Source organism: Vanellus vanellus, assembly GCF_965231255.1.
Source record: "Vanellus vanellus genome assembly, chromosome: 7".
NCBI lineage: Eukaryota > Metazoa > Chordata > Aves > Charadriiformes > Charadriidae > Vanellus > Vanellus vanellus.
The window spans coordinates 17,855,536-17,999,714 of record NC_138912.1 but is presented as its reverse complement, the minus strand read 5'-3'; the positions used below and the strand labels follow the sequence as shown (position 1 = coordinate 17,999,714).

At 39.7% G+C, this 144,179-nt stretch overlaps 2 protein-coding genes across 2 annotated transcripts; one reads left to right on the top strand and one right to left on the bottom strand.

The window, feature by feature from the left end:
• Nucleotides 1-21,248: 21,248 nt before the first annotated feature.
• Nucleotides 21,249-26,865, top strand: ZNF518A (zinc finger protein 518A; the record flags this gene model as incomplete). Its single annotated transcript, XM_082486707.1, has 1 exon — nucleotides 21,249-26,865. One exon carries the CDS (start codon nucleotides 21,249-21,251, stop codon nucleotides 25,890-25,892), a length of 4,644 nt encoding a protein of 1,547 aa, XP_082342833.1. The 3' UTR covers nucleotides 25,893-26,865.
• A 6,121-nt stretch (nucleotides 26,866-32,986) lies between these two features.
• BLNK (B cell linker) lies at nucleotides 32,987-135,327 on the bottom strand. Its single transcript, XM_082486466.1, has 25 exons — nucleotides 135,250-135,327; nucleotides 130,467-130,529; nucleotides 104,191-104,237; nucleotides 64,963-65,028; nucleotides 59,304-59,360; nucleotides 57,192-57,241; nucleotides 56,144-56,184; nucleotides 55,113-55,269; nucleotides 53,731-53,900; nucleotides 53,145-53,226; nucleotides 52,327-52,407; nucleotides 50,925-50,950; nucleotides 50,333-50,361; nucleotides 49,922-50,017; nucleotides 49,081-49,123; nucleotides 46,671-46,698; nucleotides 46,295-46,367; nucleotides 45,635-45,665; nucleotides 44,544-44,586; nucleotides 43,677-43,755; nucleotides 43,194-43,225; nucleotides 39,765-39,844; nucleotides 36,201-36,284; nucleotides 35,019-35,174; nucleotides 32,987-33,712 (listed from the first exon to the last, which is right to left on the bottom strand). Exons 1-25 carry the CDS (start codon nucleotides 135,322-135,324, stop codon nucleotides 33,593-33,595), a joined length of 1,809 nt encoding a protein of 602 aa, XP_082342592.1. The 5' UTR covers nucleotides 135,325-135,327; the 3' UTR covers nucleotides 32,987-33,592.
• Nucleotides 135,328-144,179: the final 8,852 nt, after the last annotated feature.

Here is a 144,179-nt window from a genome sequence, read left to right as displayed (position 1 = left end):
GGTGCTGGCAGCAGCGGGACTTTGGGCTGCAGCTACTCACATGTGACACGGGCTGACAGCGTGAGGAACTGATGGCACTGCAGGTGGGAAAAGGGGAAAGTAGTGGGCCAACTCAAGGCTAAACTAGCAATGCAGTAACAGGAGCAACTAGCAGTCAAAAGATGTGAACGGGGAGTGTGGGGAAGTCCCCGCGGCTGAAAATTTTCAAAGACAGTGGCAGGGATGTGCTGGCTGAGGCTGCAATTCCCAAGTAAGGATATGAAGTCAGCGAAATGGAGGTCAGTGGGGAAAGAGTAAAACAGGGTGGGTTGCTTATTCAGGGTGGTGGTGGGCTCGGAATATAAAATAAAGCTGGCAGGGCTGTTGCAGGGTCCCTGTTGAGCAGCCCCGTGCCTGATCAACGCAGCCTGGAGCAGGACAGACCACACATTCCCAACAGGCTTGCTTTTTTCCTGCAGGATTCCTGCCTCCCTCAATGCAGAGGAAGAACAGTGTTTACCCACTGAATAGCTATTCATTATGTTGTTTCTTTCTCTTTGTTCTGCGTGAAGCTTGTACCTATACCTTGTTCACTGCACTCCAGTTAGACCCCCTTTGAAAAGAGAAGTATGAATTTTCTCATGGGTGTGTGTGATGGTTACAAGGATAGCCATCTCTTCATTAATACTCATCTTCACAAAATCTCTTTGAGGTTAAGTTGTGTCTTCCCCTTACAGAAGTGGTTCTAGGGCACGAGAAGAATAAAATTGGAATTAATGTTGGGTGCTTGATTTAAGAAAGCTGGAAGATAATTCTTCAGAGAATTCCACATGATACCTCACAGTGCGTGTTCACAGTGTTCTCCACTGGCATGGGTAGCAGATCCAACTGCTGTGTACTGCTGTGTACTTCTGCGCATTGGGACTGTAAGTAGCTTTCATTGAGAAAAAGAGGCAGTGAAATTCTGAACAGGTGTAAAATGGTGTTTCAGTGGCTTGGTCAGCATACCAGGGGACCTCTAAAAAAGGCAGGGATAGAACTGTATTCTCCAGCATACCACGTAGCTGCATTGACTGTGCAAAGCTGTTCCTACTATTGCCGTAATCCCCTGTCCTGCCCATTTCACGTTTCCTGGCTCACAGGCAATGCTGTCCCTCCCTACACAGCCCAATTCAAATCCACAGTGAGTTGTTCTCTGAAGCTGGAGCAAGGGCTGCATCACTGGGCATATGCACATGGAAGTTAAATGAAAGGTTTCGGGGCAACATTAATCCTGTTATTCTTTAAGTTTTTGACTTAGCAACTCTTTTAGAAAAATTATTTCCCAGTTTTACTAAAAATTTCCCGGCTGAGGGATTCTACCCGAATCAGCAACATATCGACTCATTTCTGTCATCAGCTTGTAGTTTCAGTCTCGCGCACAAACCCCTGTGGCTCACGCTCCCCCCTCTCCTTGTTCCCTCAGCTTGTTCACAATACCCATTCCAGTCATCTCCCCACCCTCAGATTCTTCTCAGTAGGTTTTCCCTCTCTTTCCCATACTCCTTAACTCTGATTCCTTGTCTCTGTACCTTTGCTTCAGTAATTTGTCTAGCCACAATGCCCCATTGCACAAACCATCTCTTCTGCCCATGGCTTGTGGTTCCCCTCATGCGTTTTCCTCAACAATTCCTTATCCTATTTTATTTCCACCACCAGTAGCTCCTAATGAAATCTCCTTGCCAAGCCAGTCCCTCCTCTTCTTTTGCATCTTTCTTGCCACACCTTTTATCCTGAACTTGCTTTTTTTTGATACCTACTTCTCCAAAGCACTTATAGAATCTTTATTTGCCATTCAACTTTCATTTTGCAAAGTTAAACAAGATGTTCACCATCAAATACCAGTATCAGTATAAGAGAGAAAGGTTATAATTCATGAGCAAAATTAGACTGGGAACTAGAAGGCTTCTGGCTATCCATGGAGTGAAATTCTGTAACAGCCTTTCAGAGAGAAGTGAAAGGAGGTATCCTTGATGGTTTTCATCTGTGGCTATAAGGAAGTTTTATCATACTCAGGGATGACAGTATTTTTGGAATTTTAGCTATTATCTCTAATAAATTCCTACTGAGCATACGTAAAAACAGATATTGCATAAGCTTATGAATTGTTCATCTTTAGGGGTCTATTGATCAGGAAGGCAATAGGAGTATCCTGGATACAAAACTCATGTCTCTGCCAAAGTTTGAGTTGCTGTTTCAAACCAGATAAGGAGGAGATATCTCTGTCAAAGAAGTGCCTCTATCTCTAGATATACATTAATGTAAAGAAAATCTTTTTTTTTTTCCCCTTCTTAGCTTTGTTCAGGCTCGCAGAATCACAAAATTGGTGAGGTTGGAGGACCCCTGGAGATTGCCTAGTCCAAGCCTCCTTGTTTTGCTTAACTTCACAAGATTCCCGTTTGCCCATTTCTCCAGCCTGTTGAAGTCTCTCTGAATGGCAGCCCAACCAACTGGTGCAGCAATGACTTCTCCTAATTTGTATGAATCGCAAACTTGCTGAAGGGGCACTCTGCCCCATCATCCAAGTCTTTAATGAAGAGGTGAAACAGTACCAGACCCTGTATTGACTCCTGGGGTCCAGCACTAGTTACTGGACTTCATGCCACTCATTGCAAGCCTCTGCACCTCTCAGCAGGTCAGTTTTTAACCCATCTCATTGTCCACTTATCTAGGCCACACTACAGCAGTTTATGTATGAGGATGTTAAGGGAGACAGCGCTGAAAGCTTTTACTAAAGTCGAGATAAACAATATCCACATCATCATTGAAGGCTATCAGGTTGTTCAGGCATGATTCTGCTGACTGTTCTCAATAACCCTCTTGTCCATCAAATGTTTCAAATGGTTTTTCAGGATTGTTTGCTCCATCGCCTTCCCAGGGATCAAGGTGATGCTGCCTGGACTGCAGTTCCACAGATTCTCCTTCTTGCCCTTCTTGAAGATGAGTGACAGGAAAGCCCCCATTCCCATGACTTTTCAAAGATTATTGAAAGTGGCCTCATCATGGCTTTAGCCAGCTCCCTCAGCACTCATAGGGTACATCTCACCAGGTCCCATGGACTGTGTGTCCAGTTTGTTTAAATGTTCCCAAACCCGATCCTCATTTCTGACTGAAATTTTGCAAGACATTCAGCCAAAGATTGAAGCCTTCACATCAAACATAGTTTGTCAAATTGCAACTAACTGAAATCTGGTGCTTTGGATGGAAGATGGCCTGTGATAAGTGATTTCAGTATGTGGGGTGTGTGTGTGTGTGTGTGCATGTGCATTACATTGTTCTTAACCCATTAAAGCTGGCATTCAGTCCATGTACTTTTACCTATTTAATGGTTAAGTATGTAATTAAGAAATAGTTGTTTACATTCTCTCTATAATTAATGGAGGAAGACAGGCATCTCCAGTTGACTCATCCCACTTACTTTGGATTAATTCTACCCTTGGTGTCCTAGGGAATGACAATTTACTTTCTTTTAATTCTCTAAATCATATACCATGACTTTAAGGGTCAATTCTACCCAATTAAACTTCAAGCACAAAATACTCTTTCAGTTTTATTGAGAACAAGATTTAAGTATACGTGTATAATTTTTCCAGCTGTATTGTCAAAGGCTTGAATTCTTCCTTGCTTTCATCAGGGACGTGGATTAGGAATACGGCACTAGTTCTTTCTGAGATTTTCTTGGTCAGGTGTAGAACAAGGTGGAAAATTTGAAGGAATTTGAAAGGTGGAATAAATGCTATCACAACTGAATAGATAGCAGTTGCGCCTTTTCTGACACAGACAATGTAGTGCCTACCAAATGTCAGAATTTACTGTGAACTAGATCATGACAATGGGACACTGAAGAGCAGGGCCATCTAGATGATGGACTGAAGTTTGTTTTATCTGCTTGGATAAAATTCCAAGCTGGAAAGTTCCACAACACTGCAGAAATGAGAGATTTTCCCAGGTCCTGCAGAGATCCTGTGTTTGTAGCCATTCCCCAAGTCTCTCAGAAAGCGGCAGGAATGTATGTGCCAGCACACCTTCTATCTAAGAAGGTGCGATGCTGGGTGCCAAATCTTGAGATCATATGCACCTTCCTGCAGAGCTAATCCTTGCAAAATTTACCAGCAGACCAGACTAATCTGACTGGTCCTGGCATACAGCAAAAATTGATGAGGCATGAGCTGCAACAACTCCAGAAAAAATCCTATCAGACACTGGACACCTGGATGTAATTTCTTCCCTACTTTTCCTTTGCGAGTGTAGTATTTTCAGCTGTATTATGTCTGCAGCATATTTAGACAACCCACATGTTGGCTAAACTGACCGACATACTGGGAGGTCTTATATGGTCCTACATGATCCCTTACAGAGAGGATTTAAAAGAAGTTATATAGGTGTATTTAGATTTTGTTTAGCAGACAAATAAGCACTACCAACAAGACTGCACTCAAGGGTCTGTGAGTGTGTCTCCATGGCTCTGCTGGAAAATAAACTGGTTGTAAAAGAACAATAAATAATGGATGGACAACTTCGCAGAAAATTAGCAGTATCTGTCAAAAATCCCTACTTTCCCTCCCCTATGAGGCTAAATGGGGCATTGTCACAGAGAGGAGTTTCAAAGAATTTTTTGTATGAAAGATACTGCATGTTTCTTTTGCAATGTATAACTCCATACCCTAGCAAATAAATAAAACAGAGAAACAAACATACTGACTGAGGATCACAATAAAAGCAAAGTAATGGACATTTTACTTAAGCCTGCACATCACAGCTTCTTTGAAATTTGATCATTCTGAAAGACTGCATTAGTTATTATACTGTGCTATATTAGCTACCATTCTAATTACGTATTGAGAACTATTTTCTCTTGTAGGAAATACGGAAGATTTCATATGATAATATGGTGCTGTTTTATTATCTGTGTTTTCAAGTTACTTCCATGGTGATGTTTTAGGTATTTAATGTTCTTTTCTTGATGTCTGCATGAAACCATGTTTGAACTATATACAATGGCAGCCATATGTGAGCACACCCTTCTTCTCCCTTCAGTGAACTGTGAGGTCTGAGGATTATGTGAGATTGTATCATTTTATTGCTGAAGTGACTAAAGGCTGAGCCTTTTTTCACTGTGCCTTGCCCTGTGTTCTTGCTTCTTTTTTTTTGTTTTTAATAAATAATACAACAAATGTTGACAGAAGAAAATTTAGGCTAAGTTCAGGAAAATCCCCTAGTTGCATGAAAGCACTTCGGGATACGCTTCACATGAGGAATTTCTTTGATGATATAAAGTTATTGGCAGGTGTGTTTGGGGTGAATGTGTTCAGAATGATACTTCACCTTAAGGATTACCAACTCTTGGACTTGCCTTTTCCAGTTGCGTAGAACTGATCTCATATTAAAGAAGTGCAGCTAGTTCATCATAGATGCAGCTAAGAGTCTGGCCTATAAATCTAATCTTTCTAATCAGATAATCTGATAAATGTCCTTGCTGGAAGTACAGAGGAATGCTGGGTGGAAGGGAACAGCTGGAATCCTTTTAAAGTCTAATTGCCTCATGTGCCCCATTATTTTCATTTATGATATAGCCAACAATCGGATGTGTAGCCCGTAGGCCACCTTTTAACATCAGTGTAGCCCTGCTAGGAAAGGGAAGGAGGGTCATTAATCCTCGACTGCATTTATGTGCATAGGACCCCACAATCAAGCAAGCCTGCTCACGATCATGCTAACAATGCTAATTGGGAGAAGTTCATGTGTGGTATCCTCCGAGGTCCAGCTGGTATCCAATTTCCAGCAGAGTTTGCTGAGAAACATGAAGGTCAAGTAACTTCTCCAAGGTTACACTGTAAGTGGCTCAGCTGGGATTAGGACCCAGATTGTCTTTGCTCCTAATCTTTTGCCTTATTAATCACTGTAGTCTCTTTCTGCAAATACCTAACAAGTTCATATTTGTAGATTTACAAACACAACGTTATGGCCAAACTCACTTAATTTGGGGGAATAGATTTCATGAGAGGGGGGATAACGAAATAGCATTAACAAACTAACTTGTAACTGAAATGGAAAATAATTAAGACTGGACTTTGCTTATGGAGCTATTATTTTAATGGCAATGTTGTATTTCTCTTCTTGATCTCATTTCTCAAAACTGTGCATATCTGGCCACTCTCCCTTACCAACTGCCAATATATATGCTATCGAGAGCACGATATTTCCTGAACTTTTTGGAGTCTGTATTTACCTTTATTATATCTATCTCAAAAGAAACTGCCTGACTGGCAAACCAGAAACAGTACCAAGGTGGCTGTCACATGGTTTATTTGTCCTTTTGTAAAACTCTGTGATGCAAATACTACAGCATTTAGCATTATAAAGTTGTTATAATGTAGTTGGTTTACTCATCTCTTGTGTGGGATGTGGTACTCCATCTTTAAGAGGAAAACCAGCAACAGAGTTTTTAGTTAGGATGAGGAAACCCCCTGAATTTCCATATCTCTAACAGAAAACCATGGTCAGTATTACAGAGCATGGAACGGTTTATAGTGCCAGCTGGTTTTAATTAAAGGCTTAGTTTCCCCAATACAAAGACACTTCATTACAAACCAACAAACATGTTCACACCAGCAGTCTGCTCTGTTTCTGTAAACAGGAATGGGTACAATGTGCATGTCTGGAGAACTGCTTGGAAAGCCTCGTGGGGCACGGAACTGAAATAATAGCTAGCACATCTCACATGCATTAAGGAGTCAGAAAAACAAAAATGTCTTTATTTAGCCTGTTGTTAAACTACATCACCATAGTGTAACTGATCTCCTGCCATTAGGCAGTGAAATCCAAAGCCACGGGGCACAATTAAAAGGCAACCTGGCACCTGCTGTCTCCAATACACCTTTTGAAACAGCTAGAAGGATACTATGAGTCTCATCAAGGGATTGAGGATGGTATATGAAGGATTCTCCACGGTAGGTTCCTACTCCAAATTTATCCCAGTATTATATGGCCTGGACTCCTATATGGAGGGAGTCTGATCTCTATCTCCGTTCTTCAGAAGTTACCACTTGATATTAATAATCTCAGAAAAAGTGCCAAAGATGAATGAATATGGAAATGGAACTCATTTGCAGTGTGATTACAGATAATTGAATGCAATGACATAGTTGTGGGGCTACGCAGAGAAACTACTGTTGTGCTGCTGCCTTTGCCAGACCTAAAGCGCAGTAGAGCATCCGCTAGATAAAGATTCAGATAGCTCAAAATTTAGGAATTGTTGACTATATTAAACCAACAGATTATTAGATTTTAGTCTAAGAATAATGCTTTAAAATCTATTTGAAACCTCACAGGGAGCCAATGGAGTAGATGAAGATTGGATACAACTGGAGAGATTTCTGTCAATGTCTACCTTGATAACAGGATGAGATATTGGATCAGCCATGGACTTTTTCAGAGCAATTTCTAGAAGACCCAGATAAAATTCAGCATATGGTGGTCCAGCAAATGTACAAAAAAGTACAAAGGTATCTGAGTAAAAGAAAGGAATTTAGTTTCCCATTAGATTCTAGATTCAAGGTTGGTGGGGACTTGTGAGGAGAGGTTTATCAGCAGTGACTGCAATGGAAGTTATCATTGTTCAAGCAGGAAGGAGGAAACAAATCGTGTCTAGTTCTGCACAGAGGTATTTCCACAGTTTCCACAAAATTCAACAGGAAGCAAACACTCATACCTGAATGTTGTTTACTTCTCCCATTAGATTTTGGATTGAAGTGTATATATGTATCTAAGGTTAAAATGCAGGAAGTCACGTTGATATTCATGAGAAAAACATATATATTAGATATGTCACCCAGTTCTTGAAAAAGAAACTCAAGAATTTCCTAATAGGTATCAAAGAAGGTACAAAGCTGTTGGTCTGTTGAAGTAAGACAAAAAACTACTTTAAGTTAATAAAATAGCTTTCATTGTAGAACAAATTTAATCTGATAAAGAACTAACTTGTTTAAGACTCAAATCAATGGATAAACTGAGGCAGAGAGGTTAAACAACCTGATCTGAAGTGTGCAGATATGGACATGTGCGCCATGGTGGTGAAAACTTATGAGAGGACTCTACTGGCAAATACTATTAGAAATGCAAGAATGGACAGAATTTATAGTGCTATACAATATATAATGCCATGTCTTATGTTATGGCATAGAACTTAGTGATTTTAAATACTTCCGTTTGTGTATCTCTACCATCTGAAAGAGAAAGCAGCACCCGCCTTGCTAAAGAAAACAAGACCAGTACTCAGGATGTGTTTTGTAATGTTGCATCAGAAAGACAGTATGTGCAATGGTGTGTGGTTTCTAGTTTGTTTGCCATGAAGAGTAAAGTCTTCCCCATTTTGAGAAAGGCTTGAGGATTGTCATGTTTTCTCAGCATCTCTGTGCACTAACAGATTATTGCAATTTGCTTTGATTCAAACTTTTCTGGGTTTGCCAGTCCCTCTTGTCTCATCTGGGCAACCGTGTTCCAGCTCACTGCTCTCATGTGGCTTCACTACTGATAAAAAGGCTCTTGGGGTCCTCCATTAGTACCTGCTGATGAGGAAGATGCTCATGTCACCCAACACATCCTGCTAGCTCTGCCGTCACTGAAAGCTGTGAAGTCAAAATATCTCCCACACTCAGTTGAAAAATCTTTCTCTTAGTCATCTGGCCATAACTAGTTTTCCAAATGGAATGACCTCACCTCTGAGCCAGCAAATTAGTGTAACCTGTCTTGATGTACAGGAAATGGGGCAGGATGTTCTGTGTGTCTTACTGCCTTTTAGTTGTAATTGTGCTCTAGATTCTTGCTCTTGAGTGTTGGTTCCTGCCTAAAATCCTGATCCAATTTTCTGCTTTCTAGACCTTGTCCTAGTTCCTCTTCCTACTGAGTGTGAGCTCCTAATCCTGCCCTTGATCTGTTCAGTCCTGGTTCCTAGCTCTTGCTTTCTTTTCCAGCCCTAGTTTCTGCTTTAAGTTAGCTTGCCTGACCTTGTTTCAGCTATGACTGCTCCCCATGCTGAAGACACTTGCATACATTAAGACTAAAATTACAATGAGCCAAACCCAATCTTTGCTTAACCATAAAAACTTCAGTTTTCATGAGACTAAAACATACTCTGAGGACAGTGGCTTTAGTATTGTCTAGTCAAGAAACAGATCTGTAGAAATTCTAGTCCTGGTACCAAGGCAAGGTACTCATGAACGCAAATCTGATCTTTGAACAGATTATTACTGATTGAGTTACATGTGGTAGAGCCATAAATACAGTGATAAACTTTAAAAAAAATTGTTTACACTTTCTAAGGATGCCTCTTCCATCTGCTGTCTGGCAACACTCCCCCACACCCACATGATAAAAATAAAAAAAGTCTCTTACACACTTCACATAATGGGGAGGCACAGTGATGCTTTCCCCACAAGTTTCCAAAGAAGACTCATTAACTTCCTAAGAACGTTTCCTCATTTGTGCTACAGACTCTGAGTATGCAAGTGATCAGAAATTATATTTGATCAAGCTAAACTGAGAATAGGTGTATGTAGGATATCCAGTTATAGCAGGGCCTCTTAACTGGATATGTCCATCTGGTGGGTGTATTAAAATAATTAAGAAGTGGAACTGATGTACAGAGTCTATTTAGCAGAGCATCATCTGGCCAAAAGCAGATTCCAACAGAGCTGCAGAAGAGGAGGGCAAAATGCTGCAGTTTTCCCAGTTTGGTCTCCCAGTGCACAGTAGTCTGAGGCTCCAGGTCATCTCCATTCAGAGGCTGTACCTTTCATTTTAGTAATTTGGTTTTTTTCTTCTGTGAATTTGTCTCATAGCTTTTAAATTCATGTAAATTCTTGGTATCCTTCACTTCTTGTGAGAGCCTGTTCCCTGATTTAACATTTAATTGCACACTGCACCCCATTGATTTGTTTTGAACTGGCCTCTCAAGAATTTAATTTTATGCCTTCTAATTCCTTTATTACAAGAAATGGTGAGCAGTCATCCTTTGCTCACCTCCTTCGTATCACTTCTATTGTATTGGCTCTTAAGCTATCCTTTCTCATGGCTGAAAAGTTGGAGTTTCTTCATTCTTCTACTGAAGTGATTCCATGCATTTGGGTTCCTTCTTCATAAGCCTCCTGGTTTTGTGACATCCAGATTGAGAAAGGGAAGCCAGAACTGTATTGAGTGAGGAAGACACATCCATAGCAAGGATTTATGAAGTGGCACGGTGATGTTTACTGGTTTGTTCCCACTCCTTTTCTATTGGTTCTTTAGATTTTATTTGCTTTTATGATTATTACTGAGCATACACACACTGTTTTCATATCAATGCCTACCACATCTCAAAGATACTTCTTCTGGGTGGTATTACCCATTTTGGAGCCCAGAATTTTCTGTACAAAATTACTATTGCCTTTCCTTTTATATATATTACTTGATATTGTGCTGAATTTCATCTTTCAGTTTATTACCCGATGCTACAGCACCATGAGCACTGTTTGCAGCTCTTTGCTGAAAACTCTGCCTTGGAAAACACTGCCATCGTCAAACTTCGGCATGGTGCTATTTCACCCTTCTACTCCATGAATACACTGAGCAGCAGAGGCCTTAACAGAAAATTTTGTGGGACTTTCTGGTAACTTCCAAGAAAATTCCAAAATTTAAATTCCAAAATACTATACAATAAATCCATATATTCATATATTCAATGATTGCTTTCGAGTTTTTATCAGTTTGTTCTGTATGAACACAAGACTTATTAGTTACTAGCTCTTTGGTTCACCTCATAAATCCTCCAAAAAATATGGGTCCCATGTGCCATCTATTCTTTTGGCACCACATCAGTTTGAAGTGAAAAGTTACACCTCAGACATCATCATGCAGACATTTCATTCTTTATTCCATTAGAACTCCTGGTCGTACTGACTTTGCCACCGTCCATTTTATTGTTCTATAATCTTTTCTACTGACACCTTGAGACAATATAAGACAGTCTTTTACACATACTTCACAAAGAAGGGTTCTAATGCAGAACCCTCCAAAGGTCTGTTCTTACAGATGCAAATAATTCATTTTGGTTTCCTCCTGTGGTTTGATCTTCTGAGTGTTCATTTTGTGCCTTGCTCATCTATTGGCTGTACAGATTTTCTGGAAGAGTTCCTGTTTCAGATCTTTTTCTTATGACATAGGCTAAGTCATTCCTTATTTAGAACAGATAAAATTCTGAATCACTTTGTGGCTTTTAGTAACAGCAAGTAAAACTTCATGTCATGCATTTGTCTATTTCAGCATTTAATGTATTTATTAAGTATATACTTTATAAAATATAATTAATTGATATTTCTTTCGGGGCTTGTCTGTAATGAGATTATAAACCATATTCTTATGTACTGCTTGGCAGCTACAGCTACTACTTAGTATCACCAGAATAGTTCAAATGATTATTTGTCTTTCCAGAAGACAGCAAGTTCTGAGTGTGTTCATGAAAAGTATAGAAAAAAATATGTCCATGGAACCAGGGACTAAACATACTTAGATGAAGGAAAATTATGATTAGGAATTGACAGACCTTACTTAGCCTTGGTGGGCAAACTGCCTAGGAGGACAGTCTTTGAACTAAAAGCAAAGAAGAGTTGAGATGCCTCTGCTATTTCTTTTTAGAATATCTGGTTCATAGGAGTTAGAAAAGATCTGTTGTGACACCAACAAAAAGCCTGAGTCAAGTTACTGCTAGGTGTTTTTTTCAAATTCTTGTAATGACCAGTAAATAAAGTGTAATCTTATAGATAAATAACATGCTGTAAATGGAAGGGTCAAAGAAAAGACATTTACTCTATTCTGTTCCATACCAGTTCACTCGTTAAAGGTGCTAACTTGACTTTCTTGTATTATTCTTTTTTACCAATGTATTCTTACATAAAAGCTATATGGAGGGGCCTTTTGAGTTCATTCTTCAAATCTGTAATTTTCATACTGATCCACTTACAAAAAGCTCCCAACTGCACTTGTCACTAAAATAAATAATACACTGTCTAGGCATAGTTCATTTTTTTTCATAAGGCACAATGTACTTGAAACAATGCTTGTATGAATGAGCTGCTTGATGACTGTAAGAGAAGTTCCATATACTGTTCTCTAAGATAATAATATCAGTACACTCTGAAAATAAGAAAATTGCCTTTTTAAGAGAAACCGGTTTCTGATACACTAGATTATTGTCTTTGATGATCAAATATTTTGCAATGTACAGCTCCCTATAGATAACTGTCAGTGAGGTAAAATAAACATCTTAGGTTTCTTTTTTTTAATCTCTTTTCTTTTATGGTAAATAGCCTGGTTTGGTTTTGTTGGTTAAAACAGTAGGAAATCATAATGGCAAGGCTTCCTTTTCATGATACATTATCTTATAAACATAGCAGTACTAATGCTGACACCTAATGGTATCCTTATCAGAATATCAGAATATCACTGAAATCTCCTTATGGGTTTACCTGCACATCTACAGTGGCACTGTAGTAGTGAAAGAAGTCAATAATTTAGCTTTCTTCGTGGGTTTCATGGTACCAATCAGTCTTAGAGCTACCTAAACCATAATTGTTAAAACTGCAGGACTAAAAGTTCAAATGAAAACAACAGTAGCATTGGTAATGCCTGTAGAAAGAGAAACTAATTTAAATTCATGTTAGATTGAATAAAAAATGGGACAGAACCAAGACTAAAAATCACCATAGATCAAAAAACTTTTTGAGATTTGGCTGTTTTCCTACACATACCAACAAATGTGAAAATATGAATGAAAGAATGTTTTCACTTTTAGCCAGGTATTTCCACTTTGTAATTCAAATATAGACCACACTAGCAGTAACACTTCATTATTGTTGCGAACACTAAAAGAAGGTCTTTCACATCTGTCACCAAATCCAATAATTTCAGGCAAATGTATGAGCAACTTCACGTTAAAAGGAATTGGTTTTCTTTAAAAAATTAAGAGTTCCTCAGCTTCATTCGGTGATCCGTGCTTGGTATTTGCCTCAGCATAGACTTTTGAAAATTGAATTATCTCCCCCTCCCCCCCCAAGTATTTATGAGGAAATCCTTAAGCTAGTCCCAATCATTTGGTGTGGATTCAGTTCTAATAGAATGAATTTCAGTCCAGCAGATTATGCAATAAATTGATCTAATCCATCACACTATCCATAAAGAAGCTGGATACCTAATTGAAACCAGGGATGCAGTACTCCTGTTGTTTGTGAGACAATCCATGTATTTGAGGAAAGCACTGAGTTTTCAATTTTAAAATATCACCTATACAGAACTAATAGCAACAATAGCACAAAAAAAGCATTATGAAAGCTACTTATTTGCACTTAATTGCCTTACCAATTTATAAAAGACTAATGCTAATGACATATGTAATGGGAAGTCCTGTAACTGTTTGCCATTTCAGATGCATAGAATAATGTGATGTAATGTGCACTGGGATAGTACAAATATCTTTAAGGTTTCCAAAATACTACACATCTTACCTATGCTTCTGGAGACAATAGCCAATACTCAGAAAAAAAACCTGACTGCAGATGTCAGATCAACTTTTTTTGGCGACAACTGCTGTGGGCTGTTTCATGCTTCACAGAACATAGACTGTTTTGCAGTTGAACATCTTTTTCACAGGATCTCACATAGTAAAGTGGACCAAATTCAATTTATCTTCTGAAAAAGAATGGAGTGGAGTCTATGTGGACTCAATCCTTGCTTGTTAAGAATTTGGGAACTTAACAGTGCTGTGTACTTATCATGCCTATCCAGATGCATCATGTATGATCTCTGTCTTCAGGAAAACAAATACAAAGATATTCTAGTCCTCATGCAGCACTCATTGATCCTTGAAAGAGGACTGTGCCTGATGCTACTTCAAAGAAATCATATTCTAAGGATAACATAAAAGTACTTAAAAATATCTAAGTTTGCATTCGTGCACTCTGTCACAGTTCATGCCTGATGCCACATGAGGTTCAACTGCCAGCATCAGGATGATCAGAAAATGCATGGGCTCTCCAGTTCCATGCACTGGCTTCTGAAACATCTTAGAAGACTTTGGTTTCACTTGGGTTTCCTTGATGGCTTTTGATTTTAGTTTCTACTCTGAGCGTGGTAGGATGGCAGTTGTTGCACTCATTGGTCATCTCTTCAGTGGTGAGTGTGTGGATTAAAAAAGATCTTTGAGGCAGCCTCTCATGTCATGGCCTATAAGGGTTTCCTAGTACTCCTGCAAAATGGGAAGGTTGTACACTATGACTTAGAAATTTTGGGGAGCATTTTTGCAGATACTGACTCTCATGACTAAAGAGGTCTTTCATTAATTTTGGGAGAAGTTATTACATAATCTTTTTGGTGGGTTTTCCCATTGTCATTTTTCATCCAATTGCCACCTTTCTTTTTTCCATATATTCCTACACAAATCTTAATCCCAATATAAACTTGTCACAAGCATGTGTTTTGATGTAATTTTTTTTTTATTCATCCTGTGCTGCAAAGAATCTCAATGTATATGACAAATGAGATGTTAGCCTTTCTTCTTTCTTTCCTTTGTTGGTGTTTTATGTCACCAGTTTTCTTTTTCTCTCTTGTGCTTGACATTCATTTGTGTTCTAAATTTGAATTATGAAGTCATACGCTACAGATAAAATATTTGTTTCTATTTTTATATGTGAATTTGTTGTAATGAATAGTTGGCAATACAATGTAGATTTTAATTTCAGATTAGGAATACTAGCATCTTCACACAAATTTGATACTGTAGCTGCTTGTTAGACTGATGACTTTCATGTATAATTCTTTTCCGTTATCTTTTCTAATTTTAGGGCTGCAGCCAGAACTATGCTCTTTCTTGGTTTTTTTTTCCTCAGCTGTAGTTAGTTTTCAGATCCCTCAAAACACTGTGGGCACACATTTGCAAACTCCACTTCTGACCATTCAGAAAAATGTAATGAATTAGAGGCCAGAAGGTGAAGATTTGCATGCAAATCAGCAGCATATTTCTCTGCTTGGTTTTGGCACAGATTGTTTCTTTTGGGTGTAGTAGAACCATCAATGATAGAATTCTCTTCCTGAAGATATTCTTTAGGGCCAAAAATCCCCACCCCAAAATGGCTTGTATTAATTTTCTTTTACAGTCCCAGACACAAGGGAAATAAGTGATGTCAGTTTGAATGAGGAATTAAAAATATGTTCATGTTAAATGGATCCTTATTACATGCACATACACACTCAAAGACAGCAACAGTCCTCCTTGTTCTCAAATTTAATCTTGAGTAAAAATTGTATTTCTTAAACTTTGTTGGAACTAGTAAGATGTGACAAGATTTCTGGAGAAAAATGTAGCTGAATTGCTCAAATTGCTTATGAGTTGGTTCAAGCTTTTTCCTTTGGGAACCTAAATCTTCTCTTTGCTTTTGATTTTTGAATGGTATTTCATAAGCGGAGAGAGGCTTTCCTTTTCAATGACCTCTTCACTCACAATTCATCTTTATAGCCTATTTCTGCCATTGTTGCTTGCCACTTTTTGGCCACGGTTCATCTGAATTTTCTATTTCCCATGTGCCTTCACACTCGGTGATCTTACTTTTGGGGATCTTCCATGTACACTGAAACTTAGTACAAATGTTTAAAGTGCGCTGCTAACAAGCGCGGTTTATCCGTCTTCTTAATAGCAATGACATTGCGTCTCTAACAAGGCAAATTTTTATTTTGTAGTCATTTTCAGCTTGGATTTTTGTTTTATTTTGAGCACATGAAACCGTATCAACTCATCTAATCCATGTATGTTCCGAATGCTTTCACTGCTGCCATTTTCTACAGATACCCCCCATATAGAGCATCCACACAGCTCAGCAAATCTTTGTCTAGGGTGGAACCTAAACACCCGAGGAAGGGACCTTTCTTTCTGGGTCTTTTATGGTGGGGCATCAGCTCTCCCTACCAAGTGCCACTAACGGCCGTCGGCCCACACACGCTCTCGGGCAGAAGCAAGCGCAAAGCCACCGACAGGTAACGACGGGCCGTACGGCCAGGCTCTACCTATGCCCGTGCCATGTGGCCAAGGCCCACCGGGGCCGCCCGCCAGTAGGCTTTCGGCCGGCGCCAGGCCGCGGCGGCCCCGGGGAAGGGGTGCGACAGGCCTCGCCCCTCTCCCCCCGCCAGGCGGCCTGGCATTGTGCTTCCCTCCCGCCCCCAGCCCCTGCGGCCACATCCGAGGAGGAGGAGAAGAAGGAGGAAGAGGAAGGGGAAGGCAGTGGCGGCTGTCGGTGCCGCCGCCTCCCCCACCCCGAACGCTCCCCCGCCCAGGGCCTCGTCGGCCGCCGTCCGTCTCCTCAGGTGAACGCGTATCCCTCCGCCGCGGCCGTCCCCACCGCCGGGCTCGCAGCCCCACAGTCCCCGGATGGAAACTGTTATGGCCGCCAACAGCGACTCGCCGGGCTATGGAGAGGGGCGAGGTAACTCCGCGAGGGGCGCCGGACGGAGAAGGGGGAGGCTCGCGCGGTGCGGGAGGGGGCGGCCCGGCGCAGGCCGCGGCGGCGAGGAGCTGGCAGGAGGTGCGAACTGCGGCGGGGCAGGAAGCCACCCCGTGGTAGGGCTGAGCCGGTAAATAGTCCCGCGCCCCCCGCCCCTCTCCGGCCGCGGGAAGTTCGCGGGGCGGCCAGGGCTGGCGGCGGGGCGGCCGGGGACCGCGGGCAGCGCCCGGTCCCGGCGGGGAGCGGGCGAAAATGTCTCATAGCCGGCCCCAGGGCCGTGCGGGGCGCCGTATCCCTCCGCCGGACTACACGGGACCAGGCGAGGTGTCGTGGGCAGCGCGGCGCCCCTCGGGGCCGCGTGGGCGCTCCGCGGCGGGCGGCCCGGCGGGGCGGGGAGCTTTGCTGCCCGCCGGGGCCGCCCGAAGAACCGGGTGGCTCTCAAAGAGGAGCTGGGGAAGGGGGGCGTCCCCACTCGCCCCCACCCCAATTTCGGGAAGCGTCGGGCGCTGCCCCTGCGGTGAGGTGGAGCCCATGGCGCGGCCCTGAGGCGGCGGCGGCGGCAGCCTCGGGGGCTTCCCCCCCGACCCCCGCCGGGCCGGCGTCAGCCACCGCTTCGTGTTTTGTCCCTGCTCTTCCTTGCCTCCTCGTCCTCGGGGGACGAGGGGGACAGCCCGCGCCCTGGCCCTGCTCCTGCTCCTGGGCGAGCCCCGGCAGCGCCCGGTGGCACCGCCCGGTGGCACCGCTGCCCGTTACCGGCGGGGCCGAGAGCCCCGAGCAGGGAAGGCGGGGAGCGTCTCCCGACATCGCGAGTGCGGGCTGAGAAGGTGGTTGTGTGCAGGTACGTTGGCGGTGGCCGTGTGTCCTTGGAGTGTTGAGCTGCTGTTTTCCTAAATGGCAAGTTTGCTGTGTGGCGTGGGTGATTGTGTTTGGGAGCGATTTGGTAACTTGTTTTTCTTTTATTTTTACAAAAGCAGCGCTTTGGTGTGTCAGGTTTTGTTTGACCACCAGAAGCTCTAGGTCTATGGGTTCCTGAAGATCTAGTTCTGTAAGTTCCTGCATGTGTCCAGGTCTTTGTAGAGCTGAAGGCGCTATTCTGAATTTGTAGACACATGTAGGATGGGACCAAGCATGGCAAATACTCTAGCATAGCAGGTTTTTTTTTTTTTTTGTAGAATTTAAATGAGTGTATACAATTTTTACAGAAATTTTGAAAATACTACCTGCTTGGAAATTCATCTTGAATTTCTATTTTTTTGTTTTAAATGGAAAAACTGTAAAAGGTGCCTAACTTAAGAGTATCTTGCTCCTATCTGTCATGTCTGACTAAAGTATATAGCTAGAACTTTTTTTCTCTATGTCTATTTTTTCTAAAGAAAATGCTGACATATTGGACCATTGCTGAGGGAAGAAAATTGACGCTTAGAGCCTCAAGTGGTTACTTATGCTTGTGCTTACTGTTGTGGGTTTTTTTTTTCGTGAGGGTTAACTTTGGCACATGCTTATGTATTTTCAGGGTTTGTATTCATTCTACCTGCTTCATAATTACCTATTTGTTTCAAATACTGTGAATATAATAATCCACCCCCAGTTTTTGCAAAACTTTCTAGAAAATTATAATTAGCGCTTTGCTATAAAATTTATTATCATTTTTATTTAAAATATAAGTTTCCTTTGAGTTCAAGTTAAAATTTGATGGACTGAAGTACCAGTTACTGCTTTCTGTCTTGGTTTTTAAGTTACTGTATGTTTATGCTTACCAGTTACGAATACCTGAGAACTAGTGACAAAGCTAAGGTTAAAATAGGAGGAGTTTGCTATCGATTTTTAATCCCACTCATTAATTTAGAATTTGTCTTGTATTTGATGGTGCTCTTTGGGAGAGAACATGGTCCATATTTACAGTGTTTCTGTCTTCAGTGTATTAAAAATGCACGTAACACAAAATTGTGAAGGATTTGTGCTTTTCAGCTTATTCTTTCAGTTATGCTTGTATTTACACCTCTTAAAATATCTTTCCTTTTTTTTCCAGACCTTTTTTCACTATTCCTCCTGACTGTGGCCTTTCCTGAGTCTTACATATTTACCTCTTCTGTGTGTATGGATAAATGTTAAAGAGGCTGTTGAAGGATTGAAGTCAAGTCTTTTCTTAATGTGTAAGTCTGACTTCCTCTTTGGTAATATACACTTAAAGATCCCTGTGATTATTTTTTTTTACTAGTTGGTTGTTTCTAGTAAATATTTTTATTTATCGTGCTGCCGGTGCCTGTTGATAATTGCATGTTACCCACTAATAACTAAGTTAAATTGTAATTTGTGTGGTTAATTAGCTAAAGGAGATCTCAAATCAAGTTTGAATATACCCAACTGGGACTCTTTGCCAAATGTAAATGTTTTATCCAGTCAGTGAAATGTTGCCCAATTGAGGACCACATTGGCCCCATGTTAAAAGCCTGAGGTTTGTTCTCTGCAGCATATTGCATCCACTTCTGATTTTTATAGCGTTAATTGCACACATTCCAGGTTTCAGTATTTGACAGTATAACATTTTAATCTGAATGATAGGCAGCTGCCATCAGGATGTATTGCATCATGCAACCTGTAATCTTCATGTGTTGCATCTGTGTATGAAAAAAGATCTCCAGCAACCAAGTCCAAGTAATTTTTAGTTATTTATTCTTTGTGTGGGAATTCAGCTTGCTCCTGTTCAAATAAAGGATTTACCATTGACAAGAGAAAGCATTGCAGTACAGTACTGTCTTGGTGAAAATGGAGTGTAATGTAAATGAGTTTTTCTCTTCTGAAGGCTCAAAATAGAGTAATATCCTATGTATTAACCTCCTGTGTGGAAGATGGGAAATGTATCATTGAGTTTAAAAAAAAAAAAACCCAACAGTCAGTATCCTGTGCCTAAAGTGGGGAAGACTCCCAAGGAGGGTGTGTGTGTGTATGTGTCTGGTGTTTGTGGTGGTTTTCTTTGTTTGTTTGTTTTTTGAATGTCAAATGTATAGTTGAAATCTTGCTGGTCTCATAGCTGAAGAACATAATTATTTAATACTGGAGTCTGTATAAAATGGCAAAGTCTATTTTGCTTATTATTTTCAAGAATTGTGCAGAAATGCTCATATTTTTTCCGAAGGAGTGCAATAAAGCATATGCTTAGGAAAAAAAAAAAAGTGTTTTGCTTTTCTTGCTACATGATGCATGAATGTGGCCTTGGAAATTCTGCAGTCTCCATTTTCTCTGTCAGGTATTTACATGTTTGATGGTAGATACTTCCTACTCACAGGACTATGGGAAAATATTTGGAAGACCTTTAGTGGTGATGCTTATGATGGCCTGGAGCTCTAGAAGCAGCTCTTGGACTTCATCACAATGAGGGAGAGGATGTGATCATTCTTTCAGTTTGAATGTGAATAAATAGGATGATCTAATGAGTTCCAAGTCTCTGTTGCTTGAGGGTGGGTGGGGGAATAGTGGAGAGAGAGCTGCTGATCAGATTTCAGCCAACACTTTGTTGATTTTTGCTAGTAAAGAAAGTGATGCTATGCCTTCTGCTATGGAAAACGTTTTTAGTAAAAACTGTTGTTATATACTAGTGAAGAAACAGTTCTTGTTAATTTTCAGTTTCACTTTTCAAAATCCAAATGATTTTCACTGCTATTCCATTTCTGCTGCTTTTATGTTGACACGTGGGAGTATCGTTTGAGCGTAGACTTGAGCTGCTATAAATTTTCAGTGTAGCCTGTTACAGAAACACTGACATTAAGTCTAGCGAGACAATGGTGCTGATCATAGCTATTTGAGCCTCTTAATCTGTAGAGGAGTACTGTTGTCAGTCATGCTTTTGTTCTGAAAAGATTAACTTATACCCAGTAACATAAGGTGAGAAACCAAAGTTAACTTTTATTTGTTGACTACTTCAGACTTGTGTGATACTGAAGGTAGGCATGCAAAAATTCTCTGTAGATGAGCATGGTGGGTTTCTTGGTGTTGGTAAAGGTAATGTCTCCATTAGTGAAGTAGATCTTTTATCTTAAAATTTTTATTTTTTATTTTATTTTCTGTTTAAGCACAATAGTTAGCTACTTATAGAGTAACAGACTTGAGTAATAAAAATATCAACGCCTGCTGAATTTAGCTTGTTTTTAGTACTTCAGCTAGGTTCAGTTAGTGATCTATGTCACAGAGGAGGTACTGTGTTTATATTCACTTGAAGTCCCGAATAAGTAATATTGGCTTAATTTTAAAAAAGCAGCTCTTGGGATGGTAGGAGAAACTCAAAATTTGATGGTATGGAATTTCAATGTTTTCATCTTTCAGTAGATGTTGTCCTTTAAAGCTTATTTTTCAAGATTTATGTATATGTTGTGGAAACGCCCCCCTGCTCTCAACAGCAAACAAAACCCCCAAACACAAACAAACAAAAAAAGGTTACAGTGTAATCTCTTCCCCCCCGCCCCTCCCCCCCCAAATGCTACTCTAAAAATCAACAGCTTCCAAGACTGGTGTGTATTTGTTAATGAATTGTAATGAGCGTTCTAATTGCATTATTTTTAAATGTAATATTTCTTTTGTTTGTTTTCTGATTTCAGGAGAATAAAATGGGGAAGTTCTAGAACCTTGAGAATAACTTGGCGCAGCAGTCTTGTTTGCTGCAGGAACTAAGACTAGTATCAATAATTCGCTTAAAGAAAAGGAAAACCTAAAATCATGCCATCTGAAAAGGAACAGTTTTTTCCTGATAAAAAGCAAATTACTTTGTTAAAACACAATGCTGCGAAGAATTTTTCTACAGATGCTTCTTTGGAAAAAACACTGGTGAATGATCCTTTAAGTACGATGACTCAACCAGCCATTTTAGATTTCAGTCTCTCTTACGAACTAAAAAATGTGAAAATTGACTTACCCAAGGTGAACATTCCAAATGAAGTATTAATGAAACATGAAGTTGATAGATTTAGAAAACTCTTTCAGTGTAAACAGCAAACTGCAAGGAAGTCCTTAAGTCTAGAGAAAATAAACGGAAGCAATCCCAATTGTTCAGAGGGAAGCCACTTGCAAAATAAACCTGAAGTGCAATTTGAAGAAGCGTTGAAAACTACAGCAAAGATACTGAATTTCACTTGTCCGAAGTGCAAGGACAATGTTAGATACAGCCCAAATGATCTACAGAAACACTTTCAGCTGTTACATTGTGGCGAGTTGCCTTTGTATCCTTGTGAGATGTGTAACTTCTCAGCTAATGACTTTCAGTCATTTAAACAGCATAGACGCACCCATCGTAGCACTTTAGTAAAATGTGAGCTCTGTAATGATGAGCATGTGTACACTTTGTTGGATTTGACAAAACACTTCACATCAAAGCATTGTGTAAATGGTCACTTTCAATGTGAAAAATGTGGGTTTTCTACCCAAGATGTGGGCACGTTTGTTCAGCACATTCACAGACATAATGAAATTCCATATAAATGTGTAAAATGCCATCACGTAAGCTTTACAAAAGAGGAGTTCCAGAAACATCTTCTTGTTCATACCAGTATGTTTCCTTTTGGTTGTCAATTTTGCAGTTACAGAACATCACGGAAAGATTATCTTATAAACCACTTCATAGCTTTGCATCGAGACCACTTATATGCAAAAGAAAAACTGGAAATGGAGAAATGTGAAAAAAGAATAGTGAAGACGCCAGCAGCACTGAAGCTTGTGTTAAAAAGGTATAAAATGGGAGCATCGAAAAAAGCACTGTGGAGACGGAAAAAAGTAAGCAGCGGAAGCGACAAAACTGGAGAAAATGCACAAGTGTTGAGAAGCGTGAATAAAATTCAGACAAAATCTGAGGAGCTGAACCAGTGTATGAGAGATGTGGAAACAAATGAAGAAAAAGATCAAATTGTATATACAGAAAAGCATAATTTCACAGGTGAAATGCTGTCTGCTACTACTGCACAATACAGTAAAGCAGATGATGGAACAAGTTACAGCCTGGGATTATTGAAAAATGCTGTTCATGGGCCAACAGTGTTGATGGTCAAAAACAACAAAATATCTGTTCCAGCAAATTACAGTGCTAAATTTATGGGATTTAAAATGGTAGATGGAAAACAACATATTGTTATAAAATTATTACCAACAAGTAAGCAAAACTTACATTTATTGGGTCAGAAAGCTGATCCTATTCATGATGGTTCTACACCTCCTTTGCTGCAGACTGCTGATCCCTGTGGCTTGTCTTCAGGTGCTATACCACATGTAACTGATCAGTCAACCTTAAGGAACAATTCTGTTCACCCACTCACCTGCCCGCCATTTTCTCGTTCTGCTCCTCATTCAGGGAAAACAAAAGTGGAAAACCGGAATAACTCCTTATTGTATGGTAGGAGTGTTTCTCAAACTGTAGCACCTTCTAATGTAGCTGTAGGAAAAAGTTCGAATTATTTGCCAATGAAGTTGGGCTCAACTGTACCTCCATGTGATGAGGTGACAAAAGTTGGAACTAGAAGTAATCTCTCATGGGGAAGCTATAGTCCTCCAAGTCATCCTCAGGTATTACCACCCACTATTACAAATACACTTCATTATGACCCTATGAAAATGCCCTTCTTTCCTGAACTGAAAATACAAAATGGTGGCCTAAATAACAGTAATGGAACTAATAATCCCTATTACTCAACGTCAGTGGATTCTTCTAATGAAGGGTTGCTGTCTTTTCACAACTATTCCAAAATGGACACTTCGGATAATCCATGTAGCATTTGGACGTCAACAGATGACAGATACAAAGAATTTATATCTAGCAAAACAGTTTCTTTTCAAAACAGTAGAAGTGAATCTGCATCTTCATATTCAGAGTTGACGAAAGGCTTAAAACCAGAGAAAGTTCTATCAGCCCAATTAAATATTAATAAAACTTATGGACACAGAAACACTAGGAATAACTCTGTGTCTTCTAAAAGCCAATCTAAATGTGTTGTTGACAGTGAGTGTTTTATGGAGGACCAGCATAACGGCCAGCAGTATTTGGACACTAACATACATCAAGGCTTTGAGAACGTAGCTGAGAAATTCCAAGAAAATGCATCTGATTGTGTTAACTCAGTCTTAATGCCTAAAATCACATCTGTTTTCTCATTGCAGAGTGAACAGGCAGCTAATTATTTATCTCCTGAAATAAACCAGTTACTGCAAGATGTGTTAAAAGTGAAAGCAACTACTCAGCAAGAATCCCACAGCAAGTCAAATAACTGCGTAAAACTTCATTCTGACAAACTGCTTTCTGGTCACGAGACAGGGAATAAAGCCTTTAAACATTTAAAAAGTTCGGCAACTGCATGTAGTTTTCAGAGGCCTCCTACTAATGTAGACTTTCATTTATACAAGAGAGACTTGAACACAAGATGTAGCACAAATGAAGGTACGCATTGTGGGAGAGACAGACAGACACCCAGAACATCATTTGATTCACAGGGAATGGATAAATTATCCAGAACTCCAGGTGTTGGTATGTTGCTAAAAGCTCATACAGATGCAATCATAACACAGCAGTTAGTAAAAGATAAAATACTGTCTACAATGCAAAATCCTAGCAGCTTTTCGCCAGTTCTTCAGGAACAGAAGAAACCCCTTTTAGTTCCATCCCCTCCATCAGGATTTTTTGTTCCTTTGCACCTTGCTAACCAGCCCGGACTACAGGTGGTTTCAGGAAAATCTCTTCCGTCAACCAGTTCGTCAGATGGGCATGTAACTAAAGGTGTACCTACATCTTTTGTTTTAAATAAAGGCCCTGGAATGATTTTGACTTTTAGTGGGGCAATTGGAACAGTTGCAAACAGCCCTAGTGAGAGTTCTCAGGTTTTAGGGAGAGTTGCATCCAGGGAATGTGGTAAACTAACCATACCAGCTTCAAAAGTGGAGGGGAAAAATGACAGTTTCACAAGTGTAAGAAGTTCCTGTAATAGGAGAGCATGTAGTACAGCAAATGACTCATTGAGTCGCATGCCATTCAAAGGATCTCTTGTAATTACAAACTCATCGGAGTCATCTGTGAAAGGAATGTCTTCTGTGAAGGTGTTACCAGAGCATCAGGATGCTGTCTTTGGTTCCTTGGAGTCAGTAAACCAACAGGATATTAAACAGAAACAACATGTTTATGCACTTTTGCCTGATGGACAGCAGGCAGTTTTTCTGAAATGTACGACACCAAACAAGCCTGTAGTTCATAAACATAGTGTTTTTCAGAATAATGCTCGTTATCAGAGTTGTCAACCAAAGAAAACTGGAGCCATGCAACAAAAGCTTTTGCTGAAAATTAAGACTTCAGATACACTGGCTGATACCACTCAGTCAGTAAGCAACTCAGTGCCCTCACTACAGTTGGATAACTTGCAGTCCCTTACTCCTGCACTAGCACAGAAACAAACTAATCTTACTTCTAATGATGCCTTAATCTTACCAGGTAGGTTAATGCCAGCAAATGCCTCTTTGGCAAGCTCTAATCCAGCATGTTGTGTTCCTCCTGTAGAACCTGTTTATTCTACTAAGTCTGCAGGGGCACAGTTGCAAAAAGGTTCTCTTGAGAGGACACAAGTAATAACTGCTAACAACAGGAATAACTTTGGTAGTCAGAAGTCCACATGGAGCACCCGGAACAGAACTGCAAAAGTGAAACCTCGTTTAAAACAAACTGGGTCTAAAAGTTCAGAAACTGCGGGTGTGCAAAGAAACAAGAATTTCAAACGGAAAAGCAAGGATAATTGCCCAGAACCTCCAAGAAAGAAAGTAATGTTGCACAGAAAGTGTAAGGAAAAGAATCGAGCTGAAGTTGTTAGTGAACCAGGTGGCCCTTACAAGCCAAGGGCATCGAAAGAAACTGTGAGGACTTTGAAATTACTTCCTTTTAATTCTAAACAGCTTGTAAAATGCCCTCGGAGGAATCAGCCAGTTGTTGTACTTAACCATCCTGACGCAGATGTTCCAGAAGTTGTAAATGTAATGAAAACCATTGCTAAGTTTAAGGGACATGTTCTTAAGGTTTCATTGTCAAAAAGAACTATTGAAGCGCTTTTGCAGCCAGCCTTTTGCAATCCTTTGGATGTAACTACTGATGATCTTTCTCAAAAGAGGCACAGGACAATAAAACCTATTAGCCCTGTAAAAGAAAGATTTGTCTTAAAATTGACACTGAAAAAGACTAGCAAAAACAATTATCAGATTGTGAAAACTACCTCTGATAATACCTTGAAAGCTAAGTTTAGCTGCTGGTTTTGTGGTAGAATATTTGACAATCAGGATAATTGGGTAGGACATGGACAGAGGCATCTGATGGAGGCTACTCGAGATTGGAATTCATTAATGTAATGATGACCAGTAAAGAAGATAAATATCATATAAAACAGTTTTTTAAGAAGAGAATCAATTGAGTTAGGATACACAAGTCGTTTTGTTTTGTATTTCAGTATTGTAACTAAGTGTTTAAAAATGATGCAAAGTGCTTGGAAGGAAGAGCAGATTCTCTATTGCCATCAAGCTTTGAGATAGATCGAGGAGCTTTGTGGTTTAGATACCTTGTAACTAACTGCAAATACAATTCCATAAAAATATATATTATTTTTTGTTACTACTATCATGTCCTATATTTTTATTCTATAGAATGAGTCTTCAGGGCTTTTGTTCTGTACATATTTAAAAAAAAAAACTAAACATGTAAATATTTTTATACTTTTCAGTTATTTGGTATAATTCTTGCACAGAAATTACCTCCCCCCCTATTTTTCAGTTCTGTGCATGCACTACTAAAACAAATTTTTAAAATTTTTTCAACTACACACAGCTGTTATCCTGGGATTTTTGTTACTTTCACTTGTTAGCTCTTGATTTTGTTTTTCAGGGATTGAACACTATTGTTAGCAAGTGCCTAAAAGATGTGAAGCAGTTTACATTATGTCAGCTGTGTAACCATAGGTCCATATAGGGCCATTTCCCCAATAGTTTCATTTAAACAAAGCCATATGTGAATGCTTTAAGCTATATTGCTATGCACATGACACTTGTACTATTTCTGTGCAGTTTGTCTACTTTCTTAGTGAAGTATTTTTCATATAAATTAATAAAACATGTTACGATTGTGTTAATACGGTGAGTCTGAGAATGGAATCAGTGGAAAATATACAGTATATATATTCATAATGTGTACGGTGTTTAAGAATGGTGAACATTCCTAATCTGTATTGACTCTGTCACTATTAAATTTGCTATAACTTGTGTTTACAGAATATGACTGTGAGCATTTATGGAAAATATTTCTATTTTGTTTTATACTATGTCTGCCACAAACCCTATAGTAAGGCCAGGATACGGTGAAGTGCAAAGCACCATTTCAGGCCTGTAACTGCATTGTAGTTTTATTCCAGGGGGATGTAATCTGTCCACATAATCAATAAATAGTATTTTCTACTATTGCTTATTCAGATGAACTGCCTTTTAGGGTACCAGGGGTTTGTCAAAACCAATGCTTAAGTTATTCCTCCCTCATTTTACGAGCCAGCAGGGTGATCTTCCTAGGAGTTTGCTTGCTTTCTACTTACATTTTTAGGGCTAATGATGAAGGGAGAATATGCTTTACATTTCTTAATGTTTATGTGAAGGTATGTAAACAAAAACCCTTATCTTATCCATAGTGACTGAGAGTATACAAATGAAGGTCCTTATTATCCACAGTAATTATTATGCTTAGAGGCTTGGTCTTCCAGATTCTTAATGAACCTGGAGGCTAGATCCAGTCTTCAGTGGGAGTGCCCTTACCATATGGCACGTTTTGCCAAAGTACTGGAAGACCACATCTTAGGTGTGTAAGTCAGCTTCCCAAAGTATTGGTGGAAAACCTGTCAAAATTGAATACTGGACTTCGAGAGGACTGAGGTATTTGAATCTCTGAGGTTTTAGACTGTATGCAAGCCCAGGGGTGGTCTCTGTGACTATTTCCATAAGGTGAAAGTGAAGACTGACTTGCTACCAGTGAAACAATTAGAAGTCGTATGGATGTCACAGGGATTCCGGTAACAGAATTCAACTTATGTTATCTTTTAAAAAGTGTTATAAAGAAAATAATTTAAAAAAAATTACTTCAGTAGCTAGATGCGATTTTTCTCTTAGGTGTCTGTTGGCAGGAAGATGGGACACTAGCCTTGTAGCTAGTGAGTTATGTATGGGGGTCAACTGAAGTACCTGAGACGGTCGAGGCAGCATAGTTTGGATGAATTAATACACAGTTGGTGTGTGTTCTGTATCAAAATCAGATCATTTTGTGCTGTGCAATGGACTTGAGCTCTGACATGAATTTGGCTAGGAATTTTGAAGATGGACTACTGTAGTGCTAGAAAGAGTAGACCAGTGATGAGTGGTGTTTCTCAGGGGTTGGTATTGGGAATGGTGCTGTCTAACATGTTTGTTGGCAACATGGACAGTGGGATGAAATCCACCCTCAGCAGGTTTGCTGACGACACCAAGCTGTGTGCAGTGGTTGACTTGCTGGAGGGAAGGGACGCCATCCAGAGGGACCTGGACAGGCTTGAGAAGTGAGCCTGTGTGAACCTCGTGAAGTTCAACAAGGCCAAGTGCAAGGTCCTGCACCTGGGTCGGGGCAATTCCAAGCACAAATACAGGCTGGGCGGAGAACGGATTGAGAGTAGCCCTAAGGAGAAGGACTTGGGGGTGTTGTTGATGAGACACTCAATATGACCCGGCAATGTGTGCTTGCAGCCCAGAAAGCCGATGTATCCTGGGCTGCATCAAAAGCAGCATGGCCGGCAGGTGATTCAGCCCCTCTACTCCGCTCTCATGAGACCTCACCTGGAATACTGCATCCAGCTCTGGAGCCCGCAACACAAGAAGGACATGGACCTATTGGAGCGAGTCCAGGGGAGGGCCACGAAGATGATCAGAGGGCTGGAGCACCTCTTATGAGGAGAGGCTGAGAGAGTTGGGGTTTTTCAGCCTGGAGAAGAGAAGGCTCAGGGGAGACCTTATAGCCTTCCAGTATCTTGAAGGGTACCTAAAAGAAATCTGGAGAGGGTGTTTTTACAAGGACAGTTAGTGATCAGATGAGGGGTAATGGCTTTAAACTGAAAGAGAGTAGATTCAGATTAGATATTAGGAAGAAATTCTTTAGTCTGAGGGTAGTGAGACGCTGGAACAGGTTGCTCAGAGAAGTTGTGGAGGCCCCATCCCTGGAAGTGTTTAAGGCCAGGCTGGATGGGGCTTTGAACAACCTGGTGATGTGGAAGGTGTCCCTGCCCATGGCAGGGGGGTTGGAACTAGCTAATCTTTAATGTCCCTTCCAAACCAACCATACCATTCTATGATTCTGAAAGAAGCAGCACTAGGAAAGGACAAAGTGTCTTAAGCTTTTTTCCATGGAAGGAGTTATTTATTGGCTGCCCCAGCTTGCTCTCTGATAAACCCTGAAGTTGAACCCCTGAATTCTGGACATTGCCACCGCCTTCTTTGGCAGAAATATCCATGGAGTTTGTTGCTAAACTTACTCAGTGTGACTTCACCAAGGATGACCGATTTTTGTTAATAGTTGCTTCACATTGATGTGGAAGTTCTGCTGTAGAGTTAGGCATTTTTCTCTATTATTGATGAGTCATGAGAGTGACAACTGTCATTGGAATTTTTTCCCCTCCAGCTTCTTTTCATATGAATTGGGTAACCTTAAACAATACTGTGAAAAAGAACACTGTAAAGCTAGGAAATGTTGAAATAAGGTTGCTTTATACAATCATAATTCATTGTCATCTGTCACTTTATCCATGGACATCCATCTCATTCAGTGCAGAGAATTGTTGCTCCCTCTTGAGCAGTGATTTTGTTTTCCCGTCCTTAATTATGTGCTTGTATAATTTAGCGTGTATTGCTCAAGTACTCTTCTGAATATATAATTCTTTTTTTCTTATGAGCTTTCCCATAATGCTTTGTTTGAGGTCCTAAGAGTTTGGAACTTCTGCAGATTGCATTTCAAGGAATCTCAAGTAAGACTTCCATTAAATTAATCACAGGAGAAAGTTTGGCTTAAACAATCTGACCAGCATCACAGCGGTTCAAGCAGTAGAAGGTGAAGGGACAATATACAGTTCTTCAATGAAATGTTCAACTGCTTTAGCAATACGAGGCTACCTTTTTACCGGCTGACTCCCACAACGTTTGCGCATTTCTCAGCATCTTCAGTGTATGGGAAAGGTATCTTACAAATATCCTACAAACAACAGTCTGTCATTACACAGCTATGATTTATCCCTGAAATGTCATGTGAACCAAATGAAATACATACATCCACGTGGAAAAATAGTCAATGATCATATATTTGATCCTTGTATTGTAACGGATATATCTGATGTGACAAATTAAGGTTGCGCAGGTAACCTGATTTGAAGAGTGTCTTGAGTGCTTGACTTTGCAACCATAATATTTTGAGATGGCTTGTAACATTGCACATATAGGAAGATAAAAAAACCTGAACTTGGTTACAGTGTTATGGGACATACAGAAATAAGTGCAAGTGCAGTGTCAAGTGTTTTTCCTCTGAGATGTTTTGTAAATATATACTTGGCCTAAGTCTCATTTGTACAGCATGTATTTGGGTAAAGTGGCCTTAAAGAGGCCTAAAATCTACCCCACTGTGTATTCTTTGCAAGATGTGTATTCATCAGTAAGTCATGGTTTCTCTTCCTCAGTAATTCCAATGTTTTAACAAAAAACTTGTGTTTGATATTTGTTCCAGGGCTGTTGTCATGTGAGACATGGTTCTTTTACACCACTTCCTAAGATCTCCTGCCTGCTGCTGGTGGTTTAGAGTGAAGGAGGAATGAAATTTTGTAACTTGCATGTCTGAACACTTGGCTTTTTGAGAATGCAAATCCTTACTCCTTTCATGGAACAACATTGTCAGGAATGATTTGCAGTACTCATTGTACTCTCCTTTCTGTATCAGGTAGGCAGACATAACTTCTGCTCCTTTACAGCTCCTTTTCTGCTCCTTTGTACGTTAGTAAATATGATACTTTGCCCCAAGTTCTCAGGCAAAACATTTACTTCATTTTAAAAGTAATTTTTTATTTCTAGTTTTTAGGTCTTCATTCCCTCCTCCCCCCCTCCCCTTCTATTCAGTTAATGAAAATTATATGGAAGAGAAATTAGCTAACAATATCAAAGAAATATGGGGGGGGAGAGGTGTGTTGCTATGTCTGTCAGGTCAGACTTTACATACCTGCTACCTGGTGGAAACACCTGACAGCATTAACTAGTGGCAGCTGGTGGCACTGCAACAGTTGGAAGATAAAGTTTCAGGTGTAGGACTGCACCAAGTTACCATTTGGATTCTGTGTTGGCTGCTGAATCGGTAGCATCAGGCTTTTTAACATAGCATACTCCATCCTGAGTGCTAATTTATTTTATATCCTCGCAAAATACAAGCTTGTGTTTTCCCTTGCTCAAACCTTTCGCTTGTCGAGCTAAAATTGTTTTTCAAAATATGTTTATACCACAGTCTGCCCAAGCTATAGAAGATCTAGCTTGGGTATGGAAAGCAGACTAGTCTGCTTCCAGTATAAAACCGTGAGTATAGTAAAATAGGTGACCACATACTGGTGTGTGTGTTTGTTGGGGTTTGGTCCTGTCCCTCCCTCTGTTCCCCCCCCCCCCCCCCCCCCCCCGTGGAGCCTTATTTTGTGCCTAGGGCACAATCCCACATGGACCTACTGTGTAAGGTGGTCTCACGTATCAAATCTGTGCCTCATTTTGTTGTCGAAACTGTAAAGTACCTCTGTAATGATGTAGAACACGGCTAAAGAGAAGAGAAGGGTTTGGGGATGAAAGTAGTTGAATGTTTATCTAGAGCATATTTCTTATTTGTAGATCAGCCACAAAGTTACATGTAATGCTGAGCACTTGGAGCTGAGGGGCAGGAGCAGTGCTTTGAGTATGGAAAGGGCTCGGTATTGCTAATTGCCTTAAAAACATGATAGTCTTTCACACGGAAGCCTATAGCTACACTTGAGTTTCACTTTTTCATGCCTTTTTCTTCCTCAGTTCTAGAATGATGGTGATGCTACACATTTAACTTGGACAGAAATGTTTGAAGAACCTAGACGCTTTTGTGAGGAGCAACATATAAAGGCTAACAAGAAAGAGACAGTTGTGTTCAGAACAGAGTTTAAATACTGTGCAGTACATGAGTGCATAAGGCAAGGAGTCTAGATGAATGCAAAGAAAGCTAAATAGCGAATGGTTGCTTGTTCACAGAGTGTTTTACATTGTGAGTATTGCTTGAAATGGTAACCTTCTTAAGCAATGTTTCGTGTAACTAAATAGTATCAGAGTACGCATACAGGAGTAAATGAAACTTGCTGAGGCTAATAATTTTTCTTAATTTTGAGGCCTTGACTCAGCAATCTTAATGTTCTAAACATTACACTGTACTAAGCATAATATTAGTACCAACTGAACAATATATTAAACATAGCATTTATGTAGTACTGTGAACAGCCTGCCATAGGCAGGCTTGTCTAAAGTCTATATGCGTTGTTTCTTAATTGCCAGTGTCTCATTTGCTTCACATCTGGGATATCATCTGTGCTGCAGAGGGAAGGAACTGAGACATAGCAAGGTAGGTAGCCATGTGCTGAACATCATCAGACCACTAAGCAGTACATTCTAGAAGACAGGTGCATTACCTGTAAAAGTAATTGATCAAAACCACAAGGAAGTAGTTGCAGAATACAGCTACAACATAGCTCCAAGTGACTTGCTGAGACTCCAAGTCTTGGCTCAGTCTTGCCTTAAATGCCTTGCAGATAATCCTAGAGAACACTGCCTAATTTATAACAAAAAGAACAAAGCAGGTGTGTTGTGGAAAATAGCTTTAAGATGAATGAATTTTCAGGTCCAGTGAAATCAAACATCTGTAGAACTAATTAACAACTGTTCCTAAAAGTTTTTCTGTTGGTGCAATTTATACATTCATCAATTTAATTTTCACCACTTTAACCTTTGTGGAAATTACTTGGTTCGCAATAATACAATACGTAAGCCACTGTGATAGACCAGGCTGGGGAGGAAGGGTTTTTTTTTTTTGGTGTGTGTCTGTAAACAGTAATTCTGCAAGAACTGAGTGGGCAGTTGGTTCAGCAATGATGCAATGTGCTTGGGTCACCAACAGTAGGCAATTTGAAGACAAATGACTTGAGAACTATTAAGCCAAATATATATGTTAAAACTGTAAAGAATGATAGTTTTCATAACAACAGAACTTGTGAAGGAGCACATACAAATAGATACATTAAAACATCAGCAACAGTGAATTGATGCTTTCTTGCTGGAAGGATGCTAAGAAATGTGATCCAGCAATGCTTCCATACACTATTGACTTTACAATATTTTAAATTTTATTTGCACATTTGAAAATACAAACAAAAATATTAAGGAAACAGAGTAAAGCTGAGGAAGAGGACAACATGTGTCCATTAATCTAAAACATTCAGACAGCTTTATTGCCACTAATCACATGAAGTACAGTCCTATTTTCAGCTTGTACACAGCAGTACATTAGGTCAAGTTGCTCTCGCTTCTGGGGCTGTGCACTTTACAAAGAAATTGCTGAAAGCAGCAATCTGTGGTAAACGTAAGAAATGGAAAGAGGAGATCACTGTGGGTATTCTCATTTTTACAGTAAGAATGTCCTAAAGGAAATCTATCTTTAAATAGCGGTCAAAGGACCAGGCTGTGGTATGCAGTTCTTCACGTGGCTTTGAATACCCATGTTGTCACAGATGGAAATCACAGACGAAAGTGTATCTGCTTTGGCTTGTGTTAAATACAAGTGCTTTTCTGATAAAAGCAACGTGGGGTTGATCTTTATAAACTGCATCTCTTACTACGCAGTAGGTACTCTTAAAAAGCATTTTCCATCATTTTGGGTTTTCTTCTTTTAATACCTGATCCCCATGTTTTGGGATGTTGAAAGAAGTGATTAAAATAGTCTTCATTTTAGTAGGTCGGTTTGATTAAGAAACTCTTACAATGTGTTTCAGTTTTGTCGAGTCTTTTGTGTTGTTTTGGCTGTCAATTAGAACGAGGGAGGTACGCTGATGATTCTCTACTATTTCAGCAACACTGTCAAAGCGCTGGATGGAGAAAACAAAAATTAATCAGTGCTGGCTTCCTTTAATGCTCTAATATTGACGGTAATCACTGCATCATCTTTTCAATGGTGGCAGAAGCAGAGCTCTGGCCGTTACCAAGTGAGATGCTCTGCCTTTTAGCAAGTCAGGACTGCTCTTAGTCCTGATTCTAGTCATAAACATTAAATTTGGACAATGGAAGATACTATGGCCACTAGGTGTCTCATCTTATGCTCCTTTCCATTTGTGATCACCACCTGCACAAACTGAACCACAGAAGTTGTTACACGGTATATTAAACTGACACGGCTTTCAGTTTACTTTAATATATACCAGGCTGTAGACCATGGCAGTTTGGAAGCTGCTTCATCTGTGGTTCAGCCACCTCAGTTAGAGGGAAGGCAATCTCCACAAGTAATATGGTACAGACAGCCATCAGTGACAGCTGTTTTGTTCTGCAATTTTAATGTTTGTCACTGTAAATTAATACCCAGAATCTGCTAGGTCTGTTGCTTTTCCTTTTGGTCTTTGGTCAAATACTGATTTTGGACTATCTTTCTCTTTTTACTCCTGAGGTAATTTTTGACCCTTTGTTGAAGGCCAGATGAGCTCCAGGCTATTATTTATTCTGTAATCTCAAAACCGTTGCCTGGGAGGCAGATAATCAGGTAAAGGCAAGCCTGCTTTCACATCCCTGAAAAAGCGTACCCTGTGCAGCGATAACAGTTTTTATTGGTATTTGGGTTCCAAGTTTCTTGTTTGCTGTCAGAGTAATTATCTGTGTGGTATAATAGCCAACCAGTGATTTTTGCACTCTAGAACTAGCATTTAACTTTTTCTTTATGTGAAAATTGGATTCGAACTACTGTCATTGTCATTTTTTATAGCGGACTTTTTTTGGGGGGGTGGGGTGGGGTTTTTTTGTGTTTTGTTTTTTTTTTTTTTTTGAGTGTGGCTGTTGGTCCTTTATGATTTTCCAAGCAACTTAACTAGGGTCTTAGGTAGAAGGTGAATAGAGGACTATAAACAGCTGGAGAATTTATCTAGCACCTGCAGCTCTGATCCTGATGACTTTTCAAAACAGTTCTAGGAGTATGTTTTAAAACTTGGTCTGTGGTTTTAATTACTCACAGTATGCAGGAGCTGATGTTACACTGGTTTCTCTAGCTTGATAGATCAGTCATCATATAGGGCATACTTTTATCATGATACATGAAGAATCCTTTTGGTCATAGTGCAATATATCTCAATCCTTGTTTATTAAAGGTATATAACTGAGAACTGTTAGAAAAAACCCACATCATCTCACCTCTTCACCATTCTTTTCTCTGCCCAGTGCATATTGTCTTGTTGATTCAATAAATCGTATAGGAATGTTGTACACTCTTCTGTTGTAAAACACAACCAGTGTGTACGGTTGCCGTGAATCCTGTCCAGAACTCTTTCTTATTAGAAAAGATCCATCCTAAAGAGAGAAAAGTAGTAAGTGTATCCAACTTATTTTTTCCAACAGCTTTGTTTTTATCTTAGTATTTTCATCTGTATTAGCATTAAACCCTTTTCTGGCATTAAAAAAAACTGTACAGCAAGAGACGAGAAGTAGCATGTATTCCTCCTGTCTAACAGTAGCTTATAAAGGTGTCATTTAAGAGTGACCTTTGCTGCTGCTTGTTCTCTCAGCCAGAGAAAGAAAGAAAGAAGAAATAAACACGCAGTGGCAGCAGTCTGTTGGGGTCCACAGATTACTAGGAAATGAAGTTACTATCAGTGGCAGTAGGTACGCAAGAAAGCAGTGAGCTGTAAAAAGCACTCTGATAAAGATGAGCACCTACAGTTACTGACGCCGTAGCCCAGTGCTCACTAGCTAGCAGTAGCCTACACTGGTGATAACTCCAGTGCTCTGCCCCTTTATCCTCCTTTGTGGAGTTAGGAAATGGAAATGTTACATTTCCTAGTGGAAATGTACCTGATGCTGAGGATGCAACTCTACATGTTGCTATTCCCTGCTGTGACGCTACACAAACCACAACAGGTTTGTGCACAGAATGGTTGAGAAAACTCAAATTCTCCAAATACCTAGATGCCTAGTGTTGCTATTTCAAAATGCATAGCAGCATCAGCCTCTCTCCAAATAGTAGCTGTTCTCACACGATCCACTGGACAGTGGTGGAGATCATTTAAAAGTCATGGAGCTTTTCCTTCCATTTTAGTGGATGCATGTAAGCTATCAGATCTTCCTCAGCTCTCTAGTCTGTAATAGCTTTCTCTACAGTGCACCAGTCTTTGAGGTGCACTAATGCAACTTTGTCTTGGGATGGAAACCATAGTTAAATAGTTTCACCACAACAATTTCATGTGTGACGGTATCTGCCTGGCCAGTATTCTGACCTGTTCACAATACAACCAATGTTCTTAGAATATTTCTAGTTGTCTTTTGATTTTTTTATTGGAAGTTTTTTCATAAAATAGACATTCTTTAAAAGTGACATACCTTATTTGATCGGTACAATGCATCTTCTGCTGTTTTCCTATCACAGGTAGCAGCATACCATGCTTTACTATGAACACCAGCTTCCTAGAAAGAGAGAAACAGTGTTTCACCTGTAAAATAATAATGATAATAAGAAAGAATATGGCATGTAGGGAAGTAACTACTAAATAATGACAGCTGTTAAGAACTCAAATGCAGAACGCTTTAGAAAACACAAGATTTAGAAAATTCTTTGCCAGGAGCTCACTGTTTTTGTTGGACAGAGGTAGGATGAAGAAAAACTAGTGTGTCAAAACAATGGTAACAGATGTGTGACAGAAGGCTTATACATGACAGAAGAGAGAAAGATACCCTGAGGAAAGCAGTCAGGTTCAACAGGAGAATAGTTTGGTATTTTTAAAGCAGGAAGCTATTCTAGTAGAATTTGAAGAGGGTATACAGGAAATGTTGAGGAATAAATTAAGCATTAACAATTTAAATGCTCCTCAGCTGTGGCCTAGCCAATTAAATGTCCAGATCTGGTAGGCATCTAAGCTTTGGGAATGAAGTTTCCCATACACTTAATGCTGTTTGTGAACATGATCACGATTGCCTCCATCTGGATAGCATGGAGATTGGATAAGCATATCTTTTGTTTGGTTTTGTTGTTATTAAAGACAAATGGGTGGAGTCCTACAAAACAGAGGAATAATTAATGTCTTTCCTCTACTAATACAGCAGTTCAGTCCCCAGTGCTTTCACCTGAGACATGAGATATGGACTCTGTTCTGGTTCTCTGTTGGATTGAGTCTGAATATATCCTTACATTTGAAACAGTGCTCTTATGCCTTTTAAATAAAACCATGTTTACTGTGGAGAGGGATTACATCTGTGACAGAATACAAAAGCGGCTTATATTTTATAACATGCCTCATTTCGGTATGTTATACCTGGTGAACACCTCACCAAGATCGTCCTCCTTCTCTCCATTCTATTAAATGCTCGGCAGTGTTCTGAACTGTACATGAACTTAACCTGTTCTTCCAGGGGGAAACGGGACAAAGGACTTAATGGATGGGAGCATTGGTGCAGACCTGAAGGTACAAGGTAGAAAGATTGGCACCCTAAAGATAGGTGGATTCTGTTTTAGAAGATAAAAGCTCTTATAGCAAAGGAAGTGCAGAGGTAAAGAGATGGGAGGAGGTGATGGCAGTTGGGAGTGAGTGATTATAAGATTATAATTTGAGTAAGAGAAGAAGTGGTAGAAAACTAAGTAAGGTGATGCAGGATTGAGTGTACATTTGGGAACAGGAGTGGAGTTTAGAGGAACTGTACGGGAGATTTTGGAGAAGTATGAAAAGAAATGATACTCAAGGGAAGGACGGGATGAGGGATTAGAAGCCACACGAGACCTATGCATTATCAGACTTCAATAGCTAAAAGATTAACTATCAAGTTATAAAACCAACAGTCATAAAAAGAGAGCTCTTGCTGAGAAAGCTGATGCAAAAGCTAACTCAAGTGAGTGGAGAGGCTATGGAAATAGTGCTGAGAGTATTTCCTAATGAATACTTGTGGGTATTAACCTTCCTGGTCATTTGAACAGTTTTTCTCCAACTTTATAGTAACAAGCTTAATGATGAAATTCATTTTCACACAAGCTTTGTCACCTCTGTACAAAACAGATTAAAGATGAAGTTAGACATTACGGCTGAGCTGGTCTAGCTGGCTTATCGCTGCCAGAAAGGGAATGTCTTGGCTTCTCCCTTGTGCCCATTTTGTTGCTCCTCTGATACCACAGTGAAATAATTCACTTTAGTAATCTTGCAGAAAAAAAATCTGTTACTTTTTTTGTTTTGTCTTGTTTTGTATTTGACTGCCTGGTTGGTTTTCTGTCAGTTTAATGACTTTGCTCAGACCACTGCAGAATCAGAGGAACACAAGAGAAGCCTGTGGCTGGGATGAGAGTTGACAGTGAGGAAAGAGCAAAGCCTCCATTTTGGGGGCATTGCACTAAATTCTTAGATTGGCTCAAGCAATATTATATAACTTTACCTCCAAAGTTCTTCCATGTATTGAACAAGGAATCAACTGCCCCCAGACCTTTCTTTTAGCACTATCTGAGGTCTGTAATCTGGAAGCAGAGAGCTGCTGCCAAAGTTTGGATGGGAACCAAAGAAATAATTAACCTTATGGGCATGAATCATGTCTGTAAGCACCTGTATTAAGCAGGATGCTACGGCACATGATACCACTGTACACAATTGGTGGGAAAAATAACACTAACTAATAGTTAATTTTTTAATTTTTTAAAACAAAATGGATGTTTTATTATGCTCTGGTTTTGCCCATGGCAGTTACATAAAAGCTGCAAATGTAATTGTTACAAGCTGTTTATTTAGCATCTGCTGGATTGTTTATTTGAAAGAATTTTTTATAATAAATATCCAGTATGACATACTGTTAAAATTTTTCCAGAACTTCAAGTCCTTTGTGTTCTTCACTGTTGTATTATCTTTGTCATGTCAGGCTTTAAAACATTTAATGTTATTGGCTCTGCATAATAGAGCTTTTGTTTTGCACTCAATATAACTATTTTTACCTTGTTTGTGACTACTAGGCTAATAAGAACGGCTTCCTGCATTTTGTAGTCTCCCTTCATCCAAAATGAGAGTAAGGGGAATAGCACTGAAATGAAAATAACTTTGCATTTGCTTAGATTATTCAAAGCTTAATGTTGCAACAAAACACAGAAAAAAAGATTTGGTTGTAAAACTGACAGCGTTAACTGTAACGAGAAGAGGTCTGTTTAAAGGAACAGAAAGGAGTAGGACTTGGGAGAGACAAAAACATGAAAATATGTAGGGGAGGCATCACAGCGTCCTCTGAGAGGGCCAGCAGTGACTTTCTGCTCAGTTCTTAAAACTTTGCTGACACCCCAAACCGCAGTAAATAGGGCAATGTTCATAAAAGTGATTCTACCCTCTGCAGCCTGCTGTGTCGGGCCAGTCAGCAGAGCAGCCCTGTTTCCTCCTACAAATTTCTGGGATTTCTTAGCATGTCAACATCAGTGCAGGCAAATGCTAATAGCTGCAGATGGCTTCATTGTATCTGTATGGTGCACATTATTTTTTTTTCAGGGCACCGTATGTACAGCTATAAGTTAGAAAAAAGTAGGTAATTAAAAACTCTTTGTAGCTGTCTATATCAAAGACTGGACTGAAGTACATCACCACAGATTTCCTTCTTTCAAATGATGTCAAAGTATTATGAACTGGGGAGTCAGGAGAACCTGAAACTAAGAAGCGTTTTTGGGTTTTTGTTTAAAGTGACTGGTAGAATGCTAAGGTTTGGTATTAATGCTATTTACATAATTTTCTCCAGTTTGTTAAAGTTCTCCTATACTATATGTTGTAAGCATTTTTATATGAAAGCAAACGTTCAGATGATTTGTGCCACAGAAAATCTTCACTGCAAATGGGAACGTGGATGCCTTCCACAAAGGAGTATGATTCAGAGGTGTGGAAATACTACTTTAAAACATAGGATAAGATTTCTGTAATGTGATTTTAGCTAATGTTATACCTGGTCTGCAGTACTTGAAATGGAGGAAATGCTGCCGTGAGGGGAAGCACCCAGGGAACGGTTTGCAGCTTCTGGCACTTCTAGGAAAGAGAGAGAACAACATTTCTAAGTTTTCAAAGTATGTTTTGTTATGCTGTAAGAAACTGGTTTGTTACAAGGACTTTGGAAGATCTGGAAATGCTTGACTCCTGGTATCACCAGGAAAGCTACCTACTATACATGGATGAGCCCTATATAAGCACCTGGGACACTTGCCTGTTCACAAGAGGAGCCTTGCTTATAAAGAAACAGTTTGGTTAACAATTTGGTTAATAGCCAGAGCTAGACTTAATATACAAGAAAAAAAAAGACACCACCACCTATGGCAATGGATAAAGAAAATGCAGGAACACAGTGCAAAAAGCACTCCGTCGGGTGTGAGAGGTAGCCATAAAGATGAGGGAGTCAGGAAAACAAGTGTAGCTCAGAGATAATTTTTCATTTATTTAATTCAACTGAAATGTGTGCACGTGTGCAAGAAGTCTGGGCAACTAAATAGGCAGAACTAGTAGGAAAGAGTATGAAGTTTAATTGTAATTGTGATAAAGTATAGTAGAAAATAGCTATTAGGGCTGAAATAAAGATGTTGAAGGGCTTAAGAAATTAGAAGGAAAATGGTTGAGTAGTATTGCATAATAATGATATAATAGAGATATGGGAAATTAGTATAGATAATTGTTTTCTGGTGAAACAATCTTAGCCAAAGATCGTATAGGTGTCGACTATATGTATAGGTTTACACTATATGTGATCAGAGTTCAGTACAGATCAATATCATTGTACAAGAGAAGATGATTGTATAAAGTTGAGTATTACTTACTCTGTTATTATGGGAGGTTCTAGGTACTGTTGGTTTTACTTATTGAGGAAAAACGAAATGCTACTAGGATTATTAGCACTCACCTAGTCCCAGACACAATACTTTGCAGACTGCTTTATCAAATCTTCACTAATACTGTTGTGATTTAGATTTTGGGTTCAGAAAGCAATAAGAATGTTATAGAGGAGGTCATACAGTGACTCAGAATTTAAAAATTCGGTTGGACTGGAGAGCTCAGACATCTGCATGAAATAGGTTCAGAACTTCTTCGTAGTAAAGATGCAGCTGTCTGGAAGCTGCATTCCAAGTACAGGGGAGACACTGTAAGGAGCAGTTCCAGCTCTCAATGAATGAATTATCACCTGAAGAAGGCTATTCAATATTAAGAATTTTGTTTTTTTCTGTCAAATTTTGACTGGCTAGCTGCCACAGGTACAGCTGAAAAGTATGTTGTACGATTAAAATAAGAATTGCCAGAAGTCAGGCTGAATTAGACTTTACAAAAGGAAATTAAAATAAATAATAAAGAGATTCCTTAGCTGTGTGAAAAAGAAAAGGGAAATGGGGCTGTCTACAGTAAGAATTGATTTTTAAAGATAATCTAGGTACTAAATCAACAGGAGTTCTGGTACAGAAATGGGAATTTCTGCAACCAAATTGTAAGCAAAACTCAAACACCTTAGTACAAGTGGTGGGACCAGATAATCCCAGAAATCTTAAGAAATGAGACATGGAATTACAGGGCTGGTAAAATTTTTTTTAAAATAAATTTCAAGTCAGGGTGGTACTGTATGATTGAAGAATACCAAACATAATTGCTATGCTTATAGTGGAGAAGGCTGTTCAGCCTGGAGAAGAGAAGGCTCTGGGGATATCTATTGTGGCCTTCCAGTACCTAAAGGGGGCCTGCAGGAGAGCTGGGGAAGGACTTTTTACTAGGGCATGTAGCAATAGGACAAGGGGGAATGGCTTTAAACTGGAAGAGGGCAGGTTCAGATTAAACATTAGGAAGAAATTTTTCACTTTGAGGGTGGTAAGGCACTGCAACAGGTTGCCCAGAGAGGTTGTTGAGGCCCCATCCCTGGAGGTGTTCAAGGCCAGGCTGGACGTGCCTTGGGCAACCTGGTCTAGTGGGAGGTGTCCCTGCCTATGTCAGGGGGGTTGGAACTCAATGATCTTCAAGGTCCGTTCCAACCTAAACCATTCTATGATTCTATGAAAAGTGACCTGAGAACTACAGGCCTTTTTGTCTGACTCCACAGAACACAAGGCCCTAGGAGAGAATTTGAAGGAAAGAACATTAAGATTTGGAGGTAAGGGTACAGCTAGCAAGAGGAAATCTGAAATTTACCCAAGTAGATAAAAAGCTATAGCTGTTTCATAGAATAATAGAGTTCTGCAAAAAGTGAATATGGTACTGTACTTACTCTGGACTTCAGTAGAGCATTTAATACTGTGCCATATGGGAAATTAATACTTTTTATGAAGAAGATGAAAGGTAGCACTAGGCTTGTATGGTGACAAGGAAAAGACAACAGGTTACGCTTAAGGGACATTAGTGATTGGGACCAACTGTATCTGTGATTAAGCTATTGGACCTGGCACAAAATAAGAATGTGTTAAAGAAGGTTTACTAGTCAGAGCATCGTTTAGCACCAGATAACCTCAAATAATAGAGTTACACTTGAGGGTTTAGTAAGAATTTGTGCCACAAGTTGAAGCATGTCAGTTGTGTGACAGGAGCAGACAAAGTTGAGAACATCATGCATGAACATGAACCATCGTTATACTTCCACAGCATAGGAGATGTAATTGCAACATACATCAAGCAAACATTTTGAGGAAAGTACTAATAATAGCATATGAAGTTTAAGCTACAACACATGCAGATTTCTATGTGGAATACTCATTCATTTACAGTGTAAGATATATGTTCAGATGGGAACATATGCAGAAATGGGCTGTAGGAAGGTCAGACAAATGTCTGCTAACAAGAGACTAGAAAAATGTTAGTTCTAATTTAGAATTCTGTGCAAGGAGAGTTCATATACATACTATTTTATTTGTTTTTAATTATGAACTGAAACTAAGTCCCTCTTTAAAAGCATTACTTAGAGAGGAGCTTTAGCATTTGCCATTATAAAAATACCTTCCCCCCCCCCCATGTAGAGAAAGAATAAATGGCTGGATGCATTAAAAACCTGTATGGCTTCCAGGCAACAGAAGCCTGGACCAGCACAGAAATGTCATATTTAGGGTTCCTCCGTGGCAAGGAGTACGGATGGGATTTTTATTATGATGGGAACTGAACCAAACTCCCTTTGGTAGAAATTTCCAGTAGTCACAAATGGAAGTGAATCAATTTACACAATAACCCCAACATACTACCTGAATTTTACTAGCTGAGTTAAACCCCTTGATACTTGATCTCCTCTTTGTGTGCATTAGAAAGACAAATGTTAATTTCAAACTAATGAATATGCATGGCATCTTGAAATAATCTTAATTCAAAGATTAATTTGAAATTACAAGTTAATCACATCTTAATTTAAAATCTGAATTATACTTACTTGGCAGAATTGAGGACTTTTGGAGCAAAGACCTGAAATAAATATCAACAGATTACAGAAAGGTCTGAGGAGGTCTACCCAGTTCTGAAAGTATTGAAATTGCGTACTTGAAGCATGCAGTGGTAGAATGTGTTCCATCTTACCCCTTTGTCCACTGAGAAATAAAGGCCAGATACAGGTATTTAAAAAAAAAGAAATCATATCCCACTAGTACTGACAATTAGGAATTTAAACATCTGGTTTCAATCACCATTACCTAATTAGAGATTACATCCTCCCATGGTTTTTGGTGGTGGTTACAGCATTTGTATGCATTTGCCAGGTTTGCTACTGTGAGGCTTTGAGAAACGTGACTTTCAGAAAAGCAACAGAAGGCTACAGAGAAAACAGTGAACGCGGCTGTGGGAAGTTCAAAGGGGAGCAGACCAGGCAGTAGGAGTTGGCACATTGAAATATTCAGAAGATGATGGAAAGGGATTTTACTTTTGGGCACCGCTTGGAAGGGGTGGAAGCGGAAGCTCTTGGCTGGAACCTCGTCGTCGTTCTGCTGCTGTAGGTTTTTCTGTAGTTTAGGAAAACAAATGGTAGAGTCAAGACTTCCTCAGAAATACATCGTCCCAGATAAGAGAGTCCCAGTAGCTGCAGGAGGGTTTCTTTTATTATTGTTACTTTTGGGGTTTTTCGTTACATGGCAGCTTGCCATCCTGTTTCTTTCTTTATTAACTAGTGGCATACCACCAAACGCCAAGGCAAAGAGCTGCGCTCTTGAGTGCCTGCAGGAGCTCAGTGGGAGACTTGCCTTTGGAGAGGAGAGCTGTGGGACACGGGGGAGGACGCTGGGGCAGGCTGCCTAGGAAAGCCCAGCCGGAGGAGGTGTGGCTGGCGGGCTGCGTCCTACCCTTGTGTTACACAGCTCCTGCTGAGTTTCTGCCTGGAGGAGCTGCTGCCTTGCACAGAGGTGAGATGCATTTTCGGCCTGTGCAAGGGACTGGCTCTTGCCAGGAGTCGGCTCCGTGTGAGGTGGTTCTTGCTGAGTTTAGAGTGATGCACTCGCGCTTCGCCTCCCTTCCCCCTTCTCTGCTCTGAGGACTATATGGCACATTGCTGGTCCATTATGTTGCACGTTACCCTGCCAGTAACCTCAATAGTTTTACTGTGACTGCTTTTTAGAGAACAATGATATTCACTGCAACTAAGGCTGGCCAGATCCAGTTCGAAACTGCTAAAACCAAAACCCCCTCAAAACTCAAGAATAAATTGAATGTGGTGGTGTTTGTTTCATGTTTTTAATAAAAATAAAATTAAATTCTGATAAACATCAACTTTTTCACAGTAGCGGAGATAATTTACCTTCATTTGCAGTTAAGGTCTCTCTGGAAGGTAAACATGGTTTCTGCAATAAAACAGAAGGAAAACAAATATTAAATGGCATGTCACTTGTACAGCAGATGTTTATCTTTTCATATTTTTTGTGAACTAGTTTATGTTAGAATTGACAAGATCCCGGAGGGATTAGGAGGTAGGGACATGGCCATTCTATGAAGAACCTCTAGTTGTATGACCTTGAAGCTTGGGATTTTGCAAAGTAGATTTGGAAGGAATCCCAGTTTGTGTGTATAAATAGATGGACAAAAGTAAAATCTAGAGATGTGTGCCTTTTTTTTTTTTTAAACTCCCATCAGCAAGTTTATGGTGTAACAAATTGTTTTTTCTTATCTCAAGTCCAAAAATGAAGAGTCCATCCCAAATACTTGCGACTCAAAATTTGAATATTTTCATCTTTGTCAAGCTACGCTCACAAACATCTAAACACATTTCTTTTTACTGAAAGTTAAACTGTCAGTTTACTCACAGTAAAAACTCGCCCAACCTTCCAGTTTCAATTTTTTTTTTTCATTTTGAAACAATGATAATAAACTGTCAGTTTCAAAACATTTTTCAAATTAAGTTCTTTGAAAATGTCAACCAGTTCTTTCACTTTCTCCCACAAGAGGTTTTGGGATATTTTTCTAATGATGAAATACTCACTGAAAAACCTCTGACAAATTCTAGTAAAACCCCACATCTTTTTTGAGCTATCACTCTTACAATAAATCCACATTCCCCATATGCAGCCCTGTATATTTCAGGGAATACTACTTCTGAATGGTTTGTGTTCCCACTTACTTCTCATTTTATTCAGTTCTTGCACTGTGTTTATTGTTACATCCTAGTGTATTGAATCCAAAAGTCCCTTTAATCAAAATATTTTTCTACTTGAGCTTTCTCACTGCTGCTTAGTTCATATAACTACACCCAAATATTTCCTTTCTTTATAACCCTTTCCCCTATTCTTTTTATGCATTTATGTTGTACCCAAACTCATGATAAAATTGTTTTACGATAAATTAAAAATCACCTGTAAAATTATCATTTGATTATGCAATTACAAGTCAACTTACTGGTGAATTTACTGCATTAGAAGTTTTCTTTCTGCAGATTGGAGGAAAAAGGAAAAGAAAAAAAAAAAAGAGTATGGTTATTTAGCAGATATGTGAATTCATTTAGCAACTAAGCATCAGGTTCATTGATTCCTAAGACATTTCTGGCCAAGGTGGGATACATCTCCTTACTGGATAGCTGTAGCAGTTAGAAAAAAAAAAAAAAAAAAAAAAAAAAAAAAGAATAAAAAACAAGAATAAGGGTATCAGATGTAATGTGAGTACTCAGGAAAGGTACTTATACAAGGAAGTTACTCTCTCTGTCCAGTCCTTAAGGTGACAACTTGGGTAGGGCAGAATAGTTTTAATGAAAAACACAGCTTTCTGCATTTATAGGCATGCACATGCTGTTGCTGCAGTATGTGACGAAATCAAGCATGCCAACCAGCATCTGCCATCAGTGGCAGGCAGTGAAGGGCAATGCCACTGGCATGCAAGCAGTATTCCTCCAGAAATAACGAAAGAATAGCTTGCCTTTACCTAGTCAGGATATCTTTCATGAACGGCAATAAAAATTACTCCTGAATTGATTGCCATAGGCAAGGACAGGAATTAGCTCATAATACACCTAGTAATTAACCCCATCCTATCAAAGAAGGAGTTCTGTTATTTTTTACTTACAGGCCCCTTGGTAATGGAGATGGAGCTGCTCCAGTGGGAAATCTGGGTTCTTGTGTGTTACTGAAGCTATGATCTAGAGATGCAAACAACATATTTAGTATGTGATATTAGCTGTATCTGAACAGAAGGTTTTCCTCACTGCCATTTAGTGTAATGTAATAAAGTTAAGAAATATCCATTGGTTTAATTTTTATCTTGACATGTTTTCACACCGATTACACTAGAAAACATTTTAGTATCATTTCTTGCTTATTGCTGACTGTTAAAGATTAAATTTACACTGACACACTCCAGTACATGCTATATTAAGGTCAACAATGACATACTGACAGCAAGTCCTTCTCATATTGCCATTTCTTCAGTACAGAATACTTACTTTCATCATTATTTTTTGCTTCATGATCCTGTAATGGAAAAATACGTTAGACTTGATATGAAACAATTAAAAAGGAATTATTATTAAATGGGAAGTGCATAAATAAATAATCTATTCTTGGTAATCTGTAGTAATGTTTAAAGAAATATTTGTACAGAATGCATATAATATCCAGAATACTTTTCATCAGCTTTTATGATGGCATATGAAAAATTTTAGCAAACATCAATCTAATTTTGAACATCCTAATAACCTTGGGAATGCCTGTAGTATCAAGAAAATTAGCCCTGAATTTTGCAGTGAGACCTTTTGGTTCATGTTTCATTTCTGAGTTGGAAAGCAGAAATTTTGCAGGAGATTTGAATATGCTAAGAATACATCTTCCACTGAACGGAGGATACTGAGTAGACTGTCTTTTCACCATGCTAGAATTACAGTATCACAGTATGCTAGGGATTGGAAGGGACCTCAAAAGATCATCTAGTCCAATCCCCCTGTCGGAGCAGGAACACCTAGATGAGGTTGCACAGGAAGGCGTCCAGGCGAGTTTTGAATGTCTCCAGAGAAGGAGACTCCACAACCTCCCCGGGCAGCCTGTTCCAGTGCTCTGTCACCCTCACTGAGAAGAAGTTTCTTCTCAAATTTAAGTGGAACCTCTTGTGTTCCAGCTTGAATCCATTACCCCTTGTCCTATCATTGGTTGCTACTGAGAAGAGCCTGGCTCCATCCTCATGACATTCCCCCTTTACATATTTATAAACGCTAATAAGATCGCTAATTGAAGCGATCCAACTCATTTGCTGTCTTCTTTTGTAGATGCTTTCTTTTGGTTCCCACTTGTCTTTTAGGGAGTCGGACTCCCATATGATAACTACCTTTCAAAGGGGCACCAGTTATTAATTTGTCCATCTTCATCTACCAGGTTAATGGCTTTTCACTAGCGTTGGTGACAAATGCATCCATTCTCTGGTTGGAGAGGTGTAATCCATCATCCAACAGTTGAGGGAGCGAGATGTAGAGAAATTTTTCTCACACTCGGTGTGTGGTCCCAACAAAACAATTGTCTCTCTTGATTCTCTGCAAAGCTAGGATGATATGCATCTCAGGGGTGAACTCAGAGAATGAATTAATGGAGAGGTTTCAGCTGAAATATGGCACTTGAGTCTGCTCTGAAGCAGGAGTATTCTTGCTAGTGCTAATCAGACAGCGGAATTTCTGTCCCACATTCTCCCTTCAGAAGGCTTTTTTTTTTTTTTCTCTAATCTTATGTTGGTAAGAAAAGCTGATAAATCGAACTATTTCATAAAAGCAAAATCCTGGACTTGGCACCACTGAAGAATTGTTCAGCATCTTACAGGTTACAGATCTAAACTGGTAGAATGTTGTGATGATGTGGAAGGGAAACTAAAATGCTACTGCTGTTGTATGTAGAAGTATGCAAATCCCGCTGCCCCCGCCCCCCCCAAAATACTTGGTTTATCTAGAAGTTTAAGGATTGAAAGTAAGATTACAAGATCATCTTATACCACCTGCATTACGTTAGTGTAACACCTAATGCTATGGTATGACCCTAAATTCCTAATTTTAAGCATCTAATTTCTCTATGTAGTTATCAGTAGACTGATTATTTCTTAGGGAGAATTCAGAGCACTGGGCTGGGGCAGAGTTTGATTCAAATAGCTTTTGGCACAGATACTGATGCAGTTACTGTCACCCTGTTTCTTGGTAGTTTGCTCCTTGTGCGTACCCTCTCTTGTGCTGGCACAAGTGTTAGTAGAGCTATGGTGCAGAACAATTTATGGAATTAATCTGACTGAAAAAGAACCTTTTATGCATTTACTTTTGCCCATTTGCTGCAGTTAGAGAAGTTTCCAAGTAGTTTGCTTCAGGAAGCCTTTGTTCCAGCACAGTGGAAGGGACAGATTGGCAACAAGAGTGGAGGGAGAAGAGGAATGACTTAAACACAGCCTTAGAAACACAAAGCTTGTAATTACTCCTTCATGGCCTGCATTCTCTAGTGATACTGGTTACTCAGACTGTCCTGTCTGACATTTTAGAAGGATTCCATTTTCAGAAAGTGTTAATCATTCATCATCTGAGAGGAAAGAGGCTCAAGGAAGGTGCTTCAGATTGGGCAAAGTAAGGTTCCTGGTATTTTTTAATACAAGAAATTATTTTTGTGGACCAAGACATATATCCCTTAAAACATTTGAAGTTTTTCTTGGATTATACAGATGTCCAATGCACCTCTTTTGTCCAAAATTGCAATATTAGCTCAATCTGACATTCAGAGTCATCTTTTTCCATTATTTAATCCAGATACTAAAAAGCATCCATCTATTTATACATATAAAACGCACAACAGCCCAAGTTTAACACATTCTTCTATAGTGGCACATTAATTACTCACCGATTTTGGATGAAGACGGTTTCTGGGAAGAGGCAAAATATTTCTGTAAAAGACAGAAAATAAGTTAAGATGAGTAGGATTTACTTTTTTTAATTGTTTGGCTCGGATACACCTTTCAAGATTTAGAGAGGAGGAGGTCTGCAGTAAATGGATTTAATTGCAGCTCTGCACTGCTGCGGTGGTTGTGGTGATGCTGCGTCCTTTGTATGGAACAAAGATGAGTTTCTGTCCTGGACCTCGGGTCCCCTGCAACCATCCACAGGACCTCACCAAACACTGTAACACTGTGTTGTGGATGCCACCTGCTCTTCCTGCTGTATATGGCCTATTTTGTAGAGTGGTGTCCTAGCAATGAGAATGCTTATGAATGATGATCACGAGACACTTATGAAGTGGCTTCCTACACTTCTGGGGACACAGGAGTGAAACAGGCTGCATACTCAAGTTTCCTTTGCCTCTTTTCTTCCAGAGACTTGGAATATAAATCAGGGATTTACTGTGTCCAGTTTTACAAGTAATTCTGTGGCCCATCCCCTGCAAAAACATCTCATATGTAAGGGTGCAGAGATGGGTAAAAGGACTTTAAACTGGCTTCTGAAGTTGTTTTACCCCTGCACTGGATCCCTAAAGGGATATTCAAGAAAACAGTACCCATTTGGCAAACTGGTTTGAATACAGAAATTTGCAAGGAAATGAGGATTTTCAATTCTTAACTTGTCCCAACATCCCTAGCTATTTGTGTGCTCCTACAATTGCTTATTTTCTGCAGGCTACACAATAGAGAGGACAAAATTTTGTCTCTGCTAATATTTCCTATTGATATAAGCTGCTGTTGACTTACCTGGAAGTATCCAGCTTAGGCGACTCTCTGGTCATGCTGTGCATGTGGGAATGCTCCGTATTCTGAGCAGGCATAGATGGAAGTGGCTTAGTGAACCTAGTAATAAAACATGAATTAGGATAGTTATATTTAACAACAGTGAATACAAAGGCACCCTCTCTTTCTCCTCCTCTACCCCCTCAAAATTCCAAAAAGTATCCTTAACAGGTTTCTTTTTAATATTTGTTATGATTGGGTTATTGACATTAACATAGAAATGGAAGACAATCTTTGTGTAGATAATCTGAAGAGAAAGAATTACTATATGTATATCTGCTAAAGAGAGAATTATCAAACATGTAGTATCTAGATGAGAAAATATATTTCCTGACAAATTTTAAATAATGCACAAACATTCATAGCAATGGTTACCTGGGTACTGGTGGTGGTGATGGTTTTTCCTGTAAGAGAAAGTGCACTGAATTATTTGGTCACTTTTTGATTTCATACAAATGCATTTGTATGAGCCTATTTATGTTATCACAGCCATATCTTATTTTTGCACTGTGGTACAGGTTTCTAGTAGAACTCTGCCTGGTAGTCTGCACTAGGATGGGAGAGGCAAGAAGTCACCACCAGCAAGTCTGTGAAGCCCCAAGTGCACTGCTTTGGCCGTATGTCACGACGGTACCAGCACGTGGGAAGAAAATTACTGTGTCAGAACTGTCATCGCTCCTTTGCTGCAGTTCTGCTTCTGGAAAGTACTCCCTTAAGCTGCTGCTTCCCAGACGGGATCACTATCACACAGGACTGGGAAACTTCAGCCCCATCCCGTTTACTCTGTTCTGCAGATCTTTTGAATCGGTTTGCCAGCTTTTCTGTGTAGGAAGTGTCAGAAAGTTTAAATGCAGACAGAGATTTGTTCCTATCTTTCCTCTTTCAAAGACTGATCATCTTTTTTTTACAGTCGCACTTGTGCCCCGCCTGAGGGCAATGTGAGTCATAAGCTATAGAAGGGCCTTACCTCTTCTTCAGGAACCTCGTAGACTTCTGTAGGGCAGGGAAGAAAAAACGTGTTCTTTGGTTAGCAAAAACGTACTGCACGTTACCAGAAAAACAGATCAGAATTTGTATCAATTATACTTCTGCCTCTGGAAAAATCACTTGGAGAATCTGCTCAGAGCTTGATTCTGCCTCCAAAACCCTGGTGTAGCTACACCCCGGTCTTTCTTCCCCCATCTCACAAGCCTTTTTTGTTAGGCTTTTTTTTTTTTTTTGTTCTCCTCCAAAGCAAGATGAATGCTTGTGTTGGGCAAACCTAGGACAGTTTAGAAAAAGATGTGTTATCTCATCTGTGGTAGCGTTTAGCCTTTCCTTGATTCTCAGGGAGAAAGACCGGGTGAATCATAAATACAAGCTGCCTCATTTGCATGGCCAGCATCCATCCCTGAGCTCTGTCACACGGGTGTACTTTAATTCACAGCTATTAAAAGCCCAAACCACCAGCATCCATTTCTTCAATGAAAACTGAATCATATTTCAAGAAATTTCATGTCAGGCTTCATCGCTTTTATTGTGCTGAAAAATGGCTGAGTTCCCACCAGGGGGAGATGTTCTATTTTTTTAGTAACATCTGTCAGGAGCTGGTTACTGTTGCTTGATACTGATTTACAGAAAGGCTAAGATTGAAAAGGGCATTTTAAAATGTCTGAAGAGTAACTCAAAATCTTAAGTCATTCAGAAAAAAAACTTTTGTAGTTTACAACTTGAAAGCTAAACACATTGCTAATGAATATGCAAAGACTTTTAAAGAACTGTGTGATCAATCTGTAAAGGTTACATTCCAAGCAATTAATGAGATGATGAGGATGCAAAACAACTCGGAGTTAGCACAGCTAAGGAAGATTAAGCAAGTATATCTGCACTTACAAAAGCAAATACGATTCCTCTTATTTGCTTCTGCTTTTGCCTCTTTTTTTTTTTTCCTCCAAGTAAATTGCTCTTTATAAAACTTAAATGTCAACACTGTTATCACAGGACATGCAAAACATCAGGCTATGAGGAATTTCTTTAAGGTTGAATCTTGATATGGCTTTAAAGTATTGAGTCTTGATTCCTATAATGAAATGGGATTACTGATTCCTGTAATTGTTTTTGCTGTATTGATCCATTTGCTTTCCTCTGCTACAGCAAAAGACTCAAAACAAATTAGTTTGGGGCAAATGACTTGTTCTAGTTTTATTCATGCTTAAAAAAGATTTACTATTCAAGCTAGGCAAAACAACTGCTACAACACAGAAAAACCTAAAGGGGAGCAGATTTTTGTTTTACTGTAGTATGTCATATTGTTTGTTTTGAATACAGCAAGCATAATTTAATATTCTTCACTCTGAGATTATTTTAACAGTGATACAAACTCCACGTACCTTGCATATCAGAAGTATGAGAAGGCTTTGGAGAAGTGGGGGGGACTGACTTTGTTGTCTTCATAAATCTGTTCGCAGGAGCTAAAAACATATTCATATCCTTATATACTTGTGCATGTGTATATGCATATGTATATTTATATATATACACATAATTTTTAAAAAAATAACAATGTAACATTTATACCATAAGAATAAATATTAAGTAGGTCCACATGACCTTCAACAAATCAACTGAGGCAGAAAGCAGCTCTCATTTTAAAGGGAAACATTATTCAGTGTTCATGCCTTACTGAATAGTTTTGATACTGGCAGTAATGTCAGAGAGCAGAACTACTCACTCTTCTCTGTTTACTTTTCACCTTTGGACTGTAATAATTTCACTCTCCAGCTAAAAATGCTTCAAATAGTGAGTTAAAAAAAATAATGAAGCAGAGTCTGTCTTTATTGACTGAAAATCTAAGACTACTTGTTCTTCTCCTGAGGCACTTCAGCAAACACAGAATTTGAATGCCGTGACTCCCTTGGATGAGGAGGGAGATGACATGCCATTAAAAGCTTCCTGGTTGTACAAGGGCTGGACTTTGGAACAGCTGAGTGAGAGAGACAGGAATTAAACATGGCTTCCAATAAAGTTAAAAATAATTTTCCTTGGCCTTGTCATGGGCCAAAGTAGCCAACTGCCTTTTTACAGGCTGCGTTCTCTTTAATAGATGCGCCTCCACTCTTCGAACCCTAGAAACAGACATTAATTTGACCCATTTTTTCCACAGCTGTTCCTAACAAGGTAATTATTAGCTTAAATGACTAAAACTCACATTTTGTAGGTAGTGATGTGCTGCTTTCTGTGGGTTCAATATAGTTATCGTCGTCATTGTCCACTGGCACAATGTAATTATCCTATGAGAAACACAGGACAAAAGCCTACCAGTTAAACCTCCCTCATAACAACAAACTTTTGGGATTGAAGCCCTGGCAGCAGCTTATAATAGTTGCTGTTTCACAGTGACTGCTATTTCAGGCATTTATTGTCCTACGTGGATGGGATTCTCCAAGACTGAAAACCCTTTACCAAATTACTCCAGTTCTGGACTAGTGGATAAAAGCCCTCCCTTCCCTTTGGACCTGAGGTAGCCTTTGAGGTTGCACTCTTCCCATAGCCTGCAACTTGTTATGGATGAGCAGAAACTATTCTGTGGCCTAAAGAGCCTCCTGATGTAGGCAGATATCCCCTAGGAATCAGCACGGTACTTGCAGATCAATGCTTGTGACGTACAAAATGATTTGTATTTTAGAAGCTATTAAGGAGACCAGGCCACATCAGTGCTCTGTAGTCTGTCTTACGATCGGTGTGGGGTCATCAGTCATTTATACTGTCAAAACAAGTACATCTATAAATATTACCTCATCATCACTACACTCCTTAGGCTTCGGTGGTACTTTTGGTTTTGCAGCAGGAGAGGGCAGTGGCAGGGAGAGCACGGATGGCTTCTTTGGTGTGGACATGGCTGGACTGGGCGTACTTGGGAGAGATTTGGTGATGGGAGGAAGCTGGTGATGACTGGTGCGATTGTCTTAATACGGGAAAAAACAAAAATTTTATTAAAACGTACACATTAGCCTCTGAACTGTCTTCTACTACCTGTGCAAACAAGTCTTTACTATGGCTGCAGCTCAGGTCAAAAGGCAGACCTGACTGTATGCTGGTCCTGATGTTGAGACTTGTGAGCAAACTGGTCCTATTTCATTGCTCAAGGTAGCAACCTAGTGCTCTGTATCAGGCTGCCGAGGGTGCTTCGACACCAACTGTTGTATGAACAATCGTCTTAACTCCTTGGGGGAAAGGTGGTGGCTGGGTGGTATATGTCCTGTACCAGTATGAACTTTGGTGATAGGAAGTGAGAAAGGACGTATCTGACACAGGAGAAAAACAACTGTTACATAGCACAAAGGGTGGGACTGAAACACAAAGTATGCCAGCTCTTCCTCCCCTTTTAAAAGAACACATAGGTGAAGTGCTGATAAACTTCTATAAGTAGATATGTAGCATTTTTGCACTTTGATGATTATTCTATAACCAGCAACAGTCTTTTATCGTACCAAAATGAAAGCAGGCTTCATGTCAATGTTTCTTTTCCCCATGGCTCAAACCTTCATCTAACTGAAGGTAACTCTCATTCACTTCAGTGCAATCTGCCCATGGTTGAAAAGAATCAAAACGGGAAGAAAAAATGCCTTTATGCTGGACTGATGTAAATAAAATCTTGATCCTGTTCTGTTTTTCAGGATATTTATCCTCCTCAGTACCAATCTTGAAGGACAATATGGAGTGAATATTTGGGCTGCTTTGCTCTCTGTTTTACTGCTTTTGGAATAATGATTTGAGATACAGAAAAGATTAAGGGACCTGTCTAGTATTATGTGCTTAATCGTCAATACTAATTCCTGTGTTAAAATATGTGGATGAATCTGGAGCCAAGTTAGTGATATCCCCTGTATCTTTGCTCGAATTTTGTAGTTAGTAGATGCCTATCAAAGTCTCTAGGACACATTATATTAAAATTCTAAACACTGCTACCGGCAACACTGACCTGTTTCATGCTGTAATATCAAATCATAGCCCTGAAAGCTAAAGATCTGCTTGTCAGAATTAAAAGCAAAACTCTTGACAGTTAGGACAGGTTAGTTAGACAGAAGGACAGGTTAGTCCATTTGAGGCCACTTCTCTTCTGGTACTGATAAATAAGCAACTATCATGCTGACATAGTCAACTACTCCACAATTACCTGCATATTCACCCCTAGAAATAGGGAATGCGGAAGGAATCTTCTTTTTCTCCTGCCCACTTGGAGGCGGCTCATAGCTGTCATCAGGATTCTCTTCACTGGGGACCACATACATCTCAGAGTCAGAGTGGTCATCCGGATTTTCATAATCACTATCCTAGAAAGACAGAACTTCCCATTTCTCATCTCATAACATACTTATGGCTTCATAGCAGTGTATGACACAAGTATCCTTGCAGGAGTACAATTAACTAAATTATGTAACCTTGAAAGGACACGTTACACTCCCATTTAGGGCTCCCTCTCTAAACAAATAGGCACTCCCGCCTGCCTCCCACTCTGCTCCTCCCAGGAGCTTCCTGCTCCCCGTCTCCTTGCTGCCTCCAAGCAGTCCTTTCACACCAAGAGCTCAGTCTTCAAATTATGGAGCAACAGCTCGTTTCCCTTCACAGGACAGTTCCTTCCTAGTTCCGGCTGCAGCTCTTGATGTGTTCTGTCACTTCCTCTCCCTTTCCTATTACAAGGGTACTCAGTACCTAACTTCAGAAGGAAACTAGTCACTTCAGGCTGATGGCTGTACCCTTACTTTACATGGCTGATGACCATGACTTGCTTCATTCTAATGTTCTCTAAAATCTTATAAGAAAATTTTCATTTTTAGGAAGAAGTGGCTTTCTTCTCCTCACCCTCCCACCCTCCCTCCCCCAAACAGATCTTACTGGTTTCTGAAATTACCGTTCAGTTTGAGAAGTCCCTCAAATTGATGCCATGAGCTTACTTATCCAAAAAGCTCAGCATCCACAGCTACCACTCAAGGTGCTTCTTAGCATACTTCTAAGTTGAATGTAAAAAAAAATTGAGGTAGCTAAAAGTCAGTGGGTACTTGTAAATAATGCTGATGTAACAAATAAGATAACATTTCAGTAGTATTAAGTTCAACCACAAGTAAATGATTCAAAAATAAACTTATTATTATTGCTTGTGCTGAACTTGCTACAGTAACCTCCTACTACCCCAAAATATGTACTTACGAAATCATCTGACCATTGTTCCTCTTCATTGTCTGCATGTTCTAAACCAAACATTAGAGTTATTTAAGAAGATGGAATAGTGAACGTGTTTGTCTTAAGTATAGATTGCAAAAAAAAAAAAAAAATCTATCATATTCAGTTAAAAAAAAAAAAAAAAAAGTGGTCAAAATTTCCTAAACAGTTCAGAGCAACACATCTGGTTTGGACTGAATAGTAAATTAAATGCCTCCTTGCTTGTTTTTGATAAGTTGTTTCAGAGTTGTTGGAAAAGCATTAGAAAATGACAAATGGCACATGGTCTGAACAGCAGAGCATGCACTTTACCCACAGTGTCCTGCTAATGCATCTAATTTTTTAAGTAGGAGCAACAATTTCTACATACTAGATCTATTGCTGACCTCTGGGCCTTGCATTTTCTTGTTTCTCGGTGAAAGCTCCGAGACAGCATGCTAATTACAAGCGTTTACATTAAACATGGAACAATTATCTGATAACTTCCAAACTCTGTCCTCTTTGCTTCAGTTTTCATATCGCTGTTTCCTTAACAAGATAGCTGTTAACTTGTAAAAACAGGCACGAACTACTATTTTGTGGGCAGTGCTGTATGATAAGCAAATATAGTTCTATATCTAAGATAATTCATGACATCATCATTATCAAGTTAATAGTATTAAGATTCTGAATCTGTGATGATCCATTTGTTCAATTTTTCCCTATTTACTTCCACATCACAAATTCTGGCAGAGAGGGCTGGATGTGAATTCTCCTCTGTTTTTAGAGTAGCCTACGTGCAGAACCCTGGGAAATACTGATTTTGAAAGAGTAGGTACTTGCTACTCTTTCTTCATACTGGGGCAACTTGGCACGTTTCGCTTGCCTCTCATCTCAGAGGTGGGAACTACCTTCAGAGTTGTTGATAATGGTTCTCATTAATGTTGATAATGTTTAAAACAAATTATGAGGAAAAGTATAGCTGAAATACTGTTAGGTGTACAGGTATCAAACGTAAACAGACATGCCGTTTAAATTTACACTAGTACAGCCTTACCTGAAGCATAATCCCTTTGTGGTAGACTTGGTGGAGGTTTTTTTTTTAGCCTGTAAACAATAATTATTACATTTATGATCTAATAAGTAACATTCACTAGAAGGGAGCATTAGCCAGACACATAAAAGAGCTGATAACAGAAGATACCTGCAGCTGAAGAAATACAGATTACCATCACAGATGCTTAGCAAATAGCTGCAGGAGAATGCTTTGAAAAACTAGAAACAGATAAGAAATTAGAATCTAATCTAAGTGTTTGGTTTTTTTTTTTTTTTCCCCTAAGAACATAATTTTAAAAGAACAGCTTCCTTGCCCACTCCCCCTCCTCTTCATTTCCAATGCAGAAATACGTAACATAGGGGTCAGAGATAAACGCACATCTATCTGAAGATGAAAGTCTGTTCAGGCTCACAGAGACTTTGCTAAGACAATGGCATGAGAAAGCGATGCAGTACTCTCCAGTCATATTTTTATAACTATAATTTTGCTTGCACTTTGTTTTCTAGTTAATGCTTAACTGTATAATACGTCTCACAGGGCCAGATTCTGTTGCCACTTACTATTATTTTATGGTCTTATGCCCCTTTTTTGTAAATACTGTTATAGTGGCATTTGTAATACCAAGTGAATCAAAAGATAATTTGTAGAAATACTGAAAGGATCTCTGTGGCTATACATATACACACGTATATGTATGTGCATGTATATATATTTAGCAAACAGGAGAATACATATATGGAATATATGTGTTCACATACACGTGTGTACTCCTGTTCATACATACGTTTGTGTGTATATATATGTATACTCCTGTTTGCTAAATTGCAGCTGTGCAGTGAAGGCACTGAATTACAGCCAGTTGATATATCAATTATTTCATTACCCTGTAAAAAAAAAAAAAGAGAAGAATTTGGGTATAAAGTCAAAACGGATGGTGCTTGTGTGACATCAGAGGCCAGACTGATGGATCTGAAGAGAAAAAACACCTTTGCTTTTTGTGTTAATGTTTTATATGGCTGCAATTTACATTAAAATGACTCTTCAAAGTGACTTTTGAACATTGTCTGATAGCTCCCCTGTAGCACTGGTGGGAACTTCACCACTGACCTGAACCTTTACCCACTGAATTGATGGCTTTATTCATTCTTCAATCAGGTCCTAACAAATTCATTTGCAAAAATAAGCACATTATTAAAAAAAAAAAAATTGTCCACAAAGAATTTTCTTGTGGTCTCTGAGCAACAGCAGTGACTACAAATATTGCTTTACCGCAAGAATATTTAGGTCCTCAGCATGCTGCTTAGGTGCCATTGTTCAGGTACCAACGTAACTCTGGGTGGTGGCATGCTGGCTCTAACACATCAATTTACAAACTTTTCCCCATCTGTTTTGATAAATGCTTTGGCTACTTTTGAGTTGAATTAATGAAATTCTGTTGTTCAGATAGTTAGCAGCAACAACAAAAAAAAAAAGCACATGCATGAATCAATGAATAAATGGAGCAGGCATTGCTAAAGCTTAAAAAAACCCACCCCAGAACTGAAAAAAAAAACCAACCAAAACCAATCTAGACACATTATTTTTGAAGTGTTTACCTGCTTTGTTCATTACTAACAACACTAATGATGGATAGCTGCCTCCTACGAGTCTTTAACTTCCCGCAGCACAATACAACTTGGTGTACAAACAGTAAATTAAAAAGCATTCTTGACAGCCCTGCTGTTGTCTTCTGTCCAGGTTAGCTCAGGCGTGTTAGAAAGAAAAACCCAGGGCCACTGCCAGGGCGGATCTCAGGTGTTAGGGAGGTCAGACCGAAATCGATTAATGTACTTTGAACAAGTCACGATAGACATGTTGCAGAGATGGTGGAGACTTGGAAAATGGTGGAACTGAGGCAATAGTAAGAGGCTGTCTGGGTCACAGCGTAAAGTCACATTCTATGTTTCCAATCTGCTAAGCAGAAGACTTCAACACTTTGTCCCAGGCCCTGTAAATCCTGGCAGTGGCCCCCACAGAAAATGTAAATGTGTTATGATGAAAGCATACAAAACACAGATCAGAGGCCTGTGTCTAAGCAGCCTATCATGCCATTGTGCAGCTCAAATAGCATACCGATCCCAAGTATCTTTCCCAGTTTTGCAAATAAAGGCCACTTGTTCATTTTGGAACCTGAATATCAATAGAAGAAAAAAAAAAAATGTTTCCGTCACAGAGCTGAAACAGGTCATGGCCACATCTATATTTGCTAGAATTTTTTCAAATACGTTATTTATTCTAAAATTCAAATACACTTAAAAAAAAATAATTCTCACTGTACTGGTATGAGTACTGAGTGCCAGAACTGGAACCCAGGCTCTTTTGAAGTCAGCTGGAGCTTCGCTTTGCAAGAGCCAGAACTTACCCAATGCACCAACCACAAGGCAAGCTCAAAAGACATAAAACCCCTATGCCAAAGAGTCATTACTTAGCTGTTTCGGATCCTGATGCTATTATCCACATAGATGCTTGCAGAGTGACACTGACTCTGTCCTGTTCCCCTGAAGTTAACGACAAGGGACTGAAAGAATCCAATGCCATCCAACTGAGCATACATATTTAAGTGGAAGATGGGATGAATTCCTAATATCTTTTAACAGAGTTATATGAAATTACAGCAAATGCAATTTCCAAGTAAAATACTCTAGTGCTACTCTGTTCTGGACTTAAGTTACAGGTGAAGAAGTATCTCTGTTAGTTGTGGTAGAACACAGATTAAATAATTCAAGTTTCCCTTTACTTTAATAGGACCAGCATTTTTCTAAATTTTAGTAGAAAATGAGTAATGTTATGGAGATTTTGAAATATCCCTGAGAAATTTCAGTTCTAAAGGACTCAATGAAATCCAAGTACATTCATGAGAGTATGTTCACAGGTTTTTTTAAAAGCAACATAACACATCTTCCTATATACATTTTAGCTTCAACAAATAAACAGGTAGCATTTGAGAAATTTCACATAATGGGGTCTAAATGCTGCTCACACAAGAACAGAATGCAATGTACAGAAATTCACAGTAACTTCTAGGAGAATAAACTATTTCATTTTAAAAACCAATATATTCTCAGGTTTTCCCTCTGCAGCACACCAAGGCTGATGTTTTGCTTTGTCGTGTTTTCCTGCACTACACAGGTGAATTATTAAACAAACTGCAGCAGAGGTTCTGGATTTTTTTCTTTTAGCTGCATTCAGGAAAGTAACCAAACATATATAGTAGTAGCCCTTTACATGTAACATCTGTAAGGAGAATTAAGTGCGTTTCCTCACCAGTGTTCCACTCACTCCCCCAGCATTTAAGATGTGCCTAAAAGCTCCTTGTTTTCAAGAGTCCTTCACTTTTCTGTTAACTCCGTACAGAGTCCACTTCCTCCCTAGGAATCATTTTTGCTTAATAGGATTTACAAATATTATATTGACATTTTTATTGAGTTGAGTATTTATAGTCCTAAGTGCACTAGATCATCACACTTGTGATTAAAAGATAAATTAATTGAACTTTGCAAAAAACTTTTTCAGAATTCCTAACAGATGCAATCCAGCTGACAGGTAAACTTTTCCTAAACTGTATTCTCATGACCTAGTGGAATAGTTTGTTATAGCTTTGGAAGTACCTGATGATGGTACAAAATAAAATTAATCTGAAACTCTTTTTTTTAAAAAAAGGTGTTATTACTACTTTTTCACACATTTTCTTTACAATGTGCTGTGGCAGTGAAATGGCATATAGCTGCGATTTATTTATCTTCACTTGATGAAATATTGTTATATTAATAAAAATCCTGGCACCCAAAACATTCTATTCAGCTACACATTGAAATTCATGATTCTTCAGAATACAGTTAAAATTAGGTATTGTACTTTTCCCTGATTTCTCTTTCCAAGTGTGGTACAGCTTGATTTGAGTACTTTTCTCTCATTGTTTAGTCCATAAAATACCACTTTTTCCTCTGCCAAGGGTTTGATCATGGATATCTTCTAGTTGCAGCTATGCAGGTTGAAGAGACCTTTAGTGACAGAAATCCATTTTTCTGCCTGACGTTACCACCTAAGTTATACCTGGTTTAGGAAAATGGACCAGACAAATCTGACGTAAAAACTTACCCAACTAAAAAGCTGGGTAGAGCAGATGAGATGACAATGCATCTTCTTTCCATTTTTCAGGTCATGTGGCAAACATGATTTCAAGAAATGCACGTATTTGGATTGTGTGCAGTTAGATGAATAACCACAAGTTTATGATTTCCAATGACTTTGCAAAGGGAGTTTTGATAGGACAGGATATCACAACAAGGTGAGTAACTGGAAATTCTAGTTTCTTATTCAATACAGTAGGTCAGCATGTACAAAAACTTTAGGGTTAACTCCTGACTTTACTGTATATGCAGTATGACTTTTAGCATCAACTTCAACTGAGCTAGGATTCCACCAAACAAAGCCTAGAGGCTTAAAGCTTATGATTTACAGATAAGTGCTACATCATCTTTACAGTGTGATTCAAGCATAGGCAGCCATCCTGCAGAGTGAAACCTATGATTTCTTTCTGACTTACCCGTTCTGTATTACCACGGATGTGAATATGGAAAAAATGCCTCCAGCTCTCATTGTTTATACAGCTTTGGCTATACCTATTGCTTCTACATAATCCGAGTACATAATCCTCTTTGACATCATGATCTGCACAGCAGCTGGGACTCCCATATTGTAAACGGTTTTGCATGTGACTAAGGACAAGCAGGTGAATGGCAGCCTGCAGCGAGCAATATTTTTTGAGTCAGGATGGGGAATAAACAACAGGAACTTGTAAGCAATGAAGAAATAATCTATAGTTTTCTTTCCTGTTATCACCACTGTTCAGACTGCTTTCTGGAGACCTTTAAGACACACATGGATGGTAGACATACCCCTCCCTATCCGCACCTCGCAGATGAACTAGATTGGAGAGCAAGACACTCGATGCAAGGACTTCTCTTACTTTTCTGCGTAATCAAGAGCCAATCCAGATTTTAGAAGCATCTTAACAAATACTGGTAATAAGTCAAATGTATTTAATGAGTATCTGATCATTCTTTCAATTTCAGTATTAGAGGCTTACAGTATACATGTGTGACAGCTTTAAGCCTGGGATAAGCAAGTACGCTATTTGGCTTCTCTAAAATTATTTCTACTTATAATAGGTTTGAAATTGAGCCAAAACGAGTTTTTTTTTCCCCAGCATATAGGCAAATTCCAAGTCTGTGCTACATTAAGCCATTTTTTTGTACAATTTTCCTGCTTCAGTCATGTTTAGATCCTTCACATTTAATTAAATAATCCTGTAATTGAAATGGAAGAAGTGATCAACTGAATAACTGCATTTTTTAGAAAAAGCCCCCAAAGGGCACGTTCAGAGGAATACAGCCAGATCTAATTCTGCAAAGCTTGGCATCTCTTGTACATATCCTTATCAGTGCTGTCAACTCATGCCTTTATTGCAAGTCTCATTATGTGCTGGGTTCAAGATTCAAGTTCTGAAGTCATGTGCAAATGTGAGAATTGTTTCTGCAATTTAAAAAAAAAAAAAAAGAGTGAGTTTCTGATCTTCATAATTGCAGAAGAGACTGATAGGACTCAGATGAATCACAGAAGTATCAGAAAGGTTTTTTTTGCATCTCAATTTGTATTCTTACGGCTGCGGAGGTGAAATGTGAGCTTCGTGCTGCTGTCATACATTAAGAGTGTTTTTATGAGACTGCTCTTTTTTGTGGATTTTTTTTTAATCTTGAGAGAATCAAAGAACTGCAGTGTTATAGCAGCAATCTTGTATGTGACATTTAATGATGGCACCTCTGACCTTCCCAGCTTCAGCTACATTTAGTTTTTGTTATTTTTCCCTTGTTTGTCCTTCCCCTCTTACTTTCAGGGAAGGACACATAGTCAGAGCAATACTGATTAACAGCAGAATTCATGTCCAGGCAACTATGGGAGACAATTTGTTGCCTCAAATTATAAATTTGAGATGTTTCTATTGTTTCTGCCATCTGCTTTCCTCTCTGAGGCATTTGAACTGGACCCACTGCAACATTATTAACTGGGAAGTAGGAAGCCACCCTTTATTAAAAAGCAACAACAAAACCCACCCAATCCCCCTTCACCTCCCTCCCCTCCAAAAACCCACCAAAAGCCTTGACAACCTAGAAGCTCTTCCCTGGGAGCAGGTCCCGGGTGAAACTGCGTTTTTTGCAGACAGATCTCTGAACACAGTGGTCTATTTACATACACACCGTGTTAAAAACAAAAGCACGCTTAGATTAAATTAAAGATCCAAGAAGTTGAAAGAGGGTAATTTTAAAGGAAAATTTGCCTTTGTGCTTGTGCAGAATTAACAAGTACATATACCACGTGACTATGATTTACTGCGAATTGCAGCAGTGCTGGAGTGAAAGAGGATGAGTGAAGGAAAAAAGCCATCTCAAGAATCTATCTGATGTATCAGGTGTTACCATCAGAGCCTGCTCAAGGTTTGTGGACAGAAACACAGCTGTGATAAAGAGGCCACAATGGAGCGCTTGACACCTCAGGGTACTCCTCCTGCCTGGGGAACGGGTGAGCCAGGTGGTGGTGGCTGCTGCTCCTGGAAGCGCATCCCCCTCCTCTGCCAGGGACCGCAGCTGCCCCACAACCACCATCCCTGCCTGGGCTGGCAGCCGGGGCAGTAGCTGTAGCCAGCCTGGCTTTCCTGAGCTCTTGTGTAGCCAAACCAGCCAGAGCCCTACCATTTCTCCCACCAGCCTACTGACCGCTTCATATATACCTAAAATTAGCTCTTGGTAAAACCACACTACCTCTTTTCCTTTATCTTAGCCTTCAAGGGGACTCTAAGAACATTTTTTAAGAAAATGTGCATATGTGCTTTTTATGTACAAGAGCTGAATTTCTAGAATGTAATATGGTTGTCCTGGAAACTCTGCGGATACTGCGTACTAATTAACTTCTTTTAAAAGTACTTAGTACTTTTGTTGTCGATGAACTGTGTAAAGACAGACATCTGAATGAGAAAATTGCATCCAAATGGAAGTTCAGTGCAAATGAGCTATTGCATTAAGAAAAAGTGTGTTAAATAGCTAATTGGTTTAAATAGATGTTTGACTGGAAACAGTGAATGGTGTATTCATTCGACAAGGATGCAGAATTACTGGAATTTCTTTCTATGTATAAATACACATGAATATTTTATGATACTCATATGCACATGACATCAATATGCATGCTGTTTAGCACTTCTTACTGGAATAAGGATGGATGCTGGGTTTTGGTTTTTGGGACTGAAGCACAGGAGGACTTAGCATTTTTATGGGAATTCTAACTATGACGTCTGAGCAGTTGGTTCAAGGTGGAGCTCAAATTAAAACTTAATGGCAGCAGGTAGCCTAAACAGTGGCCTGAGGAGAAAAGCACACACCTAAATGACAATTGATGATCATTCCCAAAGAATATGTAAGAAAAACGCATTTTACCCAAATACTGTTTTTCAGGGCTACAAACACAACCTCCCGTTGGAGGCCAGTTCTGCAACTGCTTTGTGATACTCTTAATACTGATGACAATTTTGCATATCGCAGTCTGGACTGAAGCTCTTTACATACGCTGAAGTACATCCCTCTAGAATAACATGGTCCCATCACTAACGTACTGTAGGCTATGCTAGCAATCTGGACTTCCCCAAACTGATAAACAAAGACTGACATTTCAAACTTACTTTTTGAACTTGTTTATTATCCCACTTTCATTTTTCTTGATGTCATGCACCATCTTTTGAAGCTTCCTGTAAGATATTAAAACAAAGCCAGCATTAAAATTACCATGTGGTTGAACACCCATTTATATAAATTAAGAAAAATACAGGAAGTGCATTTCCAGTAATATTTCACACATCAAAAATGCTTAATGTATGTTCAGTAAGTAGTTTAGTTGCTAAATCATTTGTGTATGAAGTTTCCCTTCCTTTTTAGCAGAGCTCTTTGGCATGATTAGTGTTACCCTTCTCCTTAATACAATTAAGTGCAGTTTAAACAATCGATTTAAGAGTAAGTGCATTAGGAAAGAACATCATTGGCTAAATTAATAGTTTAGAATATTTCAATGTCAACATTTTGTTTAGAACTGACTTTACAACACTCCACAGATATAATAGGAATGCCCTCTGATTTCTGACCTTACACGAGTCATTTTACCAGCGGACAGTTTACCTCATTCCCATAGTGTTTGCAGTTATAATAGGACAGCCCAGGCCATCTGAGAAATGACTAGAGTATCCATGACTGAGCTGTAAAAACTCACGATCTTGGGACTCCAGTTACATGGACTGATATCTGGAATCAAAGATTGTTTTTATTCAGCCACACTGATCTCATTAAACTTTTACTTGTAATCAAGGCAATTTAAGTTAAATATATCATTTTTCGCTCAGCAAGTATCATTTAGAATCCCACCTCCCTTCTCATTTAAAAACCCACACCTCTAAAATCAAGTCACTGTCAGGAACACAGATATAACTTTCTGCAAAAGGCTTGATTTTATGGCGACACCTCTTGGAATTCTGGTCATACTAGAAACTTCCATAGAATGCATATATGTTTTTAGTTTCTTCACACAGTGTATGTTCTTCCCGTTCACCTAAACTATGTATCTCTTATTAGACCTGAGCTGAAGATTTTATCACAGCCAATAAAGGAAAACAATGATTTTTTTTTTTTCAAAAAGGGCTTAAAAAAAAATTTTGCCTCCCATTCTTCTTTATACTTTGTCTATGTCATGCCACATTATAGTCTTGCCTATGATGCATGATCAGGCTACCAAAAGACTCTTGGAAACTTTGCTTACAAAGACAAGTACAAACAAAGTATTCTTTCCTTTTCTTAAAATCTTTCTTTAAACTTTAAGCCTTATTATGCAGAAGGTTTAGTAACACACAGAGCTTCGCTAAAAAGAAACTATCTTCCAGCTTCATCATTAGTAATTACAGCTGCCTCTTAAAAACTAAAACAGCTCTTTCAAAGGAAACTGGAATTAGATGATAATTAGCTAAACAAAATTAGGAAATAATTGCATTAACATTATGCGATTATTTGTCTGCCGTCCATGGTTCAGGCTAAGCAGACACGTAGCCATTCAAGGCATCAAGTAGCCGTAGAGTATGACGCTTCTCCCAAGAGGGACCTTCCTACCTCTGCTAATTATTTTAGAGCAATTGTAGTAGTTAATGACAATGAATCAAACTTTATAAGACTTGCCTAAAAAAAGAAAGTTAAGTAACTGACTACTTGTAAATTTTTGGAATCCTGACAAAAATAACAAAGCTTAACTTTAGTCTTAATGATGTTTATTAACATAATAGAAAAATCTGATCCTTTCATTGTATTGGCTGGAATTGAAGGATATTCCACATTTTCAGCAGCCCTGTAATACAACAACATGGAGCATCCTGCTCTGACAGACTAAGTCATGGGTCTGATATTCCTAAAGCCTAAATCTTTGCCCAATTTTACTTAAAAAAAAAAAAAAAAACAGTTCAACCTATTCTTTTTAGGTTCTCAACTCCGCAAAAAAGGAATCATGAGAATAACTGAGAAATCATTCACAAGCACATCTTTAACTTTTGCTCAAAGCTCATACTATTAATTTACAGCAAAAGGATATAGCATTACCTGCTGATATAAAAAAATAATATTGCCTATAGATGTCAGAAACAGGTGCAGAGGAAAATGGTTTGAGATTTCCTGCAACAATGCGCTGCATCTATGAGAATAGCTTGGATGATTATCTAAACTAACCAGATACATTAAAACTGCAAATCTGGGGTGAAGAGCTCAGAAGAACTTCTGCTTTTCTGTGGGGTCTGGTGTTTGTTTTTTTTTTTCCCCCCTAATAGATTCAGCTTCTGGTTATGCTTGAAACATCATAAATAGCCATCTTCTGCAGTTTACTGTTTCTGTCTTGTGCCCCAGCTGGCACCTGGCAGTGTCTATAAATGAAGAGTAATGAGGAATGAAAAGAACGAGAGGAGATTTAAATGGTTTAGTTCTAGTTGGGGGAGAATGGTTGTGGGCAAGCGTTTTTGTCCTTTTCAAAAAGGCTTGCCAGCCTTTAATTAGAAATGCATGTAAGCATCAGTTATTTTTGTTCCAGTATTTGTTTGTTAGAGAGAGGACACAAACAAACAAAAAAAATCTAACTGTGGATTTAGGTCTGAATATTGCATATTGCTCATCTCTGACATTCATGTATCTTTACAATGGTAAAATTATGGCTTTATTTTCAAAAAAAGGTGTTTCATTTTGCACACGACAGCTCTTATTTCATATTGTCGCTTTGGTTTCTAAACCCACCCATCCCCCCAAATAAAGCCTACCCCAAAATTTATAACTACGAGTACCTGGAACAGTTTGCTTTTCATTTGATCATATTTAAGTGAACTGATTAGACTACCATGGGTATTCCATGTGCACTGAATAAGGCTATAGTTTAAAAAAGCATTTTATTACATATTTCCATTTTTTTTTTTTTTAAAAAGCATTTAAATTAGTGATAATCACATGTGTCTCTACTGGTGTGATCAGTTATTTTTCCCATGCAGATGGACTGAAATCAAAACATTCCCATTTTTGCATAATCAGATTTCCTAAAAACCTCTGCCTCTTCTTTTTCTGGAGCCATTTAATTTTCTAATTACAAATTGTGATAAATTAGAGTGTCTAATACGTATTTGTGTGAATTTTTTCAGTTTTTAAAGTTAAGTAGCTCTTGTAGGAGTTGCTAGAATAGTTTGTTACCTCCTGACAACTTAACTTGTATCGAGCCTGTGAGAGTAAGCAGATAACCAGTGCACTGTGTGGCATTGAGTGTAGGAAGTCATCAAGCATGGATGATCTCCAGTTCAAGTGGAATACCCTTTGACCCATGAAGTTGAACAAGCTGCAAAAACCAGTCTGTCCAGTTAGCTAGAGGCTGAGATTTCTTGAGATGCCAGCCAATATAATAGGCTGCAACTGACAAATTTTACAGAGCTGTCTGACTTGTGATTTTAGGGAGACAGTAGAAAAGATGAGAGGCAGACAGCAAAGCCTATAGCAAGACGATTCTCCAGACCTTAAGGGTCTCAAATGCAAGCCTGAAGGCCATTCCAGAGCGATGAGGAACGTGAAGCACAGGAGGGCATTTATACACGTAATGTTTTGCGTGGATCTGCATATCTGACTAATTCTCAAATACTTTGTCTGACTCTCAAATACTTTTCTTTACTTAAGACAATACTCCAAGTAAAGAGGTTCATCGTGGGAGGAACTTACCAGAGCAGCAGCCCTGAGAGTATCTAGGAAATGGAGGCTCAATGGCCCAATGTACACAGCCCTTGCTTCAGGTACGTAACGACAACCTTCTATTTCAAAACACATCTGAGTCAGGACCTCATTACCAACTAATGTTGATTCTCTAGTTGTTCTCTTGGGATGAGCAGGTACTAGAAACATTCAAGGACCTCAATCAGCTAATATTGTAAATGAAAATAATAAGTAATGCTAGTTTTACCTTGCATTGCAGTTAATTAAAGATAAATAAGAGGTCAAACTTAAGAGTTGTTTCTCAACTACAAGCATCAACTCTCCATTCAACTTGGTTGAGAGCTTTTTATGTAAAATCAGGCTTGCAGATAAAGGTGTGGTCTGTGTCACTGTTAATCTTTGAAAATACTTTTCAGCCACAGATAGCTCTTTTGAGATCCAGTTTAATTGCGACATGTATAGACTGGATAGGACCCTTTGATCAGGAACTTATCTGCCTATTTGAAAATCTATTCTGTGTGCAGTAAGTTTGGAAGTCTTGGCTGTAGGTGCTTCTAAGAAGTTTTAGGTTTCTAACAAATACATTAGAAATTTACATGCTGGAGGGAATAACAAAAAGGACTGTTCAGTAAATCCTAACAGGAAACACTTTTTAGCCCTGTGTTTCTATTTTTCATATCTTATCAATTTTAGCCTCCAGCAATTCAGGATTATCAGATGTATTGACAAAGTGGTCACTAGCTGCGATACATATGCAAAGGAAGGCGGAAAGGTTTACCATTGCAAATACAATATACCCTGAAAGAAGGATTCGCTGTGTCACAAATACCTAAGCTGTGTTCAAGGGCTAGCAGAGCTGCCTTGAGATAAAACAAAATGAAACAAAACCACCTTCTCTTTGATCTGGTCACAGCTCAGCGTATGAGGAATGTACGTCAAGTGAAGGGCGATGGGTGGGCCTGGCTCGTGACACATCCCCACTCAAACATCAGCTGGAAGCTTTTGGCTTTCGCACACAAGCTATCCCACAAAAGCTTTTCAAACTTAAAATAATTTAAAAAGAAAAAAAGAGAAGAATATAAATAACGTGAAGAAGAATAAAGCATGTAACAAGCTTTCAACTCAGATGTGAGATGACGTATAGAATATCTAGACTTGAGAAAGAGGAGACTTAATTTCAGACTGGGCTGTGCAATAAGGAATTCTCCCAGCATTTAGACTAATTTTTGAGAAAAAGTATTTATCAGTATTATGAATCTGTGAAGAAATTTACAAAAATATATGATGTAAATATGTATATTATAGCTGAGAGCAGTTGGCATGAATGGCTCCTCAGCGGCCACAGCATCCCACTGCTCCAGGGAACAGAGAGCGATCCCCTGCGTGCGCCAACAGCACGGTTCACCAACTTGTGCACAAGCGAATCCAGTGCTTTGGACCTTCAGCGCACACATTGCTTGTCAGTATTTTAGCTGTACAGCTGCCAATGCCACGTGGCAAGGGACAGCCCATAGCAAGTGACACCCCTCTGCTGCGAGAATATACTACATGGTCTCCAGGGCGGGAGACTGGGCACAACTGCTTCGGTGCCTCTGGCTGCGAGCACAGATGTGCGCACTTGCAGTTGGGAGTGGTGCTGATAATGTTTTTGGAAACAGGGCTGACTGTAGCGTCAGTAGGGAGTGGTGGCAAAACAAAAACCAGTTTTAAATGAATCACAGGAAGTTTCCTGTATTACAAGCATACTTATTTCTGTTTATCTGGAGGACTAGAATTATACCTCCTTAAGTTTCTGGTGCTTACAGGACTAAATTATCTGTTGTGCCTCTTGAAAAAAATCCCTATCTGCGCGCCGGGTCCAGTTTCTTGAGTTAAAAAAGGGCAGAATTTTGAACAGGATATATTCATGCAGAATGCCTGCAAGGGAAGCTTTGCAATATTGACGCATTCAATATTAAGTGACCTGCATAATCCTTCTCCTCCTCCTAACGTCAGTTAGATCTCTAACTGATAAAGCTGAACTGGTTTCAAAAGAATAGTGATTTAAAAAAAAAATCTTCACACTGTAAATCAGTCAGTTTGAACTCAAATTTTAATTCTTACACCTTTTGGGGTACATCTGTTTCTCACTGACATGGCACTGTGTGTCTAGAAAGTCCCATTTTCTGAAGATCATAACTACCTCCATTCGCTTAAAGACTGTAGGTAGGTGTAGCCCTCATGCTTGTCTTGAGAAAGCCAGCATAACAGAGCACATAAAAACAAAAAACAGTTATTTCTTGGTTTTTTTTTTTTTTTTTTTTTCAGGCAAAATCAAATGCTTAGCATTGGAAACTGAATGGGATTTAGTAATCACAAATTTAGACTTAAAACAACCCCCCCCCCCCCCCAAAACACCTGCTTCAGCTATAAACTCTTAAGAAAAGAGCCACAAAATAGAATACAAAGTGAAGAAGAGGTTAATGGAACTTGGAGAATAGAAGTGAAGTTTTCACAAGATCAAACCCAAAAATTAAAGAGCAGAAAAATTACTAAAAATTAATACAGCTACCTCTGTTATTTAAAAACCCCCAACATATTAAAACATGAAACTAAAGGAGGAACAACATGCCCAGCCCCCCTTCTTTACTGCTTCTCACAGCAAAATTATTCCACCACCTTCTCCCCAGCTGGCCTTTATTTTGTGTTTCTATTAGCTTTTAGTTTTATAAACAGGCACGCAGGTGATCAAATTAAGAAAGTAAGTTATTGTTTCTGAACAAGGGGGAAGACTCCTGCTTGCTGGGGGTGGGGGGAAACCTGCTCACCTAGAAGGGGATTTGGAAAAGCACCACTTGAGATTTTGAAAGCTTGAATCCCTTATCTTGGAGTATCTTCTTAAACTAAATTAACAAACAAGAAAAGTACCACCTTTCTTACAATAGGCTTCCATTAACACAGTGCTCACAACACAGTCTTTACGGAAGAACACGGGTCTCAGTGAACTGGATGAGTGTCTTCATAAGATGTAATTTTGTATTACTTGCCAGTTTTGTGCATATAAACCAACCCAATTAATTATATACAACGACTCTCCCCACCTTCCACCGCCCTGCTAATTGCTCAGTAGAAAGCAAAAGGAAATTTCCAGATACAAAAAGCACTTAATTCCTCTCATTAGGCCTCCTTCAGGTGCTTCATATCTCCACATGCACGAACACCCCACACCCTTCCCCTAAATCATATGCTACCTGGAACAGCAAGAGTGGAATTCCCTTGCAGGGAGACACGGGCTGGCATCACCAGGCTGTGTTGGAGCTGGTGTTTCCTATAGCTGTTACATGTGCACAATGCATAAAGACATGGTTGAATTCTTGAGGTGCAATCAGATAAACTGCTTCAGTTGCTGCGGGTCTAGGATAGGGGATCACTGGCACTCATCCACTCTGGGGGCTTATCGCAGCCCACCCCCTGCAATGCCTTTCATGATGGGAGAGGAAGAACTTTGGAGCTGGAGGTGGTAACCTGTGATACCAAACCATCAGTTCAAGGCAGCTTTACAGATAAAGATCAAAGGCTCGATATCTCAAAGCTGTGAAGAAAAGCTGCAAGAGGCTTGCTCATGGGCAGAAGTCAGTTAAACACCTATCTGCGAGGAAGCAGGAACAACCAATTGTCTTCTCCTGTGTTCATAATATGCACAAGAGGAGTAGACTATAAATATTTTAGTTTCCTAGAGTGTTGATTTCTTTTTTTGAAGTCTGAATAACATCCTATTCTGCTCACTTTTCAATCATCCACTATTTTGTCTAAAGGCAAACCCCATAATTAGAGCAGGTGTGTGTTTACATGGTACACACAGAAGCACAGAAAGGCTAAATATTGATTATACTTTGCATCTTCATATGCCCTCTATGTAATTTCACAAAGCAGCTGTCAATCGCTCTGGTACTAGTAAGTACTAACATAGACCAAGTAAATGAAAATACATAACACATAAAGGCATAATATTATGTATTGACACAAATCAGTCCTAACATGAAATTACATAGTATAATTACTTTGAGGTGAATGGGAATTCTGCACATTGAAAGAACCTACGCAGAATTGCTGGTGGGGCTGAGATGACTGAAGTCCTATCAATGACACCAACTACTTGGTGCAGCTGCATCCTCATTTTAGATCAAGGCTGAGGGTTGTTCTCAGTATGTATGGGCAGTATATTAATACCAAAGATTTCATGTGTTTACATTGCACAGTATTTTCTGCAATTACTTTTTTCTTTTATTTAGCAAAGAAGAATAGTAGACCTTGTTCCTGTTACCTTTCTTTACTGCTTGGGGGGGCTTCACAGCTGTTTTTGAATATCAGACAGTGATGGCCAGGCAGTTTTTAGTATAGCTTCTTAAATATAGATACTTAATAAAAGCTGAAGGCATTTCAGGTTTGGACACCTCTTCCCTCTTATCCAGCTTTCTCTCCCCTTTCTCCCAACTGGATAATAGTGATACTGAAAGTAGTACAGAGAGTAATTAGCTATTATGATAGGCTAATTGAGGACTGCACATCACTTCTTGACACAAAAAGTTAAAAGATATTTTCCATTGTGTAACTGACCTGCTCTGTTCTGAGTCTTTTTGGTTAACCGATCCCTTTTATGCACCAGCTGTCTGGATGTGAGCTGATGCATTAAAAAAAAACAAACCGCCAACAACCCAACACAGAAGCTACGTTCACAAGACTTACTCCATTCTTCTGAAAGGTATGCAAGCAGCAGAAGGAAACTAAATGCATTAGGTTACTCTAAAATACTGTTCCAGGTAAAACTAACTGAGCAGCATACCTCCCTGGAGGACTAGTACCCTACAGTCTGGTAGGTGAAGGACAGCAAGCACAGAAATTTAAGAGTGAAATGGTTTTTAGATTTCACCAAAAAGAGGAAGCACAAAGTCATTGCAGTGAAGTGAATAAAGACAGGAATTGGTACGGACCCAGAAAATTATCACCCGTCATTGGTAACATTACTTTTAGTCACAATTCTACAAGCATTTTTGAAAGGTGAGATAAAATTTCTGTCATTCCCGAGTCACGTAGATTGCAAGTGTTACAGTCACACGAAGGACATGAAAGTAAATGAAAAAGTAAGAAAACAATGAACTGAACACAGAAACCTGAAGGCTTAATTTTGATTGGTGTTCCAACAGAGTGAATTCTTCTGTTTTTTCTCCTCTTTTACCTCTTCCATGAATTTAAAATCTGCCATTTTAGTTCTGGTCACCTTTTGAAGGTCATCAAAAAAGTCTATGTCTAACTATGTAATGGGCTTGACCAAGATTTAGCCAGATATTTAAGCACATGTCTAACTTCAACTACCTTAAAGTTAGGTAAGTACCTAAATTTTGTGCTAAGCTCTTCCTAATGTGGGCACATATGCACTGACACGAGATGAATAAATTTACTTCATGATCTGAGTGAAGTCTTCATCAGTGTCATTGTGTCATTTAAGATTGCTACTAAAATACATTCCTAATGTAGTGATTTGAATCCAGTAAGTTCACAGACTGTGAAAGGATAAAAAAAAACAAGTGTGATTTTTCCATGCTCTGGAAAACTTTGTGGGCTCAACAGCTTGAAGGCAAGGTGCACTAGAGAAAAGGGAGGCTTTTCTAAACAACCTCTTAGCTCTTCTCCTTAAACTAAAAGTGCATTTTTACGCGTAATGGTCTGCATTTGCTCTACCAAATGGTGCTCTGACAGCCAAATAGAGCAGAGCTTCAAGATGTGGCGTTACACTTTAAACACTCCCATAAGCCTACTCCTACAGACAAAATGACCCCAGATGTCTTAATGCTGCCCAATATTCATAAGTCTCTATGACTGTTTCCAAGACTGTAGCTTTTACGCATATAGTTTCTAGATACACTGAGCAGATGTAAGAAATTGAGAGAATCACCAATTTTAGGATTTTTATACATTTGTATTGCTTTTTGAAGAGTCAAATCTTTTCTTAAAAAACTACTGCATTATTGGTTCTGTTTATATTTGCTCAGCATGAGAGCAAAGGAAAAAATCCCCATAGCTGGATTTTTAGCGTGTTTTTTCAACTGTCCTTTATGGCCCAGTGCTTCCTTTTCCAATCTCCAAACAGATTTTTCCCCCCCCTCTCTCAGGCAGTTTCTCTACAGGAATGCATGAGTTGGAAGGAGATGGGAACTCTCTCTCTCGTTCCTCTCTAAAGCATAACTTCTTCTTGAGTTTCAATTTTTATTTTTTTTTTACCCTTTAGCAACTGAAGTGTAGCAACTAATTTCCTCTGTGTATTTTCGCTCAAGTCATGTAAAGCTTATAGCAAAAATTGCAGATGTATTTTATGCATTTAGCATTAAATTATTATATATTATTAAAATGAATGTGTTTAGCATTAAATTCCCTTTAGCTGAAGTGATTTTGCAACCTATTTATAATCCAAACAATAGGGGTGCAGGATAACAGATGCGTTTTTGACATGATGAAGACTAACACTGCTGTACTTGTGCTGAAAGTGTTTTTGCTCAAGCTACAGAAGCATTATATCCACCACAAATGTTGATATAATGTGGCTTCACCAAGGGCAAGCCTGCCTGACCAACCCAGTGGCGTTCTATAATGGATCGTCTACATCAGGGGACAAGGGAAGAGCTAGGGATGTCAACTATCTGGACTACTGTAAGGCCTTTGACACGGTCCCCCACAACACCCTTCTCTCTAAATTGGAGAGAGATGGATTTGATGGGTGGACTGTTTGGTGGATGAGGAATTGGTTGGTCAGTTGCATCCAGAGGGTAGTGGTCAACGGCTCCATGTCCAGATGGAGACTGGTGACAAGTAGTTTTCTTCAGGGGTCCATACTGGGACCAATACTGTTTAATACCTTCATCAATGACATAGATAGTGGGATCAAGTGCACCTTCAGCAAGGTTGCAGATGGCACCAAGCTGACTGGTGCAGGATGCCATCCAGAGGGACCTGGACAAGCTCGAGAAGTGGACCCATGTGAACCTCATGAGGTTCAACAAGGCCAAGTGCAGGGTCCCGTACCTGGGTCGGGGCAAGCCCTGCTATCAATACAGGCTGGGGACCTATAAGAAAGATGGGGACAAACTTTTCAGCAGGGCCTGTTGTGACAGGACAAGGGGTAGATTTAGAGGGTAGATTTAGACTAGGGGTAAGGAAGAAATCCTTTACCCTGAGGGTGGTGAAACACAGGAACAGGTTGCCCAGAGAGGTGGGAGATGCCCCATCCCTGGAAACATTCAAGGTCAAGTTGGATGGGGCTCTGAGCAACCTGATCTAGTTGAAGATGTCCCTGCTGATTGCAGGGGGAGTTAGACTAGGTGACCTTTAAAGGTCCCTTCCAACCCAAACTATGCTATGATTCTATGTGGGGTGGCAATGGCAGGGATCTAATACAGGCTACTCATGGATTTATCTGTTTTGTTTATTTTCTACTGAAGTCTATCAAATTTTATTAGAACTTTGGAGAAGCATTTTGGTCCCTAGCGTTATATGGCCACTTAATGGAGCCCACGTGGGCTGCCATTAAAAGGGGAAATTATGCTCTTCTCTGCCCTCGGTGCTTACTCAGTTATGATGAATCATGGAACTTCCAGCTGGGAAACTAACTTCTTTTTTCTTATGCAAATTTAGGTATCAGCCGGATCAGATCCAGCTTCATCACATGGTCATGGGAACCCTTGTGCCAGTATGCGTACAGAAACAAGTAGCAGGGTGAGCAGGGGCCTTGGGAGGGTGGAAGAAAGGAACCTACTCTTTTGGCAGCAACTCAAACTGATTCTAAGTTAAACTGGCCATGTAATTACAGCTTCAGTAGCACTTAGCTGCCTCTGTGCTTCTTGCACAGCTGCCTATAGTGTCCATATTTTAAAACATAAAGGAATCATTTAGCCATATAGTATAGCCACTTGCATTAATAGCCTACTTCACCCAGTTGCCCCTGCATTAAGCTTGAAAAATATATACTTATGTTTTTCACATTATTGCCTCAGGATGCATTATTTTAATTCACTAAAGTATTTACTGTGTAGTATATCATTTATGTTGAGGTCATAAACCTGTAGCATTGCATGTCTGGCTTTGCTTATGTCTGGAAAATGAACTTGTCCAAAGCATATATACAAACAGATTAGGCGTAAAGATGCTAACAGGCTTTTTTTACCCCTCAGTCATTTACTACAGCCATCACAAAACAAGGCAGGTGGGATGGAATACCCTGTTGGTCAGTTTTGGGTCTCCTGTCCTGTGTGCTCCTCCACACAGGTGGGACCCTTCTACACTTTTCCACTTACGACCCTCGAACTCGGTGCATAACAACTTAGCTGGCCTTGGTTGTTATAGCTGTAGTATAAACTATAGTAAAAACTATAGGTACTATATAAGCATAGCTGATCTCATGAACAGACTATGCTCTTACACTGCTATGTACAAAGAGATTAAACCAGGGCTCTTCACCAGAGTCTCAATATTACACCACATCATTTTGTCCACATTGCCATATTCTTATTTAAAACATAGGTAGATCACACTCACATTTAAACACACTTTTCTATAAAAAGCATCATAGGCAGGAAATTCTGTATGAGAATATCTTACTATGTGGCAATTTAGATTTTTTTAAAAAGTGGGTTTTGGCTATTTTTGATGAAGGCAGGATGACATAGCTGGGAAGATGATGATGAGAGAGAAAAAAAAAGGAACTTTAAAGGGATTGTTATCATGAAATGCTTGTGCAGAGAGAAGGGAAGAAAGGAGGACAAATATAGATGGGGTGGAGGCAGTGCTATGCCAAAACATGGGTGGAGGGAGAAGCAACAGGAGGATTTGACTGAAGAGGTCACACTGGGGGTGGAAGGAGGGATTTTTACAGCGGTATTTGGGGAAGTTTGCATTTTGTATCTCATTCCATTCCAAAGTCCAGAGGTGAGACAGATTCATGAATTGTTTAAACTAACAGAAAGCTAGTGGAAACAGAGATTATACAGCTTCATCATTTAACCACAATCCCACGCTTTGTATGGCAAACTGGACCTAACAATCCTATAGAAAAAACTTCTGTTTGTACTCATTAGCACGGCAAACGTAGCCGGTGACTTCCTTTTTCCCCCGTGCCCATGAAATTCAACTTTAAAGGCTGCATACAGTCGGCACTGTAATTTAATGTGACTTTACATTCAGCCTACATTTCGTTGGGCTAAAATGTGGGTGCACCACAAAAGCTGCTGTTGTGACAAAGCGTTACTGCAGTGGGAAGTTGTCAGGAGAAACTGGAAGCTGAGACAGAAGGCTGCTGGAGGTAGCAATGGGTGGTGACCCACAGGACCTTCATGGCCATTATGTCCTTAGGGCCCAAGGGTGGAGGCAGCTGAGGCTTTTGCTAGAAAGAGGAGAAGAATAGAGCAGGTAGAAGAGGAGAAGAGAGGGGACCCTGACTTGTGAAGAGGAGATAGCGATGGGCAACTAGAAGCGGTTGGTCTGGAAAAATCTCATACGTGGAACAGTTCTGATTTGATCCCTTAGACCGCTGAGCAGCATACTGGGCACTTGCATAGCCTTTCCTCCAAAGTCTGTGTAACTAAAAAGGGCAACAGATGTGAAAGTTGGATGTGGACTTTGGTGCCCAGTTCTGTCATGGGGAGCATTCTCTAGCTTACTTTGAAACTCCAGTTCCTTTCCTGCTTGAGTTTTTGTTTGTTTGTCTTGTTTAGGTCCATTGATGCAATAAACTGTTAAAATTTGACTTGAAAAAACAGATTAAGTTTCCGTTTGCTACAATTCACCATTAACAGGAATTAGTAGAACTACCGTAATAGAATATTTTCTTACAGTGCAAAACTAATATTCAGATATTCCCCATTCACTTTCCTCAAGAAGTAAATATTCCATATGATACAACATCCTATACCTAGAAGGTATCAGTTTACAGTTAAATACCGTTTCACTCCCAAATTACTTCATTTTCTGCTTATACACTTTCAAGAGGAAACGGTAACAGAAAATCCTCTGGTAAAGAAAGGACCTAGCAGTTACAGTCAAGCTATATCTATCTGTAGAAAATTAGTGAAGGCCATAAATACCTTCTTGATAGACAACTGACAGACATTCAGGCCTTAAGGAAACTCCTCTTGACTTTAACAGAACTAGGACTTAAATCCTCCTGTTTAAACAAGGGATGTTAAAACAAAATATTGCAAGTAAATTGACACACTTGTCCAACCCGAGAAAAAAAAAGTCAGTTGCTTTTTTTCATTTGCTTTTCATTTGGGAGTGATTTTAAGGGTTTTTATGGGGGAGGAAGTACTGCTGCATGAAGTCATGCATGCAGTCATGCATGAAGTCATCTGAAATGAACATGGAAACATGCTGTTGGAAAAGTCTGTTTGCAGTCTGGAAGTTGTTGGCTGCACGACCTCAGGCAAGTGAAAGCACGTGGTACACTTCTGGTTCGTGCCATGGTTTGCCTGTCACTGCAGTGGTGATGGTAATGATGCCTTTGAAAAAGACTTTGTGATACACAGCTACAGACAGCTACAAACAGAGGGTCATTATTGAGGTTTGTGGTCATAATAAAAAAATGCAGCAAGTCTGAAGCGATGCTACAGCAGAATCATATATAGCAGCTAGAAATTATTTGAAGACCAGGAATCATAGGCTCATAGTCTAAGGAAGTTGCACCACAAAGGAGTCTGCAAGTTTGGTGCTGTATCTTTTGAGTTGCTAACTTCCTGGACTTTTGCTGCCTACCATCCCTCATTATGAGTGCATGTATTAATGTATACATTTACCCGCAGCATACATTTTTTCCCTGAAGTTCAGACTGAAATCAAGGCATGCTAGAGCCTGCCGTGGCAGCATGGCTATTGTTCACCTATTCGCTTCACACTTTAGAAAACCATTCAAAGTACCAAATTATTTGTATGCAGCACATAAATTAATTTATCTCATGATAAAAAAAACAGACCTTGGAGTTCATTTTTCCTGACTATGTGGAAGCAATAGGAACACACAACCTACTTGTATAATACTGTACATACCTTATAACAAACACTATATAAAAATAGTACTGGAATTCCATGAAGTTCCAGCATTCCTGTCCAACTAATACTAAAGTTAATTGAGTGACTTTAATGCAGACAACATCTGTAACACAACATGGTAGTTAAAGAGGCAAATAAGAACACTTATCGTTTTCTTATTGTTGCAATAAACAAACAAATGGAATACGTTAAGAATTCAGATCTGACCTAAGACTTGCTAATGCAATAAAACGCTAGGTCTGGTAGGCTCAAATATACCCATGGAGAATAGATGAGCTTCGCAAAACCACATAATATGTAGTTTTTCAGGTCTACACTTAAAAAAATCAAAAGCTCTACTCTCAGACACTGACTCAACAGCAGTGCTACTTTAATTTTTGCTGCTACAAAGCAGAAATTTTAAGAAAGCTGTCTTTAGAAAAATGTGAACAATAATTACATCAATTGAAACTAGGTTTGGTGGGAATATTTCTCGGCATTGCATCTTGGCATATGGAAGAAGGCAGGTTTTACATTTAGTTCATGTAACGCTGAATACAAACTCTGCACCATCTACGTGTCTTCCATGCAGACAGGAGCCTGTATTAGGAAGACAACTGCACTGCCAACGAGTCATGTAGCACAAGGGGGCATTCAGCTGTTTCAAAGGAGGAAGAAGTGGCTGCCACCATGTTAGGCCGATCTCTTCCTATATTTGCACCTCTCCCCTGAATTTATACTGTAAATATGTACTCATGGAAAGTCCTGTCTTAAGTTTTTAAAATCCTGATACTGTAGTAAGAGCACGTAGGAGGTATTTCGACATGCTCAAATAGAAGCATGCATGCACTTCCACTGTGCGTAGTGAGAACACTCACACATTGAAGAAATGCGTGCTCCTGTGTTCCTTGCACAACTAAGGTGAAGTGGACACGAGGAGGAGAGAAAAAGTAGCTTTTAATATTTCAAGGTAATACCAGAAAGCAAAGCTACCTCCTCCTCTTCCTTATTTTACAACAATATCAAAACTTTGGACAAGATGAAGAGTGTCAGCCAGTGTAAAGATGCAGCAGGGGTGTGATGGCTGCCCTTCGGGTTTAGGGCTTTTGAATCAGTTCACAAACAAGTTGTGGACCATTATAACCCCACACGTGAGGGTTATACAGAGATTGTGCGTTTTACTTCTTTACAAGCCAGTAACTGTCCTGATGGCATCAACTTTCTATTGTATCACTCAGATTATTATCTTGAGATAGGTTGTTCAGACCAACATTGAGTCCTGCCACCATTTAGACCATTGTAGACTATTTAAGGTGATAAATTGCAGACAATGAGGAAATTCACTGTCTTCTTCCCCCGTCCGTTGAGCCTCCCACAGAGTTCTAGCCTGGGCTGTAGGATGCAGTCTGCTAGGCTTTACTAGGTGTGCCCAGCTGAGGAATGTAAGGGTCTTTGCAGCTTTTCAAGTATACCCCCTCACCCCCAATATTTCAACAGTATGGAAGAGTAGATATCAAGAAATGCTGTTCCATCAAAGTTAGATTTACAAGGGATTATTTTGATTTGCATGAAGCCTTCTGGGAAGAGGGAGAGACTTGTGAATGGTTTACAAATTACCATTGAGTGCTTAACTAGAAGTTATTTTAGGATTTTTTTTTATATATATATTTTATTCTTATTTTTCAGGGGGAAAAAGTGTAGTCTGGAACAGGACTTCTTTTAACTATTCAGAAAAAAAAAGTCATGATGAAAGAGCCTCGAGTTGCCAACACCAGTAGAATCACACTAAAAATACTTCAGGAATGGTCAGCTTCTGCTTTTTTCCTCTCAAACCCTGTATTTAACATCGTTCTCTTTCACTTAAGAACATTTCCCGTTTTCCAGTTCTCTCTATTCCACCAGTTCCTTTGAAGATTAGGAAACATTACAGAACTTAACTGCAAAAGCCATCTTCATAGGACGTTCTGATTAAACCACTAAGCAATTAATTAAATTTTCCTAATTTGCATAAGGCTTGTACCTCTCGGTGAGTCCAGGACTACGTTCTTACAGCTTTGAAAACACACGCTTTAAAAACATTCTTCTTGCCGCCGCAGACGAAGCAGACACGCATTTTGCTTTGAAATCTGTGTCCGATTAATCGCTCCAGACCTGTATTTACCTTCCGCCCTTCCCCGTACCGCCCTGGCGACCGGCAATAGCGCCGTTTTGCTCTGAAACTCCTGCCAACTTCCTCGTACCTCGGAGTCTCCCGCTCCTCCCGTAACTCCCCCGCGGGCGGCGGCTCCCGGTGCCCCCTCCCGCCCGGACCCCACCGCGCTCCGCGCCCGCAGGAGCCCCCACGCCGCCCCATTCCCCAATCACGGACGAGACGCAGCGTGGACCAGACCCTACCTGAACTTCTCCCCGGCCGGCACCGTCAGCTTGTTCAGCTTGTCCATACCCCGCGCTGCGCCGGGACACGCCGCGCTCGTACCCGACCCCGGCACCTGCCGAGGCGGCCGCTTCCTCCTGCCGGACCGGGCCGAGCTCGGCCGCCTCCTGGTGCCGCGGCTCGGAGCGCGGCGGAAGCGTCTCTGCTAATAATGCCTCCGCTGGGTTAAATCGCGGCCGCTGCCGTGCCGGGGTGCCGAAGCCTCTCTCCGTCCTACCCGCAGGCGCTAACAAGGGGCCGGACCAGAACAGCCCCTCCGCCCCCGCCCCGGCCCGGCCGGCGGCGCGCACAGGTGGCTGCGGGACCTGGAGCCGAGGTGGAGCCTTTGGAAATGGAAACGCGAAGGCCTCCCTGATCCCCTCTCCGCCCTTTAGACCTCTCGGAGTGCCTTCGGGGAGCGCTGGCTTGGCCCTGGAGGAAGGTGACCCGGCAGTTGGGATGCCCGGGTTTTAGGGCGGGGTGGGCTGAGATGAGCCTCGGCGGGCTGTGGCGGGGCCGGGGCCGGGGCCGGCCCCAGGTGGCTTTGCAGGCTGCGGGGGCTGGTGCAGGTGCTTGGCTCCGTTCTCCCCTCTCCTCTGCGCTTCCCAGGGAAGATGTGCCAGGTAGCAAGATGCTGCCGCGGGAACTTTTCCATTCCCAGAGGTTCTCCAGTAAAACCAGAGGAAATCACCCTGTTGGCCCCATCCTTTTGACTATCACAGGCAGGAGCAAACCCAGATCCTTCCAGGGGCACAGGGTGAGGCTGTTCCCACCCAAAACGTAGGCAGCTGATTTGTGTATAATGGCTCTGATATCTCTGAACCTGAGGATTTTTTTTTTGCTTAGTCTTGGGCTCAACCGTTTTTCCCCTTTAAAGATGAACTTTATAGGCAGCTGGTTGTTTCTGAGGGGCCGTGTAAGCAGATATCCATGTTCTGCCTTTATCCTCAAGTGCTGATTAATTTGAATTCTGCACCTTTGGAGAATGACTTTTGTTGCGCTCTCTGTTTTTGGCCAGTCTGCAGCTTAGTTTATAAGCTAAGGCCGCTCTAGGCAGGAAACCTGCTAGTTGGTTTGTTTTTGTTTTTTTTTTTAAATGTACATCTGCATCATGTTACTATGTTTTGATAAGTGCAATATGTTTTAGGACACCCAAAGTTATTTCTTGGGGAGATTCTTGTTGCCACTTAGGACAGATTTGCATGTGGATGTGTCTCCTCCCCAGATTGTACTGACTGTAGTTTTTTCTTGGGAAAATGTAGCGGCAGAACAGACTTTCCTGGTTAGTACAGATGACTGTGGGGAAACAGCCTGCCATGAGATCTGTGTCTTTGATCACAGTATTGCTCTGATCTTGGCGTGGCTGATGTTTTTGGTCTCTGAGCTTTCAACATGGAAATCACTGGATATTTGCATACGGTATTTCTCTAGGGAGGGACCATAGTGAACAAATTGCCCTTTTTGGGGCATCTTATAAAGTTTGTGGGTGTTAAGGAACAAAATAATACTGTTGAGTGTCATCTGTGGAATTCCACCCTGCATTCTATCTGGCTTTGAACTGGACACCTTTGCAAGTTTACTCCCTCGAAGTTATTTTGAAAATTAAATTAATTTTGAATTAGTTAAAACTAACACTCTGGCAATGTGTAGAAGTGGGTATAAATACATTGCAGTGGCGCTTTACTTTTTGCTTATATAATCTTCCTGCTGTATCTAAACACAAACCAGAATACGGGATTTGCTTAGTAGGCTGGCGCAGTGATTTCTCTCAGACAAGAACTGCTTCTTGCCTGACTGTCGCAGAAATCCCAGACCATTTTCCTTTGAGATCTTTGGTGGCAGCCTGTCATTTGCACTGCCATGCTGGTTTCGCCTTGTTTCTTCTCAACTCAACAGTTTACAGCTTTAGTTCTAATGCTCTGCAGTGCCCGGTGTGGAGGGCTTTCACGCCTGTCCTCGCAGCGCTGTCACCTCACCGCTCCCGGCAAGGGGCCGCTGCTGATGCCTCCTGCTCAGGGCAGTCCCTGAGTCCCCTCTGCTCAGGGCTCGGTGACAGCACGGCTCATGCAGGATCTCTCATCCCTGTGATCTGCTGGCCCAAGTGTTTGTGTAGCTGTGCATTGAAACAGACTGGAGAAGGAGTCTGCTACGAACGACCTAGCAAAAAGTCACAAAAAAGGGGGTTTTAACTACATCAGTTCCTTGAGTTGATTCGGTGGACAGATGTTTGTAAGGGTGCAGCAGAGGGTGGGAGGAATAGGGGGTGTGACTGCTTATACTGGTACTACTGCCAAGAAGTTACTCCTATGAAAGTCTCTCTTGCACAAGACTTGTCCGTGAGATTTTGTGGCATCTGCCATGGGGCCTGTGCGCTGCTCATACCTCAGCCTGCTTGCTCCTTCCATGCACTCACAGGGCCCAATAAACAGCCCTGCTTCGCTTCAGTTTCTACAAGCAGTTTGTAGCCAAAAAAACCCCAAACCCTTCCCTACTACTCCATCAGGACTCGTTTTTACTTGTCTGGAAAGCCGTACAGGGAAAGGAGGTAAATGCTTGCCCTTACAGCCCCGGCCCTCTGAATGCTTACACAGGGCATCTCTTACTGCCCTTTATATCCCTCCTACCAAGACATACTGACAGTGGGATTTTTTCTTGGGGAGAAAGGGTCCTGGCCTAGAACTCAAAGATGTCACTAGTACCAGGGGATGTGGCCTAGGTTGTCTCTCTTTGCTCATGCAGAACATGGGCAAAGAATAAATTAACCCCTTTCTTCCCCAAAAGCACATACAGGACACCGCTCCCCACAGTTATCTTAAACGCAAGGCATTTGAAGGGGTGGTTTCTCTCCTTGGAATATGCTGTTCACAGGAAACTGACGGAGAGGCAAGTGCAGACAAAGTCCTGAAATTAAGAGAAGGAAGCCACCCTCCCCCAAACGTCAAACGAAGGATTTCTAGTTACAGTGAAATTCCTCCTCTTCCCTGTTTTAAATGTGTATGTGCATCAAAACCATCTGGATCTAAACAGTGTGGCCTTACCAGAAAATGACTGCAGGTGGCTTAGGTCTTTCTTGTCTGCCTCCAAATCAGCCTATCTGGCCATCTACCCTGGTATTCAGAAAGCCTGGTTGGGTGCTACAAGATAGCAGAAAAACCTTAAATAAATAACACACCCAATCCCCTCCAAACAGCCCTAGACCTCTTCTTTTGCCCCGCATGTGGTTTCAGAGTCCAGACTTCTGGCCCATATTGGGACTGATCCTGTCTATGGTCAAGAGGGTTTTTGTATAGTCCATATGGAGAGGAGCAAAGCACAGTTTGCAGCTGATGAGGAGGACCCTGCAGACCTGCACCAGGGACAGGGCAGGTAAGCAGCAGGAGTTCCTCCATCCCTCCAGTATTACTCATCACCCCAAAATGGTGTCTGTGGGGGCTGTGGCTAGAAGAAGGTCCAGGCCTCACTAACCCCCCTTCCAGGAAACATCCTGCTTTCCTCTTCGGGAACCTCGGGAGGGCCTGGAGGCGGTGGCAGGTTTGAGCCACACAGTGAACATAACGTCATGCTATTTTTGTATTTGTAACCCCAGCAACTGTCCCTCTTCGACCTAATGTGCTCATTTGGAGAATGCCAAAGAGGAACTGGGATTTGGTTTACCATGTGGGTGGCATTCTGATCATAGTGATGGTTAACGTGAAACCCCTCCTCCCCAGCCATGAGTGCTGTTCTTGGCAGAGAGGAATTTGTTTCGAAGAATGCCTGTGCCACCTCCCTGCTCCCTGGCGCATCTGGGGCCAGTGGGGACAGGCATGGCCACCAGCCTGCAAGTGTTGCTGCCTGCTGAGATGTGGCCTGGCAGCCTGGACCAGCCTGCGGTGCCCAGCTGAGGTGAGGGACAGGTCCCAGGGCTATGGGGCAGAACCGTGTCCCAGGAGAACATATCTTGATGCCTCGGATGAGGCTTTTTGCAGATGCGTTCCCACAGTACTGGTTTTTTGGAGCATCATCATTCAAGCCTGTTACCTAAATGGTATTTTCTTATCTAATGCTTTAAAAACCCGTATTCATGTGGACTGTGCCATTTTTGTGATGATGTAGATAGCCGCTGGTTTTATTTTCCTGTGCATGGCTACAAAACATACTGGATAAATTCCTGGCACCATTACTTAACACAGGTAATGCAGGATTTGCCAGTAAATTCCTTTGGCAGGATAGTTCACAGAATGGGTGTGCTTTTTTATTTTAATTTTTGATGCTCAAAATGTCATTGAAATTTTGGAAAAGACCTTCTAAATGCTTGTATAGATTTTCTAAATGTCACTAACTGTTGCAACATCGTTTCCTCATCACTGCAAGTGGTGTGGTTTTGTCTGATCCTCTCCCAGTATGACCATATAAGCCTCTGTTTATGTTCATAAATAAAAAGATTTTAAAAAGAAACTTCTTTATCTTGTATGTTCAGAAACTAAAATGATTTTTTACCCCCTCTGCTATTTTCTGCTGTTTATTTCCCGCCGGCTCATTCTTTGTACATGCTGCCTCACTCTGGCGGCCTGTTCTGGTTTATATTTAAGATCTGTGAAGTCATTGAGGCATGGTCAAAACCAGACTTGGTGGAACAAACTTTGTCTGAGACTATGAGTATCCTACCTTCGTTTGGTCAAAAATTGCTGTGAATTGCCGGTATTTCCTGTTTCCTCTGAGGTCCAGTTTTCTGTACCCCATTGTTAAGGTCATTTATGGTTTGACTTTGCTTCCCTGAGTAGACAGAAAACTTCTGTAGCACAGAAACAAGAGATCAGAAGACTTGTCTGAAGCATTTTAGTCCTTGGTAAGCGAGGTTCCTAAATCAGAACAAGCATCTTCATATGGAGCCAATTGTTGGAGAGAAACCATTAGCAAAATCTGGAGTTTGAGTGCTGTCACTGACAAGACTGATGTTTTTTCTTGGCTGAAGGCTCTCTGACTCCTTTGATGACTCTTTTTTCTGATTTCCACTGAAATTAACGCTCTCTAGTTTAATACTTTCCAGTACATGGTTTGTATGAGGATTTTGGGTTTGTCAGGGATTCCTGCTGAAGCTACAAATATCACTAATATTCATATTACAACGTTCAATATATAAAATATCAGCTGTTCATAGCTTCCTTTCAAATTCATAAGCTCTGATGCTAACACCTTTTTCTGGAGACCATTCATGTCATTGTCTTAGTGTGGAATAGAGATTATGACCACGTTTAGCCTAGGGAACCTCAGGGCCTGTTTGTGTTCCTGATCTGGGTTGGGAGCCGAAGCCACATCCTGACTGCATAACGGGGTGAGGCTCAGTGACGCAGCAGCGTCTGCCGTAGCCTCCTCTGCGTGACAAGAAACCCTAGGAATGGGTCCTAGACAGGAGCTGTGGCACACAGGCGAGATGGGCAAACAAGCTGCAGGAAAGAGTGTGAAAAGTCCAAGGCAGTGTACAGGTACAGCCTTGGCTCTCAGTTGCCATTGCTGAACTTCTAGGATTACACATAGCTGAAACAAAACCCAGAGAATTGTAAGCTGTGTCATGTAGCATAAAAATTTAGCAACGAGAAGGTGAATAAAAAGAACTGCAAACAGCTTAGTTTAAAACATCAATTTACAGTAAATCTTTTTAATGTTTATTTTTAGTTTTAATGCTTTGAGGAGGCAGTGCTGCATCAAAGGATCTCAATGAACTATGCATGACTATTTCAAGAGGAAGCTATTTTTTACAGATTACATTAATGCTTATAGATACAGTCTAGTGCCTTCAATGTATATAAAACAGCTGAGAAACCTGATCTGATGTAAGCAATCGGTTTGATAGCCGGGTTTCAATTTTATTCATAACATGACCATATAAGACTTACCCTTTCTCTCAGTCATGCTAGAAATCCCATTTCTTAACCCCTTCTTTATCAGACAAATTTTGTCTCCAACATTAATAGAGAAGATCGTGACAAAAGTTTTTCCTAGAAGTACTCAGGAGTCAAGGATGCAACTGTTCTTTATAGGAAAGAATTCTTCAAGTGGATTTCATGTACGACCTGTCTTGCCAAGTACCTGGTGTGTTTTTTCATTTTGACTTTGCCACTTCTGGGGAATGTGAGGAACCACAAGATGTCTCACATTTTACTCTTTTAAAAGACAGCTTCGTGAGCTTTTGCGTGGCTTTTCCTTCAGGAAGTCCTGACAAAAGAGCAGCAACGTAAGCTCTCCTGAGTCATATGTAAAATGATTGAAAATTCACTTCAAAATACCTGTCTGATTTTACTGTCTCGAGGTCATGGTATTTCACCTAGCTCAGAGGTACTTCTCCCTGCCTATATCTCATGCTGTCTTAAATCTCTCTCAAGCGCTGATAATTGCTTCAAAGAGAGTATTTATTCATGCGTAAAGGCCTCTATTTAAAATTTGAGTCTACTCGAGCTCTGACTTCATGCTACTACTGGGACGGCACTAAAGGCGAGAGCTCCATCCATGGAAGCAGTGTAACGTGAATGTAAATGTAGCTGGTCAGTAACAGGAATATGGCGTGATCAGTCTGCGTTCACATGAAAGTCAGAAAATGATTGCTACAGTTCTGCTTTTCAAGGCTGTGGAAGTTTAGTGAAAATAGCCCAGATTGATACCACCTAAATCTGAATTGGAAAACAGCCCAAATTCATACCACCTGAATTTGAACTGGAATCTGTAGCCATGTTGCAGGCTTGAATTTTTCCTAAAGGCTTGCTATTTTAAAGTATTTTGTATAGAACTCATCTGCTTTCAGAATATCCATAGGAAGACGTGCCAGCCGTACGCCGTGGGGATGAAGCACGGAGGGGAAACGGAAGGTTAGCACTAGACTGTCACATGCTGCCCGGGAAGGTTTGTGCTTGATCATATGGGTCTGAATGCAAATTTGTGGGACTTGGTGCCAGGCCAAAAGAGCACTCAAACTCTATTGTTTAAAACTATGCCAATTTAGATATAGGGTTTTTTCCCCTCGATGTCTATTTTGGTTGATATACTGCCTACTTACCACTCAGTGTCCCATAGCTGATATTTGGAAACCATGAGTTTATGGAACGTGATTTCTCATGACATTCTCTGTATTCACTACTTACTGATTGCTGTAAACAGGTGAAACACTACTGCTTCGTGTTTAAAATAATACATCTCTGTTTTTTTCCAAGCATTGCTCTCACTCTCATTGACTAGTCTATTTGAATTATTTTTTTCTGTTTCCAGGATGCATATAAGCTGTTTTAAACTAGAAAACGCTACTTGTACAGGAAAAGTTACATGTGGGCATTTAGTTGTGTCTTAGCGGGTAAGAGGAAGGTACTTTTCTGTCCCGATCATTTTAAAATAATACTAATTTTCAGAAATTTTAGTCTCCTTCAAATGGCTCAATGCCACAGTGTTAAATTTGGAAGACTCGTAGCAGCTGCTGTAGAAATCTTAAAGTTTTAATCTGTTACCACTTTGGATACTAAATGGTATATTCAAAGTGGTTCATATAGTAATAGTAGTAGAGGACGCATTTAAAAATGCAACTCTAAATTTAATTGAACAGGATTTGGGTTTGTCTTTAGGTTCACTGGAGGAAACAGGCCATACACGTAGGCATGTACTGCAGGGTAGGCAAAGGTGTGAAAACAGTAAATTTAGTAGGATTTTCTCATGAAGGGGCTTCTGTGCAAGCTCATTTTAGCACCTGTGGAGAAAATGTGTTTTATTTCTCTGGGGACAAACCCACTGTGTAAAAAGCTTCACTTCTGCTTTTCAGTTTTACTGTCATCTGTTCCACATGCACACAGAAACGCAAAATTTGCTCCTTCAGACAGACTAATTATTTGATTTTAAACTGAAAGCATTTGAGGTCAGATTGCCTTGGAGGCAGCGACTTGTGTTGGGGCCAACCGACAGCTACAGTGACTCTGAAGAAGAGTGCCGCTGCTCGGTCTGCAAACCTTATCCCCTTCCAGCAGTCAAGAGCGACTGCAACAGAGATACTCGTAACTGGCCAGCTTTAACCTAGCTCTGATCCAAACCACGGAAGGGAGGGCCTAGGGGCACGGGCTCCTTTGCAGTCTAGCAAACCATTTTGTTTCTGACTTTTCTCCGGGGCTTATATCCCCGCTGTCCTTCCTCCTCATCTCTTGCTGCAACTGGGGTCGGTCTTTGACAAGTTTGCTCCCCTGTGCTGCGGTCTGCTCTCCTGTGTGGGCTGTGGACTTGCCCTGGAGGGTACCCAAGAGCCTTAGTGGGGGAGCTTTAGCAGGGTGGGTTATTTGGCCCTGGCACGGAGAATGAGACTTGCACGGGGCAGAGGAGGATGGGGGAGGAGAAGCCTGCGTCCTTCCTTTCTGCGTGTGCCTACTGAGCATCAGTCAGAACCCAGACCTGGATATTGAATCATCTAAATACGTTTGTGTCCCTGCTGACAAAATCACCGTGTGTACTCACGCAGACCAAAGGTTGCACGGTTTTCAAATTTCAAAAGAAAGGGATGTCTTAAAACGAGGTTATTTTTATATAGCGCTGATACTATTTACACATATCATGATGCCTTCAGTACCTGGCAAATGCTGAAAACCCAATAGTTTTTAAACCACTTCTTTCCTGCGCTGAGATACAGCCAAGGAAAATGGTTGGTGCATCTTTTCTCTAGCACAATTTGGTAATCTGAACTGCTTCACTGACCATAATAATTGCTGTCTGAGCATTTTCCTGCTCCTGCTTAGGAACAGGAAAAATAATTTTATCTGTAGCCTTTTCTGTTTTCATATGTTTCCATCTTCTTAAGACTGCTTTCTTCTGTTTCTTGGAGAACTGGAATTGCCTAACACTATGTTCTGGGAGCAGAAATGTCACTGAACAGAAAAAGCTCCAAAAGTCTTTCTCACCCCAAAATATAGTGGATTTCAAATACCGCCTTCAAAAAAAGACGGTGGGTGATCAAGGAGATGGGGAAACTTTCTAAAGATAGAACTTATTATCTTATTAATCAAAAAAGTAGCAAAAAAAAAAGTAGCAAACTACTATTCAAAATAATAACAGGATAACATTTTATGACCAAAGGTGCTATATGGCTGTGAAATGAGATAAAGAGTTTCATGGAATACCCTCTTCTGTGGAGAAAAATTGCTCAGACTTGTAACTATAGCCATGAATTTTTTCTGTTGTCTAAGATTGAAAATTTTGTGAATTGTTGCAAATATCATGTTTACACAGTTGGTAACTTCAATTGCATTAGGACCGCAAAACTGTAGCAGATGAATACGAGTGCCACACTATATCAGATTATGTTATTATTTTTATGTATCCTAATTTGAAGCGTTTATTGCTGTAGTACAGTATTTAAGAGTTATTTCATAAGTTTGTGGTCATAAGAGCCTGCATCTTTCTGCTCTTAGAATCAGGAGAAAAAACACCCTACGTTTAGTAGCACACACTGGGTTTCAGAATAACTGTTTCTGCTTTTTTTGGTCACCCCTTCAGATCTGAAATATAAAGAGAACTTGGGGAGAAGTGAAAGAAGAAAGAAAATTTGATCGAAGTCTCCATGTAAAGAAACAGATATATGTAAATTTGAATATTCATTGAATTGCAGTAGCAAATAGTAGTCTTATAAACAATTGTCCCTTTTCATTATATGTTGTTTAACAGGGACCAAGAAGAAGTTTACTGGATTGAGGAAATTAAAATATAAAATATTTGGGGATTAAAGAAAGTTTCTGACTGGTAGTTTAGAAATAATATATATAGATGATAGTCATAGGAGATTTTTCACTTCTGGAGACCAGTGGCTACTACCAACATCTACAGCATGGACTTGGGTGCTTAAACCTTCTCCGTGTCTGCCTGGGGTTATGTTATACGTTTGAAATTGTCCTGTTTGTTATTGCCACAATAATTTTGACTCAGGAGTATGTATGTTTATAAACAGACTGATGAAGGAAGACTAGACTGCTATGCACTATTTGTAATTTGAAACTGTTGACAAGGGATATACTCTTTGTATGGCTTTTGCTGTAAAATGTTGATGTTAGTTAGCAAATGGGAAGACAACAGTCATGCAACAGAGTCTTCCAGGGAGATATTATTGGTTTTTAAGGTATCTCTTTCTTAACGGTTGTGATTTCTTTCAAGCTTAAGCCTTCCTCAAGGTTTGTTAACTTTCATCATTCTGTTCACAGGAGAATTTCCCCTTTTATGGAAAAGACTCCTCAAAGTATCATGAGCTTCTAAAGAAATGATAGATTCCTACCACTATTTTTATTCCTGGTGGAACTGATACCACCAACACTTTCCTGAATCAAAGTTCAAAGTGTAAATTTATTTGTTTCAGCATGGTGCCTTTGGGGGGTTATATCAGCTCAGCTATGACGTACTGTTCACACGCATGCGTACAGAGGCACCCACCCACACCCATTTGCCTCCTTCTTATCTTCTTCCTTAGGCACCTGATGCTGGCTAATGTCACATCAATTAGACCTTTGATCTGACGCAGGATTGCTTTACTTTAGATTTAAGTAAGTCAATACTCAAGAATATTATAGTAGAAAGAAATGCCATAATAAAGGGGCAAAATTTTGAGCTTGGTATAGAATAAATTCTCTGACTGCCCAGGTATCTGCTGGAGCCATGCCATGAGGCTGTGGTTCAAAAGGTTCTCGGTGCATCGGTTGTGAATGAACAACACTTCAAATCTGTATAGAAAGTGTGTTTTTCCCAGAAACTGATGTTCTATTCTGTGGACTCTGCAAGGTGCGTGATAGATATAGACATACACTGATATGCTGGTTTTGACTTAGTCTGGTTCTGGACTATTTAGATCTTTAATCCTGAAGAATTCATTCCCATTATTCATTGTCGTTAACAGAGGATCTGATACTATATTTGCCTTGATGATGGTAGAGAAGTATTGCTAGAAAGATGTCATCTGTAAGGGCTCTGGTCTGTGATCTGAAATTAGCTACATCTGTTATTTTTCAGTGTTTTTTTAGAGCTGCTTCCCTCCCCCCACTTTTTTTTAAGGCTAAAAAGCAGTGAAGTACCATGTGATGTAAGTATATCATTCATGTTTAGTACTGCTTTGGTTAAAAGCTGAAATAGTTGAAATTTTGGCTTTACCTGTAATTTTCAATAAATCCCTGGAGAGGGACTCACTAGTAGAGAATACCTGAAGACCGTACATGTGATTTGTACTTTTCTTTCTTTAAAACGACAAAATAATGACAGGAAATACTTGACTTTGCAATTTTTTTTTCAGAGTATATTTAAATCTATGTGCGGACAAAACCCATCTAGTTATGAATAATTCGTTAAACATTATTTGTACCAGTAATCATAGAAGGAATATAGCTGAGAGTTCATGCTGACATTTCAAGCAACGCAAACAATCCTTTTACTTCTGTGATCTTGAACTGTATTATCTATTCATTAAAGGAACAGCATGGATACGCCTTATATTCCCTTGTATTTCTTCAGAACATTATTGCTTGAAGTCAGAGGAATGAGTAAGGAAGATATATACTGATAGAGGTAATTAATTGTATCAGCCAGATCAGGGATTTAGAAAAGGATCTGATTACTTTTATGGAAGTAAGGCAAATTAACTGAAATGGTATGGTATTTTTAGATTATTGTCTGTATTCTGAGAGCTTTGTAAAATAATAAAAAGCCATGAAACCGGGCAGTGAGGAACTAAATAGGAGAAATGACAGAGCTGTGGTAGCAGGTGTCTGGGGAAACTGAAGTGCCAGAACTGTGAAGAAGAAACTGAGACTTAATGCTCTGTCAAGGATATCATTGGAGAGTACCTAAAATGTGCAATGGCAGTTGGAGGAAGAGAATGGAAAACAGGAAAGCTAGAATAAGAACTGTAAAATACATAAAATTTCTTTTTTTCCCCTCAGAGCTCTTGACTATTAGGGACAGAAGGAGACTGTCAGACTTTGAAAAATCAGGCATGGCTTGTGGAAGAATAAAATAAAATATTTTTTGAAACAAATCAGGCAATGCTGTTCCATTATAATTTTTAACAGCAATCTCAGCCCAGACAAAGACAGCTTTGGGCAAGGAGACTGAATTGCCTCCCTGCTCCGGAGAATGTCCTGTCATCTCTCTGTCCTCCAGAAGGCTGATAAAATAAGCTGTGAGAGGTGGTCTGAGCGGTCCTAAACTGTGACGTGCTGCAGGAAAGCTGCAGTTACACTGCTGTTAGCGTGGCAAGAGATTGGCCATAGTCTGGCCAGAAAACACTTCACCTCTTCAAGAATTCAGAGCATATCTAAATTTTACTTCTAAGAATTGTAAACAAACATCGAGATTGTAAAGTCAAAGTGTGTTTACACTGTGTGGTGGTGCACGGTGCCAGAGCTGTGACAACCGAGCAGCCTCTGGAACAAAATTTAACGGAGCTGCACCTTGAGACAAGACATTTCAGATCACGTGCAGCATCCAGTAGTGCAACTTTCCTGCTTCTGGCAGCTGAGCAGCTCCTGTGCTTGGTGCTAGCTCCTCAGTCCCTATGCTGCACCCGCCGCAAGTGTACAGATGCTCCGAAGCGCTGAAAATTGGAGAAAGCTAGCATGGAGGTTGCCTGTGAATCTTGATTGCATAAATATGTGCATTATGATACTGTCTGTCTTTAGGTGATTACGGATGATCTGTCCAGAGCGGCTCTCTGATGCTCTGATTCATGATGATGGGTGTTAATACCACCCATTAGTAGATACGCACAAGTACCATCATGCCAGTGCCCGTGGTGTTACTAAGGTGTAACACCTCATACTGGTGTTGCTCTTGGAAAGGGAGTTTATGAGGAAGGTGGTAGTAAACAGGTATTTATTTGCATGCTGAATGCAATTTCTATGTTTGTTTGGGGCAAATCTTTGAAATATATATTTTTGGCAAATATATTAAAGCTATGGCTTGCCACCTGTAGCTATGCAGGCTGTTGGGTTTCAGGTCTTGAATTCTGTTGCACGGAGGGCTGCTGTGGCATTCCTACCAGCCGCACTTCATCTTTTGCCAGGCCAGCTGCGCTGAACAGCCTCTCCTGAGGCTGTTTCAAGTGACCGGTTGCTACAGCACCAACTGTCTGGCTTGCAGCTGCAACAGGCCCTCCTGCCGCAGTCCCTGAACTTCTCCTTGCAGCTCATCCTGTCACTTCTCTACCCTGCTTGTCCAACTGACCCCTTTTTTAAGCACTGCAGTTTTCATGGTTTGCATCTTATCTCAACCGTTTGCCTGTTCTCTTCTCGTTTCTGAATTTGAGAAAGTCTGAATGAAAGGGTTTCATGCTTTCCTTGATTATCTTAGAAATACTGCACAGACCATCTGCCATCACAGCACAAACGTATGAACTAATGAATGAAGCTCTGCATACTTATACAAAAGCAAAAAGAGGTTATACTTTCACTTGTTTTCACAGAGGCTGGTCTAAAGCGAGAAGAATGAAATGTCTCTCCTGCAGAGAGCATAAATACGTGTTTGATAACGCGCTGTAAATTAAATATTGTATTTCTTTCATAAACTGAGAGGACTCCAGTTTGGAGCCTTGGAGCAAAATGAGCCAAGACATCTGCTCTGTTTTCTGCCCAGTGTGTGCTTGAGCTGGGACACATGTGGAATTCTGCTAAAATGAGATTATAAATTAATAGTCCTTCACACTTCATTGCTTGAATGAGCCAGAAGTTATTTTCTTCTGAGTTTTGAGTCCCAGGTGCAGCACTTTCTGACTACCGAATATGATTTTCTAAAAGGGAAGAAAGACCAGTGAATCGAAACTACAACAACCTCTTCTCTGTGGTCTGAGCACAGCCATGTAATAGAAAAAAGGAAAGCACATCAACTGACGGGGGGGAGGAAAAAGATCCTGTCCAGACATACGATGGATGGTGAAGAACCGGTTTGTGATCTGGGCAACAGCTTCCATTTCTGGTTCTGCTTCTGGTTTTGCGTGCGAACACAAACTGGTCATTCGGGTCCGTGTCTCAAAAAGGTGACTTGTTTCTTTGATTTTTGGTACCCAACTTGAGTTGCTCCACGACTGGTATTCTTTGGCTATTTAGGCTTGTCTAGAGTACTAACAAAGACAAATGTTTCTACTTTCACTAAAACTTAATGAGATTAAGCTGACTGGCCCTCCCTACAGCTGGACCATCATATGCTTTTTTTCTCAGAGGCTGATCCACTCTTGCTCTTCAAAGAGGGTTAATAGACATCTAGTATCATCATATCTAGACATCTAGTTTGTCACACTGTTAGTAAAAAGAGTCTGCGATTTATCTTGCTTAATGTCCCTAAAAATGAGCATAGTGTTTCCAATATTAAAGAAACACTTCTATAACCATACTGTTAACGCCCCCTTCCCCCCAAAATGGCCTTCCATAGATGGCTGAGCATGGTAGGGTACCATGAAAGGAGATTGGGCAAGATTGACTAATTCTGAAATTTTCTAATTTAGAAGTTGTCCTGAACAGGCTCCAGAACGGAGAATAATGGAAAATCATGGGGCTGAAGAAGAGCAGGAGACTCTGGAGACAGTTCTAAGCTTGTACTGATTTATATATTATCTATACAGACATAAGCCAGCTAAGACTGCAACCTCTGCAGCTCTCTCTGTATTTTCCTGACTGGGATAGGGAGGATGAAATGTGCTATGGAAGATACTCAAACAACTTGAAACTGGTTTTCATCATAGGCATCAAGAAGTCGTCATATCCTATTAGTTCTTTGGTGACTTCCAGATAATATCAACTGGTATTTCAACTGTTTGAGAATGGGATTTTTTTCAGTCAGAAAGGATGGGGAAAAGGACAAAATTCTTTTATTTTATTGGAGTTCCCGCCTGCAATTTTCATTAAAATGGAAAAAAAACCCTCCAACTCTGACAATATATCTGTAACCGTAAGGCATTCCTCATCATTGCAATAGTGATAATTTAGTCTAACGGTAGGATGTGCATAAAGAAAGCCTTTTGTTGTATATTCTTTCTACTTAGGCTGGGGGAAGGAATATGTAGTCCACAGAACCACAAGAACTAAAACATTGCCAAGTTAGTTTCCACTTTAACCACAGCTGCAATACTGTAGCATGGTAGTGTCTGAACCACCACCATTGCCACTTGGAAAGTAATAAGATCACAGCAAATATCTGGGTATCGGGACTTGATCAGAAAATACAAACTTGGGTATTTTTGTATATTTTCAACTTTTTAGAGTAGTAACTTTTTCAAAGACTGAATGCTGTTTTATTTACAGCCTCTGGTGATGTCCAATGATTCTTGTATACAGGTGTCTGTTTTCTCTCTGTAACCTCTGCCAAATGTAGTTTCTAGCTACAGCTTTATTTTTGGTAACAGAGGCAGGCTTGTCAACATGGTTATTTCCTGTCAACTTTGTTTAGTATCTTTATACAACTGCAGTTGAAGAAATTGTTTAGTGAGAAAGGCCACTGAAGTAGGGGCTTTTTAGACATTGGGTTTGCTTAAAATATCCTTCATTTAGAATCTTAAGGGATGCTGCAAGACAGCTCAGGCTGTTGCCCAAGTACTGCATCACTGAGTTTGTCTTAACTGTGAACTATAAGCAGATGGTGGGCGGACAGGAGGCGAGTCACTCATGATCTAAAAGCCATACTGCACAGGACTGAACATAAGGTGGTATACATTGCTCTTCAGCTGAACATATTGCTGTTTGAATGGCTTCTATATTGGGTCTGGTTTTCATCCCACCACGAACACCATTAATGTAATTCCACCTTGCATCTCCCTGTCCAGTTTAGAAAGATGGTTTGCTTGAAAATGTCTTCTGTGTGGTTGCAGTTGTGGGAGAATGTGATGTACAGAAATAGTTTCTCCCTTGTACAATTTTCTTTATGCATTATTTTCAACATAAAACACTGCACAACTTACAAATTCACTGTTTAGCTGTGGACAAGTATCAAATGTTATTGGACTTAAATAGTGAACAGTGTATTTTGCCATAGACTATCATAAATTTTTGGCAAATCTCAAAAATATGGCAGATTTTGGTTAGAAGATTGCATTGGATTTCCTTAGTACTAAGAAAAATGCCCAGTTATAGATTCATAGTATTGAAATGTATCTGCCTCTGTTCGCCTGACTAGGTACTTCTTTAGACATGGAGCTGAGATGGAGAAGGTGCTGTGATTAAACTGTGGTCTCAGGTTCAAATCCATGCGGTCTATGGTGGTGCCACAAGGCGGTTAACATTGTCATCTTTCCATTCTTTCATTGTTAAGCTTTGGCAAAACACTTCAAAAATTATTTCAGAATACCAGTTTTACCTGGCTTTAGATCCAAGATAGCACAGCGAACAGTCTAGTTAGAAGAGCAGAAGTGAGCTTCCTAGAAGAACTTGGAACACGATATGCTCCTGAGCTGTGAGGGTATCTTTCTTCCTTCTCAAGTAACCTCTGTCATCGCAAAAGTCTCAATTGCTCATGGCAGGATGCAAGAGAAACTGCTGTAATGCAAGTGTCTGTTGCCCCCTTTCTGTTGCAGGAGTGTAATATTCTCTGCTGCTGTAAAAGGAGGCAAGATGGTGTTGCTTGGCTGAGCAAATATTTCCTAGATCCTCCTGTGAACAGGAGAATGCCCAGAATTAATCCTAAGCAGCAGGCAATGGTTGACTCTGTCAATATTTGATGCCTGAGTAGACTTTTGTCGTAGCCTTTCTATGCTAAAAATGAGTAAATAATACATAAAAATGTGATTTAAAGTAAAATTCAGATACTTTTTTTTTTCCCTTTGGGAGTGTATATAGCTACGAAGGTAGTGTCCTGTAGTATGTTTCTGTGACACTAGAGTGGTTATGTACTGAAACCCTCTTTTGGTCTCTTTTAGGTATAATTTTTATTGGGAGGTCACTGTATGAAGAGGTATCTTCTGGATTTGCAGCCCTGGCCTTTTCCAGTTTTGGGAGTAAGTGGAGATTTTTAAAGTGGCATTTAAGCTACATCGAAAATGAAGGAAAGTAAGGAACTCAATCTATATATTTAGACATAAAACAATCAACCTGAGTCAGCACTGGTATATAAAGGATATAGGGTAATTAAATATCCATTATGGTTTATCCCAAGAGATAGGGGAAAACCTTTCGTGCTTACTAAGTGTTGGGGTAGAAGTCATCTACCACCTTTGCTTTTTCGTCTTGGAGTTTTCTCTGGAGTGAGGCAAGTCCAAATGCAGATTGTGAGAAGATTTCTGTACTGCTGCATCTTGCTTAAAGAGACAGCAAAAGCTCTTTGTCTTTATTATTTCTTAAGGAAACAGACTAATTCTCATTGATTTTATCAGTATTTTTATTAGGATTTGTCTTTGGTTAGACAATGTAATCCACTGAAATAAAAATACAGGAGCAAGACATCAAAATATTTCAAAGTGAAACTGAAAGTATCATGTTGCACACCCTACATTTCTTAACTAAGAATAAATTTAATAATAATGCCTATGTAATCCCCCCTCCAAACAGGATTAGCAAATTCTCTACGTGTGAAATTTGAATCTCATCGTAGCCTGAGAAGCCTACTATTTTATTTCTTGACTTCTCTTTTGTTTTATTCTTACTTTTGACTATTGTTTTAATGTTAATGGCTTCAATTTTCTTGTCTTTTTCATGAGGAGTAAAAATGTAACAGAAGAAAGTGCGTTACACATGCAAGTGCTTGAGACAATGATTCTCGCTAGAAGCATGGACAACGTATTAAAATGCACTGAAGCGTTTGACAAAATTGTTGAGAAAAGATGGTTGTAAATCTCTGTCAAGAGTAGACTAGAATTAATTTTTGCCAGCAGAGGCCTGTTTGCCCTTTGACCCATTGTCCTCTTTTGTTTCCTACAAGCCTGGGGTGGCCCCTGGCAGCAGAGCGGTCTGTCTGGCAGCTGCAGCGATGGCAGTGTTGGCCGCTGCTTGGCCAGATGTGGCATCGCAGCTGGTGAACGGGACCTTGGCAGGCAAGTTAGAGCTTTCACCTGCAGTGCAGCTGTACAGTTTTCCTTACAATTTTAAGTAGAGACATCACAATTCCTGATGCCTTTCCATTATAGCACCCCTGTGAGATAGGGAAATTTTACTGTTTCCACACTGCAGGTGGAAAAGGAAGCAGGGAACGCTAAAATAATTTAACTGAGTTTGCTTATGCAGAGCAAGGTCTCAAATCCACATTTACAAATTCCAGGTTTAGTGATTAGTGGACACCATCACTCCAAAAGATTTTGCCCTCCGAACTCTCTCCTAACCCCGCTGCAAAGGGGCTAAGAGGGGATCCAGGCCTCTGCACCTGGTGTATGGAGAATTTGTCCCTGGATTTAAATGTTGACAGCTGTGAAAAAGGTGAAAAGTGAGTTTTCCACATTAGGTTGTTTACCTTCCTTAATGAAGAAAGAAAAGAAAAAATGTGAGTGGAGGGGGGAGGACGAAAAAGGAGTTAATGTGTAATGTTTCTAGTTCTTGCAGTTTGAATTACGCAAGTGCAGACATTTCAAGTGGAACATCTCAGCGTTACAAAGCTACTTGCCTGAGGTGTTACATGTCTTACAATTGAGAATTTATTCAGATGCCTCAGGAAAGACATCTCCTTTGAGTGGAAGGCAAGGATGAAAAATTTCAGTCTGGAGTTATTACAAATTATGAACAAATGAAAAAAAACGTTAGAAACTAATCTAGAAATCAAACCTAATTACAGAACACTTACTTGATTTATGAATAGCAAATTTTTCTGTATATATATGTATTTTTATATATATATACAGTATATTTATATATACTATAAAATCCTGGTAAAATAAACTAGTAACATTTTTCACAGCAGTGAAGATTGGTAGATGTTTATTTCAAGGAAAGATTAAGTGCCGTCCACACCATAATTAAACAAAGTTTATAATTATGTGTTCCTTATCACAGTTCCCTTATTACTCAGGATCTTCCATAACTGCATGTTGCTATATACAAATGGTAAACTCCAAGACTTGACGTCTTATATCTGATTTGCAGGTGAAGGTTTCTCATTTACCTGGCAATCCGACACAGCCAGAACACGCTTCTGAATTTGCACACGTGATAGAGAGCACTGATTTTGTGATGAAAGATTCCAGTCCTGATTTTGGGAGACAGACTCCAGAGCTCATGAGTTGAGAGCAAAGTTTATTCTGAGTTTGATTTGGGAAGAATTTCTAATCACATTAGCTATAAAGAAGGCCTTTTAATTTCACGGTCCCTGGGAAAGTGAAACTCGAGTAAGCTGAAAGCATTGTGAAACAACTTCTGCATAAACACCTGATACTATAAGTCTTGGACTATCTACACTGAGGTGATTGGACTGTCATTACATTTCTTTCTCAAGATGTGCTTCCAAATTACGGGTGTTTATAATTGAGTTACAGCTTATATGCCAGTTTTGCTGAATACAGTTATAAATACCAATCTTATTTGCACTGCTTCTTAAAATGTTGAATAAAGATAGCAAGACAGCATGCTTGGAAAGCACTCCAGTTCCAGTATTCTGAAGTATCTCTGGTATGAGGTTGATTTTGATATCTGCAGTCTCTTAAAGAGTGCTCCTGAATGTAGTGTGATATTCTATATAGTGTTCTTCCTGGCATGAATTTTGACACTGAATAAATGAGCCCAGGACTGTAGTCATGGGATGTTTGAGACCTCTCCAGTGGGAAGTATCTGGAAAGTGCTGGTGGACTGCCATTCTTGAGAGCGGACTTGTTTTGGGAGACTCCAGGCTTTCAGGGTGGGAGTGTAACAACCGAGTCTGCTGTGTGGAGCGAAAAATACAATGGTGTTTCTGCGGGAGGAAGGGCCCTAAGCAAAGCTCAAGGTTTCGACATGATGTCAGGACTGTTGAAAACAGATAAACCCGTGAGAGCAGTTTGTTGCACAACCCTGGCAGCCAGCTCCTGAGAGGGTCTGGACTAGTGCCTCGGTACTCTGCTGTCCTGTGTTTGAAAGCAGCACCTCTCTCTGTTATTGTTTTGGGAAGTGGGGAGGGAATCTTTCATTATTGCATTTCACAGATAGGACAGGGCACTAGTACAGATTGCGCCTTGATAATTTCAATTAGCAGCTGCCCAGAAGCAATCTAGGTAGACCTGTGGCTTTAAGTGTTGATGAGAACTACTTTACATCAGGCTGTCATTAGGCCGTCAAAGCCAATGCTAATTGAAATAATAGAATATAAGAGTCTTCATGAAGAGTGTAGTGCAAAAAAAAAGTTTATTTCAGAGTATCAAAACAGAATTGCTAGGATAAACTCTTCCCAGAGTAAACATTTTGTCTTTTTTGCACCTGTTAGCTGTTCCGCCTTAGAGAACAGGCATAGCATTGACTAGAGGAAAAAGAGCCTTCCATTGAGTTAGTGGAGGTATTTGGTGCAGAAAGCAGGGAAGTATACCCATGCATGGCTGCAGATTGCTCCTGGTACATCTGTGATGGGATTTCCTAGCAGAATGTAGAATAACTGTGTGTTTTATTTCACAGAGCATTTATAGCCTTCTAGACTCAAAATCTTTCTTACGAAAAAGAAGATCACCAAGTGTTGCATTAGTGAGAACTAAAATGGGAAAGGCAAAGAGGTTTTGATGGTGGCACGTTAGGGGACCTAACTTCTGCCTAATGAAGCCTCCTGAAGAAACTTTCATAACAGGCAGAGACCTGAAGCACCGGCCATGACCAGGAGAAACACAGGATTTTATTCTCCCCTTGTCTGGTGATTAATATTTTTCTGTTTCTCTATCCTTAGTGTCTTGGTCCATTGGGGATTACCTGCTGGATGAACAGGCTTGAGCAGGCCTACTCATCTGGCTTAGGTGGATCAATGTCGACCTTTCCCAGCTAAAACATGTAAACCGATCGAGTGCTGGAAACTCAGGTAGTTTTTGCAATAGCAAGCGGTAAGATGTAAGAGCAACAGATTTTAGAGTGAAACTTGGTGTTAGGGATGTGACAGCCACACTGTGCATTTCAGGAGTTTTATTACTTTGGACTTGATCTACTCCGGTCTTTTGTTTTATACTTGACAACAGAATTCATATTACAAAACACCTTTGTTATTCCAATATACAATTTCAGAATCCAAAGCTTGAATGCCCACATCAGTAGAAGTGCACCTCTTGGCCTCAGTTCAGTAGATTCCCATTTGCCCCAATATTGTAGTAGATCAGAGTCATGTATATCACAGGAACAGAGGTTAACTTTGTATTCATGCTCTCTACATTTTCTCTCAAAATGTTGTCCCATGAGACTTAATTACTTTGCAAGAAAGTCCTTTGATATTCTCCTTATTCATCCAGTTAATTATTAAAACAAACCCAGAAGAATACTAACAATGCTCTCATCAAGTTCTTATCAGTAGGAGTAGGATTTTAACGGGTAAAAACGCCTCCAAGTTCCTCCGCTTTCTTACCAATAAAGTGGGATTCGAAAAACAATTCTGGTTTTGTAACTAGATATAATGTTTTCCCAGCTAGGGGAAAAATATGCTACATGGAATGACAACCATTAGATGAAGTAGAGCAACTCGCTCCATATTAGCATGAACTCTTCTTGGTTTCGTTGGCTCATAGAGAAAACTCCCTAATATCATTTCTGTGCAGTAATACAAGAGAATTAATATACTTTAACATTAAGGATATCCTTCTAAATGAACTTGATTTGTCACATATTACACGAAGGTATTTCCTAACTGTTATACCTGTATTTGCTTATTCAGTAGTCTATTTAAATTTTATTTAAATCACTTTCAACACAGCACTTTGTTAATCTGATCACTTAAATTCATCCCTAAGCAGCAAATGAACCCATTCTGAAAATCTGGCCTCATACACTATACAAATAAAGAGCTTTTATATTCTGGAAGAAGTTGTATTTGTACTTTTCCTAATATTAAGGTTGTCCTTGTCTGCTCCGAGGAAGACTATCACCCAGCAACTGGTGCAGAAAAGACTTTCTTGTCAGCTGATCTGAACCACAGTTCTTGTAAACCTTCCAGGGTCCTAATCCTGAGGAAGTTCCACCCCCATCAATTAATGCCCTTCACATGAGCAGGAGGTTTCAGTTCTCATTTTTCCTTATTTATTAACAGAGAAACTGTCAGAGTACAACAGAGTATTAGTCATTTAATGGGGAAGAAGAGAATAATGAGAAACTTACGGCTGGTGCATTATTTTGAATCGGCTCAGCTCGTAATCTGATACATTCTGAAAAAAGAGAAAATAGGTTTTGTAGTTTAAATAAAGATCAATTTAATCATGACCAATCCATTAAGTGAATTACATGACATTTTTAATAGTGAACTAAGTAAAGACCTAAAAAATAGTTTTTAGTTTTGTAGCTATATTGTTGTCTCATCTTGGTTAATGTTTAACTTTTTATTACTGGCCTGTTGTAACATTTCTGGAAAGCTGGTAGCACACACTACGTTGTTAAACTGGAATTTAACCGGGCATGTGGCAGATTAAATTATGCTAGTTAATGAGTCATTCAAAAAGTGATAAGTGAGCCATTTTATATGGTCTCTCTCCAGCTCCACCACAGAATTTTTTTTTTTTTTTCTGAAATGAGCAGATTAGTATAACAATGCCTGAGTGGAAGATTACTTTAACAGGGGTTGGGAGACTATTAAGTCCCAGTTTGGTGTGTTGTTGTGCTAGACTTCTATGCGACTCCTGAACCCATGAAAAATGGGGGATGAAAAAGAAATAGAACCTTTAGTGTTCCACCTTGGCACATACAGTGCCCATTCTAGTGCTGCGCAATCTAATTCAGGTACTGGAAAGAGTTTAGCTAAATCATTTCACTCGTTGGTGCAGCTCCATATACCTTTTACCTCAACGTGCCAAAGAGTCCATGCACTGCACTAAAGCAGCAGAAATACTTCTGATAAGCTAGCGCGCAGCTTGCAGCTGAACTTTTTGAGTCAGAGTCTTAAGCTAGTCTCAATTAAACCAATTTTAATCTATGGATTTGCTTGTGTGCAAAATTTCCAGTAAAATCTCTGGATTGTACCCAGACCAAATGTGTGATTGCATGGTTTCAGTGCAGAAACCTGCTAATGTTAAAATGCCCTCTTTCTCAGCGTATAAATTTCAAGAGGGGATAGGTCAGGCTGAAAACACATCCATTTAATAGATGCAATTCTAACTCTCTTTCTATTGTGTCAGGAAAAGGAAATTAATTCTCTTCTTTACCGAGACTTCCTAGGCACACCTATAATGGATGTGAAATCTCTGAAACAGCTACTTTCCAGTCACTTCAGTAATACTGAGGTCATTGCAATACGACTGATGTTTGCCCAGCTCTATCTGTTTTTCTGAATAACCCCCCAGCCATCAGTCCCATTCCAAGCTGTTTTGCCTTTTGTCTCACCGTGTCATCAGGATGATAGATGAGTTTGTATCAAGCATGCAAAATGAGACACTAATAACAAGGGTATGAGACAAGGAGATCAAGTGGAGAACATGTAAGATCTCAGAGAATACATATTTCCTCAGTCTATATTTAAATTCAAGTGAATCTCTGCATTTCTTTGATATATTTGTTGTGAAAATATGCCATTTCAGACACTAGAGAACCCCGTACATTTAATACTTAGCCTGTAATTATACTGTAACAAAAAGCAGCTGCATATCTACATGTAGTGTATACGGTAATAAGCAGATGATCTAGCAGATCTAGAAAGCACCAAATTCCTGAAGAAATTTAAAACTATATTAAGCTGCCTGATTGACATACAGGGCCATCTGGGCTCGTTGAGACTTTGTCAGCTGTAACGATGACTCACCAAATTGCCTCTGCAGATCGATGACCAGCAATATTAGGGCCATTTCCCCCCCTGTTATTGCACCTTCTGAATGAGAGGAGGAATCAGATGTGTTTTTTGTTGTGAGGATTTGGTTTTTGTTCACTCTCCGTTTCTTTGCAAAATAGAATTTTTAAACTTTTACTCGTGTGTATTAAGATTGCTGAGATATAATTGCTTGGTGATTGCAGCCAAATAGCTTGTGTAATTCTCTCTGCCCTTCCAAGCTGATGTTTGCTGGAATGTGCCGCTTAAGCAGCGCTCTGCCGTAAGTAGCTCTTTCCGTACAGGCAAGTGCTGTGTGTACACTCAGATCAAGCACTTTTTTTTTTTCTAACTAGCAATTGAGCTTGGTAGAGGAGGAAGCTGTGGATCTAAGCACTTCCTATACTGGTGAATGTTTTATGTAGCAAGTTTTAACTTGATTTTTTTTTTCCTCCTCCCCGAAATGGCCTTCAATATGGGATTAAGCCATGAGCCTCCCTGAAGTTTGAGGAGATTGGCACCTATGGGTCCAGCTGAAAGCTGTCTTTTCTTACTTTGTATGTTATTTTTTTTTTGCAGTAAATCGAACCATTGATTGCAACTACGAGCTGCTGCTGCATTTTAGCAACAAAACTCTGGTCTTAGGAAAGAGTACAAAAATATCTTGCAAACTCAACAGTTTTGAAATTACATGGTAGCTTCTGTATGAAGATGACTAATTCTTCCAGGTTTTAATTATCCATTGCTCCTGTTGCTTATGATATACATCGTTAGCGATTCATGTTGGCATGAATGGAATATATTGCAAATGAATATGTGTGATAAAGAAGAGGTTAAAGTAGTTTCTCTCCTGGAGGGATTTGAGTTGCTGAATATACAATGAGGAACTAAAGGGACAGATTGGAGTGTTTGTTGTTTTTTTTTTTTTTTTTGTATTTACAGTTTCATGTTAAAGTGCAATTTAGAAAGCTTATAAAAATTATGCTCTCTTGAAACCTGCTATTGATTTCCTCTTTTCTGCTGGCTGCTTCATTTACCTGACATCAACTTTCTCAGTAGCTATGCGTAACCAAAACTCTTAGCTTGCAAATCAAGCAGCCAGCCTTGCTCTGCAGATAGCATCGTGGAAGGGGAGAAGTGCTGTAGCGGTGCAAGTGTTTGAGGTGTGTCTCTCACTCCTTTACTTGCAGAGGCATGTCTTGGCTCAGAGCCTATCCTGCTGTAGCTGCTTGCCAGCATGGGTGCTGAGGAAGGGGAAGCCTTACATCAAAAGCAAAGAGAAGCTAAATTTCTGTACAATCTGGAGCTGCAGAGCCGTAAGTAGAGGTTATGCATTTTTGTCTGGAAAAGTTTAGACTGACTCATGCGCGTGGACTGTGCAGAACACACAGGGTGAGCTGGTGTGTCTGAGGTGCTCTAGTTCTGTGTGTGTGCTTCACAAGTGGCCAGCACGTGTCCGTGGGGCTTATGTGCTTTGGCTGGGTGGGACTGACGACATTTTGTGGACTTGAGGACGTGTAGGGGGTGACTGGTAGGTGGATAAGGGGTTGGCAGCATGCAAGTGGAGTCCCAGTTGGAACAAACTGAGTGTGGTAGGAAGGTAAAGGGAATGTGGCTCTTACGTGGGATAAACCGATGTAACACAGTGTGTAGCATATATGGCGGCTTCACCGGCCCCAGGTTTAGCACTTCTCTAAGGAAGGCTTCTAAGTCACAAACAGGGCTGTCGGAAGTCACAGGGACCTGACGTGTTTTGGCCTCTAGTTTTGCTTTGGAGGTTTTTTTGTCATGCTTTCACAGTTCCTCGCTGAGGATGTGCTAAGGGATATTTTAATAGAGTTATTGCCCCAAAAAAGTTTTTAGATGTCTTTGAAGAAGGTTGTTGATATATATAGTTGATTGTACAATACGGTCTTTTTGACTATATTATGAAGTTCATATAGCACATCTCTTTCCCCTTCATTCCTTTTCAGCCCCTCCTTGTAGGTAAGTATCTGTATAAGACGGTTATGGCTGCAGGTGCAAATAAAATACCTGAACAATCTAGGAGAGCTCCGAAGGACCAGTAGGAGCCTGAAAAGGTCAAACCTTGATGTGAATGAGCATGAGGGGATTCCCTTGACTTTATGGTAAACAAAGATACTGTGCTGCTAGGTAAGCTGTATATCTGAGCAGTAAAGCTGCATGTAAGGCGACAGTCTTGTCACGATCGTACGGTAATGCTGAGTTACATTTTGTAACTCAGCCCGTTCTGAGAATGGACCAGTTTGGAGAGGTTTGCTGTGAAATAAGTTTCTTGCTTTTTGTGTGTGTGTCTGTATATAGATAAAAATACATATATTCCTTATATAGATATATATTTGAATACTACATAGTGTAATGAATTTGACTTCCTCCCAATTTTCTTGATTTTTTGGGGGGGAAGGTAAAGACCCAGATTTATTTGATGTAAAACAATTTCATGTTGTTATGGCAAAGTAAATGCATAATATATTACAAAAGCTCTATATTCAGTATCATCAACTTCTTTATGTTAAGACCTGGTTATGTTTATGGAATCTGTTTGGTATTGACAAAAAGACCTGCAAGAAGCCAGGATTAGGAGGAATCTACAGCTATATTTTTTGTTTCTGAGAGACAGAAATTTGGAGTGTAAATAAAAATGTTTACGTTTAGGCAGTCAATACAAGTAAAAAATCTGAAAAAATCATACAATTGTAATAATACATGTTAATGATATTCTCTATTAAGTGTCATAGTAGACTATGTGTAATTAGAGAAGGTACGGCATTTCTTAGTAAATATGTCCTTACGGAATATAAAAATATCCTTATGGAATAAGAGTAAGATGTCAGTGCTATCCTCTAGAAATACAACCTGAGCTATAGATTTTTGCCAGTGATACCTGGCAAAAAGTGTCAGTGTCTCAGACTGAGTAAATCATGGAATAAATGCATAGTGGAAACTTTTTAGGTCGTTGTTTGTTTTTTTTTTTTTTTTTTTTTTTTTTTCTTAGATGAAGGAGAACTGTGCCCCACAGCAGGAGAAAAGCAGAAGAGAAGGTGGTAAATAAAATGTGGAATACTTAAAATTAAAGGTCAGTCCAGAAATAATGGCCTAATAAAGAAATATGTTTCTATTGTGAATGGAGAATTACTATTTTTCAGGTATTTATCCATTTTAAAGTGTGTAAAACTGACATCTAGTGGTAGCAAGAGCATTTCATGTGCAAAGTGGCTTTATAGCGAGACAAGTTTGCATAGCAGATTAACAGGTTGTAACTATATTGCATACCGAAATTGCAATTTCCTGTACTTCAGCCTAATTCAAATCCCGTTTCTTTGTGTTACAGAGCCTTTTAAATTAAATCTTGCTTCTTTTAGTAATATCTCGCTCGTGTAAAGCAAGTTGGTGGTGGCTGTTCATCTTTATGAATGCAGGGACTCCTGCTAGGGAAGTGTCATCCTGATGAACGGTCTCATTAGAGAGGAAAAGGCTGGAAGGCATGTTAGGATTAAGATATTCTCATCCAAAAAGCTGAGGATAAGGGTTAAAGAGTTTCAGCAGGGTCACTGAGGAAATTGTTCGGATATTAGACCTGTTATGAATAAACAGGAGAAGTCAGGCTTCAGAGTTGGGATGCATGTCTCGGGTATGGCATTACTCATAAGTGTAAGCTTCTCTGGGAGGGGATGCAGGACTTTATGGCCAAAACTGAGATCTCACATGAATTCAGGCAAGACACGTGGGGTCTGAATCAATAGAGCATATAGGCATGTGCTTAAATCATTCCCACTGAAGGCAAGTGGATATGTTCATTTGCTGGGGTCTGTGCTGAGCTGTTTTGCTGAGCCGTAGTTGATATCCTCATGTACCATTCATAATTTTATTCAAATAGCATTTTAAAAAATATTTTTCTTTTCTATTTTCTTCTACATTTTGGCTAGCTTATTCTGGTTTTAGTGTCTTTGAAGAAAAAAACCCTTGCTAAAACTCTGTGTGCTACCTACCCCAATGAGGCTTTAATTTAGCTTTGCCTCCAGTACTATTATATACATAATAGATAAACTACTAAGAAAGAGGGGAAAAAAGAGCAAAGTTATGCAAAAACGAAATATTAATTATTTCAAAAATAATTTTTAAATATGGCTTGGGGTGCCATATCTATAGTCAAAGCACGCAATTTAAAATGAACCCAGGAAAATTTAAAAGCACCATTCAAATCTATCTTACAGATAATAAAAGAAAAGAGATCAGCAACAGAAGGTTGAGTGAAGACAGACAGGAAGAAGGAATGGGAATGTGCTTCAGTGAAAGTGTAATTACAGGTGGGCAAAATTAATATTTTTTTTTAAAAAATCTTAGCTTCTTTTTCAAGGTTGGCAGTTTGTGGCAAGAATTGTCAAACTATATTGACTGATTTTTGGTTGTAAATGCTTGTGTTACAGTCTTCTCAGTTCATAATAACTGTTGCAAATATCTCGGAGGTAAAAAATGTTGGTAGCATAATTCTAGTGAAACATAGCTCCCTGCAGTTTCAAGGCTGAGGTGAATCATGCTATGCTGCCTCTTATCGTTCCACCTCTGTTACTTTCAAAACATGGTGAATCATGTTTGTTGAACACAAATGTTGATATTCTGCAATGAAACTAAAGTCACAGTTATAGAAGTGGTATAAGAAACAGCTGCCGTTGTTTCAGATAGGTGAGCCTCTTGCTTTAACGTGAGAGCGGAGACGAGCAGCAATCCTGTTGGTTGCAGAGCTGCTCTGTGAGGACATTAGTTGTTAACGGTTGTGCCAGCCAGAGCTGGGTGATGCAGTTCTATCTGTCCTGAAGCTGGTAATCCACTGCGGGTGCTTAACAGTTCTAACATACTTTTGACCTTTCAGATCTGAGTGTGAGAGCAGTTGCAATGACGCGAGGCCAATTGCTATGTACAGAGTTACTCTGGTTTTGTCTGTGCTCGCTCACAGGGGCTTCTCCTTACTGCTTGGGCACTGATGCTTTTCCAAAGTAGTGAAAGCATAAGGATAAGTCGTGCTCGTAGTGCCAGAATTGTTGATGCACACGATATCTCTAGGATTTCACAGCAGCCGTCTCTGCATTTGGTTTATATAAGACCTCACGTAGTAGGAATGAAGTTGTGTTGGTAGCAGTGTTAGTAGCGAGGGAATATATTCAGGAAATGCCTGGTATAAATAGGACTGTTGGGCATGAATTTCTTGGTCCACTGTGGATTTGTCAGCCATCAGGAAGTGGTGCTGCTATGTTGTCCTTGGGCATGGTTTTAGTTAAACAAAACTGCTCATCTAATGTTGTGTTACGAAGAGCTGTGCTCAGCATGTTATGGGAGTTTGAGATCACGCTGGTAGGAACAGTAGAGTAGTTTGCTTTTTTTTAGGACAATCGGGATTAATTTAACACCATGGTGGAGATCTGTTTGTAGTATTGCTGCTCTATCATTTCAAGTGTAAACCAAGATTTTTTTTTTTTTTTAATTATTTTATTTGGTTTAATATGCATTGAACTACCGGATGGTTTTGCCAGAAGTCCAAGGCTGAGGAGACTGTACTGCATACCCTGCCACATTTATTTAACTGTTGAGATGTTAGAAACTTGTTTTTTTGTCGAGAGAAAGATAATTTCCTAAAACAGTAGCTCAGTGAATCCCTGTGGCTTATGTTACGTTGAAGAAACTGCCTTTTGCATTAATATCTAAGGTGCACACATTTAAGGTTAACCAGTTTTGCTTTGAAAGAGCTCCAATAAAAGATTAAACTACTTGATCCTTTGTTCTCATATATGCTATGAGTGGGTTTGCCGATGATTTATTTGTTTATGACCTGGGGTTTCCAGCCTGTTCTATACCCCAGGAGCCGCTCGCTCACACTTGGCTGTCCAAGACTTTTTTTGATCCTGTCGTATTCAATCTCACATGCCGAATGAATGGTCCCTTCCCTGAAAGCTGGCTGCAGAATTAGCCTTGGTCTAAGACATTTATGTTGATCTGCAATATAAATCTGTCTCTTTAGCACATGAAATGGGAAAGTTCATGTTATTTTCCTAGAACGTGGGCATCCCCATTAGTCTTGGGCTGACCTGATGGAAAGATGAGAGGTTTACAAGGTTCTTTCAAAAATTAGACTGTCTTCCTCACTGACAGCATAATGCTCTGTGGACTGAGGTCTATATTTACATGTCCTTATTGAAAAGACGCTTACTGGAACACAGAAAATAAAACCACTTCCTATATTATTAGAATAATGCACTGCTATATGCTTAAGCAAATTAAAATGGGTTTTAGTGTTTGAAAAAGGAAGCGAGTCACCACATACAGAAATGACAACTACAAACACTAGAAATTTAGCCTTGGTAAAAACCAGCAAAGCCTGCTGCTGATGTGGGCTGCAAGATTAGGAAGTCTGATTTCTTTTTTTTTTTTTTTTTTTAATTTTTTTTTTTTTTTGAGAAAAGAGAATTTGGAAGAGCCAGCTGAAAGTCTTCTAGCAGAACCGTTTATCTTTAAAAACGCTTCATCAATTAAACCAGATTGTTTTGCAGGGCTCCTTTCACTTCATCAATGATTAAGAACATATAAAGAATTTTGGCAAAGTTGAATGAATTTATGTTGATGTTTTTAATACAAGGTAGAAGGCCGAAATGAGGCACCTCAATGCTACTGCTTTAGTGGTTCCAAAACACTTTATTTTTGCGGGAAACTTGCAACTATTCATTCTGATTCAGAACAAAAGGAAATATTGAAGTGTCAGAAGTTCCACTTTTGGCCACATCTAAGAATTAATGGCCTGGAAAATATTTCTAGTCTGTAGTCAAGATACCAGTGACCTGAAATGTCCAAGAAACGGGACATGCTGCAGAAATGTCCTCAGCGTGGGACTCTGCTGGAAGCAGAACTGGTGCTTCAAGAATTGAATTTTCCTCAGGGCTCAGCCCAAGGTGGGAGTGCACTAGGCTGTTGACCAGTTCTGGACACACTTTAATTGTGACATCTAACAGGACTTACACTGTCAGCTTCTTTTAATAATCTTGCCCTTCGACGGGGCTGAGCCATGTCTGAGGCCAGCTGCTGCTTCCAGCTACCCAAGTCCCCCTCCAATAACTGCACGCAGGTGATTTGAGCCAAGTGGTGCCCCTCTACGTCTAGCTTATTAAAACAACACTGTTGTGAAAACAAGACTCCCCCTTGGCCATGTGGTTATGTGCAACTTCTTTCTGCTTCATCTTTTCCTGCCTAAATAAGCCGTTCTACCTGGTATATCCTAAAGTGAGCAGACCTCTCCACTGTGGCCTGTGTACCAGGCTCTTGCTGAGGTGGGAGTATGGGGGCTCTTCCAGGATCCTCCCTACCTCTGACAGAGTCTCTTGCCCCTAGATAACCTGAGCAAGATTTATTTTAATTACTTCATATCTTATTCTGGGGGGGATGGGAGGGGGGTGGTGTTTGATAAAACACAGCTAGCACAGAGCCCTTCTGGTGCTCGCTCCCTGATGCCAGCAAGGTGCTGCCAGCCAGAGCTGGGAGGACACTGTATGAGGCACCTGAATGTCCCAGTGGCTTGTGGGTGCCAAAGGGGCCAGTCCTGCTCCCTCTCTTCTACCTCGACTCCGGTCACGGAAGAATGCCTCCCATCCCTGTGCTGACTCTGGTGCTTCTCTGACCCTTTTGCGAGTTGAACCAAGGGCCTTCCTTTGAACCATGGGAAGCTTCTGGGCAGAAGAGGTGGGGGGAAGAAAATCATTGGTGAGGAGACCCACCCCTGTCCCTGGCAGCAGCCTCTTTCATTGTCTGGGTTTGTGTGAAATCTCTCGCTGAAGCTATGTTCTTCACAGCTGCTTTAAACCTCCTGGAGAGGTGTATTCTCTGGGTGCTGTGCTGCTTCCGCCTCCTCCATGCTGTCACCGGCAGGTGGGCGGTGAGCTGGATTACTGGAAGTGGTATGGCTGAAAAAATAACCATACAAGAAAAAAAGTGTCCATCTGGATGAAACTTTTGTGGCCAAGTGAGAGCTAGAGCTAGCAAAAGCGTGTGTGTAATAGGAACACGTGGCAAAGGTGGAAGGGGGAGCATTGCCCCTTTAACCGGGTATGAAACTGTCCCTTCAGTTAATCTAATTTGCTTACTGAGGAAACAGAGGGAGGCAGGAGCTAAAATGGTTGCAGCAGTGGCGTTTTCAGTATTTGAATATTGACTTAGTAGGAAGAGTACTGTCTTGGAACGATGGCAGAGGCTGTCTCAGAGGAAGACATCTGTGCACTGGATTGAAAAACAAAAGTTCTCTCTATTTTCTGGGTATTAAGAGTTCCCATCCTGCTCTCATGAGGGAGGATGAAAATGACAGCAGGAAACAGCACAGCAGGAATCAAATCTCAGGTCACTGACAGGTGAGACTGGCAAGGACCCTTGTTACTTGGGGAAAGTTAAGTCATAATACTACTTAAATACTGCTATACAGGGCAAATAATTGAATAGAGACACTCTGCAGGTGTCTCAGCATGTAGGGAGCAATGGGATCATTCTTGGAGAATTCCAGAAAGTGGGGGACTGTGGGCCTTCAGCTCTCCCCTGCTGGCCAAGGGCCTGGGAACCATGCAGAAGTGCTCCCTGCTGACACTGCCGGCAGAAGGAGCTGCCTTCCGCTTTCCCGCATCTGGACAAAAACAATAATTATAACAAGAAGCAGGGGGGAACATCTGAGCCTGAAAAGGCTGTGCAGAAGGGGTGTGAGAATAGTCTCACCTCTTAGAGCAAATACTCTGGCAGAAGTGGTCAGCAATCTTAAAACTGCAACAGCGCTCTTAAAAGCAAAACCCATATGTGAGAGCATTCTTGAAAGATTAAGAAAGATCATATGCATTATTGTAAGCATATTACATTTCATCAAGGGAGCTAGAAGTAGCTAATCTGAACGATAAGAATAAATGCCTTTGCTGAATCAGAAACCAAATATGACTTTGTACATTCCGGATAGTTCCAAACACTCTGGTGGCTGGCCACCTTCTGTTTGGAAATAAACCACATCATCAAGCTTCTTGCACGCTTACATTGAAGTAATAATTTTATATGCTGACCTAGAAATCTGCTGAGCTACTTAAATTTGAAAGTTCCCCCTGTATAGTGAGATAGATTTGCTGTACCTCCTTTGATACTGATTTATATTCTTGAGGTAATGCTTCAGTTCCACTGTTTAGCTTCATTTTAATAATCACAATAGTTATAGCTAGCTGGCATAGATACTCTTTAATTCATAGCCTCAAAAATGTTGTGTATATATATCTGTAGGGATCTTGAAAATTAGTAGTTGATTTGTTTGAATCAGCCATAGTAAGCAGCATCACTAACAGTTGGTAATCACTGAGTCCATCAGCAAGATCACGACTACTGCATATTGATGACTGGAAAAACATCGTGAAATTATAGACTTTAAGGTGCTGGCAAGTCATTGCAAGTAAGAGAAGGAACACCACATACAGTTGTAGTAAGTTCGGTAAGAAGCAGTATTATCAAGAGTCAATGCATTGAAGATGCCTTACTGTAAAGCATACATGGTAGATCTGGGTTGTTGTAAGAACTCAGCCTTCGTGACTGTTTTGTGTTGAAGAGACCAGCTGCTGATACTGCACACAGCATGTACTGGCTCAAACAGAAGCAGCATTTCTGCCACTGGAGAAAGGCATGTTTAGTTGTTTGTGTAAGCAGGTATCTTCATTTAAAGCACGAACCTCGTATGTGTTGAGTCACAGCTTGGTGAGTGTGGATGAGAACTTCTAAGAAGGGGTGGAAGACACATGTAGCACAGAGTGGTGACCTCCCTCCTGCTCTGTGATGCTGTGCAGAGTGCTGCTTAGTGGTTTATGGCCAGGGCAGCCCTGAACTGTGAGAGCCACCTCTTAAAGGGGCAAAGCCAAAGACTAGTATGGTATTAAACAATGCTTACCAGTGACACAAAGAGATTTAGAAGTTTTCTTGGTAAGTACTTGGCTACAGAGAGGTTAAGGATGTTTGATTTAAACATCTACTTTTTTTCCCCCCAATTTGGAAATTTGAAAGGCAGCCTGTAAATATAATACTTCTTTCCTCACACCCCATCATCCCCTGCCTTTCTGGGATGCCATTAGATTTGTTAGTGCGCTTAAATGGTTTAATTAAAATCTTTTATGGTCCAATGCAATAAACAATATCTTCTGTCAATGCAACGTGTTTGATGCTAATGATGCTTCTGGATGATAGATAGTTGTGGGGACAGCTATAAAGGTAAAGAGTAACTTAATTTGGGAAGTTTGATTTCCTTTTACTTTACATGGCATGACCTGAACAGATAACACCAGTCAGAAAGAAGCGAAGGAAAAGGTGCTTTGAAAATGTCTCGTCTCCTTTGTTCTTATATGGAAATTTAACCGTATAACGACCCATATGTCAAGTAATGTATATCTATCTAGTACATGTTAAACTGTTAGTTGTCTTTCAGTAGGAAAAACGAGATCTAGTTTTGGATATAGGACTCATTATGTTAGTTAGGTTAAACAAAGTTGCTGATGTTTGTGTGCATATATATTTCTCTGCAGAATATCAGTACATAAGTGATATAGTATTTGTGTTTTCTCTACTTCTGTATTGCTGCTTGGTCTTTATACACAAACATTTATTTATTTTGATTTGATGCTGGATCTGAGTACTTATTCAAGGTCCTGGGGTACCTCATTCCCTTCCCTCTAAGCACTATGAATCTTTAAAAATGTAAATATCAGTCTTTTCTCTTTGACGCTTGACATTAGCCAATGATGCAAATATCTACATCTGAAGTTCTTAAAGCTTCTAAGTACTTGGACTGTATAATCCTGCTCTTAGTATATTCTGCGTTGATTTTATAGCATTAGGTACTATTCAGGAATGGATATGAAACAGACTTCCTTTTGGCTGTTTCTTGCAGTGGCCCGAGTTATTTGTGAACAAGGCAATTAAAAAGTGGGTTATAAAAATGATGCCAAATGTCACTGAAATTACTGTTCTGCTACATATAAGCATACATGACTCTCTTTTTAGGAAAAAAAACTGTTAAATTACAGTAGTTAGCAAGTGTAGTTCTTGCAGTGAAAGAAATAGTAGGATATATATTTAAAATGTCTAAAAATAAATATCTTTGTTTCAAGGCTTTACAAGTCAATGACCCAACATGTTGTTGACAACTATGATTAAATGCTTACAAGAAATTCCAAATTTCCACTGAGATACAGACACTGTTTCCTTTCCTGGCAGTTCATAAAACATTAACACTTGAGTTTCAGTCCAGTACCATCTGACCGTTTTGGAGTAGTATATCTTTAAATCTATTAGCAACCTTCTGCAGAGTTGAGAGTGGGATGTGAAAGGAAAAGCAGCATGTTCTCTTTGAGAAAAATTGAGCTTTGAAAGCTACTGAAAGTTTTGGAATGTTAAAAGACAAACCAGCTGAGATACTTTAATGGGCAGAGAGCAAGAGAAGAGGTCAAAACTGTACACGCACATGTCCTTTCACATCCTAGTAATTTCTGAAGATTCACATGGCTTCAAAAATAAACTCATTCCAGGGATACAATACATATATTTGCAACCAGTTTCTAATATTAATCTGTCATTATAATGGTATCTGAAAGCCAGTGATATTTACGCTAGCACAAAAGAGACTACTATTTTAATTTTAGTCTCCCAGCCCCAGTTGCCTTGTGTGTGGGAATAGTTTCTTTTTAGGAAAAAGTCACTGTTGGTTGACTTATTCTCTCCCTTCCTCACCCTCCAACCACTGACTAATACTGAAATTTAACTTATAATGAACACTTCCATTTTTGCTTACATGCCATTTAAAATGCCTTAATCAAGGTTTTAAACCAATATATAATGAAGGGTGACTGTCATGTTCTATTTTCTACATGCAGAAGCAAACTAGAAGTGGAATGAACCTTGAGCACTAACATAAAAATCATGCTGCTCTCTAAATGATTTGATGGATTTCTGAAATTTAAGAGGCGGTAACCAACAATGATCATATAAACCAGCCATCCTTATGACTGGACACATACACTTATAAAACAGTAAAAGAACACAAAAAGGGAAAAACATTTGAATTTGGGTCAATTAATTAAATATCAAATGTTGATAAACTTTGCATGTGTATTAGAAGTTAATCCACCACTGTGTTAAAAGGTTTGTAAAGAGTTCCATATCAATGTGAATCCAGTCCTTTTTTAAGTGGCCACAAGCAAATAAAATAACTTGATTGGATAAAACTAGTCAATTTTGATTACATAAGTTTCCTTCCTATTTCAATAAATATTGTAAGTACTATTATTCAGCAAGGCTTTCTCCGTTTGCTTTCGCAACTAAAGCTACTAGCAATCATCATATCACTTCAATTATAGGATACAACTACCTGTAGCTATTTCTGGTGCAATCAAAAAGCAAAAATGTAAAACCCCCTCCATCTCCTTAATAAATTAAGATGGCCACAGAACGGATGTTGTTTCTAAATCTGTATTTTGCCTTCACTTATTTTTCTCAGTATTGGAGGGGAGGGAAGAACAGGTTTTAAACTTCAGACATGCAGACTTAGGAAACAAAATCCATTTAGAAATTTCTCCTTAGTAATTAATGAAATAAACCATAATGGCTTGCAACTCCTACATAAGCCTAAGCAAGAGTATTGTATTTCTACTACAGAAAAATAAAGCATTAAGTAATAAAAGTCCATTTTCTTTTCCTTTAGTACTCTTTAACTCTACTGCTTTTTACACGTGAGTATAATTACCTGGCCATGTAATATATGAGCATAGTATGATCAGATGCCTTCTAAAGTACTTAAAAGTATTATTTGTTTTTCCTTGTTTTCTTGCATTGCATCACCTGCTCAGTAAAAGACCCTGTCACTTCCCATTCTAACATGCTTGTAAAACGAATATTGCTTCCCACCGTCGACTATATGTGAGAGAGTGAATCTGCAGCTCATTCAGATGTGTATGTGAGCAGGCGCACGTTCAGATGATGGATGCTGGGATAGTTGTCGAGCTTCTGACTGATGGCCATGTTTATGTGGAGCGTCTGTGGATCTGGGTACCATTTAGCATGACAGAAGTGGCTCTATTTGGCTCTAGCGGATTAACATTCATATCTAAGATTTAATGAATATGGGTTACTTCAGACTGAAGCTCAACAAAGACAAAACCATATTGAAGAAATTCTTGGCCTTGGGACCATATTTCATGTTACATTGTGGAAATCCAGCTATCGTCTGCAAGTGTCAGATGATACCTGTTTTATCTCTGCTGCCCAAATGGATATTTCTCCTGTTTGGAACCAATGTGGTGGTTTGCGTTATGATGAAAAACATAGGAAAACATAAAAAAAAAAATCAGGATCCTATGACCTAGTTGTCGAGTTCCTCAGTTTCTTAGGTTCCTGAATTTATTCATGGGCACAGTCACAAAAATCCTTCAAGACCCAACAGAAAACGTAGTGCTACGCTGTAAAGTTCAAGAATACTTAATTGGACAGGGAAAAGGAAGGAACGATAACACCATAAATAATACATGGTACAGTTCTAAAAAAGACTGAAATTTTGTTGGTAGAGGACTTTCTGTTGGGAAAGTATATATGCTATGACCAAATATAACCCCAGGCTTTGGGGACGTATACCCTCATTCGTACAGATTTTATTTGCTTTTCTTCTTATTGGCTCTTTAAAATTCAGTGCTGTGTTTGTACAGATGCATCTCGGATGTGTGAACCACCTGAATCAAAAGCATTCAGGTAAAAGGTTGAATTTTTGAGGTTTTCCTGTTCCAGTGAAGAGTCTCCTTCACTTGCGACATGATGCTGGCACATATAGACATTTCTAGACATTTCTCTAATCTGCTTTTTATATACTACAGGACGCAGGCAATCTAATGCACAAATGAAGTGCTGCATTTCCCCCTTCACAGGGAACTAGGGATTCAGGACAAATGTCAACATTTTCCATGGGTAGTTCTAAGCGAGTGAAATGGCCTGTCAGCTGTGAACATCAAATATACATTTGTAATCTAGTGCCTGTATATTTTTTTAACAAAAAAAAAAAAATTACACCTGTCGAGTTATTTGTTTCTATCTTATCCTACATTCACATGGTTAAGCACCCTGCCTGCTTGTGTTATGTTGATCAAATATTGTTTTAGTATACTGGGACTTTAAGTAAGTTTAATGGAAAATTAAGTTTTTACTCTTTCAGGGTCATACCATGACAAAGCAACCCTGGGCATTTGTAAGGTTTTAGTAGTTCTCAATCTTAAACTTTTCAAGGACTATGTTGCAACGAATGCAGACAATAACGCTTTTAAAAAATGTAGATTGCATTCAAGTAGCAAGGGGCAAAATAGCTACTGTTAAGTGAAAAAGCCCAGCTACATGGTAACAGTGGAGGAAATAAAAAGAAAAGCACAGAAACAAAATAAAAGCATTCTACAACAGGTCTCAAGTATATAAATAGACAATTTAAAATATCTTTCATAGGAATTTTGTGCCTATTTTTTTACTAATGCAAACTCAAATACTGCAGGTAGTAGTACGTACAGGAAGCCAAGTCCCATACAAGTAGAAGCTGTGCTTTTGCATTTGTCACACTAATGTGAATTTTGGGTAGATTTGACCCCTCAGTATTCCAGAGGCCTAAAATACATGAAATGATTGAAATTCTTATTCTTCTAAGCACTGGTTTTGTGGGACTTCTGGGAATTCCAATTTCTTTCCAGCATGCCTCTTTCTGAGCGCCAGTGTGTGATGTGGTTTTCCAGCAATGCAACCCAAACTTCAAGCCAGATTCCCTAATGCTAAAGTCTGTGCTTATGCACAGAATTGGCACTGGGAAAACTCACTAATGAAAAATCTCTGCAATAGCATTTGTATGTGTTTTAGGTTGTTTGTTTTTTTTTTAACGTGGGCAAATTCCAAGAGTTCTTAGATATGGAAAGAGTAATAAATATTTAATTGTGTCCTCTGAGCCATTCTAGGAATTGGCTGCAAGCTTTCATTGCTCTTACCAACAACGCTTATTCTGAGCAGATGGCATCATGCAAAAGAAAACAGGATGGCTTCATTTTCCTAAGGGGAACCTCCTGACACTTGGTAACTTGGTCTTTATCTGCCTCGTGTTTTTTGTTTCTATAAATTTGCATTGCAGACTTCATGGATGTTCATTTTAGCTGTGTTAAGCTTTTTGATGCAGCTGTAACAGCTCAGTCAGCATTAGCAAAATGTGCTCAGGTTATTGCGGGTTATATCTAGCTCTTAGGCTACAAGCACATCTACGTGAAAAATTTACCAGCAGAACCGTCCTGGCATAGTGATCCTCATGTAGCACTCCTGTGGCTGTCTTGTTGGGAATAACAGGGCACTTTTTTGCTTTAGCTCATGTCACTTTACATTTAGAAGCTTTATAGTCGCAGTATCCAGACAGGATTAGAAGTTGTTTCAACAAAAGCTTACTTCTTTCTCTGGTCTTTTGGGCAATAAACGTCGCTTTAATGTATTTATTTTTTAATAATTATTTCTAGCCATCTTTCATTTCTGCAATCAGGACTCCAATTAATTGGTTTGATTCATTGGGAATAGCAGTTTGAAATGTATCTCCTTGGAAATTTATCTCATTTTGGCACTAGCATCACCCACTGGCCCAAGTAGCATGTTAATATTTGGGGCTTTTTCAGGTTCCCTCTGTTTGGAATAGAAACTTATGCTGAAGCCAGCTATATTACTTAATGCAATCCTGCATTTACACAGAAAATTATTGAAGTCCTCCCTTCCTGAACCCAGTGGAAATAAACAACTTAGAAGTTCAGACTCTCCCTGGCCTGTTCCCAAGGAGCCCTTTCTCCCTGCTATGTTGTCCAGTTCTCACATGATTTCCTTGTTTTCTGTGGAATTGTATATATTCACCTATCCGAACCAACAGAGGCCTAAGCGTTCTCCCTATCTTAGAAAAACTCCTTCACAACATTGATTTTTTTAACCTTGTTCATGCTTTCTCGTGAGAATCAGTAATATTCAGCTGGTTTTAGTCTTTGCTGCAGAAAGAAATATTTTCCCATGAACCTTCAGAAATATCTTTCGGGCTAATAACGCCACAGTCCCCCTCATCAAGACAGTTAAATCAGTGCAAGTGCGTTATTGAGATTGCGCCTATTTTGACTTTGTTGTCAACTTGTCATTTTCATGATGGTAAGGAATGACAGAGTTTCAAGTTTAGTCTGGTCGGTGAGGTCCATACATGTGTAACAATGTCCCCACTGCTGCTCTTCTGTTACATCATTACTAGATTTCCAGTATTTCTTTTTATTCTTAATAAAAAAAGTACTACCTAGGGAAGCTCTATGGTCATTATAAATTGATGTTGTAAGAGTAAATTTTCTTAGAAATTGAAATTTCTAAGAAAAAAGATTCCTGAGAAAGAAATTGGACCCCCCAAACGGACATAAGTTCTTTACTGTTTCCATCATTGTATTAAAGATGTATGTGAGATGTCATATAGATGTGACACTAGCAAAATCAAATGGGCTTATACTTTCCCTTTCTGTAGACACACCTGTTACCTTCTGATTTATTTTTGGCTTTGTTTTCACATCTCTTGTATCTGCAATTTTGATATAACGCATCCTTTCACAGGAACAGCTCTGCTGTTGATAAAATGGCTTGTACACATAACTGCTGTGGATGTACAGAAGAAGCAAAAGAGATTTTCTCTCTTTTTTTTTTAATTCTCTAAGCTCTTTCAGTGATTTTGGGTTGATAGGAAATAATATTTACAGATGGAAGTGCTACTTGCAAATTGATTAGTGTTTCCACCAGTTAGTTGAGGTCTTTCTCATTCTTCTGGAGAAAAAAAAAAACAAAACAAAACAAAACAAAACCATCTTTTAACTTTTAAAAGTCTGCAAAAAGTTCCTGCAAAACTTGGATTCTTGATCTTTATTTTCTCCCGGTCTGCCAGAAGGGTAGACTACCCATCTTATAAATGTGGCCTTGTCTCAATCTGTCTTTCTGGGAAATTCTCACTGAGAATTTCTTACTTCTTTGTTCAGAGAAAAGCATGAAGTATAACTTCTTCAAATGCTTCTACAAGGCACAGTTGGCTAATGCTTTCCAACTGCTCTCTGTCTTGAGGGACATTCAGACAAACACAGACAAAACTGTCTATAATTGTCTAGTTTGGTAGCTTTGCATTGCTAGAGCTGCAGCTATCTGTATGCAGTGACAAATTTGGTCCGCTCTTGTATATATGCGTATATCTCTGTAAGTGGTTTTAATAAGAAAAATACATATTAAGAGAAAAGAAAACCTGCTCTCTTCTCCACCTGAGATATTTTGCTGAATTCCTGTGGGATTTGCTCACCGAAACTTATAATTACTTCATTAAATAATCTTTATGTAACTTACAATACGCCTTTACCTACTGGTATTTTTTCCTGCTTTTTTTTTTTTTTTTTTTTTTTTTTTTGTAAGGTCAGTCTTGTACAGAAGATAAACAATGAAAAAACGAAGTAGACATTTTAGTATCAGCTTCCCACATTCACCTGCCTCTTCAAGCATCAAATAGAGCGGAGAATTAGGAATTTATAGCCCTGTACTGGAAACAGCTAATATGGAAGCAGAAGGACTAAATTGTGACATTTTAGGGATTCTAGAAGATTTCTGAAATGGTTAGCAGCTGGTACTTAACAATGGGAGAGTGATTATAGTTTCTGGCTAGATTTTAAAAAGTGACTAATGATATTAGGCATTAGCGTTGTGAAGTTCCAACTTGCATGCATTGTAAAAGCTCCTGATTTCCAGGAAGGAAGCAGTACAAAAGCACCCAAAATGAAGATTCTTCAAATCGCCAATTGTCTCTAAAGACAATTTCCCCAAACGATCTCAGAGGGAGTGCATTTATATAACTGGGATGTTTGAATAAAGAGAAAGGAGGAAGTTCAAAATTGGAAAGCCTGAGACTGCATGGAGCTTTTCTGTTCTTTTGTCTCAGGGCTTACACAGTCAATGTTGGAAAGTATGACACAATGGCTTAAAAATTTCCACAACTTCTCTCATTCTTTTTCATGTTCCTTGAATTTGAAAGGTCCACAAAACTTGAAGGATATTTTTAATAACATTTAGAATTATCAGTAAACTTTAAGAACAAAGAGTTCTGCATCAGAAAATAGTCCTTTAATCCATATTTAATGTAATTATGAATAATTTGACATTTAGAACTTGATTGGACAGTTCTATGCCAGAGCTTAAAGACTGGAAAGCAGACAAGCACTTCCCATCATTTGCAGCTACTGAATAAACCAAACAAATTTATGTTCAAATCATTTCTGGCAGCAGCATTTGGAATATGAATAGAAATGTTCTTCTGTCACAGAAAAAATTAGGGGCCACTCCTGCAAATGAATACTTTTGCCCTGGCTCAGGATATCTTACTATGGGATTACATTGCTAGATCATGGCATTAGACAGTTTTATTAAATTGCTTTTGCGATATTTGAAAGTACTTAGCAGGAAAAAAATTCAAAATTATTGGATACAAATTCAGTTTCTAAGCTAACGTTCATGGGAATCTGGTGATAATGATGTTTGACTTTGTATCTTAGTCTAATATTTTCTTTTGAGTGTTTCTTTACTAATATCAATATATTTTTGAAATTAATAAATTGATAGCTAAAATCACTTGTGTTCTTATGCGTCTGATAGTGATGCATAATTTCACGGTGCCCTAGATTTCAGAAATCACATCTACATTCAGTAACCTATCTTCATATTTATCTTTTGTTTTGCTTTTGAAGAATAAGGATAAATATATAATTTTTGCTTTTGCTTTTACTTATGCTTTGTTGAAGATACAAGAATATCTAATGCCCTTGTACCTTACTACTTAATTGAAGATGATTGACAAACAGCAGATGCGCTAAGCTGTCAAATCTCTTCCTTTTAGCCCTCATCTCTTTAAGGTCACTCTTTGATTCTAGTTACTTTATATGTTTAACAATGTTTGCCTCCTTTCTATGGTATTTTCTTATCACTTTGCTCTTTTTGAAATGACTGTGTAAGTACCTGTGATTCTGCTTTTAGAAGCGGTTTCCTATTTGGTTAGAAATAACAAGAAACAGAACCGAACCCCTCCCTGCTTGATGGCAGGCGATGCTCAGGGCGACCCGGGAAGCTGTTGCTAACTGTCCCTTTGCTGGCAGCCCCCTGCCTCGCTCTGCAAGAACCGCTAAGAGGCAAAGATTGCGCTTCTCCGCTTGTTCTTACATTTTCTGCCCTCCATTTTGCATCCGTCTCCCCTGAGGAGAAACTATTTTCAGTTCTGAGAAACTTTCATCTTAAACAACTTTATTTTAACAGAGTGTTCGAAGTCTGTAAAGCACTTGCTGTAGGGATAAGGTGCTGAGATCGCTTGGCTTTGCACAAAAGAGTTCAGGCTCTTAAGGTGCTCCTACCACTATCTGGGCTCTTCATCGAGAAAGTTAGCCCAGAGCTCGTAGAGATATCTGGAAATGAAAGTGTTTCTGAAAAAATACCTTTCATATCTGAGGCAGCTCAGCTGCCTCTGACGGGGAACCTCTACAGCTAAGAAGGATGGAAACGAGGAAAGCCCGTAGGACTGCAAATCGATGAGAAATATCGGCAGGAGAAACCTCCTTTCATGAACAATAGGACTTAACTGAGGTGGGAAAGGGAAGGAGGACCCTGGCTAACAGCCAAGCAGAAGCAAAGCCCTAGGTATTGGAAGGCACCCAAGGCAAGGCTGCGTAAAGGGGAGGGTCACAGAGGGGCTCAGCCCCTGTGAGTGTATTGGGGAAAAGAGAGGGGGGGTGTCAGGTGGTAGATAAATGTGAATGGGAGAAAGGAATGTCAGAGGAAGAGAAATTGTGTTTCATGGCCTATTCGTATTTTGCAGCTGAAAATATGTATTTTTGTAACATCTCTTCTCTGTGGTGAACAATTGCTGGTTTTTGCCATGGGGACCTTGTGTGCTTGCCAAAGGCAGGACAAACAATGCCTATATCACTTCTACTCACACAAAACACTTGGGTACCCTAAAATGTTGCTATTGAGGTTTTGTGTGACTAAAAAAAGCTTTTTTTTATGGCTTTCTGAGATAAGCGGTATACTATTAAACTGTGGCTGTGGAATTGTGGCACTTAGCTGTCAACACCCAGCCCAAGAGGATGACTCAAGAGTACCTGCAACTTGCATCATGTTTCTCTGCACCTCACCCGTGTGCAAGCTTTCTATGCTTGCTGGATACCTGGGGAAAACACTGCAAGAATTATTTTGGCCCTTTTCCAGACGAATGACACTACAAAGAAGCACTCAGCAAGCTTCTTAGTTCTGTTGTATAAGTTTCTAATTTCTGTTCAATTTTCTTATTTCTGTTGTTTATGTAGGACCGAGAAAACATTTTTTTTTTTTTCCTTCTGGAAACTCAAGGTATTCATGGTCCAAATTTTATTTGTAAAACTAAGTATACAGGGATGGACGTCAGATCCAATTGAACAGAACCTGATGCTGGTTAGCTCTTTCCTAACAGATGCCCGAGCAGCCAAAACCAATTTTAATCTGTCCTTCCATCTATTTCCCTACCCCATGCTGCTAAAATACCGCTCGCAGTGTTGGGAAACACTCTCTTAGCTGAAACTGGAGAACTGATTTAGGTCTTGTGGGACTCTGCAGCGTTCACGTAGCAACAGAGGAGCTCTAGGTGTGGTGTGTTTGGTCGTTGTGGTCACTAGAGAAAGCAGATGTGGTTCCTGTCCTCTCCCCTCTGCTGCTTCTGCACTGCAGAGATGGGAAGGAGCATCCAAGTGAGGCGATGCTTGCTTTTTTCCAGTAGCAGTGCTGACATAAATGGATGTCAAAGTACAGCCTTGGTGAGTTCAACCTGGCAAACTCCAGCAGTGTTTTGTGCTGACAGGGAGGCACAAGTCTCCCCCAGGAAGACACGGGTTCCGTTCTCTAAATGTTACTGAAAAAGGCCCCACTAGTGTATTGGTGAAGAAAATGAGACTGGTTTTCTCCAAGGCACTCATATTCCAGCCATGCGATTCAAAACACGTTTAGGAATAGCAAGAGAGAGGAGAAATACACAAAAGTTGTTTAGAATCAGTGTCTGACCATTTTGTTATGTTTGAGATTTTTTAGTAAATTTCTATGTACGAACCCAGTAAGAAAGTCTACCTTTTTTCAGTTCTGAAGTTCAAGTCAAAATTCACTGGTTTTTATATCTTTTTCAATCTGTCACTGGGAATTCAAAACAGAATTTAAAAAAACACATCAGACAAGCAACCTACTCTTAGAGGGAACTGAAGAGCGGAGTGTAGCAAGTTCAGACGTTAAAAAGCAGGAGAGAATATAATATGCTCTGTGCAACGCAGCTGTGGCAAAATGCTGATTTGCACATTAGGGCTAGATTAGCATTATTCAGATGCGACCTGCATATTGAATAACTATCACAAGTATAGTACTACTGATAAAAAATGAAACCGCACGGTACACTTCAGATCTAACATACCACCCTTTTTTGTTTTTAGATACCACAGAAGTGTAAGGGTGCATGTAATTTTGTTTCCTGTAAGAGACAATTTTGATATTCGGTATGTTTATAAAACAGAATATAATATTGCTATAAAAGCGATTCTCTTTCAGCTGCTCAAAGACAAGAAATAGTCAAAGAAACAACCATATAAATGTTGATTATTTCTATTCTGAAACCAGTCAAAATTGATTTAAGGTGTTGTGGCCAACTTATTATGTGGCTACAGTGCCTGGATGACTCAGCTTTGAACATTTTAAACTTCAAAAAGACTTTAGTATTGATAAATCCCTCTGATTCACTTTCATATAAAATGCAATTTACATTTGACATGAAGGATGCGTTGTGCAGGAAGGCCCCCCCAAGAAGTTTTGTGTTAGTTAAGCGGTGAGCTTTAGGGCAATTATTTTCTGCAGCATTTCCCATCTTCTGACAATGTTCTTTCTTTGGAAAAATTGAAAAGATGAATGTCCGCGCTGAAACCACACAGGAAACAGACACATCTGCTGCGTTGGTGGCTATATGCTGTGATAAACGTGCAGCACACTGCCCGCATGTGTTGCTCTCCAGGAAACGTACCTTCCAGCGAGGTGCAGCAGCGGGCCAGCACGCTGCCCGCCCCACAGGGGTGCTGCCTCTCCAAATTTTGGTGTATCTCACTAGTACAAAAAGCCTGCGCTGCATGTGCTTAAGGTGTCAATGCCATGGCAGGGAAGCAGAGGTTTGGGGCAGGCTGGAGGAGTTTTATGGTGAGGAGGAGGACAGACCTGTATTTAACTGTCCATCTAACACTGGGTAGACACAGAAATGCTGCACATACGTCACATGAGATCTACACATGTGCATAGTGTCTCTGTGTGCCCAAGTATAGGGGTAAACTTGTATTTGCTTTTTGTAAATTATTAATATGTGAAGGTAAACCCACCACTCCTATCTAGTGGATGGCATCAGGCTTGCTCAAGTGTTTTTGGGTTTTGGGTTGGTTGGTTTTTCTTTTTTTTTTCATTCCTGTCTAGTGATAGATGGCGAGCTTTTCTCTAGTGACTTTTAGCTCAATGGCCAAAGGTGATATTAAACTTCCATTAAGACTTTGCAGAGTGTAGTGAAGTAAATCATATGCCCCTATAACTGAATGATAAACTGAGGTGCAAAACCTAAGGTTCTTGCCGAAAGTGATAAACAGACAGAATAAAAGAATCAGGATTTTGGAATTTTGGATTTCCAGACACCTCTACTCAATCTAGTAGATCCAGTTAGGGAATCGCGCTTTAAGTGGTGTAGACAGAAATTCAGATTTTCTGAGTGGAAGTGTGTACCTTGGCCATCCGGTTACTCCGTGATACATTGTTAAGGTGGATGTACTAAGGGTGTGCTTTCGAAATCAGACACCTTGTACAGAGAAGGAACTTTTCATTACTGTAATAGTATAGATTTCTTGTAGACTAAGCTAGGAGCTTGGAATAAAAAAGTGGGCTATTGATTTAATTAGTTTCAGGTTAACATACGTATTAGCTTGTACGTTGGAGAACAGCATATTGTAGTTACTCAAATATTGCTATTAATGATAGCAAAATATAGGTTCTGGAATCATCATTTTGTTAGTATTGTCATAATTAATTCTGTTTCAAGCATACCTTATATACAGATTTATCACGTTGACAATGCTACTGAACAATTCAGTTAAAGAACACATGAAAGCTGTAGGAAGGTTACTACCGGTGTGCGAGACCTGTCTCATTTTCTCTACAGTGCCATAAAAAATGGATGTTGCTCATTGTATCACGCACATACCGCCATGTTTCCTGCAATGCAAAATAATCTTTAAAGATGTTCTAAAGAGAATACGTAGTTTGGAGAACATACTAGCAAATGCTTTCATTTTTAATCATACTGCTTTTCTATCACAGACCATCACCAAAGATCATCCGTTGTTCCCCGTGCTTTTTTCACTTGTGTTTTGATTAGATTGCCACTAAAGCCTGAAAATATTTCTCATATCCTTTTCCAGTGCTGCTGAACAGTTTTACTTGCTGCAGGCAGAAGAAGCCAACGCGTTCATCCTTAGCTTTAACTTCACTCCCTCACATCCAGCAATGGAGATTACAGCACCTTTAGCGATTCAATTTATAATGCATGAATGGGGCAGGAGTCAGTCTGTATTTGACAGCTTTGTTAGCCCAACTGTGCTAGCGTGAATTGTTAGTAAAACCCAGTTTTACTCTGTGGCCATGCAGTTTTAAAGAAAGTGAACCTGCACGCGCCTGAGTAGCTGCGGTCTAATGAACCACTTTGCAGGACTGGTGCCCTTGTTAACGTAAACAGCAGATACAACTCCTGATGCATCCAGGAAACAGCTTTGTTGAGCAATGAAGTGCCACGCAAACATAATTTCTCTGCAGTGCCTAAATACATTATAACAATTATTTTACCTTTAAAATAGATCTTACAGGTCTTGTGCTTCAATAGCTACACAAATGGAATTAGTGGTAGAGGAATCGCCCCAGTTCAGGGTGCTATTCTATTCGTCTCTTCTAATTAGTTGCAATCAAGCACACTCTTATGCAAAAATCTACAGAGGTCTACAAAGGAAGTTATCACGTTTTTTTTTCAGGCGTTGTTCCTGGTATCTGTAAAGTCTTATTGTAAAAATCATGTAGAATTCTGAACTAGTAAATGTTCTTAATCATGCAAGTTTTATGAAAAACTTTTACATGAACAAAGGCTTTAAAATATATATTTTCTTAAAAGAACCCCAACCCCCGCTAGGTTGTACTTCATGAGACATTCCCTGCATTGTGTGCTAACGGCCGATTCTACATGTCTGTGCTTTCTCTGAAGGGGGAGAAGGGCTGGCTGGGATTTCTGTTGCGCAGCAGGGTTCCTTGAGTCAGAGATGTAAATTAACCTGCTAAAATGGGAAATTGGAGAAACGGGTGAAGTGTGCATGAAGAAACACAATGGCAGATTATTTCCTGGCACTGTAAGGAATATAAGCCTCATGCCGAAATGCGCTTGAATGATAGGTCTTTTGAAATATTTGCTTACCAAGAAATGAGATCCATTCATGCCCAGTTTTTCTACAACCACAGCAGATTCAGGCATTCCAAACTGAGGTAAGAAAAAAATAGAATTATTACAATAGTATGAAACTTGACATTTGTAAACAAAATAATTAATATTTCCGTGCTCAAATACTTGGCGTTGAGGAAATCTTTGTACTATTTGACGTGGATAATTAGAAAAAGAATGTCGGGCAGAATAGCGGTAATGCTAAGAAATAGGTAGTGACTTCCACATAAGAGATAAGACACAGTATTACCTGTTTCTTAGGAAGAAGGATTACAGGGGATAAGGGCCGATAAAATCATGAATGGGGTAGACAAGAAGAAAGTATGGGGCATCAAATGTAACTTTAATGGTACAAGGAGCCCAACAGAAACACACTGTGGGACTTTAATTGCTATGACATAAAAGGAGGCTAGCGTTAGCAACAGGTTAAAAGGTAGCTTGTGACAGAAGTCCATCAGTAGCCGTGCGATCACCTCAGGAGACAGTTATATCACCGGCTGTTGGAAAATGAAGGCTACATAAGAGAAAGCTCTGCTGTTACGTGCCTGTTCACCAACCCTGTCTACGCGCTGGCTGCTGCTTGGCTTCAGCAGCAGATGTTTGGGCTTAGCGTGTCTTGCGATTCCCGTGATAGATGGGCATCACTGGAAAGAATTCAGGTTCTTTTCCGTAACATGGTTGTGGTGGTGCTGTCTTTTAAGAAAGTTGGTGTTGATTATAAATGAAAATGAAACAGGAATGTCCAGAAGTAGTATCTCTTTACAACAAAAAACAAATAGTAGTTTGGGGAAAAAAGTAGACACATTGTATTTCCTTTGTTAAAAAGTAGTAAGGAACGGATCAGGGCTGAAGATGTCCTAAAAATCTCACTGTGTGTTAGATGGTTTAGCCTGACTTTTCAAAGAAATTACACTGTTTTGCATGGAAAGTGGGAAAAAGTTTAGAAATCTTTTCTTTAAGGATGTACTCTTGAAGTGAGTTTTAGTACTTGTAATGCTTAGCTGTAAATTTCTGTAGCAGTAATGACCAACTCAGACACTGACAGAGAAATATTAGTGCAAATAAATTGTTCTCATATAAATATTTCTGTGGCTTTTCTAATGTAATTATTTCTAGAATACTTAAAACTGATCATGCTTGAAAACATTCAAAGTGTATTTTATCTACTTTTTTGACATGAAAACTTCATATTTATTTGGTCATATTCAGACAGTTTGTTTGGCCTATAAGCCAATATGCTTGAGTTTATAAATTTTTCATTTATACTGTGATTGGGAGAGTGCTGCTTGTTTGCCATACAGAATAGATCACAACTCAAAGGAGGGGGTTGCTGTGGGTTTTGGACCAATGGTCGGTCGTAGGGTGTATTAATTTGCCATCAGTTGCGCTGATGTTGCTGGAGAGTAAAGAATCAAGGTAACGCACAGTTTCTGCTCTTGGCTTTTGCCTATCTATTTCTGGTTATTGGCTCTATCTCTAGTTATTGGCTGTGATGAGCTGCTTTTGTGCTTTGCCTTATGCTATTAATCAAGCACATAACTTCTGTCTAAGGGAAAATTTGATCTTTTTACGTGGTTAGCTTATCGGACAAGCAGATGTCTCACTACTGGTGTTTAGTGATGACCACTGAACCTCCCATATTCTTATGAATACGTTAGCTCTGTAGCATTAAGATCAGTACTGACGAGAGGGACTAGGCCACATGGCAAATGGAGACCAAGCAGCTCAACTCTGAATGCAAGATGGAATATCTGTGTTGTTGCAATTATAGCACAGATGCAAGGTAACAGGGAAGTACATGCACATGGCTAACAGATTTCCATTATTATCCTCACTTATTTATGAGGAAGAAAAGCAAAATCAATAGGGTTAATCATTTTTTAGTAGTGAAGTTATTGATTTTCTACAAAATGACTTTCATGAGGCAGGAAACACTTTGCAGAATGACTAGTTAATAACTTCTGTACTTATGACACACACAAATCTGTTTTGGAAACATCATGAAGACTGTTAAGGAAATGCTAAAATCGCACTGTACATATGTGCATATGCCTTGTACGTATATATTATGGCACCAGCCTCAGTATGCCTCTTCTAGAAGACCCAGCCTCAGTCACAGCACATAAAAGCTGAACTGCTGTTCAATATGTTGTGTTCTGTTCAGTGCTTACTGCTCATCTGCTATCTTGTACAGCTGTACTGCACAGTATGCAAACCTTGTCTGAACCCAGAATGATTTTTCTGTTGTTGTTGTTCTGAGCTGTTCTACAGCACTCTTCTTAAAATTGTTCGAGTGCTTCAGAAACATTAACTGCTTTTTCTAAAACCACCCTATGAGGTGAAAACACTCTTAGTAAGGGGAGTTGAGGTGCACGAGAAATAAAACTCATACAGCATCCAGTGGGTTTGGATGCCTAACTACAGCTATTTAGGCTCTGTGAGATATACATGTATATTTGCATATTCAATATTTTGGTATTTTTACCTTCTGAGCAGAGCTGCCGCTGTGGTTGCAGCTCTCGCCTCTCACCACTTCTGCAAATCGGAGCCTGGAATTTCAAGTCAAGCACTTGGGAAATGTCATGTTTTTTCTGGGTGACTTGCATGGCTTCAGGTAAAAATGCTGAGCTGGGGCAGTGACAGAATCTGGTGTTTCAAGGCAGAATTGAATCAACGTTACCATGAATTCATTCTCTCTTTTCCAGCAAGCCCTGGCCTTGTGCACCTTACGATTTCTGTAACGGCACAGAGTAATGCACAAAACATATAGGTTTCTCTGCATTGAAAGAGGCAATTTTTGCGAATGGAAAAGGCAGCACATGAAGAAGAAAATACAGACTATCATAATGTGTATGTAAAAGGGGGCAAATTCAAGTTATAGAGCTAATCCCACTTCTGGCACTTTTAACATTGAGTGCTTACTTCTGCAACCTTGACAGCATTATTTTAGGGTTCCTGTATGTGTATGCCCGGTCTCTGGGTGGGGGGGATCCAGCGCAGCCCCCCGGCACATTGGCTGCCCCTGGGAAGGATGGCAGTACCTGGTGCCCAGGCTGCGATGGCCCGAGCTGAACAGGTCCGTACGTGGTGGCCACAGGCAAACGGCTGCTGCTCCCCAGTGCTGGTCTTTGGGAGGCAGAAAGGCCAAGCACTTAATGCTGGTTATACTGTAGTAATTAGATCACTTAGCTACTTTAATCAGTGGTGTGGGTGTAAGCATAGGCATTAACAGCTTTTTATAAAGTTGGAAGAGTCTCTCTTAACAAGTATGAAGCCAGTAGTTACGGCGTGCCTGCTGAAAGTTCCCTGGAAGCCTCCAAGTTGTTGAACAATTGTTGTTAATTTTCTGTCTTGTATTCTGTAGAATTACAGGGTACTTTAAAATCATTATATCTTCAATTCATTAGTCTGATTTCCTTTAAGCTGAAAGGCTTTGAGCTAATTAATCCTCTGAGTAGGTGTTCACAGTAGTAAGTTTGCAGTTTAACTGATACATTATCATTATGGTATGAATTAATTCCATGGAACAGGTTAGCTTTCTCAACATAGGGACGATGGTCCACCTGTGACACATCTGCATTGTAAAACTGTTGTGTGGTTGTGTGTTTTTTTTTTTTTTTAATTGTACACGCATGAGCATACATATTTACACACAAGGCAAAATGGAGAAATAATAAAAAAAGAACATTTTAAACTTTGGCCTACTTTTTATGTAGCTACAAATGGAACTCTTGTAGAAACATTTCATAACACTATTATTTTCCTTGAAAAAGGTTGTAGGCTTTTTCAACTAAAAAGGATGAGAGACTTTAATGACAATAAATTCTCACTGTTGGTGTAAAGCAGATACCAGAAAAGATTGGTGCTTCTACAGTTAGAAGAAGGATGAACACAAGACATAAAAATCCTATATATAAAATTATATAGAGAAATATGCATTCAAAAAAAGGCCAAAAGGAATCTAAAATGAGACTATATATCAAAATGCAGTGAATGGACTTTATTGTGTAAGTTACAGGTAGAAGTCTAAAACCTGAGTCTTAGTATTCCATGTTACAAGGAAAAATCTGACATAAAAAAAAATATTTATCATGGAGGATATATTTTACGTATCTGGGAGGAGATCATTCAAGTAGTGGAAGGATGACTGAAGACAAGCTTGGAATATTTTGTGCAATTAAGGTTATTATACATATACTAGAAAGAAGATTGCAGAACTAAGAAAAGTACAAGCAGATGGAGGAATGATTAAAAAAAAAAGCTCAAGTACCTTAAAATTAAGCAACATCTAGCAACTACTGGGGATATATATGAATTGAGAAGAAAAGATGAACAGGAGATTCTTATCGACAAGCTGTAAATTTTAAAGCAATATTCATAAATAAAATCTAGACCCGCTTTCAGTGAAATGGTTATTTCTTCCCAGCAGGAAATAAATTGGGGCATAAAATAGCTTTTCTATTATAAGAAATATCCCTGTGAGCAAACATTTTTATATGATTTGCCACGTAGGAGATCTTAGCTAGCAGCTTCTACCATGAATTAAATTTCTATAAAAAACAGGAGAGAACCAAGAAACTTACTTAATATTAGTAACTTCCTGGGGGTGACAATTGCTGACTAATCTATTTTCAGTACTTTTGAATATCTGTGCTAGATTTAGGACAAGATATCTGTTTTTCAAAAGTAAATCCAGTAAGAGTTTCTGCTAGCTGAATACAGACTGGACTGTCTAAAGTGTTATGTATATATTCAGTACCTGTCTTAGGAGATCTGCAACTTGAAAAGCTGTCCAGTTCTCAAATTCTTCTTGAGATGGTAGTTTTGTGGCCATGTTGCTGTCTGTGAGAAAGACTTGTTCTATAAGAGTAACACTGAACTGTTGCTTCACTGCTTTTTACTGAGCTGCTGTAGAAATCCTAGGAGGAAGTCCTTTTTGCAACTTTTTTCCTGTTTGCTCACTTAAAGTGAACGCCTATAAAGGGTGATTTAGGAAGTACCAATATTCTTCTATGAGAGACTCTTTCCAGTATAAGGAAACTGAGTTATCATATCTACATATGCAAATATCTGTCATTACTGAAATCAGTTAAACAAATTCTGCTGAAAATCAGTGTATCAAATATTTGAGTCACCAGCATCTCAGATGTTTAAATATGGAAACTATTTTTCATCTCTATTACAAAAAAAAATTAGTGATAGCTTTCTCTTGCCTACCTTGAACTCCTTGATCCAGTTGCTTGGATCTGCCTTCAGAATGCATTTGACTTGCTTGTGGGTTTTGCCATGTTGTGCTGTGGTGTTTAGACAGAAAAAATAGAGCTCAGTTGCAGAACTTTTACTTCCATATTGTCTCATCATATAATCTCACTCTTTATGTCACGTCTGGGCATCATACTTTTGGGCTTAAAAAAATCACTGAATTTGGTGATGTACGATCTAAAGTTCTGGGTGGGGTTTTTTTTTTGGTTTTGTTTGTTTTTTTCTCCTGTAACTATTATTACTGTTAAAGAACAAATTGTCAACAAGTCCATTCCAGTGCTACGTTATCTTTTCAAAAGGTAGGGCTAACATAAAATGCTTGTACTGAGTCAGACCATAAGCTCATCCAGACCAGCGTCTTCTTTTCTAACTGTGGTCAGAAGTGAGCTACCTGGGAAACTCTACAGAAACAGGGCAAGCGTGTAAGACTGCCATAGTATTCTCCCAGTCTCCAACCAGTCTGAACTCGGGGACTTACTGGTCTGAATATGGTTTCTACATGTGCTGCGTGCATATATACCACATACGTTACACCAATGATTCCCAAATTTGGAGCCGTGACTGTTATCCATTAAGGAGGGACGTGCACAATGGACTGGGCAAGCACAGCCAGGGATCGCTCCTGGTCTGCAGGAGGAGGAAGACAGATGTTTTCAGTGGGGCCTGAGGCTCAGATGGAGTCAAGAGGGAGCAGAGCTGAGGCGGCTCAGGATGGGCCCTTCTGCCCCTTCCCAGCCCCATCCCTGTCCAGCCATCTCCCGTGAGCTGCATCCCTGCCCCAGTCACAGCCCTTCTCTGCCTCTTCACCTCTAACACAGAATACACTTCCAGTTTGAGAGGAGCAGCGTACGCAATTCTTAAATTGGAGAAGGGGGCAGGGAGCATATTCTAAAATGGAGCAAGGGGGAAAAGCTTGAGAGCTGTTGCTTTGTAGAATGGGCAATAAAATTACAAAGATGCAGCTGCTGAAACAAACTCAGATTATTTTGCTCAGCAGTTCTGAGTCACCGCAAGAGGAGAAATAGGAAAGCTTCCATAAAAGGCCAGAAACTAAGGAATGTTATATTCTGCTTTCCGATTACTCTTCCTGTTTTATTTCCCAGTGCAAAATGGATTTGGGGCACATGTTCATGGATTTCATCTAAGTTGAAATGTCTCATCTGCTATCCTTCAAATTTTCCTGTGTGTATTTTTGCTGTTAGATTGACCGACAGGTCAGTTGTTGCCAGTGAATACTCTTAACTCTTCACTATCTTGTGGCTTTGCAGAACATTGAATCTGGCAAAACTCAGCTCCTGGAATGTCAGAAATGCAGAATTGAGATAGAAACCTTTACATCTTAAACTTTGCCTCCTCAGAATAATCTTCAAGTGCCTGGCCGTGCACGCTATAAGAAAAGTTATGCTGAATTTCATACTGTTTTGGCTGCGAGTTGTTCCAAGGGGAACAACATCTCCCTGGATGACCAGAGGGAGCGGTACTCTTTTCCATTGTGTGCAGGAACAGAAGAGAGTCACATGTATTCCTTAAGAAATTTTGTTTGCCTAGTTTGAGTGCAGGAGTAATTGTGTCTGTTGTAGGGTCTTCATGTATGGTGGAGGTGGGAAGCAGCTGGGTGGGAGGTATGTGTGAGTTACCAGTTTAATGGTTGCTTAGGGGAAACAACAAAATAACAGATGGCATCAGATGTGAAACATGAAGAAAGTGAAGCACAGCAACGGCGTTATTTCTGCAGTGCAGGCTGAGTTTGGTTACTGAGTAGGTGTAAGCAGTTCTAGTTCAGAACATCTCAAAGGCAGATTAAAAAGAGTGCCTTAAGGATTTTGCAATTCAGTGTGTGCTGCCAGCAGTACCTGCTCCTCTTCTCACCGTGGCCCAGTAGGCCACTAGCATTTTCAGAAATACTGGTGTGCAAGGAGCTGCTCCTTGCTGCCCGCTGCCCTCCGCTGTTACGTCCCCACACCCCTGGTAGTGTGCAGGGTGAGCCGAAGCTCTGCCCTGCCAGCTCGCCCACCCTGCTGTGCCCAGGCCTCCCTCTTCTCCCGCCTGGCTTCTCTCTGATTGCTCTCCACAACACTAACTTTTGGCTAGTTCTCCTATCATTGCCTGTGTTGACATTGCCTTAATTTGTATTCTGGGTTTTCAGGAGAGTGCTCTCAAGAGGCCAACGTTTGTGCCGTTCACCTCTCTCCACTGAATGAGACAGAGATCTATTGGGAAGGTCACGTTCAGCCTTGTGTTCCCAAAGGGGCTGTAGCAGAGGTGGTTGAACCATGGGGACTGTAGCTTGCAAGAAATGTTTTGCCATTTGTGTTTTAGTTAGATTAAAAATGATGACAACAACTAATTAAAAAAACAGGGATGTGGGGAGGCTCATCTGGGATCCTGTAGCTAATCTCTCAATGCTGATATCGATGTTGGCTGGATCAATGCTGTAGTTTTCTATCCTCAAGTGTGTGCAGCAAAAAATGGAGAATATGATCATGCACTTCCACTTACTTTCCACTACCCTCAAGGGGATTATTTCAAGAATTCTTGGTTAGGAGGACCCCAGATTTGGTTACCAATTCTACTTAGTGCCCTTATATTCCTAGTTACCCTATGCAGTATTCAACCTTTCATGGCAATCCAAGTAAATATATGCACTTGAATACGTGTGGGCTGTGTGGGCTGTGGTGGGGGGATCCTTGAGCAGAATATTGAGGCTTCCAGATAGATGCTGTTTCTTTTGAAACGGCCAGGTGCCTACACATAACTTTCAAGCAGGTCATAGAGACCTGAATGAGAACCAACACGAGCCTTGGGCTACTGCAATATTCCCTCGGAGCCTCTTGATCTGGCTTGGACACTGGCAGACTTAAAACTGTGTCTGGGTACATGTGCAGAGTGTAATCTGTTATTTTAAATGTATCTAACTGGAGACATCAACACTTTTCATCCGTACTATTTACAATTTCACTTGTCAAAAAAAGGCAGAAGTCTGATTCTGTATATTAAGAAATTTCCTTTTTCTGGACCCCTTAGCAAAAATGACATCTAGTACTTGAGAACTACAAAATTTCAGAGGAATCTTAGTTAATGTGTGCATTTTATACACCAGGTAATTTGACCTCTAAATAGAAGAAAGTCATTCTCCTACATAACCCGTACATAAAGCAGAGTTAACACATTGTTACAGTTTATATTTGAATGATTTTTTTTTCCTACAGTCTGGAATGTGCAAGCCACATACGAGGCGTGTTTCTACAGGCTGCAGCTCCTTGGAGTTTCATAAACTAAGCTTTCAATTTGTGATTTCATAGAAATTGTTAATAAACAGCATAAAACCTGATTCCTAGATCATACCACTGCTATTTTTTACTAAATACTACTATATATTTTCAAGAACATAAGCACGAAATGTATTCCATTATTTCAAAACATTCAAAGTCAAGCTCTGCTTTGCAAAAACCCGTAGCAGCTGCGTGCAACTTACATTACTGGATATAACCCTAGAATACTGCTCTCGGGGAAAATATACTTGAGCAAAATAGCTCCATCAAGTATTACTGTATATAAAATATGAGCCATTGTCACTGTTGTTTTGTTTTTTGTTTTTTGTTCTTTTTTTTTTTTCACATTTTATAAAAAATAATAAAAGGAACATGACTTACCATATACTCATTTTCCTTCTCCCGGGCATGCATGTTGGAATTGATTCCAAACAAGTTAAAGGAGCAGTTTCTCACGTCTGCCTGCTCTTCCTCCTTAAACTGTCCCATATGTATTTTGTTGTTGTTAGTGTGATTGACAGGCTTGGCATTCATGGTGGGTGGGAGAGAAACATTCTTAAAGTAAAAAGCCGGAAGAGTGTCATAGGCTGAATAAGTTTACAGAGAACATTGGAAGATGAAGGCTTACTTACAGCTATCTGCCTAGAAGGTTGATAAAACTTTGCTAATTGTCTTTTTCTTTTTTTTTTTTTTATTTAACAGGAAATAAAAATAACAGACTCGACAGAAGTCGTGTGGTCTGGAAGAGAGCTTGGGAGAGCTAGGCAGGGCTTCAGCAGAGAGGCAGGATCAAATACAACTACCGCAAATTGGCTCAGTTTTGGAAATCAGTTTGGTAACCCCTTTTTCTACCTATGAGTCCTTGGGGTAGCATCAGGTTCACCACATCCTTGGGTGGCACAGCAGGAGGAAGAATTCTAAGAATTCTGTGCTATACTGCTGGAGGGTGCAAGAGAAGGTGCCCATTGATAAGGCTAATTGTTGTCTAAGCACAAAAGCGGCTGAACCTAGATGTCCTCTCTTTCCTGAAGAAGTAAACCCAGTTTCCTTAGCATTTCTTCATAGGTAATGATTGTCTTGTTTAGTCTTTTTGTTCTCAGCACTCTCTTCAGTTTGAAAAAGAGGGTGGCCAAACTGGTCCCAGTATACTATTCTTTATCCCGTGGTAACCGCTTCTGTCTCAGGGATATCCCAACGTACTTTAGAAGTGTGCTTGTTATTCAACATCCATGTTATTAACAAAATACTGAATACGATTAAGGCCAGAACAAATTCCTATGGGACACCCACTGAGTTTGAAACATGATTCACAGATGTCTTCGCAATGTAAGTCGGGTGAGCACTTACAATATACGGTACTTTTATCACATTTCTCTAGTTTGTGTGTGATGATTTTTATGTGGGACCACATCAGAAGCCTTAGTCATAATATGTACTTTGGGTCCCTTATCTACTAGGTAGCTATCATGTCAAGGAAGGAAATGAGACTGATTTGATGCTGTTTGTTCTTGACAAGTCAGTTTTTACTGCAGTATTAAACAAACAATTTATAAGTATATTGAGGCCCAATGTTTGCTTTAGCATATTTGTGAGAACTGAAGTTGGGCTGACTGTTCTGTAGTTCCCCGTCCTCCTTTCCCTCTTATCTTAAAGGACTGATGTTTGCCCTTCTTTAGCTACTGTCATTTTACTGACCTACATTATGTGCTGAATTCATATCACTCAGAGTTCAAGGATAATGCTTTGGATAGTTTTTTACATAATCTGTATTGAGAATATCATTATGCCATTCTTATTTAAATTTCTAATCCACCTTAAAATTGGTAATAAATATTCAAATCCTGCTGTGGCTGCTATGAAAACGAAGCATCTGGTAACAATCTTTTCTGTGAAGACTAATTAAATACTTCAGTTTTCTCTCTTATTTGTTATTTGTTCTCTTTGTCCCCACTAAGGTGTGGATCTGTAATTCCGTCTGTTTTTCTCTTACTAATATTTCAGGAGCCACAGTGACTTGCATGGACTGTGGATGAACCTGTAAGTGAGAGAAGCATCACAGGTTTTTCGAATGGTGCCACAGATAAGTACTAAGGGAAGGAGTTTCTTGAAAAGTTACTGTCTGCAGAAACATTTTTGTGCTTAAGATGATTTGGCTTAATTGCATTCTGGCATGTGCCTATGTAATTAAATTGCTTTTTGGTTTTCAACATTTGTTTTCTGTAAGTTCTTGTTGAAATTCTAAAAATCATGCTACAAGAAGGTATTCGAAATCACTTCTTTTTATACAGCAATGCTGTATTGCTTAACACTGACATCTGTTCTTACAATAATAAAACTGTAATGCCAAATTCATAATAACTTTTGTAATGGTTTGACCTATCTCAGAACTTGGTTGTAACACAGAAAGTGACAGACTCAACAAAATTTTCCCGGTTTTGCAGAAGTGGAGTTTAGGAGCTATAACTGGTTCCATATGACAACATATACTCCAGCAGTGGCAACATGTAGTGTTGTTTTTTGAGTTGTAATTGCATTTCAATTTTTTTTTTCCCTATGATGCCAGCCAATTATAAGAGGCATGGAAATGAAGTTCGAGAGTCTTGAGTTCCCTTTGTGACTGACGTAGATTATTTTTTATGATTTAAATAAGTCAATTAGGGAGTCTTTCAGAGGCCAAAGGGAACTCTGCCTGCCTAAATGTTTCATGGGTCTTTGCAAATCTCCTTATGTTCTGTCCTAGTGTTTTCTTCCATCCTTTTTTCTCTGATATGATTTAGTACTGTAACAGGGAGAACCATAGGAAGCCTTAATGATTTCCCAAATGTTATGAAAGCTTTAATGTTACAAAATGAGTGTGTGGGTTTTGTAGGTGTCTGTTCTTCTGGTTTGGTGGTGGGTTTTTTTTTGGGTTTTGGTTTTTGTTTTTTCTCCAGTAAATGGTATCTTTTCAGTTTTACCGACTGCGTGTTGCGTTCGTTGTGTACTGTTTGTTTCAAATTGTAGGACAGAGCAGTAATCTATAGAACTTCCTTAAGCAGCTATCTCACAAGTCAATATAAAATGTATTGGAGGATTCTGTCATCTAGACTATGTAACTGAAAAATAATTAACAGTTCATGGTAAAGAACAAAAAACCATCTATTTGCATTGCTTAATTGAAGTGTCCCTCCGCATAGCCCTAAACAGTAACTCTAAAATGCATTTCCTTCTTGTGATCGCGAAAGACCCAAACCCAAAGAAGCCTCAAATGGAAGAGAACAAAACCCACAAAAAACAAACCCCAGATCCTCAAAATCTTACTAAGGGTGGTTAGCACCGTTGCTGTACCGAGGATACTACGATTGTGTGCTGATTTGAAACCTGCCACTTCCTCTATCTTCAGTTTCCTGCACAAATATGGCCTCTTTCTTTATTTCACTTGTTTTTCAACCCATTCCTGGGGCATGTCATTTCAGCTGACTTTTAATTATTGCCAAATGCTAGGGTTTCTTTGTTTGCTTGTTTTGTGTCAGGGAGGCTGGACATGTGGCATAAAAAACATTGTCTTAAGGACAGTTGCTCTTTTGTTATCACTTCTAAGATCTTTTTATATAGCTTTTGATTGTTAGCTTGACCTTCTCTTAAATCTAGCAACAGATCCAGCCATTATTCTAGAGAGATTTTCCCACACCCAACCCTGCATTAAAAATGTACTTATACTCATATGTATTTATTTGTAACCTGAATTTTGCACCTAGTTTTCTTTATCTTTTCAAAAATTCATGTTTTTAACTAGTACAATAAAATATAACAGTAATAAAACCCCAACCTGCTACAAAAGCGACACTGTTCATTAGAAATTCTCTTTGATTTTTTTGAAGGCTGGAATTGATGCCATAGTGCTTGGTTGTGATATCCTTCACAAGTACTCAGTATTCTTTGCAGTTTAACTGCGCCACTTCTTTGATTTTGATTCGTTTGAACACCTTGGCAGGACTTGCTGTCTGTTCCTCTAGATTCACATGCCGGCTTGTATAGTTTGCATTTACATTTTACATTGTTTCTTTATAGAACCTCTCCTTCTTCCAAATTCATCTGTGTTGACTATTCTGATAAAATATAGAAAAAATGTGCATGAACAGATTTCTGTCTGGCAACACTTATGTGCATTAAAATCTAGTGAGTAAATTTCAAAACAGAAAAATAACATTATTTCAGTGTCTTGCCTTATCATTTAAATAACATTCCTAGGTAGCTTAAATTTGAAAAGCTGCAATTGATGCTTATTTTAAATTATTTTGTTTGTGTTCTCTTGATGGAATTTGTTAGTATTAGGAATTCTTGGTTAAACACTATTGAATTCTTTGAAGCTTCTACATTGATATGTGTAGAAGGTCTTTCACCACGCACATGACTTTTGATATGAGATAAATGGAAAAATGTTAAATTAGTACTTCAGCCCCCAGTGGACATACTAATGCCATCATTGCATGGTACAGTGGAAGATTCAACAAACGGTTGACCCTGTAGGTGTTGAAGACTGCCATGAAGTTAGCATGAGAACCAGAGTGGTGGGGTTTTTTGCTGCATCTACTTCCCAGATTCAGAGTTCTCTGTCTTTGCAATGAACTTGGCCAACTCCAGCTAGTTGCAATTATAGAAAATTCCAAATTATGTTTCGAAGAAAACTGCCTCAGTATGACTTCCAAAGGAGCACCAGATTTAAATAAAAAGACACAAAAATGTCTGTTTATTTCGAGTGTTAGGATATCACTCATTTCTTTGAGGTATAGGCATAGAGGTATGTCTCCATTCCCCACTTGCCCCACGCTTCCGCTTTACTTCTTACAGTACTTGTAACCTTTGGAACAGCCTTTGATATTTCAGTACCTGCAGCTACCAAGCAGTAGTTATGTTGCTTTCCACAGTGAACCGGTATTCTTGAGTTCACCGAATTGAGAGGCTTGTACCGAAAAACTGGTTATAACTGTTAGTTATAACTTCAGTTATGATTGAAGTATTTGTTGTTAGGATGCCTTGTTAACAGGAAATGTAAGGGATGTCATGGGAAAGAGAGTTGCTTCTGTTTTGAAAAGCCGTTTCCTCCTGCTTAACATATAGGTTCAGATGGCATTTCTCCCATGTTCTTCCCGAGCTGGGGAACTTAGAGACAAGC

What these genes read in the sequence shown, in the direction of transcription:
- BLNK (XM_082486466.1), bottom strand. Translation starts at nt 135,324, where the DNA reads ATGGCCACAAAACTACCATCTCAAGAAGAATTTGAGAACTGGACAGCT. An exon ending in ACGAGGTTCCTGAAGAAGAG is followed by an intron (nt 50,362 to 50,924) that starts GTAAGGCCCTTC and finishes TTTCTCTTACAG; the next exon opens with GAAAAACCATCACCACCACC. An exon ending in ACCGTCTTCATCCAAAATCG is followed by an intron (nt 46,699 to 49,080) that starts GTGAGTAATTAA and finishes TTTCCATTACAG; the next exon opens with GATCATGAAGCAAAAAATAA.